The sequence below is a fragment of the Podarcis raffonei genome, chromosome 14, assembly GCF_027172205.1.
Source record: "Podarcis raffonei isolate rPodRaf1 chromosome 14, rPodRaf1.pri, whole genome shotgun sequence".
In the NCBI taxonomy this organism is placed as follows: domain Eukaryota; kingdom Metazoa; phylum Chordata; class Lepidosauria; order Squamata; family Lacertidae; genus Podarcis; species Podarcis raffonei.
The window spans coordinates 44247581-44354985 of record NC_070615.1 but is presented as its reverse complement, the minus strand read 5'-3'; the positions used below and the strand labels follow the sequence as shown (position 1 = coordinate 44354985).

General features: G+C 47.7%; 4 protein-coding genes across 6 annotated transcripts; 3 read left to right on the top strand and 1 right to left on the bottom strand.

The window, feature by feature from the left end:
- The first annotated feature begins 9912 nt into the window (after positions 1–9912).
- Positions 9913–31228, top strand: LOC128401962 (phospholipase A2-like). Its single transcript, XM_053365641.1, has 5 exons — positions 9913–9966; positions 11091–11397; positions 22421–22586; positions 26688–26794; positions 30093–31228. The coding sequence occupies exons 1-5, from the start codon at positions 9913–9915 to the stop codon at positions 30239–30241; spliced, it is 783 nt and encodes a 260-aa protein (XP_053221616.1). The 3' UTR covers positions 30242–31228.
- A 215-nt stretch (positions 31229–31443) lies between these two features.
- On the bottom strand, positions 31444–47618 carry BFAR (bifunctional apoptosis regulator). Of its 3 annotated transcripts, XM_053364659.1 has the most exons (10): positions 47437–47618; positions 44027–44206; positions 43410–43467; positions 41397–41724; positions 39512–39713; positions 37729–37898; positions 37216–37360; positions 34855–35025; positions 32327–32529; positions 31444–31702 (listed from the first exon to the last, which is right to left on the bottom strand). In XM_053364659.1, exons 4-10 carry the CDS (start codon positions 41654–41656, stop codon positions 31510–31512), a joined length of 1344 nt encoding a protein of 447 aa, XP_053220634.1. In that variant the 5' UTR covers positions 41657–41724; positions 43410–43467; positions 44027–44206; positions 47437–47618; the 3' UTR covers positions 31444–31509. The 3 variants fall into 3 exon arrangements, with proteins under 3 accessions (XP_053220634.1, XP_053220636.1, XP_053220635.1); XM_053364661.1 differs by lacking the exon at positions 44027–44206 and having other exon boundaries at positions 47414–47618; XM_053364660.1 differs by lacking the exon at positions 44027–44206.
- A 4922-nt stretch (positions 47619–52540) lies between these two features.
- On the top strand, positions 52541–64967 carry PTX4 (pentraxin 4). Its single transcript, XM_053365227.1, has 3 exons — positions 52541–53103; positions 60540–61353; positions 62853–64967. The coding sequence occupies exons 1-3, from the start codon at positions 52948–52950 to the stop codon at positions 63491–63493; spliced, it is 1611 nt and encodes a 536-aa protein (XP_053221202.1). The 5' UTR covers positions 52541–52947; the 3' UTR covers positions 63494–64967.
- A 4991-nt stretch (positions 64968–69958) lies between these two features.
- CLCN7 (chloride voltage-gated channel 7) lies at positions 69959–106162 on the top strand. Its single transcript, XM_053365973.1, has 25 exons — positions 69959–70164; positions 75648–75719; positions 76810–76881; positions 77724–77789; positions 78603–78735; positions 80865–80974; positions 81388–81468; positions 82189–82251; positions 83186–83269; positions 84670–84763; positions 85823–85887; positions 86015–86131; positions 86966–87020; positions 87734–87794; positions 89124–89262; positions 91197–91290; positions 93062–93231; positions 94350–94401; positions 95984–96111; positions 97194–97279; positions 97954–98086; positions 98976–99035; positions 101103–101279; positions 101459–101539; positions 103969–106162. The coding sequence occupies exons 1-25, from the start codon at positions 70045–70047 to the stop codon at positions 104053–104055; spliced, it is 2400 nt and encodes a 799-aa protein (XP_053221948.1). The 5' UTR covers positions 69959–70044; the 3' UTR covers positions 104056–106162.
- Positions 106163–107405: the final 1243 nt, after the last annotated feature.

The window sequence follows — 107405 nt, the reverse complement described above, 5'->3', positions numbered from 1 at the left end:
TGGTTGCGGTGTCAACTGGAATTTGCACTCTTTGGAGACCTGTATGCCTTCTGGCTCCTGGTGGAAGACTTTGCTCTTTAAGTGTCCTTTGGGGGAAGCTGAAGCAAGGACTTCTTCTTTTTTTGCCTTTTTTGTTCTGACTGCTGATTGCTTTATTTCAGTGTTGTGTTTTGATATTCTTTTGATAGTTTTGTATTTCAGTGGTGTTTGCTGCTTTTGGTTCCCTAGTGAGAGAAACGACAGCATAGACATTTAAAAAAACCCCACAAATAAACTTGTAAGATCTCCCAGTCCCAAGTTTCACATGTGCTGTCATTTTACAGTGTCCACTTCATGGTGTAAATGTGTCACCTTATAGTGGTTAAGTATTGGAGAGAGATTTCTTACTCTCTCATAGCAGAGTTAGCACAGAGGTGATGGCTCCAAGCACATCAAAACTCGGTTCGATTTACACCTGCCCTCATTCACCTTTAAACCAATGTTCCCATGAAAATATTTAGGCTAGAATAAATCATAGGTGAATATTTTACTCATCTGCTGACAGTAAAGCAAAGATGAAAGGGGTTCCGAGCAACTTTTTTAAAAAAGAAAAAATTGGTTTCCTTACAAAGCGATCATGCAATCTTTGGGTTAGCAAAGACGTAGGCTTTAGAATCTCCATTTTGGAGAGATTCAAATCACTTGGCTTTTCTTGAAGATGGGAGCCATAGTTGCATGGCTCCTTCCTTGCTTGCTGCAGGAAGCACAAATAAAGGAAAGAGACTGAGAAGCTTATCGAGGGCTTATCAGTGTGAAGACCAGAAGTGGCAGACCAGCTTCTCTGAAAGTGTCCTGTGGGTGCCCTTGGCAAAACAGTGCATCTTAGCAAAAGTCACAAACAAGGGCAAGGTTGCAGGTGCAACTCAGTCCAAACAAACCCAAGTTCAAGTTATGCAAGATAAAACACAGAAAGGAGGAGAGGGGGGGTGAAAATCAGGAAAGAGATAATAATAATAATAATTTATTATTTATACCCTGCCCATCTGGCTGAGTTTCCCCAGCCACTCTGGGCGGCTCCCAATCGAGACTTAAAAACAATACAGCATTAAATATAAAAAACTTTCCTAAACATCTTGTTTTGTTTCTGGAAAGCGGAAGGCTGAGGAGAGAGATCCTCTATCCTCTGGCCGCCTAAGCCACACCCCAGCTCCTGGGATCTCAGGGATTGCATAATATGTTTTCATTTTACAGTCCAGACCTTCTAGCATAAATATTTGGGGGGGGCTGACTCCCACTCCTCTGACATTGCCCAGCGTTTTTCAGCAGGTGTGTCAACACGCAACAGATTGTGTGTCTGGTTCATTCTCTCTGTATCTGCTACCAGGTCAGGGCTAGGAAGTGGGGGGGTGGCAGTGGCGGTTAAAGTACAGATCCCAGGATTCTGTTTTTGGCAGGTGGGGGAGTGCTTTAAATGTATGGAGCAGCCTATTGATTATGTTGACTGGAGCTGATGAGAGTCAAATAATTCACCATGGCAAAGGTTGGCTGCAGTTTTCAACATTGTGGAGGAGCACTGAGTGTGTTCCAGGGCAAACAGTCACATGATGCAAAGCAGGTCTGACCAGTGCTTCGTTCAGACCGAGCATGTCCCAGAATCCTTTGCAGCACACAAGGATTCCTTGGGAGATGCCCAGAGGATTCCGCAGCTGGTGAACGGTGTCAGTGTGGAAAACCCTGCTTCAAAGAGAATCTCCCGCATGTCAGAAAGCTTGCAGTGAAGTAGGAATGGGTGAGTTCAGCAACGAGGCTTTCCTTCTCATTGAGATCTTCTGGTTAATTGTGAAAGGCTTAAGACTATGCCAAATTATAGGTTTGTCCCCACTCAGCCAATCCAGACAGATATTCAGCAATTATGCTCAGAGCGAGAAGTTACGTAGATCTCTTGGAGTCAGAAATGATGACACATATGTTTGATAATATCCAGATAGATGTAATTGCAAAAACACCAAGGGGAATACCTTAGCGGCTCGGAGTGCATTATTAACCAAGGACAGGTATGTGGCTATGATAATGAAATTAGCTATATTTTGAAATGAGAGAATTGCAAGAAGTAGCAAGTCTCCTGAACTTATACATGCGACATGGACCCCTGACCGTTAGGTCCAGTCACGGACGACTCTGGGGTTGCGGCGCTCATCTTGCTTTATTGGCCAAGGGAGCCGGCGTACAGTTTCCGGGTCATGTGGCCAGCAGGACTAAGCTGCTTCTGGTGAACCAGAGCAGTGCACGGAAACGCTGTTTACCTTCCCGCCAGAGCGGTACCTATTTATCTACTTGCACTTGGACATGCTTTTGAACTGCTAGGTTGGCAGGAGCAGGGACCGAGCAACGGGAGCTCACCCCGTTGCGGGGATTCGAACCGCCAACCTTCTGTTTGGCAAGTCCTAGGCTCTGTGGTTTAACCCACAGCGCCACCCGTGTCCCTCATACATGCGACATACATGAATGTAAATATAAACAAAAGGCCATCTAGAGCACAGGCGGGGGGGCGAGAAACACACCTGTCGTCTTCCTCCTGATTTTGCAAAACCACAAAGCTCATCAGCCTTGACTGTGGCTCTGCACGCATCATACATTTAAAGCATTTGAACCCCTCCTGCCCCCCAAAAGAATCCTGGGAACTGTAGTTTGTTTAGGGTACCTTAAGGAGCCTCTGATCCCTTATTCTTCACCTCAATCCTTGAGATCCTCTGATGGGCATAGCTGTCAACTTTTCCCTTTTCTTGCGAGGAATCCTATTCGGAATAAGGGAATTTCCTTTTAAAAATGGGAAACGTTGACAGCTATGTTGATGGAGCGCTTCTGGTGGTTCTCCACAACCCCAAGGTTTGGTCAGCCTTTATTGGAGAAGGAGCCTGTGGTGCGATAAGCCCTGCCCTGTGGAACTCCCTGCCAGTTGAGGTTCAGCAGGAATCATCCTTGCCTTCTTTTAGACGCCTCCTAAAAACAATCCTATTCTGACAGGCTTTGGCGATGTGGTTTTGTTTGTTTTTAACCAACTAGTATTTACCGATGTTCTTCTTCCTCTTAACTGTAATTTTGTATGACGTACAATGCCTCGCTGTGTGGTTATGAAAGTGTCTAAATAAGGAAGGGTGCTGGGAGTTGTAGCTCTGCGGTGGGTGAGCTACAGTTCCCATAATTTTTTGAATGTGTGGCAGGTTGTGGTTTAAATGTATGGTGTGTACAAAGCCTATTGACTGTGCAGGCTGGGACTGGTGAGAGTCAAGAGTCTCACATCTGGAACGTTACAGATTAGGTAAAGGGACCCCTGACCGTTAAGTCCAGTCACGGACGACTCTGGGGTTGCGGCGCTCATCTCACTTTACTGGCTGAGGGAGCCGGCATTTGTCCGCAGACAGCTTCCGGGTCATGTGGCCAGATTAGATACTCCTGAACAAAAACCTCTTTTAAGGCTGCGGTCCGAGGCACGCTTTAGCTGGGAGATACCAGTACTTCTCCGTCAACTTGCACAGGGTTGCACTGTAGAATCATAGGCTTGGAAGGTACCCTGAATATCACCTAGTCCAAACCCCTGCAATATGCAATATGCAGCTGCCCCTTATGGGGATCAAACCTGCAACCTCGGTGTTATTAGCACCACACTTCAACCAAGTGAGCTATGACTCACTACTCCTATTGCTTGTAATGTTCTGAAGTGTAAGGCTGCAACCCTTCAATTGATTAAATCATTTAGGTTAATTGATTAAAAGCCTTTCTAATCAAGTGAAGAGGCATCACCAGTTTACTGGGCAATCAGTTTTTTTATGCAACTAAGAGGGTGCTTGCCCTCTGCAGTTTTTTTTAAAGTACTTATGATTACAAAAAAACACCCTAACAGGCATTGTAGCATATGGTTGAGAAGTATATGAATCCACCATGATGCTGAAGCTAAGCAGGTCTGAGTTTGGTCAGTGCCTGAATGGCTGATCATCAGGGAATAGCGTATGTGCTTCCTTGGGTTCCATGATGGAAGAAAGACTGACTGTCAGCATAAGTAAATCAATAAGCCCCCATTTTATTACACCTAGGAGGGGAACACTGCTTCTAAGACAGTGTCTGCTGTGATGTTTACACGCCCTATTTAAAAACCAAGGGAGGGAAAGCTGGATGTTCCATTTTCAAAACAATAGTTCTAGCCATATGAACATTTATGTATGTATCCACAAGTTTGTGTCTGTTCATAAAACTCCTGTGGTTTGGCTAAGAAGAATAGCATGACAGAAATGGTGCGCCAGATCTTTTAACCGCCCTGTCTTTCTACTCGAAATTAATTCAAATGAGTTTCAGCCCCCATTAACACCTTCCTGCAGATTTTCGAGATAAAGTTTTAATGACGCAGATTCCTCACTGTGTTTACTCTCCAGTGAGTCCCGCTGATTTCAGTAGTGCCCGCTGTCTGTTTAGGGAGTGCAGGATTGCGGCATCAAACTAGGGAATTGTGTCAGCAGAAGGGAGGGTTAGATCAGAGATAGGGAATCGCAATTCCAGGGCTCAAACCCAAGCCTTAAATTTGGCTATGCTTCCTCTAGGCCACACCACCGCTTCTGGGGCTGCTTCTTCAGCAGCCTCCCTCTACACTCCTCTTGAGTGCTTTGAGCGGCTGGGATGTGTCCTCCCTCGAAATGGGACCGTGACTCTTGCTAGCCTTGGTGAAGAACTGAGAGATCTTTATGTGTACCAGAGGTGAGCCTGCAGTAAATCACACTGCACAAGTTGGAGTTAACTCTTTATTAACAAAAACATGGAGTGTCAGGCCTAATGAGCACAGCAACTCATCCCCTTTCGGTCTTGAAGCAGTTGCAGAGAGAGAAGGCCCCTGCCTCCCCACAGATTCCTAATTCCCCTATTCTCCAGGGTTTCCCCCAAGCAATCGGAGACTGCGCCTGCGTGTTGCAACTCAGGGTTCCTCCCACATCAGCTTTGGTGGCATTCCAGTGCAAGGTGCATTTCTACGCTGGCACTTGCATGACCTCGCCACATTGCATTTATGCCCCAGATTTTGTCAACCAGGCACCACATTCCTAACCAGGACACCTGAGCAAGAAAGAAGCGTTAGCAAAACAACCTCAGGTTCCAGCTGACAATTGCTCTGGCCGGCAGCCAAGTCCCTCGGGGCCTCTGCCTAAGCGCACACAGAGGCACTTGCATCATGCTGTGTCCCTACAGGAAGGAGAGAGGGCAGCACCCAGCACACGGCGGCCGTAGCTGATGATTTCATGCGTCGTCTCAACCACAGCTGTCAGAATGTGCTCAATGCAATATTGAGAATGTGGCATGTCTTGTGTGAGTGGCTGGTCTCCCCTGTCCTGGAGATTTGCCACAGTGCCCATGATCCCTTAGGGTAAGGTTACCAGATTTTTTTCAATGAATCCGGGGACAGTTTTCAACTTCAATGGATTTTGTATGGGGACTAATTTTTAAATCCGGGGAAACGGGGACACCTGGTAACCTTACCTTAGGGCATTTCCTATTTTAGGGGTGGGATTCAGGCACGTGTATCATCAAATTCTGCTTGCACAATTAACGTGAATGTAGCCGCCTCCCAGAACAAACTGTACTGAAAAGTGTGGAATAGTCCTGAGTGCGACTTTGCATAACCTCCCCGCAAACAAGGCAGAATGAATGCTCAGTTGTATAACCTTCCTTGAAACTTGGTGCAGAACAGATTTGGAGGCACTGTAGCTCAGGAGCAGAGCACCTGCTTTGCATGCAGAATGTCCCAGGTTTGACCCCCTGGTGTCTCCAGATGGGGCTGGGAGATACACTTGTCAGAAACGCTGGAGAGGGGCTGTCAGTCACTAGTGGCTATCTTGAGTTAGGGGTGGCGGGTGGCACTGCTTTGCAGTGGTTCCAGTCCTACTTGGATGGACATTTCCAGAGGGTGATGCTTGGGGCGTGCTATTCAGCCCTGTGGAGCCTTCAGTGTAGGGTTCCTCAGGCCTTTGGCCATTAACATCTTATGCAGTGGTACCTCGGGTTACAGACGCTTCAGGTTACAGACTCCGCTAACCCAGAAATAGTACCTCGGGTTAAGAACTTTGCTTCAGGATTAGAACAGAAATCGTGCGGCGGCGGCACAGCAGGCCCCATTAGCTAAAGTGGTGCTTCAGGTTAAGAACAGTTTCAGGTTAAGTACGGACCTCTGGAACTAATTAAGTTCTTAACCCGAGGTACCACTGTACCTCTTTTAACAGTGATTGTGGGAGGAGGGAGGGGTTTGTTGGTTTGTTGTTCTTGTTTTATCATGTATGTTGTGGTTTTATAATGTATTTTTATGTTGTGAACCGCCCTGAGATCTGTGGATGAAGGGTGGTATGATGACGACAGCAACACGGAGCTGGGTGCACAATGGCCTAACGTACGGCAGCTTCCTGTGTTCCTGTGAATGCTCGACAAATAGGTCACCTGGAAATGAAAATGATCAACCTACTCTACTCTAGAGCTGAATAAATATTAATAAATGTTATGGGTGGGGAGGAAATAGCAGCAGTGGGACCCGGGAATGAGGATACAGGTATAAATGCTTTGAACCAGCTGATGGCCAAAACTCTCTTTACGTATACATTAGAGCGCACATTAGCACCCCTCTTATGCAATGGATGCAGAGTCCGGTATCTTTACAAAGCAAGGTACAAGTTCTGTTTGCCCAAAGCTGTAATTATGTGGCCGCTCAGGCTACCGCCTGTGGAAACTCTGGATAAATACCTACGTGGTGAAAACCTGGAGAAAGTTTCGGTGTCTCTGTTGCTGCTTATATAGCCCAGTGGGCGGAGCACTGGGCCTGGGTTCAAATTCCCCGCTCATCCACGGGTTTTCCGCTCTTTTTGGTGCTCCATTTCCTCATCTGTGAAATGGGAGTGGCAATAGACTCTCACAGGTGTTTTGGCAATGCTTGGCAGCGAAGCGGGGTGAGGTGGGGAATCTGCAACTCTCCAAAAGTTGCCAGACTCCAGTTCCCATCAGCTCCAGCCACAGTCAAGGATGATGGGATTTGTAGTCCAGCAACTTCCGGAGGACCAGCAGTTTGCTACCCGTGTTGCACAGGAGGGGGATGAAGACTCCAAAGTTATTCCCTCTGCCCCTTGATGGGAATATTAGGCACACACCCTGTCTCCTCCAGGACTGCGGGTTGTTGAGTGAAAGATACCGGCCTTTATTGGAAATAAATCCTTCAGGCTGCTATTGCTGTATGTTTTATAGGATCAGAAACTCCCCGCCCTGTCCCTGCCTTTACAAGCTTGGAAGGCAAGCGTGATGTCAGGGCTGGTTCAGCTACAGGTCAGCACGGAGACTCAGAGATGAGCGGTAAAGTTGATTCTTTATTCACGGAAACAGAATACAAACAAAGCAAGACTGGACCCGGTAAAGCAGCTGTCAGAACTGACAATCTGGGCCTCCACTTCCCCCCAAGTCTCCCCGTCCAGCTGTTTTCTCAGCATTCTTAAACTTGGTAGGGAAGGGGTCCCCTGTGTTCACTGTCCTCTTTGCTCTGCTTCATGCAAAGCCCTCCGGGCCCTTGGAGACAAGGGAGGACTGGCAGGCTCCTGTGAATCTGCTGCAGCCTCAGCCCCCACCTCCTCCTCAGCTGCCTGTCTTACGTCTGTAGTGCTTTCTGCCTGTTCTTCCTCTTTCTCACTCAAGCCTGTTGCTTGTTCAGCATCCAACCAATCTGATCTGTCTTCTGTGTCCTCTGATCTGTCTTCCGTGTCCCACCACCACTCGCCTGGCTTGGAGCCTCCCTCTTCTGAGACTTCTCTAGGGTGTTCTCCTGGTGCGTCTGTGAGGGGAAATAAACATTTTTAAAGAGAACAGCCTTCCAAGTCTGGTTTACGTCCTGAGAGGCATTCCTCTCGTTATCCTTCAAAAATATGATACATAGATAGCTTTCCCTGATTCAGGGTTCTCATAAAGAAGCTGCACATTTTTCTATCGGTATCAAGATTTTCAGGTATCCTCCCATTTATCAAACAGCATCACAGGCATTCAGTTAAAGTGTGATTTGTTTTCTGAATCTGTCTGTAGTCCTGCGGGTGATTTTTGAGCATTATTTTTTCCCTATAATCATTTTTATTAGTTTTCAATTACAATAATCCAATAATAGCCTTATTATATCAATGCCAAATTACAATACAGTTCCCAACATCAACCATTCAAGTACGAAATCACATAATTTAGGTACTACCCCCGCATGCTAGAATTGATGGTTTGATGCTTTACTATTTCTGCATTCCAAAATCATCTTGATTTCAATTACATTCCAGTCATAATAGCAATCCCTTATACAACAGCTGCAATATTTATAACTTCTATTCATATTGACACATTTAATGATTTATTAGTCTACAAGTGAAGATCTTGTACATCCTTGTTCTGCCTGTTCTGTGACATTTATTCTGTCCATGTTGTTTCTTCCTCTCCTTGTAAAATATTATGTCTATCTTTACCAGCTGTTGCTGCTAATCCGTCATGCCTTCCAAGGAGCTGATATCCTAATGTTATTCCAAAAATTTCTCCCTCAAGCATTTCTTAATCTAGTATGTCTGAAAGCACACTGCTGAAGATATTCATACTGCAGGCGACACCCCGGATACCACCCACCAGAGGTGTGAAACCCAGCAAGCATGACCAATGGCCAGGGATGATGGGAGTTGTACTTCAACGACACCTGGAGAACCAAAGCTCTCCCCCCCCCCTTACCATAGTACACTGGTACCTCGGTTTACGAACTTAATCTGTTCCAGAAGTCCATTCTTAAACCGAAACCGTTCTTAAACTGAGGCACGCTTTCCCTAACAAGGCTTCCCGCCGCCGGTGCCCTTCCACCGTTCGGATTCCATTCTTAGACCAAGGCAAAGTTCTCAAACCGGGACACTATTTCCAGTTTTGCGGAGTTCATAAACCGAATCGTTCGTAAACAGGGCTGTTCTTAAACCGAGGTACTGCTGTAGTGGCTTTCACAAAGTGGTTTTAATCTTCCTAATTTGCATGTCTGCCACAGCATATACTTAATGATGCAAACAGAAGCCGATTATGTCATCCTCAAGTGACTGGACAGCAGCCTGAGCTGCAATCTCCAAGTTTCGGAAGACCTCTGATCTCTATGGGGATTACAAGACTTGGCAAATTGCCCTTCTTGGGGAAAAAATAACCTAAAAGTGTCCAGTACTTCTTTGCCGTGCCTCTAGCCCAGCAAGCTCAGGAGCATCACACCCCAAAGGTCTACCTGAGAGTCTGGATTCAGTACAGTTCAACATTAGTTTTCAACTTCTTTTCTGTGAAAAGGAAGATGAAAGTTTCCATTCTTCTTTTCGTAAGTGTTTTAATTCAGACCACAGAACCCTTTGCAACCATGGAGCAGACATCCTTTTCCTCCCAGTGTGTTTCGTTACTAATTCAGTAAACCCCAGAGCTGTATCCTATGCTTCCTTACTGTTAGGCAGGGATCCTGTCCCAGCCCTAGCTGAAGATGGAATCTGGGACAATACCCAGTGCTATTTTTCTAGAAAAAGGGGTGCCAGAACTCACCAACCTGCCTCTCCCTCCCTCACCCCCGTGCCTGATTGATGACGGTAGAATCCTGCATTTGGTGGGGATGGGGAGAAGGAAATAAAAGGAGGAGAGAGAAAAGGGAAGAGGAATAAATGAGGGATAAACAATAAAAAGGAGAAGCATAGTTGTCCTACACCAGGAGGGAGGGTTGATTTGACTGTTATTATTGAATATTATTGAATATGTATATTATTTATTATGTATACCCAATGTATCAGCCACCTGGGGGATTTGACTGTTTGTGTTTTGGTGGTTGGTAAAAAATAAAATGTTATTTTTTACAAAAACACACCAGGAGGGAGTGAGTCTGTGGCACTCCAGATGTTCCTGGACTGCAAGCATCAGTCTTACCTGGAGTGTGACAACATCTGGAGGGCAAGATGTCGAATGCAGAATTGGGCAGTTGGAAGCTGCCTCTTTAGATTTTTGTTTGCGGGGTGGGGGAGTGAAATAAACTAACAACAAAACCCACTGAGTCCTGTGGACCCTTAAGGTCTTTGACCCTGGAGGTTGTCTACACTCAGCCATCCAGACTAGGAGCTCTGCCTGTTGCATGTGCCTCCTACAGTTTCACTTTCCAAAATCATGGAACACGTCCAAATGTCTTGTAATACGTACAGCCAGTAGAATGACTTGATGAAATGAGAAGAAGAGGACGGCTCTATTCTGGCTTGGTCAGACCACACCTGGAACACTGTGTCGACTTCTCTGGGCACCACAGTTTAAGAAAGATGTTGACAAGCTGGAACTTACGCAGAGGAAACCAAGGCGTATGAGGAATGGTTGAAGGAGTATGTTTAGCCTGGGAAAGAGGAGACTGAGAGGAGAGATGTTAGGACCCCTGACCATTAGGTCCAGTCGTGACCGACTCTGGGGTTGCAGCGCTCATCTCGCTTTACTGGCCAGCATGACTAAGCCGCTTCTGGCGAACCAGAGCAGCGCACGGAAACGCCGTTTACCTTCCCGCCAGAGTGGTACCTATTTATCTACTTGCACTTTGACGTGCTTTCGAACTGCTAGGTTGGCAGGAGCAGGGACCGAGCAACGGGAGCTCACCCCGTCATGGGGATTCGAACCGCCAACCTTCTGATCGGCAAGTCCTAGGCTCTGTGGTTTAACCCACAGCGCCACTCGTGTCCCTCCCATAATAGCCATCTTCAAATATTTCAAGGGCTGTCACGTGGAAGAGGGAGCAAGTTTGCTTTATCCTGCTCTGGAGGGTAGGACTGGAAACAATGGCTTCAAGTTATAAGAAAGGAGATTCCATATAAACATCAGGAAGAACTTTCTGACAATTAGCTGTTCAGCAGTAGAACGGTCTCCCTCGGAGTGTGGTGGGTTCTCCATCCTTGGAGGTTTTTAAGCAGAGGTTGGATGGTCCTCTGTCTTGGCCAGGGGTGCCAACTTGAATAAAATATTGGGAGGGGCAGGTAAGCCCCGGCTCGCGTAATCGATCACATGGTGCGGTGCACACACCCTATTTGAATAACAATGCCCAGCAACTTGGGACATTCCCGCCGCCCTCCGGCTCCGCCTCGCGGGCCGCCCCGTCGGACACGTACAGGGCTGGCTGTGGGCGGGCGGGGAGAGGATATGGGTCCAGGCCGAGCCGGCGGCGGGAGGAGGCGGCAGTGCCAGCCACGTCGCTAGCGGCCAGCAGGAGCTGCAGCAGCGCCTCGACGGGACGCACGGCGGAGCGCGCCAGCCACCTGCCTCGACGCCTTCCCCGAGATCGCTGCTTGATGGGCCCGGCGGGGCGACGCCCGGCGCTGCTGCTGCTGTGCCTGCTGCTCCTGCTGCGGACGGGTGAGTGGGCAGGAAAACCGACGGGCTCCGGTGCCCCCTGGGCATATGCCCGCCTCCGGTGCCGGCAGATGCGCTGAGCGCCTTGGCTGAAGGCGCGCAAGCAAAGCCTCCAGGGTTTGCAGAGGCGCTCTCGGGCGCCCCGTCGGCTCCCAGGGCGATGCAGCCCGGCTCTCGGTCGGAATAGGTCCTTGGTGCAATCTTGGGTATAGGGATCCCCCCCCCACCCGGTCTGGAGCCCTGGAGAGCAGCTGGCTTTCGGTGTGCGTAAGACGGAGCTTGACGCACCGACGCCCTTATCTGCTAGATGGCAGCTCCCACTCTACCCGTTTAATTCAGAACAAAGATCTGGGATCTTGACACTCACCTGTCACCATCCTCTGTCTGGCTCCGCCCAGCAGATTCGGAATGTCTCCCACCACAGTTGTTGTTTCAAATTACTTTCTTTTGACTCCCAAGGGCTCAGGGGAAAAAATATCTGTCAAAATCTTCAGTCATTTGGAAACTAGGAAGTTAAATTATAATAATAAAAAACATGGGGAGTACCTTTCATGCGGTTATATTTTGCAAAATTACAAAGGACACTCCTTCTTTAAATCTCGTTTTCTTAAAAAAATCCAAACTAAAACAAGTTTCCTTGGGTTTGCGGAAAACCTTTCCAGCACTCCCTTCCCAAATTCCTCCTTTTCCCCAGGGCACTTTTTCTGTGCACATTCAGTAAGCGTAGCACATGGAGATGATACCCTGTCATCATGGACCTTAGGCGGGTCTTTACTCTCTGAAAGGGACCAAATGAGGGCTCCAGGTACAAGGGGTGCATTGCTGAGCGAGAGAGAGGAGCAGAGCCCTTTTCATGGTAGGGTAAAAGATTTCCACCTATTTTACTAGGCCTGCTTTTCATTTTCAAATATTCTGATTATTTCTGTTTTTAATTAGATTTTTTTATTATTATTTACTTGATTGAGGGGTGCAGCTGCCACCCTGGCTATGCCCATAATGTTATTGGTAGAGCACTTGCTTTGAGATGTTCTTGGGTTCAATCCTTGGCTTATCCAAGTCCCTTTTGGAGAGATGCTGCCAGTCAGTGGGACCAGGCAGCTTAATATATGGGGCAGGGAAAAGTCCGTAGCTTAGGGTTAAAACCCCAGAAAGTCCCAGGCCCAATCCCCCAGCATCTCCAGCTTAAAGCATCTCAGGTATACAGAACAACAAACCCCTGTGTTGCAAACTTAACACAACAAACAACACAAGCAAAACGAAGACCAGTATACTGGATAGCACTGTAGTTCTTATTACATGATTTATTACAACAAAAACAAGATGTGTACACTTGTAAATTCTCTAATATATCTGAAAACAAATGAACACACGTCTGTCAATCTTTGAAAGTCCGTAGAAGTATAATGAGTCTATGGCTGAAACAAAGTAATAGATGCTATCCTGTAGGCTAAGCGGTAAAACTTTTTAGTCATTACATATCCTTATGACCACCGCTCCTTGTGCATTTTTCTAATCTATGTGTTGTGCTGAAGAAGATTGCAGCGAAACAGATTATCCGGGATCACTGTCCTACGTTGTTATTCACTTACTACTTCGGCACCATGAAGGCCTAAAAAGTTTTACCGCTTAGCCCACAGGATAGCATCTATTACTTTGTTTCAACCATAGACTCATTATACAGTGGTACCTCAGGTTACAGACGCTTCAGGTTATAGACACTTCAGGTTACAGACTCCGCTAACCCAGAAATAGTGCTTCAGGTTAAGAACTTTGCTTCAGGATAAGAACAGAAATCGTGCTCTGGCGGCACGGCAGCAGCAGGAGGCCCCATTAGTTAAAGTGGTGCTTCAGGTTAAGAACAGTTTCAGGTTAAGTACGGACCTCTGGAACGAATTAAGTACTTAACCCGAGGTACCACTGTACTTTTATGGACTTTCAAAGATTGACAGATGTGTGTTCATTTGTTTTCAGATATATTAGAGAATTTACAAGTGCACACATTTTGTTTTTGTTGTACTAAATCGTGTATATTATGTAATAAGAACTACAGTGCTATCTAGTATACTGGTCTCCGTGTTGCTTGTGTTGTTTGTTGTGTAATGCATCTCAGGTAGCAGGTAGTGGAGGAAAAACCTCTTACTGAGGCCAGGTGAGCTGCTGCCTGCCAGAGAGCCAGTGTGGTGTAGTGGTTAAGAGTGGTAGTCTAGTAATATGGGGAACCGGGTTCGTGTCTCCGCTCCTCCACATGCAGCTGCTGGGTGACCTTGGGCCAGTCACACTTCTCTCAGCCCCACTCACCCCACAGAGTGTTTGTTGTGGGGGAGGAAGGGAAAGGAGAATGTTAGCCGCTTTGAGACTCCTTAAAGGGAGTGAAAGGCGGGATATCAAATCCAAACTCTTCTTCTTCTTCTTCTACTGCTGGAGCTAAAGGGGCAAATACTTTGACTTGGGAAAAGCAGCGGATACCAACGGGGCCCTTCGCTGGTGCTGAGCACCTGCCTTCATGCAGAAGGTGCTGGTTTCAGTACCCAGCATCTCCAGTTAAAAGGATGAGTAGCAAGTCATGGGAAAAACTGAGGCGCTGGAGAGCTGCTGCCGGTCAGAGTTGACAATACTGGCTAGGTGGGCCCACATTGATTCTAGGTAAGGTCGCCTCTGCGTGTAAGGATATGTCCGCAGTTCAGTGGTAGTGAATCTGCCTTGCAAGCAGAAGGTCCCGGGTCCAATTCCCAGTGGCATCTCTGGGTTCGGCTGAGAAAGGATCCCTGCCTGAAATATGAGAGAGCTGCTGCTGGCCAGTGTTGACAATGCCAAGTTAGATGGACCATCAGCCCAACTCAGCATAAGGCAGATTCCCTGTTCCTGATTCTGCCACTACCAAAGGCCAATGTCAGGGACTGGCAGGACACAGATGATGATGGTGATGATTTTATTTATACCCCACGCCCATCCCAGGGGGAAGGAGAGTAATTTGTGGGGGTCTGCACCAGCCAGGAGGCAAGAGGCAGAGGCAGGGGGAGCTTCAGAGCTGGAGCACAGGAGGGATCAGAGGAAGAAGCAAGTTGGGGGCCTCCCCATCCTCTCCTGCACCACTGTCTCCCAGAACCAGGAGGGGTGTGAAACGAGAAGAGCAGAGGCAACTTCCATGCAGGCGCAGTCTCCAGTTGTGTGCCTGCAGCCCGCTTTCCGGGTCATGTGGCCAGCATGACTCAACCGCTTCTGGCTCAACTGTGACGGAAACCAGAGTGCACAGGAACGCTGTTTACCTTCCCGCCAGAGTGGTGCCTATTTATCTACTTGCACTGGAATGCTCTCAAACTGCTAGGTTGGCAGGAGCTGGGACAGAGCAACGGGAGCTCATCCCGTCACGGAAATTCGAACTGTCGACCTTGCGATCGGCAAGCCCAAGAGCATGGGTAGGCAAACTAAGGCCCAGGGCCCTGATCCGGCCCAATCGCCTTCTAAATCCGGCCCGTGGACGGTCCAGGAATCAGCATATTTTTACATAAGTAGAATGTGCCCTTTTATTTAAAATGCATCTCTGGGTTATTTGTGGGGCATAGGAATTCATTCTTCTTCTTTTTTCAAAATATAGCCCAGCCCCCCACAAGGTCTGAGGGACAGTGGACCGGCCCCCTGCTGAAAAAGTTAGCTGACCCCTGCCCGAGAGGCTCAGTGGTTTAGACCACAGCGCCCCTTATACAGTGATACCTCGGGTTACATACGCTTCAGGTTACAGACTCCGCTAACCCAGAAATAGTACCTTTGCTTCAGGATGAGAACAGAAATTGGGCTCTGGCGGCGCAGCAGCAGCAGGAGGCCCCATTAGCTAAAGTGGTGCTTCAGGTTAAGAACAGTTTCAGGTTAAGAACGGACCTCCGGAACGAATTAAGTACTTAACCCAAGGTACCACTGTATTTGGAGCTGTAGACATGACTGTGCCAACTTTGACAATGAAGAGTTTACTACCTGCCATGTGCATCCCTTTGGCTGAGAAGCGCCCATGACAGCTGGTGCAGTCCAGCCCTTGCTAGTTAAACCCTGTTAGATCCCATCCTCCATTACAGCCCATGATTAAGGCTTCAGTCCTTGGGAGGGAAATTCAATTGAAAGCAGCAGCCTTTGCATAGACTTGCCTGGAAATGGCATTGAGCATCTCTCTCGCTGAAATCAATCGGACCCCAAAGTATCCCATTTGGGACGGATGGGGCCTGTTTGCCTCTTGCAGCCTGGTCTTAGCAATGCAGCAGTGCTAAGGACACCAGAATCACCTTTCTGGATGAGACCAACTGGGATCCACTACACGGCAACCACCCCCTTAGTCGTACAGGAGCATTTTGGCTGGACGGATTCTGGCAGCAGCTATGACTTCAAGGCTAATGATAATAAACTGGGAATAGAAAAGAAGCAGATCAGAGTGAGAAGCTGTTTAAAAAAAAGGAATGGCTATAAAAGGAGGAGGGAGGAGGAGGGATGAAATAAATGGACAGTTTGCGGGTGGACCTGGGTACAGGGATGCTGTCGGTGATGGAATCTGGGCCCTTCTGTATGCAAGGCAATTGCTGAGCTACAACACCCCTCGCCCGGTCTGCCCCTCTGTTCTGTCGCCCAGCAGCTGGGCTGGCAAGGTGGTCTAGCTACCCTGTGGGTTAGGGTGTCGTTCGTGGCAGACGGTCCGGGATCCGGCTGCTTCGCAAGCCAGCTTTGATGTCGTCATGGAAAGACGGGAGCCAGGATCTTGACAGAGAGCTTTGCTCTTTTCCCCTGTTCGCCTTTCACCCTGTTGCATTCGCCAGCAGTGTACACAGGGCGGTGCTTCGCCTTTTGTTGACCCAACAGTCTATGCCTAGCAAACAAATGCAGATAGGAAAAGCGAGAAGGAAATGAACACAATTCAGCAGCCAGAAATGGAATCAGGGTCTCCCAAGACTCCTGACAGAGGGTGCGAATTCTCTAGGTGCCTGGCCCAATGGCAATCTTACTGTTGTTGTTGTTGTTTAGTCATGTCCGACTCTTCATGACCCCCTGGACCAGAGCACACCAGGCACTCCTGTCTTCCACTGCCTCCCGCAGTTTGGTCAAACTCATGCTGGTAGCTTCGAGAACACTGTCCAACCATCTCGTCCTCTGTTGTCCCCTTCTCCTTGTGCCCTCAATCTTTCCCAACATCAGGGTCTTTTCCAGGGAGTCTTCTCTTCTCATGAGGTGGCCAAAGTATTGGAGCCTCAGCTTCAGGATCTGTCCTTCCAGTGAGCACTCAGGGCTGATTTCCTTCAGAATGGATAGGTTTGATCTTCTTGCAGTCCATGGGACTCTCAAGAGTCTCCTCCAGCACCAGAATTCAAAAGCATCCATTCTTCGGCGACCAGCCTTCTTTATGGTCCAGCTCTCACTTCCATACATCACTACTGGGAAAACCATAGCTTTTACTATACGGACCACTGACTGGGCTCCAAAAAGCTTGCTTGCTTATTTATTTATTAATTAATTATATTTGCATCTCACTTTTCTTCCTTGGAGCTCAAGGTGTCACAGACAGTTATTCCTCTCCCCCCCCCCATTTTATTTGAGGCAGGTTATTTTGCCCTCACAACAGCCCTGTGAGGTAGGTCCGGCTGAGAGACAGTGAACTTCATGGCTGAGTGGGGACCTGAATCCTGGCCTCCCAGGACCTAGCACGACAATCTAACCACTACACCACGCTGCCTCTCCTGAGGAGCTTCCAAGAGGTCCTACGTGCACCCAGTGGTTTTTGGACTCTCATTCTGTGAAGCGCAATGTCATCCTCCCTGTGCCACATTACAAATACCTAGCTTGTGACCATTGGGACTGGGGGTTGTGGGGTGGAATTCAGGGAGTCCAACAGTAGGTGGCGCTAGAGATGATAATGATAATGATGATGATGATGATGATGATGATGATGATATTTTTTATTTATACCCCGCTTTCCCCGGCCAGAGCCGGGATCAGGGCAGCTAACACCAGTAAAATTACAGGAAAAACATAACAGGAAAAACCCCAATTTAAAATACAGCTTAAAATGCAATTTAAAATGCAGCCTCGTTTTAAAAGTAGCCTATAGATCAAAACCGTAAGGGGAAGGAAACATAAGGGTCAGACTGAGTCCAAACAATCCCTTTGGCACCGGACGGCCCAAATATGCTTTTCCTGGCAAACTTGAAATGAAACCTGTGCCTTAGGTGGATGTTTATAAAAGTTTTTGCATGTTATTTGCTGGTTTGCTTTCTTGCTTATGCCACCCTGGACTCCTTGGGGAGGAAGGGTGGGGCGGAAATTAAGTAAGGCCACCCACACATTATGCATTTCAAGCAGGGATGGGGAACCTTTGGCCCTCCAGGTGTTGCTGAACTACGGCCTCGGCCCAGTATACCTGAAGGAGCATCTCCACCCCCATCGTTCAGCCCAGACACTGAGGTCCAGCTCCGAGGGCCTTTTGGCGGTTCCCTCATTGCGAGAAGCGAAGTACAGGGAACCAGGCAGAGGGCCTTCTCGGTGGTGGTGCCCGCCCTATGGAACACCCTCCCACCAGATGTCAAGGAAATAAAGAACTCTCTGACTTTTAGAAGACATCTGAAGGCAGCCCTGTTTAGGGAATTTTTTAATCTTTGATGCTTTATTGTGTTTTTAATATTCTGTTGGGAGCCGCCCAGAGCGACTGGGGAAACCCAGCCAGATGGGCAGGGTATAAATAATAAATTATTACTAGTATCCTTGCAGCAACCTTGTGAAGTTGGACAGGCCACCCATGAAACTCTGTGGCTGAGTGGAGATTTGAAGCAAAATGTCCAACACAATAAGCCAGAGGTTGGCAACCCGTGACCTTCCGGGTGTCATTAGAAGTCCTTTCAGCTTCAGACAGCTTGACGTATGGCTAGAGAGGAGAGTGGCACCCGCCCTGTGGAACGCCCTCCCATCAGATGTCAAGGAAATAAACAACTATCTGACTTTCAGGAGACATCTGAAGGCAGCCCTGTTTAGGGAAGTTTTTCATAGAATCATAGAATCATAGAGTTGGAAGAGACCACAAGGGCCATCGAGTCCAACCCCCTGCCAAGCAGGAAACACCATCAGAGCACTCCTGACATATGGTTGTCAAGCCTCTGCTTAAAGACCTCCAAAGAAGGAGACTCCACCACACTCCTTGGCAGCAAATTCCACTGTCGAACAGCTCTTACTGTCAGGAAGTTCTTCCTAATGTTTAGGTGGAATCTTCTTTCTTGTAGTTTGGATCCATTGCTCCGTGTCCGCTTCTCTGGAGCAGCAGAAAACAACCTTTCTCCCTCCTCTATATGACATCCTTTTATATATTTGAACATGGCTATCATATCACCCCTTAACCTCCGCTTCTCCAGGCTAAACATGCCCAGCTCCCTTAGCTGTTCCTCATAAGGCATCGTTTCCAGGCCTTTGACCATTTTGGTTGCCCTCCTCTGGACACGTTCCAGTTTGTCAGTGTCCTTCTTGAACTGTGGTGCCCAGAACTGGACACAGTACTCCAGGTGAGGTCTGACCAGAGCAGAATACAGGGGCACTATTACTTCCCTTGATCTAGATGCTATACTCCTATTGATGCAGCCCAGAATTGCATTGGCTTTTTTAGCTGCCGCGTCACACTGTTGGCTCATGTCAAGTTTGTGGTCAACCAAGACTCCTAGATCCTTTTCACATGTACTGCTCTCAAGCCAGGTGTTTTAATGTTTGAAGTTTTATTGCTATGATGATGATGATGTTGGGAGCCGCTTAGAGTGGCTGGGGAAATCCAGCCAGATGGGGAGGGTATAAATAATAAGTTGTTGTTGTTGTTGTTGTCTCCTGTCATCCCTGGCCCTTGGCCATGCTTTCTGGGGGCTGATGGGAGTGTGCATGGAGGACCTGGGCTGCCCAGATGGCAAGCTGCCCCCCCTCTCAGCCTCGCTGAGGTGATCCGAAGGAAAGCAGAGCAAGATTTTTGGCTGCAGGAGTTGCTGGAATTAGGCATACAAGGTGCCATCCAACCGCCTTAGGGACAAATCCACTCTGGATTTGTATAGGGTTCACTCCTTAGCCTTTTCTTCTCCTGAAGTTGTCCCGCAAGGCAGTAAGTGGGAATGAGAGAGAGTTCAGAGTCGGGGGCCCTTTGACTCGTTCTTTTAGCTCTGGAGAGCTGTGCTGACTCACACAACTTTTGAGGTTTCTCCAGCTGCTTGCAGCCAGCACACATACCTCCTTTTGAGTAAGTCAGGTTTCAGAAAGTAGACCTTGCCCACAGTAAGCAAATAAAAGGTGCATTCCTCAGGTTAGGTTCCCACGCCCTACCGAAAGCAGAGTGACTGGACGGAGCCTCCACTTTCTCCTACGAGGCCACAAGTTCCAGCTTCCATCTAGATGGGGTGAAGTCTCAAATTCCAGGCTGAGCAGTCCCCCACACAGGTCACAGAGTGCTTGCCTCCCCCTGACTTTAGGAAGGTAAGGTAAAGGTAAAGGGACCCCTGACCATTAGGTCCAGTCGTGGCTGACTCTGGGGTTGCGGCGCTCATCTCGCTTAATTGGCCGAGGGAGCCGGCGTACAGCTTCCGGGTCATGTGGCCAGCATGACTAAGCCGCTTCTGGCGAACCAGAGCAGTGCATGGAAACGCCTTTTACCTTCCTGCCAGAGCGGTACCTATTTATCTACTTGCACTTTGAGGTGCTTTCGAACTGCTAGGTTGGCAAGAGCAGGGACCGAGCAACGGGAGCTCACCCCGTTGCAGGGATTTGAACCACCAACCTTCCGATCAGCAAGTCCTAGGCTCTGTGGTTTAACCCACAGCGCCACCCGCCTCCCTTTAGGGAGGTACTCTTCTCCTTAAATCACAGTAATTATTTCTAAATGTGCCTCTGAACATAACACTTAAAATATGTGCATTTTGTGCAGACCCACAACATCCTTTTTGGCATCACAGAAGGGGCCGCCTCTACGTTTGCCCCAGCCAAGGGGAATAGTCATTCTCTCTCTCTCTCCCAGTGGCAAAGCACTTACAGCCTGTGGACAGCCTATGGCTCCTTGGGGAAGGATATGCTTTGCATGCAGAAGATCCCAGGTTCAAGATCTGGGATCTCCAAATAGGGCTGGCATTTTCCCCTGCCTGGCCCCTGGAGAGCCTCTGCCAGTCAGCTCGACGGACAGGTGTTCTCCCTCTGCAAAAGGCAGCACCTTCTATCCCTGTGCCCTTCAGCGTCTTTTATGCTTTGTCTGTGTGTGCCAACACATGCGACATCTGGCAGTGGGTGCAGCTTGGGAGAGGTGATCGTGATGTCAGGACTGCAATCAGGCGTAGGTCAGCGCTGAAACAATAAATCGCCCAAGGCCAGCGAAGTTAACTCTTTATCGAAGGAAACATACCATAGCTCAGGCCTAGTGGTCCCGGCAATTCTTTCCAGGAGGTCTTGCCCCAGTGAAGCCGTTGTGAAGACTGAAGGTTCCCACCTTCCCCCAGCTCCCCTAGTCTTCTTCCTTCCTGAGTGATCTGAGACTCTACAGCCTTGTCTCTCATTGCTCTGCCCTCTTCATTCCTCTGCATGTTCTGGGAGACCAGGACAGCTTCTTGCAGCAGGACAGGAAGATTGCCTGGCTTCATCAGTAGCCTAGCTTATCTCTGTCTCCTGGCTTCCCCTCCTCTCCAGCCTCCGCTTCTGCATCTGAGTCTGGACTGTTTTCTGGCACAGACTCTCCCTGCTCACTAAACCCTGTGGCCCCTCCAGCTTCCCACACCTCCTCTTCTCAGTCTGCTCCTTCTTCTCCCTCTGAATACTCCCCCTTGTACCACCCCCACTACCTGCTCCATCACCTGGAGCGGTGAACATCCGGGGGCGTGGCTGGTGTGTGTCCCAGGGCGGTGGCACACCGTCCACAGGGGGTGTGACACACATGGGGGGGTGCGCGGCAAGTGACATGCGTCCCAGGGCATGCGCGGCGAGTGCTGAGCATCCCGGGGGGGGTGGCAGCCGCGATGTCAACCCCCCCCCCGATGACATCCGGGGTGGGCTGCTCACTCCACCCCCACCTTCATCTGCCAGTGGTCCCCTGGTGTGGCGATCACACAGGGTCCCCGGACGTTTAACGGTCTATTAATCCCTGTGCCACCGCTGTGCTCGCTTCCCCACTGCCACCAACCAGTTACTATCAGGTAGAACACTGAATCCAGACAGTTGTTAAAACTGAACCAAAAAACCAAGTTTATTTTATAAGCATTAACAAGTTTGTGGTTTCTCAGATAAAATTTCCTGTCCGTTTCTTAACTTTAGTTTCTTTACCGGCATATACCTTCCTAATACCTTCTGACTGATTATATCAACTGTTTGACTGACTCCTCTTAACAGATTCTCTCACTCTCCCACATCAGACTAGCCCAACCCACAGACCTATCCTCTCTCTGTCTCTTCTCTAACTCCAGACTAACTTCTCAACCCCCCTAACTCTAACTCAAATTCCTCCTCTTGGGTTCCCATTGGTTAGTCATTTTACAATTAGTTAACCCTTTCGTTAAGGGACGCGGGTGGCGCTGTGGGTTAAACCACAGAGCCTAGGACTTGCCGATCAGAAGGTTGGTGGTTCGAATCCCCGCAACGGGGTGAGCTCCCGTTGCTCGGTCCCTGCTCCTGCCAACCTAGCAGTTCGAAAGCACATAAAGTGCAAGCAGATAAATAAGTACCACTCTGGCAGGAAGGTAAACGGTGTTTCTGTGCGCTGTTCTGGTTCGCCAGAAGCGGCTTAGTCATGCTGGCCACATGACCCGGAAGCTGTACGCTGGCTCCCTCAGCCAATAAAGCGAGATGAGCGCTGCAACCCCAGAGACGGCCACAACTGGACCTAATGGTCAGGGGTCCCTTTACCTTTACCTTAACCCTTTCCTTATGAACCCAGTATGATGTCACACACCTAGGAGGGCAAACGCCACACCTTGCCACAAGAGGCAGCCCGCTGACAAGTTCTTCTTGCATAGAAAGGGCTCTACAGATCCTAACCCATCTGCTTTCCTTTCCCTAGCTACAGGAAGCCCATTGGGACATGCTGCGCCGCGGACCCGCCGGGGACTCCTCCAGCTCGCCGGGGCGATCTTGTGCACCACACAGCGCTCGCCGTTTGCCTACATGCGCTATGGGTGCTACTGCGGTTTGGGAGGTACCGGCTATCCCAGGGACAAAGCAGACTGGTGAGTATGAGACTCGGCAGGTCAAAATATCTGAAACGTTCTGTTCCGGAAATGCATTATTTCCCCCCCCCCCATCTCTATCGTAACTCTACAGTCATACCTTGAAAGTCGAACGTTTTGGCTCCCAGACGCCGCAAACCCAGAAGTGAGTGTTTCGGTTTGCGAATGTCCTTTGGAACCCGAACCTCCAACGCAGCTTCCAATTGGCTGCAGGAGCTTCCTGCAGCCAATCAGAAGCCGCACCTTGGTTTCCGAACGTTTTTGAAGTTGAACGGACTTCTGGAACGGATTCCGTCCGGCTTCCGAGGTACCACTGTACTTGGGTGCAGAGAAACAACATGAAATGTGACATGCGTCTGTTGAAGAAATTGCACTTGAAAATGATCAAAGGGGTGAAATCTCCATGGGTGAAGGTTCTGGGTTTCTGATACACTTACTTTTGAGGGAGGTGTCCTTTTTTCTCTCCTGAAAGTCATTTTTCAGGACACCTTGGAACTCCACATCCCAAAGTTAAGTGGGGAGGAACACACAGTCTTGAGTCTAGAAAGCCTTTCCTGTTCAAGTTTTTTTTATATATATTTAATTTTTATTTATGAATTTATAAAAGTGCAAAATACAGAACTGAAGAATAAGTGAAAGAAAAGGAAGGAAAAAAAAGATGCATTACATCAGTACTTTTTTTCTTTAAAAATGTTTAGGGGTACTCTCATTTTGACTCAAGAAAACCACCATTTTATAGTTCAAATCGGGGGAAATAAATACAGTAAATGGACAAAAGTACAAAGATTCACAAAAATATTTAGGGGTATGCGTACCCCTGCATACCCCCAGAAAAAAAGCACTGCATTACATTAATCTATAATTCTATTCCATCGACTTCCCATCTATCCTTCCATGGCTTCCTAAAGTTTCCCATTTCTGCTGCATATTCTATTTTTTTCTAACTATTTAAACATTCAAATTATTCTCCTTCTAAACTATAACTGCTGAACTTACTCCGAACCGATTAAAGTTCTAACACTTTTACAATGGTTTTCTAAGTAGTCTACAAATGGCTTCCATTCTTCTTTAAAACCTTTTTCTTCTTGCTCTCTAATTTTGCCGGTTAAGCTTGCTAATTTTGTGTATTCCGTGAATTTCATCTGCCACTCCTTGGTAGGGACTATCTCCTCTCTCCATCTTTGTTCATATAGGATTCTCGCTGCTGTAGTGGGCATACATAAACAAATTTGTTTGTTTACTTGGTACCTCGGATCTCATTATACCTAACAGGAAGGCCTCTAGCCTCTCTCCTGTTTACCTTTTTGGGGACAGAGTGCCCATCACACAAGCTTACAACTTAAAAGACATGACACATGAGGAAAAAAGGATGTGAGGGTAGAGGAAAAAAGCAAACTCAGATGCCGATCTTTAAAATTAAATAGAATTCTTGGGCCAGAGCAAAGCTAAGCAGCTTCAAACATCTGGATGGGAAGGATCATTTAGAAATCTAAATAAGCAAACGGGAACCGGTTGAAAAGAAAGAGCACTCTCACCAAAGGTTTGGAGTTGCCTAGCTTTGGTGTGGCCCCACCCCTCAAGACATGATATTTAACTGTAAGAATTGGTGCCTGAGTTTGCTTTTTTCCTCTACCCTCTCTGTAATTTTCCTTGTGTGACATGTCTTTTAAATTATAAGCCTGTGGGTAGGGAATAATTTTAAACGAGACTAGGATGACGGTGGAGGAGTAAGATTAGACCTTCAAGGGTAAGGATGGGGGGGAAATGCTGTACCTAATTCACGCTTTGCAAAACTATACGGAAACTGTAACACAGCTATCCTGTGAAATGGGCCCTTCTCCAAATTTTGCAGATCAGTTCCCAAAACTAATGTATGTAGAATGTAGATATAACGGCAAAGTGTGCATCGAAGTACAGTCCTACCTCATGTTACGGATGCTTCAGGTTATGTGTTTTTGGGTTGCGGACCGCGGGAAACCCGGAAGTACCGGAACAGGTTACTTCTGGGTTTCGCCGCTTATACATGTGCAGAAGCACTAGATCGTGCTTTGTGCATGTGCAGAAGCGTCAAATCGCGCCGGTGCAGATGCAGCACTTCAGGATGCGAATGCTGCAGATTGCGGACATGCCTCCATCATGGATTACATCCGCAACCCGAGGTTCCACTGTACATACAGTATATGTATATGTATAGAGAGCCCGTGTGGTGTAGTGGACTCAGAGCGGTGGACTCGTAATCTGGTGAACCGGGTTCGCTTCCCCGCTCCTCCACATGCAGCTGCTGGGTGACCTTGGGCTAGTTACACTTCTCTGAAGTCTCTCAGCCCCACTCACCTCACAGAGTGTTTGTTGTGGGGGAGGAAGGGAAAGGAGAATGTTAGCCGCTTTGAGACTCCTTCAGGTAGTGATAAAGCAGGATATCAAATCCAAACTCTCTCTCATTAGTGAAAATAGACAAAAATGCACAGCGTTTAGGGAAATTGCCTGCAAAAACATATACTGCCTGAAAAACTGCATACAAAAAACTGCATACAAAAACAACTGCATACCAGGGGGGGGGGGAATTGTGAGGACTTTGTAAAAGAAAGGTGGTGAAACGAACTTAAAGTTGGAAGAATGAGACACGGAAATTGATGGATTCGGCCATCCCTATTCCAGAGGGAGAAAACCACTGCCACATCAGAATGTGCAAACTTGGAAACTGCACCAGATTCTCTGGCTAAGGCCAAACCACTTTTCCTGTGTTTGGGGGAAATAAACCACATCCTTGGGCAGTTCGAAAATAAAAACCACCACCCAAAATATAGCCATCTATACGGGATATATTTTACGACCACCTGGTTGCTGCAATGAAGTTTTTGAAAAACAAGACTTCCATTGCTTCCCACAATCTTGCAAAATGAGAAGATGTGACTTTAATTGCTATGCTCGTGGCACAGCTGGAAGATTTTGGGGCACATGTCTCCAGCTGTTTCCACTTCTCCCAGAACTCCTCCCAGCCCCAAATCCAGACTAAAATGTAGGCTAGCAGGTCAGCTTCCCGTTGCTGTTGTTTCGAAGGCATGGAGATGGCAAGCTGGTGCTTTGATCCGCCCCCAAAATGCCCTCCTACACAACTCGTACGGCCAGGAGTCAAGAGGAAGGTGACCTTTTCATAGACTTGGAAGTTCTCCCTTTGCCTTAGAGCTTCGTGGCAGCGGTTGGGTGGCTCCCAGAGAGCTTATGCGTAACTAGGGGTGGGGAATACATTGGGTTCAGTTTGCATTTAAAGACGAACCTGTCCAGTTTGCATTTTATGGGAACTGAAATGAGGCCGTCCTGCAGAAGTCACACTCCTCTGAATGTTGCAATTCAGGAATAATAATTAATAATTAATAATAATAATAATAGTAATAATAATCCCCAGCCACTCTGGGTAGCTTCCAACAAAATACAGTGGTACCTCAGGTTAAGTACTTAATTCATTCCGGAGGTCTGTTCTTAACCTAAAACTGTTCTTAACCTGAAGCACCACTTTAGCTAATGGGGCCTCCTGCTGCTGCCGCGCCGCTGGAGCACGATTTCTGTTCTCATCCTGAAGTAAAGTTCTTAACCCGAGGTACTATTTCTGGGTTAGTGGAGTCTGTAACCTGAAGCGTCTGTAACCTGAAGCATCTGTAACCCGAGGTACCACTGTATTAAAATACAGTAATGCACCAAACATTAAAAGCTTTCCTAAAGAGGGCTGCCTTCTAAAAGTCTGGTAGTTGTTGTTCTCTTTGACATCTGGTGGGAGGGCGTTCCACAGGGAGGGTGCCACCACTGAGAAGGCACTGTGCCTGGTTCCCTGTAACTTGGCTTCTCGCAGTGAGGGAACCGCCAGAAGGCCCTCAGAGCTGGACCTCAGTGTCCGGGCTGAACGATGGGGGTGGAGACGCTCCTTCAGATATGAATGTGTTGTGTCTCTTCAGTTGTCGATACACGCAGGCAGGGAATGCCTTGCCTTGCTTTAACTGTGTGTGCATCCACACATGCAAGTCGCCCTGAGAGCCGCTCTGGCCGTAGGGCATTGTGCAAATGTTCTAAAAACAAAGCCATCATCCTCTCTTCTGGGGCCGGCAGGTGCTGCTTCCAGCATGACTGCTGCTACGGAGAAGCCGAGAAAGAGGGCTGCTCCCCCAAGTTGCAGAAGTACACCTGGGAGTGCGAGAACAACTCGGCCAAGTGTGGTGAGTGGATATTCCCCTGGCGGGGAGGAGCTTTGCTGCTAGGATGCTGCATCTGGCAACCTCCCCTCCTGCCCTCTCTTAAAGGTAAAGGGACCCCTGACCATTAGGTCAAGTCGTGGCCGACTCTGGGGTTGCGGTGCTCATCTCGCTTTATTGGCCAAGGGAGCCGGCGTACAGCTTCCAGGTCATGTGGCCAGCATGACTAAGCCGCTTCTGGCGAACACCACTTACCTTCCCGCCAGAGCGATACCTATTTATATACTTGCACTTTTGATGTGCTTTCAAACTGCTAGGTTGGCAGGAGCAGGGACCGAGCAACGGGAGCTCACCCTGTCGCGGGGATTCGAACTGCCGACCTTCTGATTGGCAAGTCGTAGGCTCTGTGGTTTAACCCACAGCGCCACCCGCGTCCCTGCCCTCTCTTAGGGATGCACTTTTAAGAGACTCGTTTTGCAGTTTCCATTTCTTCTCAGAACCAAGGGCAAAGCTTGCCCACTTGAAACTGCCAAGCAGGCATGGCTTCAGAACAACTTGGCCAAGCAGGCATGGCTTCAGAGCTGGGTAGAGTTGGCAGGGCACCCATGCTGCAGCTGGATCGCTGGAGCCCACCCCGGCCTCCTTCCGCTTCTCCAACAGCTGGCCCCACTGGCATGGAGACTGGCAGCACTGCAGCCCCCAATTGCCCCCTTCATTCACCCTGGTGGCCATATCTGCTAGTAGCATCAGCAGCCCTCTTTGCCTAGGACCCGAATGCAATGCTCGGCATCCTGACACCAGGCCCTGCACCACAGGGAAAACAACACGGCCCTGATCCGGCTTGGATTCTTTAGCTGCTATTCCTGCATTGCATGGGGTTGGACTAGATGCCCCTTGTGGCTCCTTCTGACGCTACAGTTCTGTGATTCTAAGGCCCAAGAGATATTCTAGCTGTAAGCAAGGAACATAGCTGTCAGCTGTCCCTTATTTGGCAGGAAACTCCCTTATCCCAGCGCCGTGTCCTGCTGCTGTCCCTTATTGATGATGTCCCTTAAATTTCCTGGGTTTCAAAGGAAACAGCTCCTCTCCCTCCCTCCCTCCCTGCCAGCCAGGGAGGAGGGAGGCTCCAACTGTGTTGCTCGGCTGCCCGGCCCGCCCCCATCTGGCCTCCTCTCACCAGCCTCGGCCCCCGGGAGCCCCTCCCCGCCAGGACTGGCTGGAGCCTCAGGCCCTTCCGCCGCCATCCTCCTTGCGGCCGACGAACTGAGCATCTCTCCCTGGGGCCTCCCCTCTGCCCGTCACTGCCGCTCCCGCTCCCGCTCGGCCGTACTGCGGCTGTGCCGCCGAAGGACCCAGATGAGATGGGCAGCCTGGCGCAGCCTATGAATTGCTGAGGAGCCTTGAAAGGTGAGGGCAACCATAGAGAAAGCAGTTCAGAGAGAGGAGGCAGCGGCGCAGGTGCAGGCAGGTGTTCCAAGAGCTAACCATAGAGGGGAAAGCGGAGGAAGGACCGCAAACGCTTCTCCCATAGATTTGTAGTGGTAGACTAGCATAGATGGTTTGATCTGCTGGTTTACTTCAGGCGCTATTTCCCCCCACTTCCTCCCGCCCCACCTGATGGAACTGAGAGCTGCAGATGGAGCATGAGAGAAAAGATACAGAACTGCAGCAGCATCTTCGTAGCTTGGACTTCGTTTTGCGCAAAAAGCGGTTGCTGCTTGTAATTTAATTGCAGTGTTTCATCAGCTGGTGTCTTGAGCAGCAACCTCTGGAAACGAAGGGCTAAAAACCGGCGCTGCTCTCCCAAATTATCTGGTCCCCTTTAACTTCGTATTTCAGCTGGTTGACTAAAATCCCTTATTTTGGCTGCTGGTCCCTTATTTTCAAATCTGTAAGTTGACAGCTGTGGCAAGGAATTTCAGAGAGGTGTCCATGTCAGATTAAGCAGATGTGGCGAACTTTTGGCCCTCCAGATGCTGCTGAACGACAACTCGGACATTGCAGATTTTGTGTGTGACCGCTGTGAAAAAAGGCAAATTCCATGCTAGGGTTCATTAGGAAAGGAATTTATCACCATGCTGTTATACAAATCTAGGGGGCGACTGCATTTGGAGTACAGTTCTGGTCGCCTTGCCTCAAAAAGGATATGGAAAAGGTTCAGAAAAGGGCAACTGAAATGTTCCAATGGGATGGAGGAAAGAGGGCAGTTTAGAGGAAAGGCAAGTAAGAGGCGACAAGATAGATTTTTTTAGGATTCCGCATGGCATGGAGAAAGTGGAGAGAAACTTTTCTCCCTCTTTCGTAACACTGGAATTTGTGGACATCTATCAAAGCTGAATGTTGGAAGATTTGGGGTAGATAAAAAGAAAGGATTTCTTCACTCACTGCATGGTTAAATTGTGGAACCCGCTTCCACAGGAGGCAGTGATACCCACCAACTTAATGACTTAAAAAGATTAGCCAAATTCATGGAGCAGAGGGCTGTTGATGGCTGCTAGATGGGAATTGAGAATCTAGGGCAGTAGGTTAAGGGAGGCTGCCCTACCCGCTTACAGTGGGACTTACTTCTGAGTAACCACACATAGGATGTGCTTCATTCCATTAGTGATTCTGTCATTCCTAAAGACACTGGCCCTTCCAAGACCCTGGGCATCCAGGTTTATTCAAAATATTTACCGTATTTTTCGCTCCATAGGGCGCACCTGACCATAGGGCGCACCTAGTTTTCAGAGGGGGAAATCAAGGGAAAAAATATGATTCCCCCCCCCCAGCTCTGGGAGCAGCGGACAGGCTGCAGGCAGGCTGTGCGCTTCTCCCAGACCTTCTTCCTGCTTTTGCGGGAGGTGGGGGAATTCCTGTGCGCTCTTTAAAGGGGCTGTGCGGCTTCTGCTGGCTTTTCTAGGTGGTGGAGAAATTCCCCCACCTCCCGCAAAAGCCTGCAGAAGCCGCACGCTCTTTAAAGGGTGCATGGCTCCTGTGGGCTTTTCTAGGAGGTGGGAGAAGGGACTGATGTGGCCAGTCAGTCCCTTCTCCCTCCTGGGGAAAAGCCCGCAAGAGCGCACGGAGCTTGTGTGCGGCTCTTGGGGGCTTTTCCCGCCTGGCTCCCCCCTGCATTCGCTCCATAGGACACACACAAATTTTCCCTTGCCTTTTAGGAGGGAAAAAGTGCGTCCTATAGAGCAAAAAATACGGTAGCATCTAAGTAAGTATTTCACTCCCTCTTGTTCTACTGAAGGCCAGAAAAATCTGCACACTCTGGTACCCATTTTGCGATGCCTCGAATGATGGGCTTGATTCCTGGTCTCCCTTTTTCTTTCCACAGAGGATATAGAAGACAAGTGCCAAAAAATGGCTTGCGAATGCGACCGCGAAGCAGCCAAGTGCCTGGCGAGCGCCCCCTACAATTCCCAGTATTTGTTCTGGCCGGATACTTTATGTGGGTCGTTCAACCCTCAATGTGAAGATGATTAAGAAAGGGCGTCACTTGGGCCAGGCTTCACAGACATGGGACGTTCCCCTCCTCGAGTCATGTCTCAAAAACAAATCAAAGCGGCTCTAGATTTCACCCAGCTTTGGATGGGCGTTGTCTAGACCAACTTCCAAATAATTTCAGCCATTCTTCAAACAAGAAACATTTCCCCAAACAGAAGGAGATAACATGCTCCAACACAGCTCCTTGGCCCAGGTGACACAAAGCTGCTTACCTAACCTCAGTACATCTCATTTCAATTCAGTATGTGATATTCTCCTCTGGGTTATAAGTCTGAAGTGTCGTCCAGAAAGGACTCAGCCCCCAGAGTAACCATTTCCTTATCTTGTATACCCCAGGCAAAAGTTTGCTTGACCATGAAACCTCAGACCAGCCTACCTCACAGGGCTGATGTGAAGGGAAGAAGGGGGAGAAGAAGAACGGTTTTTGGTTAAAATGTAATACTAATAATAAATATTAGAAAAAAATCTTCCGTTTTAATTCTTAAAAATGTTCATATGCAAATCTGAAGATCATATCATTACAAACGCAGAGTCAAGTTTAATTTATAGGGGCACATCATTTAAAATAAAGCTAATCTTGGTTTTGGCATACATTTAACAAGTGGCAGCAGGAGGCGTTCATCTACGTACAGGGGAAAAGCCCACCGTCTCACAATCAATTGGTATTTACGTGCAGAACATATTTTCCCTTTTTTTCTAAAAGAAAAAGTGGTAGCAGTTGGCAAGTAGATCTAGTAAATCAATACAGCAACAGAAATTACTTCAAATTCACAAACACGACCAGAGCTGTGTGTGTAAGGAAAAAGGGTCCGGGTCAGGATCTGAGCCATTTTTAGAAGGGTCAGGTGTCTCTTAAGGGTATACAGCTGCTTAACGTGTAAATGCAGGACTCATTTTGCACGAAAAAGGAGCCTGACTGCTTCGATTTCTCATCAGGCTTCTTGTGCTGCATGGCCAGATACAGAGAGTGGCACACAAAGGTTGGCGCTTCGATTAGTCCAAAAGCAAAACATCCTGATTACAGGGAAATTAACTGTTCCTTCTCCTCGAGGAAAAGCAGAAAAGCAGCTCCCTTCACTTGTTGCCGCCGTCACAGCTTTGAAAAGGAAGACTTGCTGCAAAAGTAGGGGTGCCATTAAAAAAAAAATCACAAGTTTTGTCACTGTGGAAAGAAAATTAAATTGGCAGCTCCCTGCCACCAGATGGTTCAGGACTGAACAGCACAGTGCCGATCCCAGAACACGCCATCAAAGTACTTGAGTTTCCAAGCGACGGATTTCTTTCACCACAAGATCAATATTTATAATTGGGTTAAAGTACAAAGCCCAGTAGAACAGGCAGTTGCAAACAAACTGAGGAATAACTGGCCAGAAAATAGCCATGAGGAGTCCCTGGGTGGACACTTTCCAGAAATGGCCCCACATCCGGTGAGGAATTGTCCTAGATGGGGAGGGAAAAGAGCAGATTAGAGTCCTAGATCTCATTTCCGACGGACCTTTGGAACTCTTGCAGAAGCTGCACTAAAAACATCCTTGCGCAACACACAACAGTTCGGGGAAAGCAAATGTGTTCAATCATTTACAGGAAAAAAAACCCCTAATAGTTTTAAGGAGAGTTTTAAACAAGCCCCAAAGGCAAACTAAGAGAAAGGAGAGAGGGGAGTACCAAAAACGGGAGGTGGGCCTCCAAGATGTACAGGAAATGTGTGGTTCACGGCGCTCCTTTTCGTTTCAAATGAAGGCTGCTTATCTGGAGCACTGTAAGTCACATGCTTTTCACTGGAAAGCAATTTGCTCATAAATGAGACATATCAAGTTAACCTGGGGGACTTTTTGATATCCAAAAATAAAAGATCCCTGGCACACCATTGCACGACTAGCTTTTCCTCCCCTGAGCAGGAAGAAGCTGAGTCACAGCTGGGAGATGGAAAAGGAGGAATCTCTCTATTCTCTCTTTGATTTCCGCAAAAAGACGGTGATAAAGAGAGAGAGAAACAAAGGGATTTACAAGTACAAAAACAGGGTTGCGATATCTGGAAGGTAGGAGGGTCCGAGAGGGACTTACTTCAGCTCCCTTCTTGACCACAGCCTCCAGAATGAGAAGAGCTCCAGCACAGAGAGCAGCATGGCGTTGACGATGATGAAGCGGGACGTCCAGTAATGCACCTCTAACCAGTCCCAAGCAAACTCAGCTATTAGCTGGTAGGGCAGGAAAGAGTATTTCACAAAGAATTCTCGCCACTGCTTCCAAGCAGGCTCCTTCAGGTCCTGAAAGAGACAGAAAGTGTTCAGGGAAAGCAGGCTGGGCACCACAATAAAATATCTCTGGGTCAAAAGTTGCCATCAGAATTTGGTTCTTGCTACTGGCATGCCCAAAATTTATTGAACGCTTTTCCTTGAAAGCAAATAAAAATGTTTCTGCCCATAAGTGGCTTAGGATTTCTGTGTGTGTGTGTGTGTGTGTGTGTTCAGTTTTAGCCCAAAGCAAAGCGATTTCAGATGGACAGCAGGCTAAAAAAGGACGCCTGTCAACACTGGGGATACTGGCATGGCTCTTAAACATGGGTAGGTAAACTAAGGCCCGGGGGCCGGATCCGGCCCAATTGCCTTCTAAATCCGGCCCGCGGACGGTCCAGGAATCAGTGTATTTTTACATGAGTAGAACGGGTCCTTTTATTTAAAATGCATCTCTGGGTGATTTGTGGGGCATAGGAATTAGTTCATTTCCCCCTCAAAATATAGTCCGGACCCCCACAAGGTCTGAGGGACTGTGGGCCGGCCCCCTGCTGAAACAGTTTGCTGACCCCTGCTCTTATACATGACGATGCTGGTAATCTTGGCAGGAAGCATTTTCTTATCTCAGCATTTAATACTACAGTGGGGCTTAGGAGTCTGTACAGTGGTACCTTCAGGTTACGGATGCTTCAGGTTACAGACTCCGCTAAGCCAGAAATATTACCTCGGGTTAAGAACTTTGCTTCAGGATGAGAACAGAAATTGTGCTCCGGCGGCACGGCAGCAGCAGGAGGCCCTATTAGCTAAAGTGGTGCTTCTGGTTAAGAACAGTTTCAGGTTAAGAACGGACCTCCAGAACAAATTAAATACTTAACCTGAGGTACCACTGTACTAGGATTTCCCAGGAAGATTTCTGGTAGTGCGATCCCTGGAGCGAGCACATTTTGTCCATATTAAGTATATGCCACCTTTGGAAAACTTTTTTTTGCTAAGGAGAAGCAAGTATCTCTAAGGAAGCATAACATGAAGGAAAGGCACCCTGTATGGCTGCAAATATATTTAAAGGTAAAGGTAAAGGACCCCTGACAGTTAAGTCCAGTCGCAGACAACTCTGGGGTTGCAGCGCTCATCTCGCTTTAAAGGCCGAGGGAGTCAGCGTTTGTCCGCAGACAGTTTTTCCGGGTCATGTGGCCAGCATGACTAAGCCACTTCTGGCACAACAGAACACCGAGACCAGAGCAGCGCACAGAAAGGCTGTTTACCTTCCTGCCAGAGCGGTGCCTATTTATCTACTTGCACTTTTTGGCATGCTTTTGAACTGCTAGGTTGGCCAGGAGCAGGGACCGAGCAACGGGAGCTCACCCCATCGTGGGGATTCAAACCACCGACCTTCTGATCGGCAAGCCCAAGAGGCTCAGTGGTTTAGAGCACAGCGCCACCCGTGTCCCTCATATCTTTATGCGGTGGCAATTAATGTATTTGGCGTCTGCCAAACCTGCAGGGGAACACAGAAATCTGCTTCACACTAAGGCTCCGTCTGCACCATACATTCAAAGCAGTATCATGCCACTTTACACAGTCTTGGTTTCCCCCAAAGGATCCTGGGAAGTCTTATCTGTTAAGGGGGCTGAGAGTTGTAAGACACACCTGCTCCCTTCATAGAGCTATGGTTCTAAAAAATGATTTAGCAATCAATCCCAGTGTGTAGAGATAGCCCACATTTTCTACCAGTGATAAACAGTATTTTTAGTTACTTTTTTCTCTTCTCTATACAGTCGTACCTTGGAAGTTGAACGGAATCCGTCTGTTCGACTTCCAAAACATTCAGGAACCAAAGCACAGCTTCTGATTGGCTGCAGGAAGCTCCTGCAGCCAATCAGTAGCCAGGGAAGCCGCACCAGACGTCTGGCTTCTGAAAATCATTCGAACACTTATTCCTGGGTTTCGATCGTTCGGGAGCCGATTTGTTTGGGAACCAAGGCGTTTGAGATCCAAGGTATGAATGCAATAGTGTTTTGTAAGAATCATGAGTACTCTATTTTATATTTTACTTTATTATTATTATTATTGAAATATTTCCTTTTATTATCTTTTTATAAATGTGTTTGGATTCTAGAGCCCAATGTGTTAAAAACCTTCAAAAAATTGTTAAATAAAATGAAATACAAAAGCCCTGGGCTTGCTGCCCCCATGATGTTTGCCCCATTTTTGCTCCTGGGGCCATTTCTTTTAGCGAGAGGCGCTGATCTGCAGCCTCAAAGCATTCTGTACTGCTGCCCCCACAAAACCCCTTCCCACTTTTTTGGTGTTTGGGAGGGGGGCATGTTCCCAAGGCGGACGTCTCCTGCTCTTACTTACTAGCCGCTTTGTGAGAATGTCCTCCAGCTCCTCCTCCTGCATGGGACAGATGGTGTGGAGGAAGGGGAGGAAGACGTCCGTGTAATCAAAGAGGTACAAGTAGAGCATGGTGAGGCGCGGGGAGCTCTTCAAGGCGTACAGCAGGAACAGTGACTTCCCAGGATGCACCGCCTGGAATGTGAGGAAATGGAGAGAAACGGGGGGAGAGTCAGCCGTTAGCCAGAACACATGAATACACGAGGAACAGAAACGGAAGCAAGGGAGAGTGCAAAGGGTCTTCTGTGAAATGCAGCTTTGTCTCAACAACCTCTTCACCCTCCAGGCGTGTAACATAAGATCCGAGTCATATTAAGTAAGGGTCACATGAACCCTGCCTAAGTGGGGGAGAGGCCCTATCTTCTTCTGTTCTGGTGCTTCAGAGATCAGAAGCATCATTATAGAGAGCAGAATGAGAGATCCCTGCCCCCACCTGACACCCCAGGGCAATCCTGCTCCCTCACTGCTCAGCCCTAATTCTAGATCACCAATAAACCAGTTAAAAAGAACAGGTCCCAACACCAACCCTCCATTTTCCACATCCCACCACTGAGAAAACTGTCGTACCTCGGAAGTCGAACGGAATAAGTTCCGGAAGTCTGTTCGACTTCCAGAACGTTCGGAAACCAAAGTGTGGCTTCTGATTGGCTGCAGGAAGCTCCTGCAGCCAATTGGAAGCCCTGTCAGACGTTCAGGTTCCAAAGAACGTTTGCAAACCAGAACAATCACTTCCGGGTTCGCGGCGTTCAGGAGCCAAAATGTCCGAGTACCAAGGCATTCGAGAGCCAAGGTACGACTGTACTCTGTTTCTATTCCTAAGTCAGTCCTGATCCACAAGAGGATCTCTGTGGTTATATCACGACTACTCAGCTTACTCAGGGATAAATTTTCAGGGATAAATTTTCAAAAACCTTTTGAAAACCTAAGAGCCCATTATCAACTGGTTCATCTCTGCTGGCATGCTTGGGGAGGGGAGAAAACCCTCTAGATGTTGAGACGGGATCTCCCCCTGGCAAAAGCCATGCTGATTCTACTTCAGCAAGGCTTGTTCCTCTTGCTTGGTGATTCTACCTGTTTAGTGGGTTTCCCCAGTACTGACATTAAGCTAACCGGCCTTTCATTCCCCAGATCCCTGTTATAAATTAGTTCCCCGTTATTAATCAGCAGGAGGGGATTTGCTCTGTGGATTTCTCCCTTCAGGCCAGCCCTGCATCAAGCAGCCCAGAGTAACTATGTAAGATATCATTAGAGTAGACAGTGTGGGGGGGGGGGGATGACTTGCCAGCAATAAATTGCACAATGGGGTGCACACTGTAGCATTTGCTCTCAGATGCAGGAAATTCCACAGAAATTGGGGAGACTCCCTGCTCCTTTGTAAAACGGCTTCAAGCCAGGCTAAGATGCTTTTATTTTATTTATGTATTTATTACATTTCTATGGCACTTTTATCTTCCAAGGAGCTCAAGTTGGTGTTCATGGTTCTCCTCTTCCCCATTTCATCCTCACAACTCCTCTGTGAGGTAGGTTAGGCTAAGAGATGGCGACTGGCCCAAGGTCACCCAATGAGCTTCATGGCTGAGCGGGGCTTTGAACCCTGGTCTCCCAGGTCCTAGTCCAACACTCAAACCATTACACCGCACTTGGGCGACACAGGCTGAAGACAGGATGGGGACCAGACTCAAGAGCAGGGCTGGGTCGCAGCAGGGATGCCGAGGATCAAAACACCACAGGGACAGAAGAGCACCGTATTTTTCGCTCCATAAGACACAACCTCCCCCCCCCCCAAGGGGAAATGTGTGTGCGTCTTATGGAGCGAATGCAGGCGGGAGGCAGGCGGGAAAAGCCCCCAAGAGCCGCACACACGCTCCGTGCGGCTCTTGCAGGCTTTTCCCCAAGGAGGGAGAAGGGACTGACTGGCCGCGTCAGTCCCTTCCCCCAGCTCCCGGAAAAGCCCCCAAGAGCCGCACTCCCTTTCACTAGCTGCATGGAACATGTGTGCGGTTCTTGGGGGCTTTTCCCCTGAGGAGGGAGAAGGGCAGCCCGTCAGTGACGGGGCTGCCCTTCTCCCTCCTGGGGAAAAGCCTGCAAGTGCCGCACACACGCTCCATGTGGCTCATGAAAGGGAGCGCTGAGCAGAGCCTGGGATGCATACAGGCTCTGCTCAGCGCTCCCTTTAAAAATATTTGTTTCCTTGCATTCCCCTTCTAAAAACTAGGTGCGCCTTATGGTCAGGTGCGTCTTATGGAGCGAAAAATATGGTACTTTGGTGCAGGGGCTAAAGGTCTATGACCACTGGAGGTGGGACTTCCTGTAACATCCTCTCACCTTGTACTCCCAAAGGTTCTGCGGTGGTTTGACGCCCAACATCTTCACACGTTCCAGTTCCGTCATAATGGCCTTCCTGTGGCTACTGTTCTCTACATTGTAAGGAGCCTTTGAGAAGTCCTCATCCGTGAGCGTCAGCAGGAGCCTGCAAGACCAGGAGTTACTGTTACACGAAGGAAACGCCCTCTGCCCTGCTCCAAATCGTGCTGAACTACCAAGTCGAATATCACCATCAAGACAAGACAGGTCTGTGGATATTTGCACTGAGAGCAAAGCGCATCTGCCTACTCTAGAATTTAGACATGGTCCTAGCAAGATGACTCACAGGGAACTATTGCTAACAGCCACGCTACAAATTAAAAACTTACTTTGAACACAACAAGACTTTTGTTTTGTTTTGCCCCTGTGTTCACATCACCTGAGGAACACAAAATCTTTTATAAGCAAGGCACCAGGTACAATGAAGTTTCTCTCTCAATAATCTCAGAGCATCACCAAAGGGATCTTCCTCACCTCCCATTAACGCGCTCAAGTAAAAACCTCTCCTTGTAGAGGGAAGTCCAGGGTCCCAGCTGCCCCAGCCAGTGTACCACCTCCCCAGCAGTCCATTTGGCAACGGGTTTGTGGACGAGGAGGTCATCTTCTGACTCCCGGCTGCTCCAGTGATAGCCGAGCAAAACTACCTAGAAAGCAGTGAAGAGGGTCCATGACGGGTTATGCACAGCGGTGACTGGGGTGACTATAAAACATATTAAACGTGTTTCAGATGTTTAATACAAGAGCAAAGCACCCAGCATGGCCCAAAGGATAGTGCTGGACTTGATTGATTGATTGATTTTAATTATATGCCGCTTTTCCACGACGAGATGTACCCAAAACAGCTTGCAGCAAATATTCAAAAGCATCAAAACAGAGAACACTGGAAATACAAATATTCTAAGTACAGAAGATGCCAGTGAATTCAAAATTAAAAAATCAACAATTTAGCAAACACAGAATAATTTCAATATTACGAAAAACAAACAAAAACACCACCACCCAATGTAGGCTTAAGTATAGTCATACCTTGGTTCTCGAACGCCTTGGTACTTGTACGTTTTGGCTCCCGAACGCCACAAACCCAGAAGTAAGTGTTCCAGTTTGCAAACGTTTTTTGGAAGCTGAATATCCAACGCAGTTTCTGCTTGACTGTAGGAAGCTCCTGCAGCCAATCGGAAGCCGTGCTTTGGTTTTCAAATGGTTCCGGGAGTCAAATGGACTCCCGGAATGGATTAAGTTCAAGAACCAAGGTACGACTGTACATAAATACAAAGCAAAAATGAACATTCACCAACAGTAAAGTTTCTGGTGCTGGCACTCCAAGGAGCCTGGCTTAAATACAGCTTAGAGGGGGAGATGACATACAGATGGAAAGCCTGTTAGCCAAGGACTCATTGGGTGACTCTGGGACAGGAACACCCTCCCATAACAGCACACCCCATGGGGCTGCTGAGATGGTGATGGAACTCTGCACGGTGGAAGCGCTAGGGAATATATTATGGGAGCCCTGCTGCTGAAGCGAGCACTAAGCTTCACGCACGATGTCAAACATTACTCTTCCCTCTGGGTACCTTTCCACTTTCTAGTCTCCAGCATTTTCTTTGGGGACATCAGCCTGTAGGAGGGGGAAAGAGGTGGAAACCTACCTGGTGGCCGCAGCCAAATGCCAGGCATCCCAGCTACTGAAGAAGGAAGGGCCAAAGCTCAGTGCTAGGGCATCAGCATTGTATCTAGAAGGTCCCAGGTCCAATTCCCGGGGTCTCCAAATAGAGCTGGGAATGTCCCCAGTCTGAAACCCTGGAGATTCATGGCCAATCAGTGTAGACAAACTGAGCTGCATGGATCAATGGTCTGACTCAATATAAGGCAACTTCCAAAGGCAGACAAAAACCAAATCTAGTAGCTGCAAACCTCTATAGCAGCGGTTCTCAACCTGTGGGTCCCCAGATGTTGTTGGACTACAACTCCCATCATCCCTCAGCTCTGGCCTTGCTAGCTAGGTGTGATGGGAGTTGTAGTTCAACAACATCTAGGGACCCACAGGTTGAGAAAGGCTGCTCTATGGGCTTCCCTTCACCTTTCCTGCTCAAGGGAACTAAGATGGAGGGCAACAGGATGTCCTTTGAAATTTCTCTGCAGGGGCCCATTAAGTCAGGAGACTTGCTATGTTTTCTGCAACTATACAATCAGATTTTCAAAAACCCATCCTCAGCTTTATGTCCCACCAGCACAGGGCTTTTTAAAGGGGGAGACTTACAGCCACACAAGTTAGTGCTGTCAGCACACCGGAGAAAAAACCCCCTCCCCGAGGATTAATTCGCCCCGCCGTTGGAGCTGCGGAGGTCTGATCGCTCCCGTATTTCTGAAAGGCGGCGAGGCTGAGGGACGCATCGCTGTTCTGCTGGATGTCGTCCTTCCGCTGCTCGATAGCATCTGGAAACAGTTTTTCAATTGCATCCCTAGAAAAAGAGAGCATTACTTTGCAAGACTTCTTCCTGCAGTTTGACGCCAGTCTATATCTGGAGAAGGAGCCTTCTCCTCTGGGGCACATGGCTAGAATGCTGGACTGGGGAGACCAGAGTCCAGCTCATCGGTCGTGAAGTTTGCTAGCTGTCCTGGGCCAGCTGTACACTCTTCTCAGCCTGGCCTATGTTACAGGACTGATAAATGAGCTACCATGAGCTCTGTGGAGGATGAGTTGGGTACAAACAGGTGATAATGGTTAAGTCGTTCTGCTGGCTAAACCCTTTAAATGGGGGGGGGAATCTTTTAGAACCACATTATCTCATGGACAGGCTTCCCAGGGTGCCAGTGATGGGCGGAGCTAGAAGCAGAAAGGGGAGGAGCAACTGATGTGTGTTTCACCTGCAGATAGGAGGCTGCATTGCAGCTATGCAAAAGACACACACACACACCCCTCTGTTCAGGGAAGCAAGAGGTACCATCACCTTTCAAGGGACACATTCTAGCCACACAAAAATGTCTCAAAGAGGGTAGAGGGTGTGATGTGGGGAGAGGCCTGGAGGAGAACATCTGGCTATTAGCCTGGAATTCCTCCTCCAGTGGTTTGAACTGAAACAGCCGTGGAGAGCACCAAGCGAGCTCTACAGTGGTCTTTCTACCCCAGGGAAGACTCGTGCAATACTGAAACGCCGAGACTGACAGGGGAGGGCATTTAGAGGATCTAAGAAGTAAGCCTTTCCCAAACCATGGCATTAAGAACAGCAAAAGTAGAGAAGAGGGGGAAATGAGTCCAGGATTTCTTTTTTTAATATATATTTTTACAAGTTGTGTGTTTTTCTTTCTCAATTTGATCCTTTTACATGGTTTTGTATGTATTGTGGTATTTATGCACTGTGACTTGCTGTTTTTACTAATTATAGTTTAGCAAATATTTATTGTAATTGTTAGGAGTGAATTTCTACCCAATGATTTTTTGCTGACATTTAATTTCATGGTGTGGGACGCGGGGGGCGCTGTGGGTAAAACCCCAGCGCCTAGGACTTGCCGATCGTATGGTCGGCGGTTCAAATCCCCGCAGCGGGGTGAGCTCCCGTCTTTCGGTCCCAGCTCCTGCCCACCTAGCAGTTCGAAAGCACCCTTAAGTGCAAGTAGATAAATAGGTGCTGCTTTATAGCGGGAAGGTAAACGGCATTTCCGTGTGCTGTGCTGGTGCAGGCTCGCCAGAGCAGCTTCGTCACGCTGGCCACGTGACCCGGAAGTGTCTCCGGACAGCGCTGGCCCCCGGCCTCTTAAGCGAGATGGGCGCGCAACCCCAGAGTCGGTCACGACTGGCCCGTATGGGCGGGGTACCTTTACCTTTACCTTTAATTTCATGGTGTACTATGTTATTCTAATAGATTATTGAGTATTACTTCTAGTTGTTTGTTTTAAAGTCATGTTTTTATTATGGCTTTTTTGCATTGGAACAGATTGTTATAAGGTGTATGATCTTTGTTATTTCTTCAGCTTGCAGACCACCTTGTGTATAGTAATATATACATTAAAAGTGAAATGAAAAATGAAATTAAAAGTATGAAAATTGTAGGACCAACAGTTCTTACTAAGCAAAGAGGGCAGACTAACAGATCTCAACCATTGTATGAAGACCACATATCACAGTCCTCGACTGCTAGAATCACCTGAGAAGAATGTTGACTTTGGGGAATCCTTCCCATTTCCCCCTGCATTCTGGACACTCGTTCTTCTTGGAAGACGTCCACCATAACGCCAAGCAATGCCTGCAGAAGCTGTGCCCACAGTTCAAGGTGGTAGGATTGACGAGAATATCATAGCAGCAATGGCAAGAGAATTCGCTGACTGATATCCGCCGGCTGACCCCGGGAGAAGCAGCTGTCTGAACTTCCAGCCCCTCCGACGGCCACGTCAAACCCTCCTCCATGTCCTCTTTGTGCCTGCAGCAGCCAGCACAACGCCCGCGCGTCCCTAGATCTTGAAGCACGCCACAAGCTATGGGAAGAGAGTGAGCCCGTTATGTCTCTCCGTGAACACAATCCAATGTGTAAAGAAAAATGCATTGTTAATGCAATGAGATAGCTTGTTGTTGTTGTTTATTAAACCTGTGTATTGCCCTTCATCCGAAGATCAAAGGGTGGTTCACAGCATAAAAATACAAAACGAGAACACAACACATAATAAAACAAAAAGAAACCAATAATCCCATTCTCACAAGCTCATTTAAAAAGCCATAGACTATTAATCAGCCAAACACCGGGCTGAAGAGGAACGTTTTCGCCTGGCACCTAAAGATCCATAGTAAAGGCGGTGGGTGCGCCTCCCTGGGGAGAGTGTTCCCCAAAACGGGGAGCCACTACAGAAAAGGCCAGTCATCATGTTGCCACCCTCTGGACCTCTCGTGGGAGAGGCACACAAAAAAGGGTCTCAGATGATAATTGCAGGGTCCAGGTCAGTTCATTGGGGAGAGGCAGTTCTTGAGGTACTGTGGTATCGAGCTGTTTAAAGCATTATAGGTCAAAAACAGCACTTTGAATTGGGTCTAGAAACTAATTGGCAGTCAGTGTAGTCGGGCCAGAATCGGTGTAATATGCTCAAATCTTCTTGCGCAACCTGGCCGCTGAATTCTGCACTAGCTGAAGCTTCCAAACCAGCTTCAGAGGCAGTGCCACGTATAACACGTTGTGGTAATCTAACCTAGAGGTTACCAGAGTTCAGACAACAGAAGTTAGGCTATCCCTGTCCAGATAGAGGAGCAGCTGGGTCACCAGCCAAAGCTGTTGGACTCTGGACCACTGAGGCCACCTGAGCATCAAGCAACAGCAAAGAATCCAGGAGTACTCCCAAGCTACGTACTCGCTCCTTCAGAGGGAGTGCAACCTCATCAACGGCAGGCAATCTCCCATCCATCTGGTCTAAGGAACCACCCACTAACCGTGCCTCCGTCTTCTCTGGATTGAGCTTCAATTTGCTAGCTCTCATCCAGTCCATTATTGAGGCAAGCCACTGGTCCAGCACTTCTGCTGCCTCACCTGCAGATGTAAAGGTGATGCAGAGCAGTGTGTCATCAGCATATTGCTGACCACGTACTCCAAAGCTCTGGATGACCCCACTTAGTGGTTTCATGTAGATGTTAAACAGTATAGGGGATAAAATTGAACACTGAGGAACCCCACACTGAAGGCTCCACAGGGCCAAAGAGCACAGCGGTAATGGGAGAGGCGATGTCTTCCAGTACTAGGTAACGCGGGAAAGGAATGTTGTTGTCACAACAACAAAGGAATTAAGAGTGGACACAGGCTCTTAATTATCCAATGGAAGGAGTTAATAATGACTAGATCCTTTATTAAGTTATAATCTCTATAGGTGGGGGAAAGAGGAGGCAAGAAAGGAAGATATGTTGACTTAGAGGGCTTTATGGGAACAAAAATTAGAGGAAACTCCTACCAATAGCCAATAGTACAGCAGTTTCTAACCATTTAATTATATGCATTTAAAAACATTTCTATCCAAAGCATTATCAGATTATCAAGATTAGCCAACACTAAGATATCTGAACAGGACTGCTTAGGTTTCTCAACTGCCAACAAGGCGGGCCAATATAAATTCCCAGTTGTGCCAATGTTACCATCAAGTCTACATGCTTTCCTCCTAATGAAATACAGAATCACTCTACGTACCTGTGGTTGAATCCACATCTCACTAACTCTATTCCTACTAAGGAAAATTTCGTTGGTTCTAAAGGAAGAGATAAAACAGGTTGTTCACTTCAGCAAACAAAAAGCCTCTCTTCAGCTGCTGAAAAGAATATTGATCAACAAACTGGCAAAAAGTGTCTCTCGCACACTTTGGAACATGCAAGGGAAATCAAATTAAAAAGTTAATACAACTGCATGCCGAGAAAAGTTGCCTATATCTCTATTCTCCTGCAGGAACAGACTCTAATATCCGCTTTAGAAAATGAAGTGAGAGGCCCCAGAACGTTTGTTGTGTTTACTAACAAATCTGGTTTCTTCCTCCCATGGGCTTTATGTAGAATTGGGAAAGTATATTTTAATGCCATGCTTGTAACACATGGGGGCGTGGCAGAGAGCAAATATGCTGCTCACATGTAGAAGGGTTACACAATCCACACAAACTGTTTGCTAATGGCTACTGCAAAACAAAAGCAATCTACCTCTGGATATCACTTGCTGTGGGGGGAGGACAGCAGAGGGGGAGCTGTTGCCTTCAGGCTGTGGGTACTCGAAAGGCAGCTTTTGGAAATGAAATGTGCAACTACTGTACACAGGCCTACCTTATTATGAGCTAGCAAAGCAGTCTTTTTGCTCTTCTAGGCCACAGGTGGGGAACCTGTAGCAATCCAGCTGCTGTTGGACTGCAACTCCCATCATCCCTGACCACTCCGGATGTGGCTGGTGAGATTTCAAGAGTCCGACAACAACCTTCCCTTCCTCTGGATTAAGATAGCCTAATCCTGAATTAAGTTAAGTTAGCAAATGAAGCCTCCATGCACAAGGAGTGAAAAGTACCAAATGCTGGGAACAAAAAACAGTCGAAGGTTGCGGCCTTCCATGCCTCATGAACATCCCAGAAGAATCTGCCAACAATTCTTGGAGGCGGTTTGATGGGTAGGTTAGGAACACTTTGGACTGGCCCAGCAAATTTCGCAGTTTCCACACACATCCTGCCTCATGAAACCTGGGACCTGTAGTTTAAGGGAACTGTAGTTTTGTGAGGGGAAGTTTCTTGTTGGGGGGGGGGTTGCCTTAAACTTGTTGTGCGTATGCAGCCCTCCCTTTACAAACTTGTCTGGCACCAACACTGCTGTCGTTCTGGCACCCTTCAAACCTATTTGTTTGCTTAGTTTAAATGCTTTTAAAATTTGGTTGGCACCCTGCTTTGCTGATTTTTAAAAGTGCCTCTTTTTAAAGAGCTCGGTTACTGTTTTAATTGTTTTAAAAGTTGCCACTTATTTTGTGCGTGCGTGTTGTGCCTCAGCGTGCCCTGCCCTCATACAAGTGCCCTTAGCCTGAGAGGAATCTCTCCACCTGCGCAGGAACCTTTATTTTTTTTTTTTTTATAAATTTTTTTATTGCTTTTTTCCAGAATCTAAATCCATCATCAATAACACAACAAAAGCGGTTTTACAGAAAGAAAAAGAAATTAAACAAGAAAAAATTCATTTTTCGAAGTCTTTTTTTTTTTTTTTCATCATCCACTGGACTTCCCCATCTCCTCCATCCCTGCATTCTTTATAATAAATATAAACAGCAAATTAATACCTTGTTTCCTGTGTTTTTGTATTTTCATCTAATTATTCACTCTGAAATTAAAACTTTTCTCAATCATTAACTTTGTTTCTATCAACTCCGAATTTCAATACTGAAGCATATTTACCTCAAACCTTAGCAAATTTTTAACATTCATATATCTTATAATGTTTTTGTAAATAGTCCTTAAATTTTTTCCAATCCTCTTCCGCAGCCTCTTCTCCCAGGTCTCGGATTCTGCCAGTCATTTCGGCTAGTTGCATATAGTCCATCAGTTGTGTGTGCCATTCTTCCAGTGTGGGTAGCTCCTGTGCCTTCCAGTATTTAGCTATGAGAATTCTTGCTGCAGTCGTTGCATATAGAAAGAAGGTTCTGTCTTTCTTAGGTATCCTCTGGCCCACAATGCCCAAGAGGAAGGCCTCTGGTTTCTTCTGAAAGGTATACTTAAATACCTTTTTCAACTCGTTATAAATCATTTCCCAGAAGGCCTTCACCCTCGGGCATGTCCACCAGAGGTGGTAAAAAGTTCCTTCAGCCTCCTTACATTTCCAACATTTATTATCAGACAAATGGTATATCTTTGCAAGTTTGACTGGGGTCATGTACCACCTGTACATCATTTTCATAATATTTTCCTTTAAGGCACTACATGCCGTAAATTTCATACCGGTGGTCCATAACCTTTCCCAGTCCTCAAACATAATGTTGTATCCAATATCTTGTGCCCATTTTATCATGGCTGATTTGACTGTCTCATCTTGAGTATTCCATTTAAGCAGCAAGTTGTACATTCTTGAAAGCACTTTCGTCTTAGGTTCAAGTAATTCTAGTTCTAATTTTGATTTTTCCACCTGGAAACCAATTTTTTTATCTTTTTTAAAGATCTCTAAAATTTGGGCATAGTGAAACCAGTCTCGCACCTTCCCTTTCAATTTTTCAAAGCTCTGCAACCTCCAAGTGTCACCCACTCTTTCTATTATTTCACAGTATTTTGCCCAGCCACCCCCCATATTAAGTATTTTTGTGGCTTTAGCCTCCATCGGTGATAACCACCTCGGAGTCTTGTTTTCAAATAAGTCCTTGTATTTAGTCCAGACAGAAAACAGAGATTTCCTTACAATATGGTTTTTAAACAACTTATGAGACTTTACCTTGTCGTACCACAAATATGCATGCCACCCAAAAGCATTGTTGAACCCTTCCAGATCTAGGACATCAGTGTTTTCTAGCAAAAACCAATCTTTCAGCCAGCAGAGGGATGCAGCTTCATAATACAACCTTAAGTCCGGCAGGGCAAAACCCCCTCTTTCCTTTGCATCTGTTAATATTTTAAATTTTATTCGGGGCTTTTTGCCCTGCCAGACAAACTTCATAATGTCCCTCTGCCACTTTCCAAAACATTCCACTCTGTCCACGATCTGTAGGGTCTGGAACAGAAACAGCATTTTTGGCAATACATTCATCTTTACTGCTACAATTCTTCCCAACAAGGAAAGTTTCAATCTTGACCAGATTTCTAGATCCTTTTTAATTTCAGACCAACATTTTTCATAATTATCTTTAAACAGATTCAAATTTTTCCCAGTCAAGTTGACCCCCAGGTATTTCACTTTATTAACAACGTTTAGTTCTGTTTCCTTCTGAAACCCATCTATTTCTAAAGGTGTCAAGTTTTTTGCCAAAACCTTAGTTTTTTGTTTGTTTAACTTGAATCCCGCCACCCGACCAAACTCAGAAATTAATTCCAATACTCTTTTTGTGCTGGACACCGGCTCCTGTAATGTCAAAACCAAGTCATCTGCTTTAAATCTCTGTGTCGTCATCCTCTTCCTCCTCCTCCCTGCCTCTGAACTCTCACCCTGCCTGAAGGGGTCGCCCAGAGGGTGGGGGAAGAGCTGCAGGGAGAGAGGAAAGCTCACTTCCTCCCCATACTCTACCTGAGGGTGGGCTGCTTGCTGGCAAACCTCCCATGTCATCTCTCACCACCACCACCACCACACATATCATCATCATTATCATTATTAGATTATCTCCAACATTGTCCTCCTTAAAGTTAGAATCACAGAATTATGGAGTTGGAAGGGAATCTCCATGTAGAATCGTAGAGTGCAGGCTGATTTGATTTCAACGGGTCTACTCCGAGTATAACTTACTTCTATACAACCCAGAAACGTTTTATATTATAATATCATCATCATCATTTCTGGGTTCTGCCCATGTAGGCCTTACACACCGCAGGCCCGTCGAAATGAACGAACCTTAGTCCCTCCTGCCCATTACTTTCAACGGGTCTACTCCGAGTAAAACAACCTCTATTGACAACAACAGCAGAAGCAGCAGCAGCAGCTTCGGCCTTTCCCTCCCCCGCCCCCTGACCCCTTTGGGGGGAAGGGGGTCCGGGCCCCTCCGACTCCCACCTCCTCCTCTTCCTCACCCAGCTTGACAGCGGCGGCATCTCCCTCTCCTCAGCTGAGCCCCGCCGGGATCCGCTTCTGGGCGCGCATGCGTGGTGACGCCCGATGCCCCTCTTTGGCTGACGTATCACTTACGCACGAGCGCCTCTTTGTCGCCGAGAGCGCAGCGCCGACCTGTACACAAACTGGAGGGGCGTGGTCGAAATCCCGGAACCAACGGCGGGAACTTCCGGTTCACCTCGGCGGCCATCTTTGACCGACGCGGCTTACTAAGTCCTCACCTGCGTTTTGAGCATAGATAGGAGGAAGTCCTAGAGCGGCACGTTCCTTTGTCCGGGAAATAAGATTTCCGGTCCCCCCCCGCGCGCCATGTTTGAAGTGGGCGAATGCTCCCCAAAGGGAGGGCGCCCTACCTTCCGCGTAGCTTGCGATTGGACAGCAGCTGGGTGGACGTGTCTCTTACGCCATAGGCATCCGCTGTTGCTCATTTTCTCGGGGGGCGGGGGAGCGTAATGGTTTACGACAGCCCTGCAGTGTAGTCTGGTATTACTTATTTATCCCATTTGTATCTTCTGCTTCTTTCAAGTGTAATAATAAAATTTAAGGTCTTATATATATAATAAATGTTCATGAATGTACCAACCAAGCACGCACATAGATCAGCACAGGAAGACCGACCTGAAACCATTTTGACTCCTAAGCTGACCAAATGTTTTCTCTGCAAGGAGGGAGGGCAGGAATTGGGTAATCACCATTTCATCAGACTAACAGGAAAGGCAATCAGATAAGGCATTATCAGAAAACCTGGCAGACAGGAAAAACAACAGCATTCAAATTTCTGTTGTAGACCACCTTTTCTGTGATGTAGATATGATGTTTATGGGGGTGGTCTTGGGCTACACCCCTTCTGTGATGTATGTATGATGTATGGTGAGGTGGTCTTGAGCTGCAGGGCAGGGAATTTAAAATGTCTATATAAGGGCAGGCACACCTAGGTTCTGGGTCCTCCTCCTTCTCCTGCCTGTGAGGGGAGCACCCTGTTGCAACAGATCAATAAAGATCAGGCTTACTAGCTGCTTTGCTTCTCAATATTCTCTGGTTGGCCTCTGTTATTTTCTCCTACCAACAGGACTCTATACGGGCTCTTGGATACCCCACAAGGGGAAAAGGGCAGATTTTGTTTACAACACAAGAAACCCAGGGGAAGTTACCTCTCACCTTTCCGTCTCATCCCCACAACAATCCTTTGAGGTGGTTTAGGTTGAAAGATTGACCTTGCCGGGGACATTGAGGCTGAGGGGAGATTCGAACCCAGGTCTCCCTGGTCCTAGTTTGGTGCTTTAACTACTACCACCATACTGGCAAGGCATATTACCACTATATTGATGGGGCCTCAAGCTCAGAGCAGCTTCTGACAACCTTGCAGTGTAGTCCAGTGTTACTTTCCTCACATTGCAAGGAAATAAAGGGATGAGGCTAAGACTGTGGACTACAACAACCCTGCAGTGCAGCCCACTACTACCCACATTATCATCCCTGGTATGCAGGTGGTGAGCAGAGGGTGAGAGAGAGAGGATTATGACAGCCCTGCAGTGCAGTCTTATTGATCTCCAGGTCACCAACTGGTACAGGGGTTAGAACAACCCCAGTGATCCATAGGCATTGCGCATGGGCTGAGGCTCACAAACCAGTGTCTTGCCTCTGGCTCCAGCAAAATTAAATCCAATTAAATGGTCATCTCCTCAAACTCCATACCAAAGTTGATGCAACTGAATGCTTTTGCTGTCCCCTTTTTTCATGCAGACACCTTGTGCTTTTACCTCTATAGAAGTGTGAAGAGGACAGCGCAAATTAAACACAAGAGGAAACTAGGAGGCATTGTGTTATTCCTGGAATCCCTAACCTTTTCAGACCTGGTGGCACATTTGGAAATCTAAGAATCTGCTGCAGGTACCACAAGATGCCCATTTTACAGAAGAAAAACCAGTGATGTGCAAACACAGGAAAAACACACCAAAACAAAGTTTCCTGCATTGCAGGGGGTTGGACTAGATGACCCTCGTGGTCCCTTCCAACTCTACAATTCTATGATTCTATGAAAACAAATATGACACAGCAAAAAAACAAGGGATTCCCACCTGGCAGGGTTTGATGTTGCCAGCTTTCAGGTAACGTTTGCAGACATCTTTGTAATGTAGAGTTGGTCTGCCAACAGGCCTGGTTCCTGAAGACACAGAAAGTGAATGAATGCTTGAGTCTTTTTCATATTTGGGTTGCCACTGCTCATTATTTGCTGATTGAGGTTGTGTCGCAGTGACCTTGCAGTGCCTAAATAAATATCCTGTTCCACAGACCATTGCTGTGTGGATTCTATTGGCCATCCCGGCTTAACCCACAAGGTATTATTGGGTATATATTTCTGTAGCACCAGCAGTCATGAAGTGAAGAGGTCCAGGCAAGTTGACAATGTCTATGGCCTCAGAGCACATTTTGTTCTCTTTGTAGCCCCTGGATAAACACAAGGTATTGAGCCAAGTTTCAGATAGCAAAGGATTGCAACATTCTGAACCGTGCAAAAATGCCAACTCTGCCCAATTTTGCTACCTGTGGACCAGGTCAGTGGCGTAGCGTGGGTTGTCAGCACCCGGGGCAAGGCAAGTAATTTGTGCCCCCTAACCCGTGGATTTGCGCCCCCTAACCCTAACCCCCAGATGTTGCGCCCGGTGCGGCCGGCCCCCCCTGCACCCCCCACGCTACGCCACTGGACCAGGTGAGCAGGTTGCTGAAAGATGGCCCTCATTCCTTGTGCTCAAAGCCATGCATTCCCATTTTCCATCCAAGGGCCATGTTCCCGAGTGGGCAGACTTCTGGGGGCCACATTCCACTGGTGCGGGGAGTCAACAGAGGTGAAATATTATGTTTGTACAGGAGGCTACACCATCAGTATTTATTAAATTTGTATACCGCCCTTCAGCCTGTTAACAGAAAAATCCGAGGGCTCCCTTGGACAAAAACAAAGACACCAACCAGGATAACTTGGAGCAAAACAGCAGCCTGTAGGCTTGGCCTTTATTGAACTGTTGCAACAGGGTGCTCCCCTCACTTGCAGGAGAGAGGAAAGACACAGGAAAATGGTGTGCAAGGTCTTACAAAGACTTTTGAAATTCCCATCCTATAGATCAAGACCACCCCCAGAAACATCATACATACATCACAGAAAGGAGGGGTTGAGGGAGGAGTTGTGGTGGTAATCTGAGTGTCCTGTCACCTGGCTGGTTCCCCCTTTCCCCCTCCCCATGAGTACTTTCCAGGTGACAGAGGGGAGTTTGCAGTTTCCTGCCCCCAGAGGGAAGAGCTGATTATTGTCCTTTGTTCCAGTCTGTGCTGAATCCACTCCCATATGGAAGTTCTTTGTGATCTTGATTGTCTTCTGTCTAGGACCATCAGGGTTGGCATAGCAACTGGGCAGGGCTCCTGTGGATGTGCTGGTATGGTGAAGGGATTATGGCTGCCCTGTATCAAACCTTCCCCATTTTGTAGTCCTTCCTTCATGGAGTAAAATAAAAGTGGAACAGTGCAAATCCGATGTATGGTTGATTTTCTATGAATTTATAACAGAAGAGTAGCGTATGTAGTGTGTGAGTGTGAGTGTGTGTGAAGTTTGTACAAACTGAATGATTGGGGGGGGTGTTTCCTGCTACAAGCCGTAGACTGAACACACAAAAATAGGAGGTTTCTTCACCTCCACTTTTTCATCCAGTTCAAGGACACATTCCAGCTAGGCCAAAAAAGGCAAGCTGGAGGAAGCTGTGGGGCGGGGCCTGTGTAGGGGGTGGGGCCTATAGAGAGTCCCAAAGCCTGTATGGGGAGGCCTGATGAGCCACATTTAGCCCCCAGACCTGAGGTCCCCCTCCCCTGGATTAGACGGTGGCATTTGCCTCTTTGGAAAGGCAAGCGTCTCTTCCAGATGACCTGTTTAATGAGTATTTAGCCTGATTTGTTTGTGGGGAGATTAGATGAGGCTGCATCAAGCAGCTGTCATCCCACACTTTCCGGCAAATTGTCCTGTCAACTTTCTTGAGTGGGGAAAATCCACTTTGGGGGGGTGAGAGGAGTTAGTTTTGCAAGAGCTCCGAATCAGCCTTATTGGCACACTCTGAATTTACTGAATACAGTGGTACCTTGGTTGTCAAACGTACGACTCCCGGAACCGTTTGAAAACCAAGTCGTGGCTTCCGATTGGCTGCAAGAGCTTCCTGCACTCAAGCGGAAGGCATGTCGGACGTTCAGCTTCCAAAAAAGTTCTCAAACCGGAACACTTACTTCCGGGTTTGCAGCGTTCGGGAGCCGATTTGTTCAGGAGCCAAGCTTTTTGGGAACCAAGGTACCACTGTAAATGCATACCTTCCAAGTGCCCAGGAACAAACAGGACATCCCATTTCCCCCTGCACAAGATCTCGGTGGCCATTTTGGGCGCTGTGCTCTCACACAGTGCAATCGCCCTGAAAAAACTCCCAGGGGGGGTTGCGATATCACACAGCCCCTCCCAAAGCGTATGTTTCTGGGTGCTGTGTGAGATCTTTCCCCGAGAAAAGGGAAGAGCAAGGCGCAGGTCACATGACTCACCCAGGAGCCCATCCCGGAAGACACATGTCCTTGTTTTACTTCAGGAAAAGTTGGTAATATATATACAGTGGACGCTCGGGTTGCTAATGTGATCCGTGCGGGAAGCACGTTCTCAACCCGCAGCATCCACAACCCGCAGTGGCGTGTCTGCGCATGCATGGGTTGCGATTTTGCACTTCTGTGCATGCGCAAAGCGCGATTTAGTGCTTCTGCACATGCACGACCGCTGAAACCCGGAAGTAACCCATTCCAGTACTTCCAGGTTTCGGCAGTCTGTAACCCAAAAAAACGCAACCTGAAGCGTCTGTAAGACTGTGTGTGTGTGTGTGTGTGTGTGTGTGAGAGAGAGAGAGAGAGAGAGAGAGAGAGAGAGAGAATATAAAGACTGAGGGCACAAGGAGAAAGGGATGACAAAGGACGAGATGGTTGGACAGTGTTCTCAATTCTACTAACATGAGTTTGACCAAACTGCGGGTGGCAGTGGAAGACAGAAGTGCCTGGCGTGCTCTGGTCCATGGGGTCACGAAGAGTCAGACACAACTAAACAACATATGAATGAAATAAGCAGCCAACTTAGTAACCAGGCTTCTCCTGATTTCCAGGTCCTGGAAGGAACTCCAAAAACCAAGCCAGGTTCTCCCTCCCCCAGGCAATGTCTCCACACGGCTGCCAAGCTCTGAAACTAAACTTGGCTTCTTGGGAATGCCAGAGAAGTCTGTGGAACTCATCTATTCTGAGAACAAACTAGGGTCTCTTTTTAGCTTGGTGGGAGGACCTTGGGCTTCTAGAAGGAAAGGAAGGGATCTCAGCAGCCGTTTTCTGAAGGGTGTAGCGTTAAGAGAGAGGCTCTTCTACAGACGCTGAACCCTGTCTTCTGTGTTCGCACCTAGAGCATCACCCCAAAGATGTGTGCGGCTCTTGGGATGCTGGGAACATGGAAAATGTTGTCCGTCTTCATGATCCTTGCCGCTGTCTGTCTTCAGGGCACCTTGGTACAGCAGCCTGGGACAGCGGAGCGAAGGAAGCTATTCTTCGAAAGGTTTAGACGATTGGAAGAACAGGTGAGCCTGGCATGGATTGTCATTATCCGAAATTCACCAAATAATGTTCTTGATAGTGGGTCCTGCCATCTGACCCATGTAGATCTGTATCTATTATTGTGGACTCTGCAATTTGCTGACAGTCTAACCTGGGTTAGAAGCTTATTCGCAAACTAAAATCCAAATCTGATCATTCAAATTCCACAAATATTTAATTTGTTCCAGACTTCAAATTAAACCGCGAGAGTTTGTCCCTTAGTTATGTACAAGGTTTTGTTACCCATGTTCCCATCTCGTCATAACATTTATTCTAGCTCAGTAAAACTAAAATGGTTGAATTGCACAACGTTTTGAAAAACCAGCTTCTTAATTATTGGTATTCATGCCTTTTGGACATGTAGATTGTGTATCAGGTATTTTTCCATACAAAGTTTGTTTGCTTTTCAAAATTAAGATGCTAGATTTATTACCAGCCCTTCACAGTAAGTTCCCAGGGCAGGAGACAACAATATAATGTACAGTTACGAAAACAATAAAACAATTACAATTTTAAAAAACAACAACAAACTGTAGTGAAATCATTTCAGCCAGAACAGTAAGTTCTGTGTGGGTTGCACAGAATAAAAACAAGTCTTTGTTCTTCATTAAAGGCTGGAAATTAATTTTTTCCCCATTTGATACCTTTGATTTGAACTTAGCAGTATTCCTGGCACTAGTAGATATTGCTCTAATAAAATATCCAGGTTATCTTTGAGGTGCTCTTTTGTTCTGCCTTGATATTCCCAGCATGTCTTCTTGTTGGACTCAGCCTTTTTACCTGTTAATTTCTCAAGAGAGCCGATCGTACACAAGACTTTGTAGTTAGATTTCTAGCTAATATTTGTTTGGGTTTCTCCAGTGCCCTTCAGCAGGCAACACCAGGCAGTTTGTATTTAAAAGAAGATCTAAAACAATAACCACCTAAGAAAATAACAGTGCAGGATTTACGCAAAGCATAGTGGCACAAGGCGTCGCTTCTGAGATATGTGTGCACTATATCAGCTTATTATATGAACTCTGTCATTGACACCCACCTATGTCCAGCTGCCATTTTGTTGCATTTGCAAAATGATGTACTGTATTAAATAAACGACAAAACCTGTTATGTTCAACTGACCTACTGGAGTTAACAGAACAACTGCACTATTATGCAGCTGCCCATGCTGGTAAAAAAAAAAATTGTCGTTGAGGCAGAATTCAATTCAGCTTGCATTAATTAAATGTGACCTTACCTAATTCACTGAAATCACACAGCCATACTTGGAAATTCTTCAAATTTTGCATTGCGCTTCTCCAGCCAATTAATGTGTCCAAAAATGCATATGCTACTGTATAATGTCTAATAAAGACATGTGTTAGTGAAAATTAAATGCATTAACAATACATTATTGCTTTGCAAAGATGTGCATATTGGACAAAGCTGTAGGCAAAAATGTGTCTATTAGGAATAAAATCCCGATGAATTTTCATTAGGACTTGCAATCTTTGTTATATGTGAAGAGCTTTACTTAAAACTGGGAAGATGAGAAACCAGAACTGGCAGATTCACTCATCCCTGCTCAGAATGATCCTTGCAAGCTACTAGAGAATCACACCAAATACATTTAATGCACATTTAATGCACATGACCTCCCTTTCAACAATCCCGGGAGCTATAGTATCCCTCTCACAGAGCTATAATCCCCAGCACTATTAACAAACTACAGTTCCCAGGATCCTGGGGGTGAGGAGCTATGTGCCTTAAAAGTGTGTTGGATATGCTTTAAAAGCGTGGTGTGGATCTGCCTCAAATGAGAAAAGGATATGTTTAGCCTGGAAAAGAGGAGACTGAGAGGAGATATGACAGCCATCTTCAAATATCTCAGGGGCCGCCACGTGGGAGATGGAGCAAGCTTGTTTTCTCCTGCCCTGGCAGGTAGGACTTGAACCAGTGGCTTCAAGTTACAAGAAAGGAGATACCGACTCAATATCAGGAATGAACTCCCTCAGGAAGTGGTGGACTCTCCTTCCTTGGAGGTTTTTAAGCAGAGGTTGGGTGGCCATCTGTCAGGGATGCTTTAGTTGAGATTCCTGCATTGCAGGGGGTTGGACTAGATGACCCTCGGGGTCCCTTCCAACTCTACAACTCTATGATTCTAGGATGAAGACTGGGAGAACCCCCCTGGGAGTCTTCTCCCACATGGGGCCAGGGTCCTAAATACAGTGGATGCTCGGGTTGCAAACGTGATCCAAGCAGGAGGCACGTTCGCAACCCGCAGCATTTGCAACCCACAGCAGCGTGGGTTGCGATTCAGCGCTTCTGTGTATGCGCAAAGTGCGATTTAGTGCTTCTGCACATGCGCAACCGCCGAAACCCAGAAGTAACCCGTCCCGGTATTTCCAGGTTTCGGCGCATCCATAACCCGAAAAAACGCAACCTGAAGTGTCTGTAACCCGAGGTATGACTGTACAGTGATACTTTGGTTTCCGAACAACTTAGTTGTCAAACAAATTGGCTCCCGAACGCTGCAAACGCAGAAGTAAGTGTTTTGGTTTGCGAACGTTTTTCGGAAGCTGAACATCCAACGTGGCTTCCAATTGAGTGCAGGAAGCTCCTGCAGCCAATCGGAAGCCGTGCCTTGGCTTTCGAACGGTTTCAGGAGCCAAATGGATTTCCAGAATGGATTAAGTTTGAGAACTAAGGTGCCACTGTATCACAAAACCAATGGATCCATTTGAACCGAGATGAAATGAAAACCGTTATGGTTCACGGGGGAAAGAGAGCTTGCTGAATAGCACCAGTACAGTCATACCTCAGGTTACAGACACTTCAGGTTGCGTTTTTTCGGGTTGTGGACCGCCGAAACCCGGAAGTACCGAAACGGGTTACTTCTGGGTTTCGGCGGTTGCGCATACGCAGAAACACTAAATCATGCTTTGCGCATGCACAGAAGCGCCGAATCGCAACCCACAGGCACGCAGACGCGGGTTGCGAACGCTGTGGGTTGTGAACGTGCATCCTGCATGGATCACGTTCGCAACCCGAGCGCCCACTGTACCAGTAAAGACAAGGCCAGGAGTCCAAATGGGGAGAGGCAGTGGATGTTATGGTGTGAGTTGTCTGCCCAGCAACTGGCTATAACAGGCGCTGATAAATAAAGCAATTGATTCTTGAGTGGCACCCTTTCCAGGACTAGCAGGGACAGCTCAAGGAAGAGTCCCAATTTAGAGAAATGAAAGGGAGCGTTGTTGGGTGGGAGGTGCTGTTCTATCTTCAGATGGGGCAAACACCCATCCTTGCAGGCCCTCTGGCGCTGCTGAGATAATAGTGATAACTCGCTGCTGTGGCTGAAGCAGGAGACATCTGTTTGCAATCCTCTGTGATGCTCAAGAGAATGCACCCGCCAAAAATAGTGGAATCAGCAGCTGGCGGCAAAGAAGTCTGGGTGCCGCTCCAGTCGCCGTGATTCATTAGGCTTGAGGTCATGTTTCCCTTTAAAAGTTAGTGGGAGTAGCTGCTGTTGTGATATCTATTCAGCCCTTGGCAGCCCTGCTAGGATTAGCCCATAACCTCTTGCCAGCAACCACAAGCGTGTGTTAGATTGTGCTTTATTATTATTCATAATAAACTGAGGCAGTGTACACAGCATCCATTGAAGCACACAGTTTCCCATAAGGAATCTGGGGGAACCTTAGTTTGTCAGCGGTGCTGGGAATTGTAGCTTTGTGAGGGAGTAAACTGCAGTTCCCAGCATTTTCTGGGGGGAAGCTAAGCGCTTAAGTGGATGGCCTAGAGTAGCTGGGGCAACTCAGTCAGATGGGTGGGTTACAAATTATTATTATTATTATTATTATTATTATTATTATTATTATTATCATCATCAACATCATCATCATTATTATCAGTACTTTTTTTCTTAAGAAATGTTTATGGGTACTCTCATTTGACTCAAGAAAACCACCGTTTTATAGTTCAAATTGGGGGAAATAAATAAAGTAAATGGACAAAAGTACAAAGATTCACAAAATGTTTAGGAGTATGCATACCCCTGCATACCCCCAGAAAAAAAAGCACTGATGGTGATGATGGTGATTATGACAGCCTGTCTGCATTTCACAGGGAAGCCTTTTAATGTGTAATGTTTTATTATGTTTTTATATGTGTCCAGAGTGGCTGGGGCAACCCAGTCAGATAGGTGGGGTACAAATAATAGAATTATATTTCTATTGTTATTGTTTTTACTAGAATGGGAGCAAATGAACAAGAGCTGCCTTTTCACCCCCTTCCTTTTCCCCACAGCAATATTTCATGGATAAGGTGAAATTCTTGGGGGCAGGCAGGGGAGAATTGCAGTGGCCAGCCACATCCCCATTGTTAAGTTGTGGGCGAACATAGCAGACGACACAGCGATTTCTCCAGAGCAGCTCTTTACTTGTAAGCTGGACAGAACTGAACAGCAAACAGCTCAGCCGGCCTGCTTTTATAGGCAGCCGGCTGTCAACATTGTAGCAACAACAACCCAGGGTTTCCCGCCTAAAATAACTGACGTGGACCTGAGTGAAAACTATCTACAGTATCCCCCTGCTGGCCCAGGGTGAGAACTTCAGTACATAACACCCATCAACACTCAAACCTAAAGCTGGCCCTGCGCAGATGCACAAAGCATTAAAAAAAAGAATCAAGATTCCTTATGCTCCATTCCTCTCCGTGTTTCCGCCTGCCCAGGGCCCTGCCCTCTGCCTGCCCCCCAGAGCTGGTGCATCAGCCTCTCTTTGTCCTTGCTGCTCTCAAGCTGCTACTATGAACTGCCTAAGGGAGGAGGCCAGTAGCAGAGGCCATGGAGAGGCAACAGGATAAGACCTCACAGCGGCTGCCACTGCCGCCTGGAACAAACGCTGTCTCATCCTTCTTCCTGAGCTTGGTGGCGGCAGCACTGGCGGGGGAAATCGGGACATTCTGGGATCAAATCAGAAGCCAGGAAGGCTTTCGAAATTCCCGGACTGTCCCCGGAAAATCCAGGACATTTGGAAGGTGTGCGGCCACCATCTTGCTTTCCCCAGAAAGCTCTGTTCTGAGGTGTTGTTTTGAATTTGAGCAAAATATTCCTGCATTGCAAGGTTCTTGAACTAAATGACTCTCGTAGTCTCTCCCGATTCTGTGATTTTAAGTTCATCTCACTGGAGACCATTAGCCCGAGTTATTGACCTAACCCAAAGGTGTCACAAGCTTGTGACAATTACAGTCTCCATAACCATTTACCTATTGATTTCCAGAGGGTTGGGGGACCTTTGGCCCTCCAGGTGTTGCTGGACTACAACTCCCATCGTCCCTGACCATTGGTCATGCTGGCCAGAGGCTGATGGCGAGTCAGAGCTCAGCCGCACCTCCAGGGCAGCAGGATTCCAATCCCTGGCCTATCAGGAACTGCTATGAGCAGCCTCACAACGTTTGAGGAACAGATGCTTCCCCAAGCGAGCTTGTCAGCTAGGAAATAATGACGTGAAGCGTTGTGGATCAGAAATAGCAAAATAAGCCCATTAATAAGTCACTCGTGAATGGTTTCCAGTTAACACTATAAATAACGGCAGCCCTTACTGTAGAGATATAAATAGAGTAGAGTGAATTCATGGGCTCCAAGTAGTCCAGTGGAAAAATGTAACCCTGCCTCCAGATCCTAAGATCTCGCTCAACCCATTTCACAAGCACACATCAGATTGCCATGTTCCTGGGAGTGACCTCGGTAAGTCTGCTCCGCCCAGCTCCATCCCTTTTCATGACATTTTGGAGCTACTTCTATGTTCGGCGCCATGCACATGTGTGCGATTGTGCATCATTCAGACGCGCCTAAACCGGGAGCAGCCTGTACAGTGGTAGCTCGGGTTAAGTACTTAATTCGTTCCGGAGGTCCGTTCTTAACCTGAAACTGTTCTTAACCTGAAGCACTACTTTAGCTAATGGGGCCTCCCGCTGCCGCCGTGCCACTGGAGCATGATTTCTGTTCTCATCCTGAAGCAAAGTTCTTAATCTGAAGCACTATTTCTGGGTTAGCGGAGTCTGTAACCTGAAGCGGATGTAACCTGAGGTACCACTGTACTTGGCTGGACAACTGCACTGCAAAATGGGGAGATTTTGAAGGAGGGCTGCATCTTGGCTTGCAGCTTGCTTCCGAAATTGCAAATTAGAATCATAGAATCATAGAGTTGGAAGAGACCACAAGGGCCATCGAGTCCAACCCCCTGCCAAGCAGGAAACACCATCAGAGCACTCCTGACATATGGTTGTCAAGCCTGTGCTTAAAGACCTCCAAAGAAGGAGACTCCACCACACTCCTTGGCAACAAATTCCACTGTCGAACAGCTCTTACTGTCAGGAAGTTCTTCCTAATGTTTAGGTGGAATCTTCTTTCTTGTAGTTTGGAACCATTGCTCCGTGTCCGCTTCTCTGGAGCAGCAGAAAACAACCTTTCTCCCTCCTCTATGTGACATCCTTTTATATATTTGAACATGGCTATCATATCACCCCTTAACCTCCTCTTCTCCAGGCTAAACATGCCCAGCTCCCTTAGCCGTTCCTCATAAGGCATCGTTTCCAGGCCTTTGACCATTTTGGTTGCCCTCCTCTGGACACGTTCCAGTTTGTCAGTGTCCTTCTTGAACTGTGGTGCCCAGAACTGGACACAGTACTCCAGGTGAGGTCTGACCAGAGCAGAATACAGGGGCACTATTACTTCCCTTGATCTAGATGCTATACTCCTATTGATGCAGCCCAGAATTGCATTGGCTTTTTTAGCTGCCGTGTCACACTGTTGGCTCATGTCAAGTTTGTGGTCAACCAAGACTCCTATATCCTTTTCACATGTACTGCTCTCAAGCCAGGTGTCACCCATCTTGTATTTGTGCCTCTCATTTTTTTTGCAAATGCAAGCTGAATCAAATTTCTCCCCTGTTCCTATCTGGAGATAGTGGGGGGGGGGGCAGATAGAAAATACTTAAGGGCCACCTTTCATTCTCTGCCCCTTCCCTCAACCCTTTGCTGATGCAAGTCTGGATCTGCAGTGTGCCTCACATTCCTCAACCTCTCTAGGAGCCCTCTAGAAACCTAACTGGGTGAAATATACTCGGAGTCGAGAGTGGATCTCATGCTCTTTATTCTGCTCATAGTGGTGAGGAGGAATGGAAGTTCCCCCATAATGCCTGCTTTATATACATTATTTACACAATGGGCCCCACGTGATTGGCTAATTCTGGGATTCTCCTGTAGGCCAGTCAGGTTGCGGATTCACTTCTACCTGGTGCTGGATTGGGTGGCTCCTGTGGACCAATCAGGCTGCTGCATTCTGGGTCCTATTGTTCTAGGTCCAATCAGACTGCTGCATTTTGGACCCTATTCAAGTCAGTACATAACACTGGGTTTTTCTTCATTCCCCCCTGTTTTCCAGTTCCGGCGGTTCCAGGAGGTCACCCTGACGCGCCTTCAGGAGATTGCTGGGAATTACAACGTCTCCTACAACATCGATGCCAAGTTTGAGCAGCTGCTGAGCAAGCACCAGGGCCTGGAGTCCGCTGCCAACGAGAGCCACGCAGCCACGCAGGAGGAGCTGAGCCACTTGAAAGCTCTGGTGAAGAAGCTGCAGAACAAGGGCAAGAAGCAAGACTCAAAGCTTGGGGCCCTGGAAGAAGCCTTGCGCGAGAGGGAGCGCGAGAAGGCGGCAGAGCTGCAGCAGGAGAGAGCACTCCTGGCCAACTTAACCCAAAAAGTCGAGAGCCATCGAGAGGACACCCAGGCCGTGCACGCTGGCCAAAGGGTCCTCCAGAAAGCCCTGGAGAGTCTTCAGGATGCCCTCAAAAGCCAGGGGAGCAAGCTAGATGAGTTGGAGCAGCAGCTGAAGAACCCCGCGCACAATGAGGTCCTTCTGCCGAACCCCCTAACTGCGGCTCAGCTGCTGAACCGGGTCCCCCAAGAGCAGGAACCAGAGGCAGCCGGCGGGCAGAACCCTACCGTGAAAAAGCTCCATGGGAAGCATCGCCAGAGGAAGAAACTGCTCCAGGAGAGCATGCGGCTTGCAGCCCAGTCTCAGGGCAGAAGGCTGCAGAGCGGACCCCCTCCAGGTCAGGAAGCTTCCCAGCGGCAGGAGGCAGAAGCAGAACAGCCTCATCCGGCGGAGCCACAAGCGCTCAGGCAACAGCAAGCGGTCATAGACAAGGCCCCTGAAGAGCAGTTGCAGTCAGAGGCGCCTCGGAAACCAGGGACAAGTACGTGGAGCTGAGCTGAACCAGGTTTATCCTGCCGGAATGGCCTAGCTAAGCTACCCAGAGGTGGTAATAGCATCAGTGCTGTATAGTCGATAGCCATTGGTAGCTTGAAGGAGACTTGGGAGATGTCTCAGTCAGTAGAGCGTGAGATTCTTAACCTCAGTGTCGTGGGTTTGAGCCTCACGTTGGGCAAAAGATTCCTGCGTTATAGGGGATTGGATTAGATGACCCTCGTGGTCTCTTCTAACTCGACAGTTTTATTATTCCCCGACCACCTTTGGGCTTTGGAACCTCTCTCCTGGAGTATCTTCCCAGAGAAGGAACAATCCACACCATACATTTAAAGCATTCATTCAGACATATCCAGGCATCTACCCACTTCATACCGTTATTAAAGCTATAGCTAATGGCTTTTAAAAAAGGTAAAGAACCCCTGACAGTTGTCCAGTTGCGAACAACTCTGGGGTTGTGGCACTCATCTCGCTTTACTGGCCGAGGGAGCCGATGTTTGTCCGCAGACAGTTTTTCTGGGTCATGTGGCCAGCATGACTAAGCCGCTTCTGGCGAAACCAGAGCAGCGCACGGAAACGCTGTTTACCTTCCCACCGGAGTGGTACCTATTTATCTACTTGCACTTTGACGTGCTTTCAAACTGCTAGGTTGGCAGGAGCAGGGACCGAGCAACGGGAGCTCACCCCGTTACGGGGATTCGAACTGCCTACCTTCCGATCGGCAAGCCCTAAGCTCAGTGTTTTAGACCAATGATCCATAGATAATATAAATAATACTGGCAACAAAGAGCATCCATGACATGTGCCTCTAGAGAGAGTAATTTTTTCTTATGAGCATCCATTGGCCGAGTTATTAGCTGAGAGAGTATGCAGAATCTATACTTATCCTTTGTCTAACTATTGGACTACATCCCCATAGTTCCAATATTGCTTTAAAAATGGCCATTTAATGTGGTCAAATGCTTTTTCAGTGCCCATAAAAAAGGAAATGCTCCCATTCTTTTGATTTTTAAACCATGTAAATAACTTTTATGAATTTACTTACGCTCTGAGCCATTCTTCTGCGTTTTGCAAAGCCTAATTTTTCAACATACAGTGGTACCTCAGGTTACATACACTTCAGGTTACATACGCTTCAGGTTACACACTCCGCTAACCCAGAAATAGTGCTTCAGGTTAAGAACTTTGCTTCAGGATGAGAACAGAAATCGTGCTCCGGTGGCGCGGTAGCAGCAGGAGGCCCCATTAGCTAAAGTGGTGCTTCAGGTTAAGAACAGTTTCAGGTTAACTACAGACCTCTGGAACAAATTAAGTACTTAACCCGAGGTACCACTGTATTGATAACATTTCACAAATAATTGAAATGTTGGTCCTTATCTTTATATCTCAGATGAGCAGTGCTATTGGTCTCAGGCAGGGGCAGTTCCCAGATTTGACACATGTTAAACTTGTAGGCTTGATTGCCTCTTTCTCTCTCTTTCCCCACAGTCTGCAACGTGGATTCCATGCTGTTTTTCCCTAATGCTTCCACAGAGAACTTTGCCATGTTCACGCCAGGTTTTCAGGCTGGCCTGCTTGAACTGAGCCTCTGCAGCTGGGTAAGCACCAATGCCAACTACCTGGGCACCATCCTGTCCTATGCTACTGAGGATAATGACAATAAGCTGGTACTCCACGGCCGCGATGCTGCACCCCGGAACTCCATCCACTTTGTCATTGGCGACCCTGCTTTTCGGGAGCTGCCGGTGGGACGGATCTTGGATGGCAAGTGGCACCACATCTGTGTCATCTGGTCCTCCATCCAGGGGCGATACTGGTTCTATGTGGACAGGAGGTTGGCTTCCATGGGCTCCAAGTTCCAGAAGGGCTACGAGATTCCCCCCAAAGGGTCTCTTGTATTGGGTCAGGAGCAAGACACAATGGGTGGTGGGTTCGAACCCTCGGAGTCTTTTGTGGGCTACCTGGCCGGCCTTGCCATATGGGATCGTGCGCTCTCACCCGGAGAGGTCTCGGGCATCGCCATCGGGAGAGGCCTGCCCCGTGGCACAATCTTCACCCTGGCAAACATCTCTGCCCTCCACGGAGCACTGCAGAAGGTGAACTGCACTTGCCTCGAACACTGCCTGTAATTCTCCCCATTTCATACCCACACAGGGCAACCTGCAACCCAGGCAGCTAGGATGAGCTTGGGAGCAGGGTGGGGTTGGGGCGCCGCTTCTCCTGAAGTATAATGTGGCAAAGGTATTGTTGAAGGACGCTGTGGCCACCTCGGAGGCAGATAGCTCCCGCCTCCGCCACCAGCAGGTTCAGAAGCCAGCAAGAAACAGATAAATGAGCTCTCAGCAAACAGCACAATGGATGGGAGCTCAACTCAGCACTGTCCATTCAGAACGCAGTTTACACCACAAAGTGTTGGTGATCGTTCCCTTCCCTGCCGTTTAGCTCTCCGGTACCTGCCCTTGCAGTTTCCTCCCTCCAGCCCCTTTGATAGTCTCTGGTTACTTCCAGCTGACCTGGTTTGAAAGCAAACACCTGGTGCATTTAGTTTGACAAAGCATTGTCCGTCCGGATAGCAAACTCAATCTGGCAGCAGATTAGACAACGTCAGCTAGTTTTTCAGCATCCTTTCTAACTGTTTTATCACGTTGCATCAAGTACTCAATATACCACGGTTTTCCAGTGCATTTGACTATCCTTGCTACTAAAAAGTCTGATTTATTTTTTAAAGTGGGTTTGTAAGAGCACCAGATCCACTTTAATTGCTGGTATGTGATTGAATCCCACCCGAAAATAGCAGCAGTCCAGATTCTGGAAGTGCCTCCAGCCCTCTGGGCCTCACCTCTGAAGACAGACTTGCCATTTCTCCCCCTCAGCCTTCTGCCACTTGAGTCCCATTCTGGATTGATTGTAAAAATGCGCAAGCAAGTTTCGAGAACCAAACTGACGTGTTGAGAGTGAAAGCTGGGTAGATCCTGTCCAGTTTTTGGCTATGTACTGCCAATGCATTTTTTGTCCAGTTGCTGAAGTTGCTGAATGGGGCTTGTGCAGGAGGACTTTCTGGTAGCTTGTGCATCATCTTATGTTTCTTTCTTTATTTTATTTTTTTAAATAATAATTTTCAATTACAAAAATCCAATACATGCCACATTATATCAATACCAAATTACCATTCCAATTCAAATATCAATCTATTAAAATGCCAATTACACGTTCTAGATAGCCCCCCGCGTGCTAGATTTCAAAGTGAGATAATTTCATTTAATTCTGCTTCCAACGTCTTATTTAATCCAATTACATTTCAATATTCATTTCAATCCCTTATACAGCAGCTACAGTGTTTTGCCTGTGTATCATCTTATCAATGAAGTGAGCAGTGCGTTTGGATTCCCCACCACAGCCTAGGGCAGGGATGGAATTTGATTTTGCTTGCATTTCGATGAGAAATGGCCCAATTCGAACTTCTCGAACCAATACACGAACTGAAACAGCTATCCTTTGAATTCCATGGTTGTCCGAATTTTGCAATGTGATTCTTTAACCAAATGACGTGTCCGAAAATGCATATACTTAAAGAGTGCGTAGAGATGTATATGTAAGTGAAAATAGCATTGCTTTGAGGGGCAGGGGAATGCTTGCCAAAATGGGCATAGTAATCAGAAGAACTGCATGCAAAACTGGTGGATTTTCATGGCTTCAACAGCAAAAACCTGCACATTGTTGTGGAAACGTGAAGAACTGAATTTAAGATTGGGAAAAAAGGGAAACTGAAAAGGACACATTCATCCCTCTGTACCTCAACACCTGCCTCTGTTTTCTGCCTGCTCTTATCCAGGTATTAGTACCACAAGATGGATGACCTGAAGACCCCACAATATTTCTCTCCCAGTGCCACAGTGTAGTGATGTTGGAACTTTTCTATCCCTACGTAAAAAATACATTTGACAGCCATGCCATTCTGCAGTTTCCTAGGGGTGGAGGGGGGGACATGGCCTTCCAGGGCCGTATTCTGCTCAGAAACTTCCAACCCATGACTCAGAAAGGCTGAATATTTGGCTCAAAGTACATGTGGTATGAAGAAATATCAACAACCTCAGATACACAGATGACACAACCTTGATGGCAGAAAGTGAGGAGGAATTAAATAACCTTTTAATCAGGGTGAAAGAGGAGAGCGCAAAATATGGTCTGAAGCTCAACATCAAAAAAACAAAGATCATGGCCGCTGGTCCCATCACCTCCTGGCAAATAGAAGGGGAAGAAATGGAGGCAGTGAGAGATTTTACTTTCTCGGGGTCCATGATCACTGCAGATGGTGACAGCAGTCACAAAATTAAAATACACCTGCTTCTTGGAAGAAGAGCAATGACAAACCTAGACAGCATCTTAAAAAGCAGAGACATCACCTTCCCAACAAAGGTCCTTATAGTAAAAGCTATGGTTTTCCCAGTAGTGATGTATGGAAGTGAGAGCTGGACCATAAAGAAGGCTGATCGCCGAAGAATTGATGCTTTTGAATTATGGTGCTGGAGGAGACTCTTGAGAGTCCCATGGACTGCAAGGAGATCAAACCTCTCCATTCTGAAGGAAATCAGCCCTGAGTGCTCACTGGAAGGACAGATCCTGAAGCTGAGGCTCCAATACTTTGGCCACCTTATGAGAAGAGAAGGCTCCCTAGAAAAGACCCTGATGCTGGGAAAGATGGAGGGCACAAGGAGAAGGGGACGACAGAGGATGAGATGGTTGGATAGTGTTCGCAAAGCTACCAGCATGAGTTTGACTAAACTGCGGGAGGCAGTGGAAGACAGGAGTGCCAGGCGTGCTCTGGTCCATGGGGTCACGAAGAGTCGGACACGTCTAAACGACTAAACAACAACAACACATGGTGTGCAGTGCATGGATTTTCCTTCCTGATACAGTTAGGGTTTTAAAAAGTAATATTGTTAAATGAAAAGCAGCTGTGAAAAAAGCAGGCCAAGTTGGAAACAGAGGACTTGTGCAGCAAGTGGCTGCTTAACCCACCTCTCAACTCCAAATTCCCCCCTCTCCCCTTTTGCTGCAGGGGAAAATATACAGGATCTGTCTCTCTCCCCCCTTATGAGCAGAAAAGCAGCTGGGGTGAGGCAGGTTTGAGCAGGGAGGAGATAGTAAGTAAATAAAAGGGTTAAGCCAGCCCTCCAGACACCGAGTCTCCTCTCCCTATTTCAGCCTCCCATTGACTGCTTTTCATTTTAAAAAATAGTGGAAGGAATCGGGGAACTGCCCATCACATGTAATTTGACTCTTCCTTCCAGCGTTCATCCCCATTCCTTCTTTTAAAAATAGATAACATTCTTGCTTATTGCTCCAAACACATCTGTACTGGAGAGGACGACTAAACAGAAGCATCCGCTGCAAATTTAATGTAAAGTCCTGCCATGTCTACTGGAAAGTTAGGACTTCATAACTGGCAAAGATAATCCTGAAAGAAATATAGCAATAAGCTCCTTCCAGCTGGACAATTATGATCTTCTCCCAGGTTTCCCACCCATTTTGTACTTCTCCTGTCCGGTTCCAGCCCCGCTGCTCTCTGCTTCCACAGCCCCAAGCCATGTTTAATTTTGCTGTATTGTATAAAGTGAAATACATATTGGAGAGACCCACTATATTCTCCTCTCATTATCGTTGCTCTGGCTTCTATCTATCTGTTTTTATCTAGCTGCGTTTGGAATACCGTGTACCATTCTGGTCTCCTCACCTCAAGAAGGATGCTGTAGAATTCGAAAAGCTTCAGAGTAGGAATGGAGAGACTTCCATATGGAGAAAAATTGCAGCGTCTGGGACTTTTTAGCTTAGAGAAAAGGTGTTGAAGAGGGGACATGAAAGAGGTGTAAATAATAATAATAATAATAATAATAATAATAATAGATTTTTATTTATACCCCGCCCTCCCCAGCCAGAGCTGGGCTCAGGGTAGCTAACACCAATAAAATCACAGTAAAAACATAATAGGGGGGGAAAGAAAAGGGGGGAAAACCAATTTAAAATACAGGTTAAAATGCAATTTAAAATGCAGCCTCATTTTAAAAGTAGCCGATAAATCAAGACCATAAGGGGAGGGAAACATAAGGGCTAGACTGAGTCCAAACCAAAGGCCATCTCTCATAATACTCAAGGGGTGTCCAATGAAGCCAAAGGTTGCAAGATTCGGGACAGATAAAAGGAAGGACATCTTTGCAGAGTGTGGGACTCTTAATCTCAGCGTCGTGGCTTTGAGCCCCACAATGGGGAGAAAGATTGCTACATTGCAGGGGGTTGGTCTAGATGATCCCATGGGGTCCCTTCCAACTCTACAATTCTGTTTTTATGGCTCTCACTCCTGCAGGAGGCAATGAGGGCCACCAACCTAGATGGCTTTCAAAAGGAATTAGGTAAGTTCATGGAAAATAAGGCCTCCACAGTGAGACAATAGGTTTCCCATCCATTTTCTAAGTAAATATGAATTAACAGCTGCCAAGACAGATCCATCCACTTGGGTCAGGAGTGGGGAACCTGCTACTCTCCAGATGTTGCTGGACTACAACTCCCATCAACCCCAACCAATGGCCGTGTTGGCTAAGGCTGATGGGAGCTGGAGTATGACTAGATCAAGAGAGGCAGAGGTTCCTTCCTTAGCCTTGTTTTCAAAGCCGCTTCTCGGTGCCAGGTCTGTAGAAAGCAAGTGATTGGAAGGAGGAAAAAATGGAAGCGAGAGGCAGGAAGGTCAGGTTGGTGTCTTGGTGACTCAGGATCATTCATCCTGCTGGTTCATGTCCAGTCACTGGACTTTCCAACCTCACCAGGTTTTCCCCAGACAGATGGGCCGGTTCAAAGGAGTTGCTGGGGAGCAGGGAGGTCTCTCGCTTCTGAACAGGAACAAGGTGGTTGGTGGGGGGAATGGATTCAGTTCACATTCAAATCTACATAATTCATACTTTCCAAAGCAGTACGGGAACTCAAACACAAAGTACAGAAAACACATAAGACAAGGATAAAGCATGCCTAAATTAGCGAAAATAACATGCAAAAGTGTGCTGTATTATGGCAAACGGCTTTGCAAAGATATGCGATTAGTGAAAAGTGCATACAAAAATGTGTTAGTTGGGAGAAATCTACGCACGAGGACTTTGAAAAATAGTAATTGCAAATGTGGAGAACTAAATTTGAGATGGGGGGGGGTAAGAAATGGAGAAAAACCCATAGATTGACCCATCCTTCCGCAGCAGCAGGACAGGAGAATGGCTGGCAGATCTTGTGAGCAACAGTGAAGACTCTCAGATTGTGGGTGCATGCATCCTACACATTAAAGCACATTCAAAGCACATTATTTACCTCAAAGAATTCTGGGCACTGTACTTTGTGGAGGGCTGCCACGAGTTTTCACTGAGGGGTAAACTACAGTACCCAGAATTCATTGAGGGAGGTGGGAATGTGCTTCAAATGTGCTTTAAAAACTATGAGTGTATTTTCAGCACTGCCTAATTCATTTATGATTTGTAAAATAAAATGCTCTGGGGCTTACCCCTGGCTGGCTGGAGCGGGAGACACCCAGAATCTCACAAAACCCTCCAAAGTATATCAAAGTTTCAGATGCTCCAAGCAGAGATTATTTTGGGTGCTCCTATGAGACAGATTTTGGCAACCTAGTGCCCTCCAGATGTCTGGGGGCATCCGGTTGGTGAAGGTTGTCATGGTATCAGCCACAACTAATCACATCTATAATAGGATTGGACATAATTCAGGAATAAATCATGCAAAGTTGTTGCCTGGCTGGTTTTCTGCATTGAAATTGTCTATTTCATACCCTCCAACATTTCTCCACTGAAAATAGGGATGTCCCATTCCATAATGATAATTTTACTATTTATATACCACATCTCTTCTTAGGTTGCCCCAGCCACTCTGGGCAGCTTCCAACATATATAAAAACATAATAAAACATAATAAAACCTTACCTATACAAGATTGCCTTCAGACAGCTTGGGGGGGTTGGATAACTTGATACCCTCCAACATTTCTCCAATGAAAATAGGGACATCCTAAGGAAAAGTGGGACATTCCGGCAAGACTGCTATAAATCAGGGATGTCCCTGGAAAATAGGGACACTTGGAGGGTCCGCTATTTATTTATTAGCTTTGTATGCCTCCTTTCCTCCGAAGATCCGAGGGCGGTTCACAGCATTAAAAAAAATGAAACAAACTGCCATAATTTTTTTGTTGGGAGTCAATGTCTCTCACAGGGTGCTTTTATTTATTTTCGTACCGAAAACAGAGAGAAAAGACGCAGGGGCTCAGGAACTGCTGCAACGATTCCCTGGGAATGCGCTCTGCACATGCTCAGGATAAAATCAAAAAAATAAACATGATCAAAGACTGGTCAGATTAAAAATTTAAAACGTTATAAAAATGATAAGCACTAAAAGTGAAAGTAAACACAAAGGCTATACTAATACTGCCCCGGAATGAAAGCACACAAAAAGTGCAGGGGTTGGGGGAATCTGAGGACTACAACTCCCATGATGCCGCGGGAAGGGGAGTCGGGGCGGGGCTTTGGAGGCGAGTCACGTGCCCCTCCGCCGGCTGCGGGGACGGGTCACATGACCGCTGGCTCGTGGTTTCTGCGCGGGGCATCCCCGGCCTCCTGTCTCCGCGGGCCGGACGGGCGATGGCGAACGTGGCCAAGATGGTGTCGTGGTCCGGCCGGGAGGGCGAGGCGGAGGGCCAAGGCGAGGCCACGCCGCTGCTCAACGGCACGGGCGGAGGGGCCGCCGCCCCGCCCCGCCAGGTGAGCGCCGAGCGGGGGAGCCTCCAGCAGCAGGCGAAGTCTACTTTACTGCTGCCCCGGGACGTTATGGTTGTAAAACTCCGCTCATCCGCCTGACAGATGTGAAACGATGGCTGGAGTCGACCTCCCCAAGGGCTCGATTGGTGGGGGTGGGAGGGGCGGTGTTCCTGAGCATGTCCAGAGTGCCTTTCCGGAATGAGGAATTGAAAGGCTCGCCTCCGGGCTGGGGAGTTGTTTCAGCAGCTGTTGAGCCCAGGAGCCCCTTCTTAAGGCGGTCATCCCCCTCTGTGGCTGCCTCTGGACTGCCCGGTGGGGGGTGTCTGCTGCCTGCCTGTGTCTGCCTGCTTGTGTGTGTGTGTGTGACTGGCCGCTGCCCCTACTAGAGGCAGGATGCTTGGTTGAAAGGGGCCTCTGGCCTGATCCAGCTGGACCTGAACACTGCTGAGGGGTGGGGTGGGGACGAGTCTGTCTGCGTTATTTCTGCATTGCAGGGGGTTGGACTAGATGACCCTTGGGATCCCTTCCAACCGTAAAATCCTACGACACGAGCAAAGGGGCTGCCTGTGTCACCTGCTCTTTCGTGGCTTCGTTGTCACCTTTGCATAGACCCAGGGTGCATTCTCAGTTCCATGGCACAGCTGTGACCGGGTGCCTTTTCATCCCGGGTGAGGGGGCAGCATAGAAACGTTTTGAATACACAAATAAGTAAAAGCAAGTATAAAGCGTGCTCTGAGCATGTGCCAAGTGCTTCCCCCTCACACATCAGGGGAAATGGGTGGCCACTTCGCAGGTAGTGGCCTGATAAGAGGCAGCGCATGTGGGGGGTTTGGTAATGAATTTGAGCGGGGTCTGCAGCCTCCACATTCAGGTGCATCTAGGGGCTGATGTGTCTGGTTCCTGGATTTGCTCTCTCTTTCATCCTGGCACAACTTGGCTCTAGCCTGACCTAGACGAGAATCGTTTCCCCAGTCACAGATTCCCCAGGTGGTTTCAGAGGTGAGTTATAAGTGTACTGTTTGCTGGTCTATAGGGAAGGGGATCTAAGCTCAGTGGTTAGAGCATCTGCTTTGCATGCAGAAGGTCTCACGTTCAACGTCTGGCATTCAGGTAGGGCTGGGTTTTGTCTGTTGAAAAACCCAGAGTGCCAGTTGGTGCAGATAGGCAGCCCATGATCAGATTCAGTATAAAACAATTACCTATGTGCTTATTTAATTTAGACCTTTACAGTGGTACCTCGGGTTACAGACGCTTCAGGTTACATACGCTTCAGGTTACAGACTCCGCTAACCCAGAAATAGTGCTTCAGGTTAAGAACTTTGCTTCAGGATGAGAACAGAAATCGCGCAGCAGCAGCAGGAGGCCCCATTAGCTAAAGTGGTGCTTCAGGTTAAGAACAGTTTCAGGTTAAGAACAGACCTCCGGAACAAATTAAGTTCTTAACCCGAGGTACCACTGTATTCCGAAGCATGAAGACTAGACTGTTACTTTTAAGTTATGGCAATGACCATCACTTGTCTGAAACAGGACGGGCCATTGGTCTGGCCACAACTATGCCAGCTTCTTGTGTTCGTTTGTTTATTGCATTTAAGAAGCAGCTCAAGACAACTTACTTTACTTTCCCCACCTCCTCATTTATACAACCCTGTGAGCCATGGGTGTAGCCAAGATTTATGTTTGGGGTTGTGGCAGGACACCCAAATCACCCTATTCCTGGCTCTGTCTAGCAGACTCAGAATGAAATGTCTCGACAGCAGTGGTTTCAAATTATTTTCTTTTGACCCCGATTGCTCAGAAAAATCTGTCAAAATCTTCCTGCAGTTTCTATTTGAGTTAAGTATTTTTATTTATTTACTTGATGGGGGGGTAGCTCTCCCCTGCCCCCTCCCCCGACTCCACCTATTCTGAGAACTACATTAGGTTGACCCAGGGAGCTCTGGACGCAATGCTGCTCCTAAGATTTCAGATTAAAACTGCAGACTGGAAGGAAAGGAGGACCTTTTTCTGCCTCTCCCCTTCTAGCTACTCTCTGAAGACCGGAGAAGAGACCCTCTTAAGAATATTAGGGGGGTGAGCAGGGGAAGGACTAGACCATGTGAAAAATGAACATAAGATTTTAGCTGCAGTTCATTCATTTTGTACTCTTGTTATTAAAAAAGTGCGCCTAGACGTTTTGTTGTTGTGCCCGTAACCTAGGTTTAAGGTGCCATTTAGCTCCTAGTTTTCATATCTCAGTTTCTAACACTGATAGATAGTGAACTTTTCTCAGCACCAATCATCAGCTTGTGTTGGGGACTGAATAGTTCTGGTCTCAAAGCACCCAAAGCCCTTGCAATTAGCTGATGGACAATTTTGCAAAAGTCGGGCATTTCCCCATTTCAGGCTCTCAGCTAGTGAGTTCTGTCTCTGCAAGTTGTAATAACCACCCTCTGTTTCAACCCATTCAGAGTTTTGAAGGAGTAGCTCCCAGCTTCCCCCGAGTGTTGACATTATAAACACGGAGACTTTACACTCAACAATTGATTTGATCGTTCCCAGTCTTGCTATGAGTGCAAAGCAGTTGTCTCGGTCCTTTTGGAGTCTCATGAGGTCAAGCTGGCAGCAGTGAGGTTAAATATATGAAATGCTGTGATTTACCCCCCTAGCTAAAATACATTCCCTTCTTAACCAAGTCAAAGTGTTGCATTATATTTTGGAATGTCACATGTTGGCAGTCAGGCTTCACGTGCCTTACCTCGAAAGAGGAAATTTCCCACAATAAATGTGTTGTTTTTTTGGCCTTCTGAGACCGTTTTTATCTCTGCAAATCTGTGTTTTTTTAAAAAAAGTATTTACAACAACAAATTTTTTGTAAGCTGCTTTGGGAAGACTCTGGCAAGAAAAAAAACAGCATGTACATATGTTAGTATTATTCCTGCTGCTCAGGAATTGCCTCTTTCCCCTAAGCGAGCTTGACAGAGTGCTTTCTTCTACCTCTGAGATCTTGAAAGATCAGAACTAAAAGCTCCAGCATCGGGGAATCTATCATAAAAGGCCTGGATGAAGAACACTGCCTTAGATCTCCTTGATTGTGAACAGTTTGCACGTCATTTTGCTCATTTGGCAGTTTGCCAGCCCACTTAGTAAATTAAGAATTGAGGAGGAATCGCTCTCGGAACAGACTGTCGCACGGCCTAAATATGGGGATTATGTTTGCACATCTCTGCATCCCAAATTGAGCTTTGGGGCCTCTGCCCCACACCCCAATCATACACCTCCAAGACCAGGAGATTGTCTTATTCCAGATGTGCTCCTCTGCCCCAAAGCTTTGCTATTGTTTGAGTTTCTTCCTGGGTGCTCAGGAAGTTCTCTAGGGAACTGGGAGCCAAGTCCATCCAGTTTGACTTGGAAAGGTGAAATGCTGTCTCTGTGTGTGTCTACATAATCAGATGCTGGGAATTGTGATGGTTTGTGCTCCCTTGAATTCTTTGTTTCCCAAGTGCTCTGATGCTGTGCAGAGCAACCCCTCTCTCCAGCAGTTATCAGCCAGCATTTTAAAAATTCTTTAACCCCCTTTTTAAGCTAGCAGTGAACTGAGTGACCCATGACCAAGAACTGGAAATTCAGTGCCTCTCATTCAAGTTCTTTCCTTTCAGACTAGCAAGCTGTGACTTGCTGATGTTGACTCCTTTCCAGTTGACATAGATTGTTGCTTTTTCATTTTATTTCTTAAAAATTATATACTGCTTGATTGTAATAAAACCTCAAAGCGGTTGACAAAAAGACTTCCGTGGGCTTTGTTTTCGTTGCATAAGGGGACGGAATATCTGAACTATGATGTCTTAAATTCCTTCAGCGTTACATGTTTTGTTTTTTCCTTCTGTTTTTTTCCTTCTAAAGTTATTTCAATGCCCCTCCCTTGAGTTTCATAACATCCAGGTTGACGCGCAGTTAATAATATATAAAAGGACAACAGCACAAAGCAGTGCATCTGATGAAGTCCTACTCTGAGTAGATCCATTGGAATGGATAGAATAAATTAGTGATGTCTGTTAATTTCAAGGGGTCTAGCATTGGATAGAAGCCACAGATTGGGGGAGGGGATGAAGATCAGTGTTCAAAATTAGCCGGGCACTAGGAGCATTTTGCACCTAGCTATTGGCCACTTGCGACCAAGTGAAGATGCCCGGGTACCAGTATGGCACCTGACATCTCTGTAATCTAGAGATGCATGGCTTGGGATTGTTGGATCTGGACTGTTTTCACACACTAGCAGCACATCCTGTAGAATTCTATTGGTTTATTTTATCTGTACAATCAGAATACATTTCTGGAACCAAAAGGCTTTTTCTGAGCAGAAGCAGTCACCAGTAAGAAAAAGAGGCTGGAATAGGCCAATATATATATATGTGGACTGCCCCTGGATAAAGTGACTTTTATTCTTTAAGTTCTCAGTGTTCTTACCCTAGCTCAAGGTTGTCATCTGAACTAGCCAGATGTTTAACTGAATACAGTGGTACCTCGGGTTACATACGCTTCAGGTTACATACGCTTCAGGTTACAGACTCCGCTAACCCAGAAATAGTGCTTCAGGTTAAGAACTTTGCTTCAGGATGAGAACAGAAATCAGGCTCCGGCGGTGCAGCAGTAGCAGGAGGCCCCATTAGCTAAAGTGGTGCTTCAGGTTAAGAACAGTTTCAGGTTAAGTACGGACCTCCGGAACGAATTAAGTACTTAACCCGAGGTACCACTGTACACACACACACACACACACGTATGTATGTATGTACACACACAAACATATATATTCACATGACCAACCATCTTCATATTTATTTTATTTATTTAATACAATTTATACACCGCTTAACTGTAAACAAAAACCACAGAGTGGTTTACGAAAAAGATAATAAACCTATCAACAATTTTCTTGTCCTTGCAGTTTGTTTTAGATTCTTTTTAATAATGATTTTTAAAACTTTTGTGACCTTCCTCTTGGGGGAACGGTGTGTGAGAAATAAAATTAATTGCAGTAACATTTATTTTAAATACAGTGGTACCTCAGGTTAAGTACTTAATTCGTTCCGGAGGTCCGTTCTTAACTTGAAACTGTTCTTAACCTGAAGCACCACTTTAGCTAACAGTGGCCTCCTGCTGCTGCCGCGCCGCCGGAGCATGATTTCTGTTCTCATCCTGAAGCAAAGTTCTTAACCTGAAGCACTATTTCTGGGTTAGCGGAGTCTGTAACCTGGAGCGTCTGTAACCTGAAGCGTCTGTAACCTGAAGTACCACTGTATTCATGTTGCCTTCCTATCCACATATGCAGCTAACCCAGCCATTTACAAACCCAGCAATCCAAATGGCAAGGGTTTGGTAACCAACTGTGGAAGGACAGGACCATGAAAATACCTTGCCTTTTCATCTAGGGACGAGGCTTTACCTGAGGCCTGGTAGCTGATTCCTCTGACTGGCTCACTGACATGCCTGTTCTTTTTTTGCCCCCTCAGCTCACCCCGTCCTCCTCATCTTTGCGACTCGGGCGCATGAGCTACGTGGACCTCGACGACGAACATGAACCAGTAAGTGAGCATTGCAGAGGGGGAGCCAAGAGGCCGCTGGGTAGCACTCAGAAACTGCCTCAGAGGGGACATTTCGGGCACCCTCTAGAGCAGCATTTCTCAACCTGTGGGTCCCCAGATGTTGTTGAACTACAACTCCCATCACCCCTAGCTAGCAAGGCCAGAGCTCGGGGATGATGGGAGTTGTAGTCCAACAACATCTGGGGACCCACAGGTTGAGAACCGCTGCTCTAGAGCATGGGTAGGCAAACTAAGGCCCAGGGGCTGGATCCAGCCCAATCGCCTTCTAAATCCAGCCTGCGGACGGTCCAGGAATCAGCGTGTTTTTACATGAGTAGAATGTGTCCTTTTATTTAAAATGCATCTCTGGGTTATTTGTGGGGCATAGGAATTCGTTCTTTTTCTTCTTCAAAATATAGTCCGGCCCCCTACAAGGTGTGAGGGACAGTGGGCTGGCCCCTGCTGAAAAAGTTTGCTGACCCCTGCTCTAGAGAAGGGAGAAACTTTTTGTTGAGCCCGAGGGCCACAATCCTTCCTGGACAACTTCCCGAGGACTGCATGCCGCTGGTGGGCAGGGCCAGAAGCAAAAATAGGCGGGGCAGCGCATGCAATTTTTCCTATTTATGCACTAGGATAGTTTCTCTTCTCTCACACCAAGGTTCACATGGAGAGGCCTGGAGGGCCAAATTTGGCCCCCGGCCCTGAGCTTGTCCTTCCAAGTTGGGGGCTGATAAGACAACCCCCACCCCACCCTGGTGCCCTTCAGATGTTCTGGACTACGGTTCCCATCTGCCGCAGGCTCCAGAACATCCGGAGCTCACCAAGTTTGAGAAGGCTGCACCTCAGCCCTGAAACCTAAGGCCTAGCCAGGTATTTAGAACACTGAGGTGTTTTGAGGTCTGTTGCTGGTTTCCATTTTTCAAATGTTTTAATTGCTTTTACAAATGATCTCACTGCTTTTATTATTTTCGCAAGCCCCTTTGAGGTTTCCTATGATCAGGCGGTGTGTTGTTTTCGTGAAATAAAAAAAATAAAACGAGCCCAGTTTTTGATAGGCGGCGTTAAGAATCGTGACGATTGTGTCTTGCAGGAAATGGATCCGCCTCGGGCGCACCCTAACGAGATCCCACACAGCGAGAAAGTCCTCTCTCTCAAGTACGAGGTGGGCACCCAGCTTAAGGTTCCAACTGGAAAGGAACTGGCATGCGATGGTGGGAACGTTTGTTATAACCCGGGAGATCTACCCACCACCCGGGAGAGCTATCCAGCAGATTTTGTAAACAATAAACCCACAAAAGTTATGGAGAGGTCTGCTCCTTCTTGTTTGCTTATTTTGCACAGAGATGTGGAGCCTGTAACCCTCTGGATGTATGCGAATCTTGTTAACTAATAATTCAACTGGTTAAACCATGGGTAGGCAAACTAAGGCCCGGGGACAGGATCCGGCCCAGTCACCTTCTAAATCTGTCCCATGGACAGTCCAGGAATCAGCATGTTTTTACATGAGTAGAATGTGTGCTTTTATTTAAAATGCATCTCTGGGTTATTTGTGGAGCATAGGAATTCGTTCTTTTTTTTTCTTCCAAAATATAGTCCGGCCCCCCACAAGGTCTGAAGGACAGTGGACTGGCCCCCTGCTGAAAAAGTTTGCTGACCCCTGGGTTAAACTAATAAAAAGCTACAGCATTTGGTTGTTTTTCTGTCCTGGGCAAGGAAGAAGGGGCTTCAGTTCTTTTCAGTGCAGGGCACAAGAGAGGTAAAGAACTTTCTGTCCTTCCTCTACTGATTCGCCCTCCATGGAATTCCTGTTCGCCTATGGCGATCAGGCGACTACCACTTGAATACAAGGCTGCATGAGGGCATTGATGGGATGGTGCAATCTTGGAAAGGGCTGCTTTTAGTAAGTTTTGAGGCAAAGTGAGCCTTTCCCGAGCAGGCTGCATTCCCCTGGCTTCCTGTTTCTGTTTTCTCACTTCCCTTCTCTCTCTTTTTTTGCTGGTTAAGAGCTTGGACTATGACAACTGTGAGAACCAGCTGTTCTTGGATGAAGAGAAGAGGATCAAACATACGGTCAGTCCATCTCCAGGGCTGAAGGATTGCTGGGGTGTTCCTCCTGCAAAATCTCAGATCTGGTTATGTGTACGCCTCCCTCCCCACATACAAAAGTCCACATTTTAAAAATACAGCGGAACCTAATCTGTTGTTGTTGCTGTGCAATATCCAGCTGCATTCTACTCAGAGTAGACACAATGAAAATAATGTAATATCCCTTGATTTCTACTCCATATGACTCATGTTTGACACAGTCCAGTATTATTTAGTCAGCTTATTAGTCTCTTGCTACATAGAGAGCCTCTAAGTGACTTACAAAACTTTTTAAAGCATCATGTAAAATCAGGAAGAAAGAGCGATGCATTGCAATAAAAACCATGCAAAAATCCACAGAAAATGTCAGTAATGGAAGCCATCATCCAGCTACATAATAACTTCTATAAAAGTTATTTTAAGCATTTTTTTCAATTCTTTATATATCATTTCCCAGAATGCTTTTTATTACCTTACAAGACCACCACATATGATAAAAGCTGCCTTCTTTTTCTTTACATTTCCAGCAGATATTTGTACCTGTCTTATACATTTTTGCTAGCTTACTGGGAGTCAAACACCAACGGTATTTATCATTTTCATATAATTTTCTTTCCAACGCACAGCACCAACCAAAAATTTCAAATCTGTTTCCCATAGCCTTTCCTAAGATGAAAGTCGAATATTATGCCCCAGATAGAGAGGTGATTTATATTAGGCCACTCATAAATTGAATAGTGTCAGTAAGAAGCAGCATAATAAGGCAGACCCCTCTGATTGCAACTTCTTCTAACGCAGGCTTTCCGGACGGTGGAGATTCGTCGGTGGGTCATCTGCGCCATGATCGGGATCCTCACCGGCCTCGTTGCTTGCTTCATCGACATTGTGGTGGAATACATTGCTGGGCTGAAATACAAAGTGGTGAAGGGCAGTATCCTTTGAGTGCAGGGCTGTCGCGGAACATATGTACGGTGGGCATGCTCCCGAGGGGAGGGTGCCCTCCCAGGCACGGGATAGCCGCTCGGGAGCGGCCGTGCACCCTGCAGCCGGGGGCAGAGCGAGCCGTTCGTGGGGGTGGAGCGAGCCCCCCATGGTGGACACCCACGGTGCACCGCCCACCCACCCAAGCCTCCCCCAAGCTGTCAGAACAAAGGGGGAAGGGGGTTATGCTGCCGGCAAAGTGGCGCAGCTCTGCCCCCTTACCCCGAGGGCTTGGGGCAGGCTTGGGAGTTGCGGGCAGACAGTGCGCCAAATGTCACCCCCCCAGTGAGGGCACCCAGGGCGGTCCGCCCCCGTGCCCTCCTTCCTACATCCCTGGCACAAGGCGTTTTGCTGCCTGCAGGCGAAGGACAGGAGGACTCCTTTGCCATGTGCTGCGAATGAAAGCTAGTGGAATCAGACAGAATTGTGTCGTCCGCCATCCCTGATGGCGGCAGAATAGCTTGGATGGCCAGCATGGGGCTGATGGGAGTTGGAGTTCAGAATATCTGCAGTGTACCAGGTGGACGTAGGTGAAAAAGTATAAAACATATTTCCGTACTAACATGACTGTATCAAGCTGAGGCCTGCCTTTTACACCAGGGCTGGGCGATGTTAGATTTTTCAACAGTGTGCTGTATGTCACCAGCCAGACGTGCGGTTTGGCGATACACCACGATGTTGAAACAAGCTTCATTGGCCCCAGCCGGCTAGACCGGGCTTCCTCAAACTCGGCCCTCCAGATGTTTTTTGGCCTACAACTCCCATGATCCCTAGCTAGCAGGACTAGTGGTCAGGGATGATGGGAATTGTAGTCTCAAAACATCTGGAGGGCCAAGTTTGAGGAAGCCTGGGCTAGACACAGGGTGAAACGGCCGCTGCTCTTGCCGCCGGACCTGGGGCCCTTTCACCTCAGCTCCTCGCAGGCTAGGACCAATGTAGTTGGCCCTGGCCGCTGCTCAGCTGGGGGGCGGGAGGGGTCCCCCCACTTCAGCTGAGTGAGCCCTGAAACCTCAGCAACATCGGGGTTCGCTCAGTTGTGGCGTAGAAGAAACTCCCCCCATCCCATCAGATGGGATGGGGGGAGACTTCTTCCAGCCCCCAATCTGAGCGATCTGACACCACAGCAGCATCAGGCTTCGTGCAGCTGGGGCATAGAAGAAGCCTCCCACCCACCCCTGCTGAGCGATTGGGGTCGCTCAGATGGGGGGGCAGTTTCACGGAGCCCCCACCCCACTGCCGGCTTGGGCAAGCCAGTGCCAGACTGGGGGCTCTGTTAAATGCTTGGCAGAAAGGAGCAGCAATCGGGGCCTATCAGCCGAGCAATGTGATGATGATGATGATGATGATGATGATGATAACGACAACAACAACAACAACAACAACAACAACAACAACAATAATAATAATTTTTGAAGACAGGAGTGCCTGGCGTGCTCTGGTCCATGGGGTCACGAAGAGTCGGACACGAATAAATGACTAAACAACAACAACAATAGTTTTTATTTATACCCCGCCCTCCCCAGCCAAGACCGGGCTCAGGGCGGCTAACACCAGGTATAAAAACAATTAAAATACAACTTAAAAACAAGATTAAAATACGTTAAAATGCAGCCTCATTTCAGTAAACTCAAATCAAAAACTTTTGGGGGGATGAAAACGTCAAATCTTCACCAAGGACAACTATCCAGACTGGTCCTACGTGGGCCAGAAAAAAGCCAGGGAAGTCCCCAAATAGGATGGAGGGACCGATGCAGCTTGTTTCTCCCTCTGCTCCGTATGAGGAGCAGACCGTGATACATATTTCACTCAGCAGTATATCGCTGGTGAAACCGCCGTTTTTCCAAATCCCCTTGCTAGCAGCATCTCCTGGATGAAGCTGCGCTGCTGGCAGAGGGACTCAGGAGCACAACGGTTTCATCACCGATAAACCGCTGAATGAAACCAACATCGCCATCTGCTCCTCGTACCGGTCCTGGGCGATATGTTGATATATCGCCCATGCCTGTTTTACACACATCCTGCCCTCTCCCCAAATCCATGGCCAGATATTATTTTCCCCTTTTAACCTGCTTTCCTCAGATATTGACAAATTCACCAAGACAGGCGGCTTGTCCTTCTCTCTGCTGCTCTGGGCCACTCTGAACGCGAGCATTGTGATGGTCGGGGCCGTTATCGTTGCTTTTATTGAGGTAAGGCCTCCGCCCGGGTCTCTCGCCCGCGCCGCCATTTTGCAATTCGCGCCTTGGCAAAGGGTGATGCTCCCAATGAGTTTCATGATCCCGTTGCTGCCTCGCCTTTCCTCCCAAGGAGCCATACGCGCTTTAAACACCCCATTTTAACTCTCACAACCACCTTGTGAGGCAGCTAATACTGCAAGAGGCGGTGACTGGCCCAAGGTCACCCAGGGAGCTTTGCAGCTGAGGGGAGGATTCGAACCCCGGTCTCCCAGGTCCTAGTTCGGCATCCAAACCGTGACGCCACACTGCCTCTTACAATTTGCATGTGGAGGGCAATATGTAGCGACTGCCCAGTCTCGGAGCTGTTCGAATGACAGAAATACACCCAAGCAAACTTATTTTCTCTGTTGTTGCTTTTCTTGTAGCCTGTGGCAGCTGGTAGTGGAATACCTCAGATCAAGTGCTACCTCAATGGAGTTAAGATCCCTCACGTGGTCCGGCTGAAGGTGAGAGAGGTTGTGCCTGGCAATTTTCAGAGTGTCTCTCCTTTCCCCTGATCCACCTGAGACTTTTATGAGGGAAAGTTGCCCCTCCGCTTCCTTAGTGAGAACAGTGTGTGTGTGTGTGTGTGTGTGTGTGTGTGTGTGTGTGTGTGTGATGTTGCTAGATGTGTCTGCCTCCATTATGGGATCTGCTGCTTTTCACCTAGGGCCCTATTCGCACTATGCATTTGCACTATGCCTGCTGCTTTAAACAACTATGGCTTCCCCCAAAGGATTCTGGGAAGTGTGTTTTGTTAAGAGTGCCAAGAGTTGCTAGGAGAGGCCTTTTCTCCCTCACAGAACTACAGTTCCCGAGCGGTTTTAGAGTCAGTCCCTCTTGCCAGGGAGCTCTGGGAATTGTAGCTCTGTGAGGGCAATAAGGATCAGCGAACTAGTTCACTTGTCTTTGGTGACAAAGATCGGAGTAGTTCTCTCGCCTCACTTCCTTTGGAACGAGAGTCCGTGTTTTGGTTCGGCGCCTGTTTCTTTTCTGGCGAGATCTTTGAAGGTTAAACGTGGACTCCTCTCTTGCGTCAGCTCAGCGCTTTGCGGCTGAGGGAACTGAGCATAGGAGCCCAAAGTTCAGTCCAGAATGGGAACTTTAAAATAATAATAATAATAATAATAATAATAATAATAATAATAATAATAAAAATAATAATAAAAAATCTCCTTTCTTTGTAGACGCTGGTGGTTAAAGTCTGTGGTGTGATTTTCTCTGTGGTCGGAGGCCTGGCGGTTGGAAAGGTAACTGAGGAGAGGAAGCAGAAACTTCACCCCCAAAGGCATCTGCTACTGTCTTTCCTACCTAACAATGCCACCTCCCGGCTATTTTGCATTGCATCCTGGGAAGGTTTCTGCTTGGCAGCCATTGCTCTCAATGGCGCTTCTTTGTTAGCCTTTGCCCTTGCCATTTGTTATTGGCCTGTACCCAACTGCCGCCTCAGGATCATGGGGAACGAGTCGTGCTTCGTGGCTTTGACAACGGGAAGAAAAGAAAAGAAAACTTTGCCTCAGGCAGCTTGTTTTGCTGCGATCAGAATCGGTGTTTAGGGAGATGTTGCGCCAACATAAGAACCTGCCAAGTCAGGCCAATAGCTCATCTGCTATAATAATAATAATAAATGTTTATTTATACCCCGCCCTTCCTGGTTCAGAAAACCGGGCTCAGGGCGGCTAACAACAAATTTAAAACACTTAATTGATGCAACTAAAACAGCATAAAATACAGTATAAAACGTGAATAACAATAAATTCAAAACTCAATTTAACATAATATAAAAAAACAAATCAAATAAAACCTACATATAGCAACAGTGTTTTGTGTTGTGTAGGCTCCTATGATGTAAGTAATGCCCCCCGCCTCCCAGCCTGCTCCCTAAAATACCACTGGTTTGCTCATTTCTATATATAGGGTGCCTACATTCTGCATGGACTGGTTGCAGGGCAACATGTACAAGTGGCTTTAGATACCTATTAGGTCCACAAATTACCATATAGCATATATTCAACACTAAAAAACAGCAACAATTTTTTGTTGTCAAAGGACAGCTGGACATATAAAGGGCCCATTACCTTCAGTAGCTTAGGGCCTCATCAAACCTAAATCCTGCCCTGCTTGGAGCACAGTCTTGCAAGCCAGCTTCTACCTCCCTCTCAATTCTGCTTCTCTTGGTTTCAGGAAGGGCCGATGATTCACTCTGGAGCTGTCATCGCAGCTGGCATATCTCAAGGACGGTCAACTTCTCTGAAGAGAGACTTCAAGGTTCGTTTCCTACAAGTGGGTTGCTTGCGCTGGGTTTCCAGCCCCCGCAGGCCAGGACCTCCTCACTGAGTGGCGGCTGCCGCTGTCTCTCATAGCCCCGATCCTGGTAACAGATGTTGGAGATGCCAGGGGGCAGGTATGAGGCCTGCCTCTCTCCCTCTTCTCAAGCTTAAAGCATTTGCACCCCACCCGTTAACCAAATGGGCATACCCAGGTTGCAGAACCTTCGTCGCAGAAGAGTCTCTGCCCTCTAGCATGAAACTGCATAAACAGACATAGCATGCGAGGAAAAAGGGGTGGGGAGGGAAGAGGGGAGTAGCAAGTTCAGACACCCGATTTTAACATTATAGGACTTTCGGCAGAGTTGCCTTGTTCTGGCTGTGCAGATGCTGACTGCCTGGGAGAGCAACCAGGCCAACACAGGCCTCCCATCAGATCTGTGAGCAGAGCAAGTGACATTGTCTGGACCAAGAGGAAGGCAGTTGTCGCTGCCACACTCATTTCCTTGGACAGCTGACTTTTTCTCAAAAAAATATTTTTCCTTTAATTTTTACCAACAACCAATACCCAAACAGTGAAACCCCCCAGGTGGCTGATACATTTGAGTGTACATAATCAATAATAACATATTCAGATCAATCATATGTACAATTCTATATACATTAACACTCCTCGTGCCACAAGGTTTTTTTTAACTTTTAACTGCCCCAAATTGTTCAAACCTACCCAAATAATTCAATATCTTCTCAAACCAATCCTCCTCTTTCTCACTGACCTTAAACCCTTTCTGTGTATCTTCACAGTTAGATATTCTAAAACTATAATATTATTCAATTTTTTTCCTCCTTTGGTTCACCCCAAGCTCTTCTGCATTTTTCCAATTGCTCACTATAACCTGTCTGGCTGCAGTTACCATCAATTTTACCCATTTACATTCCTCTTTTGTTTTTAACTCGGTTCTACTCAGGCTAATAAGAACCATTAATTTAGATATTTCCACCTTCCTACTCACAATTTCCGATATTTCTATACCAATCTGTTTCCAAAATCCATTAGCTAACGGACAGTCCCACCACATATGACTGTACATTCCCATCACTCCCCATTTCCTCAGCTGACCTAATGGCCGTTGGAACCCTTGCAGGAAGGGATTTGAGGCAGTTGCCCTCCTCCCTCACCAAAGTTGCTTCGCAGTCCTGGGCTGTCTTGGCAAGCTAGCATCCTGCACAGTACACAAAGGAAGCCGCTGGTGGTCTTTGTGATGGGCTCATTCATTTGGGGGGGGGGCATTGCTTGAGTTACTTAGGGGTTGCAGAACATCCAGGGCTTTTTGCACTCGTGTGTGTTAAGAGACCCATTCCCAAGTTCTAATCCATTCCGGGGCTGTGTTTGCTTTTTAGATCTTTGAATATTTCCGGAGGGACACAGAGAAGCGGGATTTCGTCTCCGCCGGAGCTGCTGCTGGCGTCTCGGCTGCCTTTGGGGCTCCTGTCGGTAAAGCGCCTTTTCTTTCCCACGGGCAGAACTCGAGAGGCGTTTGCTGCACTTCATTAGTATTATTGATGACAATTAGCATCATTGTTATTCCTGTTACTGGTTGCTTTGTCCAAGCGTCTCAGAGCGTCTGTGTCTTCTGGCAAAACTGTTTACTGCAATCCATTATGAGCCATGGTGATAACTGTGGTGATAATTATGCTAATACTAGAGATGGTCATGATATTAATACAGTAAGCATGCAGCTTTCTCTTGCTTTACTTGTGCAACTGCAACCTTATGTGGGCGGGGGAAATGAATAAATAAATGGAGAGCCAGGGGAACTCTAGGACTCTGCCAGAGCCTCGCGCCTCCTTCCCAAAGCCCAGCGCCTCATTATCTAGGTTTAAGAAGGCACCCCGCTCCGATTGCACAGCCATAAATTGTTGTTGTCATTGTTGTTGTTAATTGTATGCTGCCCTATACCTGCAGATCTCGGGGTGGTACACACAATAAAATGTCAAGATAAAAACCACAAAATACACAATAAATATAATAATAGAAACAACCAATACAGTGGTACCTCTCGTTGCGAACGGGATCCGTTCCGGAGGCCCGTTCAAAATCTGAAAAGAATGCAACCCGCGTCTGTGCACGCGCGGGTCACAATCGCCACTTCTGCACATGCGCGTGACGTCACTTTGTGCGTCTGCGCATGTGTGAGCGGCAAAACCCGGAAGTAACCCTTTCTGGTACTTTCGGGTCGCCACAGGACGCAACCTGAAACCCTGCAGCCTGAAGCAAATGTAACATGAGGTATGACTGTAATCCATTTAAAAGGGCATTAGATGTCGATCAGCCAAAGGCCTGGTTAAAGAGCAACGTTTTCGTGGGGTGCCTAAAGGTGCACAATGAAGGCGCCAGACAGAACTCCCTGGGGAGAGCGTTCCTCAGATGGGGAACCACTGCAAAAAAGGCCCATTCTGAATCCGCGCCTGGTGTTCTTACCTTGAGCCACTCAGCTCCTGCCTCTGGGCGGACAAGCCCAGTCTCACTGGCTCTGCCTTTCCCTTCCACCAGGTGGTGTCCTGTTCAGCTTGGAGGAAGGCGCTTCCTTTTGGAACCAGTTCCTGACCTGGAGGATTGTGAGTCTGGGGGGTTGGGAGAGCTTTCCGAGTGTGGCAGGGAGTGGGGATTGCAAGTCGAGTCCTTGGCGGACAGACCGACTCTGGGCATGCTCCTCACTGCTCCCCCCCCCCTCTCTCTATGCAGTTCTTTGCCTCCATGATCTCCACCTTCACCCTGAACTCCATCCTGAGCATTTACAAAGGGAATCCCTGGGACCTGTCCAGCCCCGGACTCATCAACTTCGGCCGGTTTGACTCTGAGGTAAAAGGCAACACCCGTTCGAAGCTTTGCTTCTGCTGCCACCTCCTCTGGCCTCCACACACGAATTCTCTACGTAACCAGAGAAGGAGTGGAGAGGATGATGATGATAATGATAATAATATTAATAATAATATTAATAATAATAATAATAATAATAATAATAATAATAATAATAATAATAATAATTTATTATTTATACCCCGCCTATCTGGCTGGGTTTCCCCAGCCACTCTGGGCTGCTTTCAACAGAATATTGAAATACAATAATCTATTAAACATTAAAAGCTTCCCTAAACAGGGCTGCCTTCAGATGTCTTCTAAAAGTCTGGTAGTTGTTTTTCTCTTTGACATCTGGTGGGAGGGTGTTCCACAGGGCGGGTGCCACTACTGAGAAGGCCCTCTGCCTGGTTCCCTGTAAGAAGTCGAAATGAGGGATACAAATGTAAAGGAAGATTATTGTTGTTAAGTTGAAAATATGGGGTATTGTCCCCTTCCTGAAACTCTGGAGAGCTGCTGCCAGTCAGTGTAGGCTAAGTGGCACCAATGGGCTTGCATCAGTGTAAGGCAGCTTCCTATGTTCCCAATAGCTCATTTGGTAGAGCACAGGACTCTTAACCTCAGGGTCGTGGGTTTGAGTCCCATCCTCTGGCAAAAAGATTCTTGCATTGCAGGGGGTTGGTCTAGATGACCCTTGGGGTCCCTTCCAGGTCTACGATTCTATGATACATATTGTGAAAACATGGTGGTGCAGTAGAAGGCAGTCCCGTCCTTGAGCTGCCTTACTGCTGCCACAGTTTCCGGAGCTCACACCTGCTTGCTTTCTTCCTTTTGCAGAAGATGGGGTACACTTTTCAAGAAATCCCAATCTTCATATTCATGGGAGTGGTGGGTAAGCGCCCCTATTTAAGCAATATGATAATGTGACTTCCCTGTTTGTGCATGTGGATCCCTTCCGCAGAGGTTGGGGGAGTGTGCATGTGGGTCCCCCCCCCCCTTTTAAAAAAAGAAATAAGTTCACCAGTAATGCATGCAGCAGCAAATCTGTCATGGTCAACAGCTAGAAAGGAGCTGTGTCTGTTATCAGCCCAAAGGCCATTTTGGGGCATGCAGTCCTTTCTCTGTGCCTGCCTTTTCACAGGGCAAAACTCCTCTGTGCTCTGTTGACTCCACAATCCTCTGCATTTCTGCAGAGATTCCAGCATCTGGCAAAGAACTTAATTCCTTAATACCTCGGCCCCTGCACACAATAAAGAACTTTCCTCTGTGGAACTGGGGGGATTTCCTGGCTTACTGTGAGCCCCAGAGAAGGGGAGATGGAGGGGGAAAGCCATGATCCTATGTCTGAGGTGGGGGTAGGTTTTTCCTGATCTAACAGCAGAGTGGAAATGTAGAGGATATCCTTTGCAAAACTGTTCTCCACCTTGCCTTCATCCCAGTCAGATGCATCATTTTTACAGCTGCCCCAAAGAGAGAGTTATGGGATTTCTGCAACCTACACTGCTAATTTCCTCCGCTCTGATTTGTGTGGTTTTGAGCGGCTGGTTCTTTGCTCTGACTCTGTCAAGACCTATTGTCAGGTGTTTTTCTTCCTCCTGGCTGCAGGTGGAGTTCTTGGAGCCATGTTCAATGCCTTGAACTACTGGCTGACGATGTTCCGAATCAGGTAAAAACCCTGGCAGAAGGTAACCCGGAATATAACAAGCAGCAAACTTCAGACCCAGGGCAAGGACTGGAGTAAAACCTATTGCAGAATGGCTCAAGCCAACTGCTGCACACACAACAATGGGTGCCTCTTTAAAAGGCTTTGCATTTCAGCTTTTGACAGCGCCGGGCCCTTCCTTTTGAAACATGGTTCAGAGCTTAGCTCCATTCACAGGCGTCGCTGAGCTGAGCCACCCAGAATTTGGCTGAACCAGCGTTTCAGAGCCTGCTTCACATTCCTGCCTGGATGTTTGTTTGAGCCGGAAACCAGCGATAGTACTTTCGTTTGTGGTGTTCTTTTTTTTATAAAGTCTGGCACACTTCTGCCTTTGTCAGGCCTCTGCTTATTTCCCCAGATGGCTTCCCTTTTGGGGCGAGGGTTGCTTTTATGGGAGCAAATGAGCTCAGCTCTGCAGCCGCCCACCTGGCTGGAAAGCAACCATGTCTGGAGAAAGGCCATCTTAATTTTTAGCTAAAGGAAATAACCGAAGTGCCTGGGCAGGAACTCCTTTTTAGGACTTACAGTTCTGGGACTGTGTGGGGTGTGTTTGTGTGTGTGTGTGTGTACCTGTTGGAAACAGATGGAATGAATCACAGGCTGCCACTCATCTCCTTAACTCAGTTTTTTATTATTACATTTGCCTCTCACCTCTTCTCCAAGGAGCTCAAGGTGAGGTGCACACACCTCTCATTCCTTATTTAATCCTCAGAACAACCCTGTGAGGTTGGTTAGGCTGAGCGTCAGTGACTGGCCCCCAAGGTCGCCCAGTGACTGGTGGAGGATGCTCCTGTCTCTCCAGTCTCGAAGCAAGATCCAGTTGGCTTCCATATTTGGAATCGGACTATAATAATAATAATAATAATAATAATAATAATAATAATAATAATAATTAATATTTATACCCCACCCATCTGACTGGGTCTCCCCAAACACTCTGGGCGGCTTCCAACCAAATATCAAAAACAATACAGCGTCAGACATTAAAAACTTCCCTAAACAGGGACAGGTGTCTTTTAAAGGTAAAATAGTTGTTTATTACCTTGACATCTGCTGGGAGGGCGTTCCACAGAGCAGGCGCCACCACCAAGAAGGCCCTCTCCCTGGTTCCCTGTAACCTCACTTCTCGCACCGAGGGAACAGCCAGAAGGCCATCAGCGCTGGATCTCAGTGTCCGGGTTGGATGATGGGAGAAGGGGGTGCCATCTTGTCCGTTGCTTCAGGTGGCAAAATGCGTTGGGCCGGCCCTGCTCCCTAACCCCTTGTGTTTTTTCTTTTCTTCAAACTCCCCAGGTATATCCACCGGCCGTGCCTGCAGGTCATTGAGGCCATGCTGGTGGGCGCTGTGACAGCGGCTGTGGCCTTTGTCATGATCTACACCTCGGCAGACTGCCAGCCCCTGCAAGGCAGCGGCATGGCCTACTCACTCCAGGTGGGAAATGAGTGGCAGAGGGGGACTGTGGGTGCCGGCTGCCTCCCAGAATGGATGCCTTTGGACAACGGGGGCTTGAGGCAGGAGAGAAGAGGCAGGTCCGTTAGGCACCTTCTCACCAAGTTCAGTCTTCTGTCAACTGGACCCCACACACCTCTCTCTTCGCTCACAAAAAGGAAATGAAATTTTTTTCCCCTTCCAGTAGCACCTTAAAGACCAACTAAGTTAGTTCTTGGTATGAGCTTTCGTGTGCATGCACACTTCTTCAGATACACATTGTTTTAAAAAAATTTTTTGTTTTGACTATGGCAGACCAACACGGCTACCTTTCTGAAAAAGGAAATGAGTTTCCTTCAGCTTCGTCTCAACACTGTGCCCTTAAAGCACTTTCTTTCCCTCAAAGAATTCTGGGTATTGTGGTTTTTTAAATAATAATAATAATACATTTTATTTATACCCTGCCCACCCCGGCCAGAGCCGGGCTCAGGGTGGCTAACACCAGTAAAATTGCAGTAAAAACATAATTGGGGGGGGCAATTTAAAATACAGGTTAAAATGCAATTTAAAATGCAGCCTCATTTTAATAGTAGCCCATAGATCAAAACCATAAGGGGAGGGAAACATAAGGGTCAGACTGAGTCCAAACCAAAGGCCAGGCAGAACAGCTCTGTCTTGCAGGCCCTGCGGAAAGATGTCAAGTCCCTCAGGGCCCCAGTCTCTTGGGACAGAGCGTGCCACCAAGTCGGGGCCAGTACTGAAAAGGCCCTGGCCCTAGTTAAGGGTCTCTGAGAGCTGTAACTCTGTGAGGGGCAAACTACAGTGCCCAGAATTCTCTGAAGGCAAAAATGTGTTCCGGATGTGTTTTCAAGGCGCAATGTGTACACACGACTTCAGCCTTGCCCTTGTAGAGCGTGGAAGGAGGAAGATGGTGGACAATACCGGAATTAGTCATCTGCTGCTGTTGTTTTCTGTGGCTCCCCCTGCTGTCCGTCACCCTGCTTTCAGCCCAATGGGAGCTAGCCGCTGTTGGTGAGATGCCGGGCGCATCCAGCTGGCAAAGTTGCCCAGCCGCTGCCCCCGGCAGTGAGCCCAAGTTTGTATGTAGCTTTGGCAAGCAAAGCTTTACCTCTCTGGCATCATGCAGAGAAGCTTTTGAAAATGTGTGTGTGTTTGTTTGGGGTGTGGGGGAACGGCTCTTCCTTTCATAAGTGAGCAGCGCTTTTACGAGAGGACAGCAGGCTGGTACACACATTTGCGATTTGATAACACCCCTGGGCTTATTTGCAAGCCCTTCTCAAGCCAAATCTCTGAGCCGTTCCCTGCTCCAGATGTTAAACGACTCAGGACCACAATACCTCAAGGACCGCCACTTTCCATATGAACCTACCCGGACCCTGAGATCATCTTCTGAGGCCCTCCTTCGTGTTCCTCCTCCTCAAGAGGTCTAGAGGGTGGCAACACGAGAACGGGCCTTCTCTGCAGTGGCTCCCTATCTGTGGAATACTCTCCCCAGGGAAGTTCGCCTGGCACCCTCATTATACACCTTTAGGCGCCAGGGGAAAATGTTCCTTTTCAACCAAGTCTTTGGTTGTTCTGTTTTACATCCTATGCCCTTTTAAATTTTGGTTTTCGGGGATGGCGGTTTGGGTTGTGGTTTTTATTCTGATTATATACGTTGTGATCTTTTTTTGTGAACCACCCTGAGACCTCCGGGTATAGGATAGTATAGAAATAATAATAATAATAATAATAATAATAATAATAATAATAATAATAATAATAATAATAATAATAGTGTCGAGTGCTCGTAAGGCAGTTATAAAATGGAACAGCAGCCTGTGGTGTTGGACCCCGCTTCCTTTTTCTTTTCCTTTCCTTTCCTTTTTTACTTTTTACTGCGCCTGCAATAACACGACTTCTCCTCTCCCCGCCAGCTCTTCTGTCCTGATGGCGAATACAACTCTATGGCTGCCGCCTTCTTCAACACACCAGAGAAGAGTGTCGTCCGCCTTTTTCATGACCCCCCAGGTCGGTTGCTCCCCAACTAGCAGCGTCCAACCATCGCCAATCGATGCGGGAACGTGTTCTTCCTAATATTCTATAGCAGGGTTGGCTAGCTCCTGTCTCGGGACCTAAATCCAGCTCCACGACCAGCAAATGTTGTTCCCCCCTCCCAACAAGACCCCACTGATTTTGGTGACAGCATGTTTAGAAAGATACACAGACAATCAATAATTATCTATCTATCTATCTATCTATATCTTCTGAGCACAGTCTTTCCCCCCAAATTATTTTTATTGGTTTTCCAAATTTTTACAAATCAAACCAAATTACCAAATTTAATACAATTTATTTTTTAAAAAAAATCAGGTTTCTGGCTCCAGTTGCAAACATATGTCCATCTTTTCCTCCTGTAGCCACAACTCTTCATTAATATCCATTTCATCCTTCATTTCTTGTTGTCCATTCCTATAGCCACCCCTTTTACAGTCTTTATAGGTCAAAACCAGCACTTTGAATTGGGCCTGGAAATTTATGTGATCTACCTGAATTACTGTGAATTGTTGTGGGGGGTTTTTTGTATTCGAGGTAGGTTTCATTTGCTTTTAAATTGTATTATTTCCCAACCTGCCTGGCCCTTCCTTGCATGCCTCCGAAGAAGGAGAGCTCTCTCCAGCTCTGTGGGAGATGCAACTTGTTCCATCGCTTAATCTGCTCCCACAGTTAATGAGTCTCTTCTCCTTCCTCCCGCCCCCTCCAAACGTTTAGTCTAAATGTGCATTCCTGAAATCTAAAACGGGACGGCAGGGGGCTTGCAACAGTCCTTGGCTTTCCTCCTCTATAAAGGCTTTACCTGATGTTCCTGTGGCAGAGGAACCGGGTGAAGGAATCGAATTTTCTTTTCATAGTACCCTAGAGCCCAGTCCATGATTTGTTTTGCTGCACACAGTGTTTTAATTAGGAAAGGCACATAGAGCTGCCCTAGCGGCTATTATCCATAGCTGTCAACGTTTCCCCTTTTTAAAGGGAAATTCCCTTATTCCAAATAGGATTCCTTGCAAGAAAAGGGAAAAGTTGACAGCTATGGTATTATCACAGGGAAGGTTAGGGTCATTTGAACATGTTTTAGATGTGTTGTGATACAGTTGTACCTTACAAGTCGAACGGAATCCGTTCCGGAAGTCCATTCGACTTCCAAAACGTTCAGAAACCAAAGCGCGGCTTCTGATTGGCTGCAGGAAGCTCCTGCAGCCAATCGGAAGCCACGACGGACGTTCAGCTTGCGAAAATCATTTGAAAACCGGAACACTCACTTCTGGGTTTTGATTGTTCGGGAGCCAAGGCGTTCGAAATCCAAGGTATGACTGTATTTTATGCATTGTGACTTGCGGTTATTTTTTATTGATTGTAGTTCAGTAATTATTGTAATTGCTAAGAGTGAATTTCTGTTTAAGTATTATTTGTCGATGTTTTGAGAGTTAATGTCATTGTGTTTCCCAAACTTGGGTCTCAACCTGTTTTTGGACTACAGTTCCCATAACCCCTGACCACTGGTCCTACAACTCACTGATAGGAGTTGTAGTCCAAAACCAGCTAGAGACCCAAGTTTGGGAAACGTGGCTTCAACCTAATTTTTGGAACCAGGAAAAACCCAAAGATGGCTCTTGAGACCTGCTTCTTTGAGGGGCTAAAATGCATGCCCCCTGTAATAAGGTGGGAGCACCCTGCTGCATTGCTGAGCGAATCTTGCTGCTGCTTCCAGGTTGTGGGGAGTGATGCTCTTTGCTCTCCCTCTTAGGCACGTACGACCCCATGACTTTGGGGCTGTTCACCTTGATGTACTTCTTCCTGGCTTGTTGGACCTATGGGCTAACAGTTTCGGCAGGCGTTTTCATCCCCTCCCTGCTGATCGGGGCCGCCTGGGGCCGCCTGTTTGGCATCTCTCTCTCCTACATGACCAGCGGCTGGGTAAGTTGCCCTCACCTTGTGGCCTCGATCCTCTCTCCCCACCCGCCCACTCCCTTACAGTCCAAAGAACCTTTGCTGAAAACAAGCCCCTGGTTTTCGCGGGTGGGAGGGGAGCTGGGAAGACGGAGGGCGTTTGATCTTCGCCAGGAAGAAGAAGTGGAAGCTTTTCAGCTCCTAGGGCCTCCTGGCAGTTCCCTCACTGCGAGAAGTGAGGTTACAGGAAACCAGGCAGAGGGCCTTCTCAGTAGTGGTCTTCTTCTTATCTGGCGATCCCTCGTAGCCGAGTAAGATTGTCTTCCATGAACGCAGTTTTAAAAGTGAGTCCGTAAGTGACTGTGGAGGCAGATTCTGGATCCACACGTCCTTCCACAGTGGGGACATAGGTTTCCGGGCAGGAGTCGATCACGGTGAGGGTTTGCCAAGCGTGCCTTCTTCTTAGCGCGTTTCTCCCTTTCGTCCTGAGTTTGAGCATCTTCAAAGCACCTTTGGCAAAGGCTATTCTCCAATCGGAGCGCTCGCAGGCCAGTGTTTCCCTGTTGCTGGTGTTTATACTACATTTTTTGAGAGAGTCTTTGAACCCCTTTTGTTGGCCACCAGCATTACGCTTTCCTTTTTTTAAGTTCGGAATAGAGCAGTTTCAGCAGTGGTACCCGCCCCTGGAACGCCCTCCGGTCAGATATCAAGCAGATAAACAACTATCTGACTTTCAGAAGACATTCTGAAGGCAGCCCTGTACAGAGAGAGTGTTTTTTTAATGCTTGAGGCTTTGTTGTGTTTTTAATATTTTGTTGGGAGCCACCCAGAGTGGTTGAGGCGACCCAGTCAGATGGGCGGCAAGCCAGCCTTCTTCCCCTGGGGGTTCCCCAGCTGGTGGCTCCCCTCCCCCGCATCCCGTCTGTCCATGACACCCAACCGTCCCCTTGGCCCAGAGATCCACCACCACCGGTCTAGGCGAGTAGGGGGCAGGTGCCATGCCCCAGTTTGTTACTGCTGTTCACGGTGTGAAAGGTCCATTTCTCTAGTGAATGGGGGGGGGGGCCTGGAGCGGAGACCCTCCGACCTCCTGCTTAGTCCTGCTGTCCTGAGCCTTGACTGTTCCTCTCTCTTGGGGCTTTCAGATCTGGGCCGACCCAGGGAAGTATGCCTTGATGGGAGCCGCGGCACAGCTGGGTGAGTGATACACGTCTGGGGCAGGGAGGAGAAAGGGGCGCAGCTTATTGGGAAGTGGGAAGGTGGGTCTTGCCCCAGTGGGACGGTGCAGGTCAGGCTTTAAGCCTTTAACCGAACTTTCTTTCCTGGGCCCCGTCTGCACCATGCATTTAAGCATCCTCATCTTGCTTTAAACAATCATGGCTCCTTCTGCAAATAACAACCACAACAACCCTGGGAGTTATGGCTTATAAAGGAATGCTTTGTTAGAAGAATTCTGTTCTCCTCACAGAGCTGTGATTCCCAAGAGTGGTTTAACATTCAGTTCCTCTTCCCAGGGAACTCTAAGACGACCCCTATTTTTTGAGCCCAAAATTAAGAAATAAATTTATATATTTAATTGCAACATTCTGTGTATAAGTTGACCCCCAATTAAAAATTTTTAAAAAATTGGAGGGAAACAGTCTTATACATGGAAAAATACAGTAGATTAGATTAGATGATTATATCTGCTTTGTGTCTATTTAGCACAAGGATGAGAAACCTCTGGCCTTCCAGCTATCGGACTACAACACCCATCATCCTTGACCATTGGCCACACTGGCTGGGGCCGATGGGAGCTGGAGTCCAACCAGCTTTTTCGCTGCTGGTTTAGCCGTTCAGTCTTTTTTAAAGAACCTTTTCACTTCAGAAAGGGGTTCAGCCTGGTCCTGCTCTTTTAAAACGGCTATGGCACTAATTACAGGTTCGCTCTGAGGAAGGACAGTAGCTCAGTATGAATAAAAAAACCACATATTGCATTATTTGGTAGGCCACAGCAGCACGAGGGGAGCTAATGAAATTTAAAGCAGATAACAGGAACCACTCCTCACTGTTTGAAATTAGAAATCAAAAAAATTAAATAATAATTGGATTCATAAAATCAAAACATACTCCTATTGAAACATAAAACACATTAAGACATGTTCTTAAAATAGCACACATTACTGATTTGTGGGCATCTACCTGCCTCGAGAGGACGCGGGTGGCGCTGTGGGTTAAACCACAGAGCCTAGGACTTGCTGATCAGAAGGTCGGCAGTTCGAATCCCCACGACGGGGTGAGCTCCCGTTGCTCAGTCCCTGCTCCTGCCAACCTAGAAGTTTGAAAGCACATCAAAGTGCAAGTAGATAAATAGGTACCACTCTGGCGGGAAGATAAATGGCATTTCCGTGTGCTGCTCTGGTTCGCCAGAAGCGGCTTAGTCATGCTGGCCACATGACCCGGAAGCTGTACGCCGGCTCCCTCAGCCAATAAAGCGAGATGAGCGCCGCAACCCCAGAGTCGTCCACGACTGGACCTAACAGTCAGGGGTCCCTTTACCTTTAACTGCCTCGAGAGACAATGGAGTGTGCTTCCTGGGGTGAAGTCAAACCGCTGTGTTAGCAGGTGCAATCCTGGACAGTGCCTATGGAGGTCCTGGGCCCATTCTCATGTTGCCACCCTCCAGACCTCTCGAGGAGGAGGCACACAAAGAAGGGTCTCAGAGGATGATCCCAGGGTCTGGGTTGGTTCATATGGGGAGAGGTCATCCTTGAGGTCCAACCCAGTCTTGTCTTCCTAGGGGGCATTGTGAGGATGACGCTCAGCTTGACGGTTATCATGATGGAGGCGACAGGCAACGTTACCTACGGCTTCCCAATCATGCTGGTGCTGATGACGGCCAAGATTGTGGGGGATTATTTTGTCGAGGTGAGGGTTTGCCTGCGGCTGCTGGTTGTGCCAGCCACCTAGAACCTCCCTCTCCAGGGGGACTCTACCACGGAACACCAGTTGCTGGGGAGCAGCATTCAATGGGGCAGAATTGCCTCCGTGTCCTGCAGGGGGCTTCGTGGAGGCCTGTGACTGGTTGCAGTGAAAAGAGGGTTTCAGGGTTAGATTCCCCTGCCTTGGTCCGACCCAGCAGGGCTGTTCTTGTGACCCAGAGGACAGGACAGGCCTGGAGGTTTTATATATTCCACGTTTCATTCTGCATGGCACTGCTTGGTTCAGTGGATGGTTGGTTAGCCTGGGGGAAAGGCTAGATATAATACTTAACAAATACATTCTGCCCCAGGAAAGGCCAAACTCTGTGAACCAGCTACTGTATTTTTCTGTGTATAACAAGCCCCCGTGTGTAAGATGCCCCCTATTTTGGAGGACTCAGATTTAAGAAAATAAATTACCATATAGCATATATTCAACACAAAAAACAGCGACAATTTGTTGTTGACAAAGGACAGCTGGACATATAAAGGGCCCCATTACCTTCAGTCGCTTAGGGCCTCATCAAACCTCAATCCAGCCCTGGGTAAGGGTCACAGCCATCGCTCTGCCACTTTAACCTCTAGCTCCGCAAACCAGGGGCATTAGGCCCCCAGTAGACTGCCCACTAGGCAATGCAGCCTTCAGGCTGGGAAAGTTTCCTCAGCCTTCTGTACATATTACTGTATTGGCCTGAATATAAGCCACACTATTTTCGCAAATTCCGACCGTGAAAAATTAAAAGTGCAGCTTAAATTTGCAAACTTACAAAAATGGGCTTTTACAATATCACTGCTGAAACAGACATACGGTAAAATGGAACCAAAAAAACGTTTTATTGTCGATTTGCGAGTTTAAGACTGTTTATCCCACTTGCGGGTCCTCTCTGGTACCTGTAGGATTTGTTGTTGACAAAGGACAGCTGGGCATATAAAGGGCCCCATTACCTTCAGTAGCTTAGGGCCTCACCAAACCTATATCTGGCCCTGCCCACCAGATGTGCCCCAGCTCACAATTTCTTCTCTTTCCAGGGTTTGTATGATATGCACATCCAGCTTCAGAGTGTTCCCTTCCTGCACTGGGAAGCCCCTGTCACATCCCACTCGTTTACTGCCAGGTAAGCTGACAGGATCAGGCCGCAGCAGGGTTTGTACGGGTTCTCGGTGTATCGAAAACCCCGAAAGTGCTGCTGGTGGTATTACTGTTCTTAAATATATCATCCCACCCTACACCAGCAGCGGGGTTGCAGTGTTTTAAAATCCAGCGTTGAAACAAATAACAAATCGAGTCCCGAAAGCACACAACCCAAATCTGACCCTGACAAATTCAGGGAGACCTCATTCTTTGTATGTTTTAATCTGGGAAGTTGTCTTATACCAAGTGAGAACATTGGACCATTAAACTCACTGAGCTTTCAGGTGGGGGATGTTTTCCCATCCCTGCCTGGGGATGCTGGGAACTGAACCTAGGACCTTATGAGTGCAAGGCATGAGCTCTAAGACCTTCCTGCAACAGCAAAGCAAGATGCTCGTCCCCATGACAATGAACAAAGGGGCTTGTTTAAAGAGGGAGTGTAGGGGGCCGAGTCAAAAGGCCAGGGTAACAGATCTGTGTCTTCAGCATTATCCGAAAGCTGTGTACCGGAGAAGCCAGGTGCTCCTCTTTGTGTGTGGAAGGAAATTCCACAACGAAGGGGGCCACCACAGAGAAGGCCCCGCAGTCCACACTCCTTCCCTCTGTGGGCTTTTAATGTGATCTCTGTGTGTTGTTTCATTTTTTCCCCCTCTGCAGAGAAGTGATGAGCACCCCGGTGACCTCCCTCCGAAGGATTGAGAAAGTGGGCGTCATTGTGGACATCCTCAGCGATACGTCGTCCAACCACAACGGGTTTCCTGTGGTGGAGAGCATTCCAGGCAGCGATCAGGTAGGGCGGAGGGAACTGACTTGGGTACCTTGATGCTCGGAACCCTGTTTCTTGGAGAAAAGGTTAGGAAAGGGCCATGCCTCAGCAGAGGGCACCTGCTTTTCATGTAGATTGTTCCAGGTCCAGTCTCCAGGTAGGGCTGGGAAAAACCCCAGTTTGACACCTTTGGAAGGCCATTTCTGCCTGCCAGTTTTGACAGTATTGGGCTAGATGGAGCAAAGATCCGGCTAATGCAGCCTCCTACATTTTTTAAGGCCCACTTGTAGAACTTGAGTGAAATGAGTACGTGTGTTCATAAGATGTATTAGGTCTTGTCTTACTTATTACATTTATGCACTGCCATTGTCTTCCAAGGAGCTCAGTGTCCCGTTTTAATCTCCCAACAGCCCTGTGTGGTAGGTCAGGCTGAGAGATGGTGACGGGCCCAAGGTCACACACCCAGTGAGCTTCATGGCTGGATGGCTGGATTCGAACCCTGGTCTCCCAGGTCGTAGTGTATTACTCTAACTACTGCACTACAGTGCCTTGGGAAAACAAGCCCCTTCTTTTTAGTATCTGTCTTGCATGCCCACCAGGGCAAGGTAACAACTCTTCAATTTTTTGAGGCACAGGCGGGGTTTGAACCCATGATCTTCAATTTACCAGATTGATGCCCATCGCTCGTACAGTGTACTTGCAGGTTTATAATTCTGAGCGAAGAAAACCACAAAATGACAACAAACTAATTCTGAAATAAGCTCCAGGGGAAACAATAGCAGCAGCCCAGATGTTTAAATACCTGCCCTTCCTCCTGGTGCCTAAAATCATGTGGAAAGGATGGGTGGGGAATTGTTGGGGCCAAGAGAGTTCTACACACGAGGCACCCCAATGACAGCCTCTCTCCTTGCAGGCAGCGGGGCTGCGAGGCCTGATCCTGCGCTCCCAGCTGATTGTCCTCCTGAAGCACAAGGTGAGGGCCGCGGCTCAGTCACAGATCATCTCCTCTGGCACATTTCAGTTTCTTCCGCTGTTAACGTTTTGAACGACTGTTATTGATAATTTGAATATATCTCAGAAGCCGCTTAGAGTTCTTCCCTATAATCAAGGGGTATATAAATTTGGTTAAATAAAAACAAACAAACAAAGCACTGCAGGGAATGGGGAACCTAGTCCTCCTCCAGATGTTGGACTACAATTCCCATCAGCCCCAGCCAGCGTGGTCAGGATGATGGGAGTTGTAGTCCAGCAACATCTGGATTGGGGCACAGGTTCCCCACTCCTGCTCTGCCGCCAGACTGGTCGGCTTCTCTGGGTCGTATGTGACTTAAAGTCACTGTGTGAGCAAAACGACTTCTGGTTGTGGTGGCGGAGCTCCCCCTCTACTCCTGGGGTTCCCCCCAACCCTCCAGAACATATTGGTGTGTGTGTGGTGTGAGGAGGCAGAAGGGAATATCCAGTGTGCAAACAGAAGTCGCAAGAACATAAGGCAGCCTTTCTCAACCTGTGGGTCCCCAGATGTTGTTGAACTACAACTCCCATCACCCCTAGCTAGCAAGGCCACAGAGCTCAGGGAGGATGGGAGTTGTAGTACAACAACATCTGGGGACCCACAGGTTGAGAACCGCTGACGTAAGGGGAGCCCTGTGGATCTGGCCCAAGAGCTCACCTAGTCCAGCATCCTGTTCTCATTGTGGTCGACTAGTTTCCTGTGGGAAACCCCCGAGCACAAGAGCCCTCTCCCCTCCTGCAGTTCCCAGCAAGCAATCTTTAGAAGAATTGCTGCCTCCGATTATGGAGACATAGCATAGCCATGATGGGCAGAAGCCTTCCATGGATTGGCCCAGTTTGTTCTTGTTCTTATGTATTTTGGGTGTTTTTATCTTGCCTTTTAATGGAGTGCGCAGCCCCAAGATCTATGGATGAAGCGGTGGAAGAAGATTGGAAAAAATTCAAAGTATATTTACAGAAATATTGCAAAATTAATGAATGTTAGAAGGATGCTGGAATGAAGTTATATGGCTTTAGTAGAAATGTTATAAAGAATTAAGTAAAAATAGATGGTTAATGGGCCAAAGTGGAAAATTTAAGGTTAGACTGTGTTAAGATAAATTATAGAACAAAAATTGAGAAAGATGGAAAGGATTTGCTGAAATAGCTAATTGAACTAGAATACAAAAAAGGGAGGTGTGAGGAGGTTGATGAAACAAGTAAATGAAAGGTAAAGATACGGAAATATTGGATGTGTTTTTAAATGTTTTTCTTGTTGTTTTGCTGTATTGTTTTTTGTTTTTCTTTTTATTTCTGATGTATTGTAAGGTACTGTTTTGTTTTGTTTAACTTTTTATTGTTTCTTTTTTCTTTTTTCTGTAACTATTAAACCGCTAATAAATATCATTTTTTTAAATAAAAAAAAAGATCTATGGATGAAGGACGGTATGCAAGTTTAATTAATAATAATAATAATAATAATAATAATAAACAACCATCCAGGTTGGTGGCCATCACTGTCTCCCTGTGGGAGAGATAATAATAATAATAATAATAATAATAATAATAATAATCCCATCCAGGTTGGTGGCCATCACTGTCTCCCTGCGGGAGAGAGTCCTGTAGCTGCAACAACAACAAACAACAACAATTTTAATAAAATTGTATACCACCCTTTATCCATATCCACCCATATCCATCTCGGGGCGGTTCACAGCATAAAATCGCAATTTAAAAAAACACAAAATGCATAATAAAAAAGACCAAAAACAAACGAATAAGCCCCCCTCCCCTCCCGCAACACATTGACATCCGCTGCCCCTTTTTAAATCAGCCCGAGGAGGCCTGGTTGAAGAGGCACGTTTTCGCCTAATCCAACATTCGGTTTCAAGTCACGGTGGGGTTGGAGTCAACCCTCTCTGCAGGATGGGAGGGTCTCCCAGGCAGCAGGAGGACTTGGGGGAACCCCAGGGAAGAGGGCAGCAAGCCTGGGCTAGCGGGCATCCCTGTCCATTTGCCCTGTGCCACCACCATGCCTGACCCCTTCTAGGTCTTCGTGGAGAGAGCCAACCTGTCCCTGGTGCAGCGGCGGCTGAAGCTGAAGGACTTCCGGGACGCCTACCCCCGCTTCCCCCCCATCCAGTCGATCCACGTCTCCCAGGACGAGCGCGAGTGCATGATGGACCTGACCGAATTCATGAACCCCTCGCCTTACACTGTGCCCTTGGTAGGACCGGGTTGGGGGCGGCAACGTCTATTGTTTTGAAGGCATCTCGAGGGAGGGATGCTGCTGGTGACAAGGGCTTCCTCGTCCCGTAACAGCATCCCGGGTTGTTTTCGTTTTACTGGGGTGGGGGGGGGACTCATTGCCTTTCTCTTGTCTAATATGATTTCCCCGGTTTGCAGGAAGCCACCCTAACGAGGGTTTACAAGTTGTTCCGGGCCCTGGGCTTGCGCCACCTCGTGGTGGTGGATAATCACAACCAGGTGAGTAAAGGCTGGAAGAAACATCCTGCTCAAGATGGCAGGATCTCTCAAGGAAGTGGTCAGTGTCAGGGGCTGGACTGAGGAGGAATGGTGGAGTTCACCCGCCGCTTCTCCTGAACCTTCCCAAGAACAGGAGGACAGTATAGATTTAGAACAGTGGTTTGCAGAAGGGCATAGTTCGGAGGCTGCAGAGGGGAGAAGCTGGGAAATACTGGGAGAGGAACAGCAAGAAGAAGAAGAAACAGCAGGGGAGAGGAAGCTGACAGACTCAGTGTCCTTGGAGAGCATTCCTGACCTTCTTCCCCCCCAGGACCAGGCAGGCATTGAGGGTAGGAGAACAGAAGGCTCAGAGGCAGAAAGCTCAGCTTAGCCATCGCAGGGATGACGTAGGATAGGAGAGATGGGGGTGGGTGGGACTTTGTTCGGAGTAATGCCATTATTTTGGGAGGCTGCATTCCTTTGTCTCTGTGAACTAAGCAATACATTACTTGGTAAGAACTCCTCTTGTTTATCTCCTTGCTGGCTGCCAGCAGGGGAGGAATCAGATTCCCTGAAGCCTGACACCCAGTGGCAGAGCTCAACTTTTGCATGGGGAGGGTCCCAGGTTTGAGTCCCTGTATCTCCAGGGACACGGGTGGCGCTGTGGGTTAAACCACAGAGCCTAGGACTTGCCGATCAGAAGGTCGGTGGTTCGAATCCCCGCCACGGGTTGAGCTCCCGTTGCTCGGTCCCTGCTCCTGCCAACCTAGCAGTTTGAAAGCACCTCAAAGTGCAAGTAGATAAATAGGTACCGCTCCGGCGGGAAGGTAAATGGCATTTCCGTGTGCTGCTCTGGTTCGCCAGAAGCGGCTTAGTCATGCTGGCTACATAACCCGGAAGCTGTACGCCGGCTCCCTTGGCCAATAAAGCAAGATGAGTGCCGCAACCCCAGAGTCAGCCACGACTGGACCTAACGGTCAGGGGTCCCTTTACCTTTACCTTTTTATCTCTAGGTAGGGTTGGGGAATACCCTCTCCGTTGGGGATCCTGGACAACTGGGATAGATAGACCAGTAGTCTGACTCAGGTTTTAATGTAGCTTTTAGTCTTCTTTACATTTTTTACTTTATTATTATTTCCTAATGAATTGATTATTTGTTTCATTTCATCCCACCTTTTCTCAGAACCAGAATTTGAGGCAACTCACAGAAGTTTAAAACAAATGCAGATAGAATCTTAGCAACGTAGAGTTGGAAGGGAGCCCCAAGGGTCCTCTAGTCCAGCCCCCGTGCAGTGCAGGAGGACCTGTATGGGGATCGAACCCACGACCTTGGCATGATCATGGCCGCGCTCTAGCCAAGTGATCTGGGCAGCTAGCTAAGCACATGTAACACATAGAAACATAGAAAAGATAATGGCTAAAGGCTAAACTGTAATGGAATGTAAATGCAAATATATTAAAACACTGATAGCAGAAACAGACAGACAAACAAAAAGCCCTTTCCTAAAAGGCAGTCATTTCCCAAACCCCTGCTGGAATAACAGTCTTCATCTGCCAGGGGAAAGACAGCAAGGAGGGAGACAGTCTAGCTCATGGGTAGGCAAACTAAGGCCCAGGGGCCAGATCTGGCCCAGTCACCTTCTAAATCCGGCCTGCGGACGGTCCTGGAATCAGCGTGTTTTTACATGAGTAGAATGTGTCCTTTTATTTAAAATGCATCTCTGGGTTATTTGTGGGGCATAGGAATTCGTTCATTCCCCCCCCCCCAAAAAAAAATATATAGTCTGTCCCCCCCCCCCCGGTCTGAGGGACAGTGGACCAGCTCTTCTGAAAAAGTTTGCTGTTGCCTGGTCTAGCTTCTCCAGGGAGGGAGTTCCAAAGTCTGGGAGCTGACTCCCATCAGCCTTCACAAGCATGGTCACCTGTCAGGGAGAATGTGAGTCCAGCAGCTTCTGAAGCACCTCCACATTTGGGTACCTCTGGGTTAGAAGCACCTCTTAGGTGGCACTGTGGTCTAAACCACTGAGCCTCTTGGGCTTGCTGATCAGAAGGTCAGCAGTTCGAATCCGTGTGACGCTGGTGAGCTCCCATTGCTCTGTCCCAGCTCCTGCCAACCTAGCAGTTCGAAAGCACACCAGTACAAGTAGATAAATAGGCACCGTTGTGGCGGGAAGGTAAACGGTGTTTCCGTGCGCTCTGGTTTCGATCACAGTGTCCCGTTGCACCAGAAACGGCTTAGTCCTGCTGGCCACATGACCCGGAAAGCTGTCTGTGGACAAATGCCGGCTCCCTCGGCCTGAAAGCGAGTTGAGCGCCACAACCCCAGAGTCGCCTTTGACTGGACTTAACTGTCCAGGAGTCCTTTACCTTTTTACCTAGAAGCACCTCTTCTCAGGGCCTGGTTCTGCTGCTTCCCAGTGACCTGAAATTCTGCCTTTGTCTCCCTGCAGGTGGTTGGTCTAGTCACACGGAAGGATCTGGCCCGATACCGCCTGGGGAAGGAAGGCTTGGAGGAGCTGCCCCTGGCGCAGACGTGACTTTGCCGCTGGGTGCTGCGGACCTTGCTGTGCACCAGGCTCTCGTCAGCCTCCCGGCGCCGTTGCCCTTGGGAGACCGCGGACGTAAAGCCAAATCCCGAAACGCCCGGCGTGTGGAGTCCCGCACTTTGCTGTGTCCCCGGCCTCTCCTCCTTGTCGCCATTCTCATCTTTCTTCAGCCTTGCGCTCCTCTCGCCATCCTGACCTTGGGTTCTCCGCACGGGACTGCAGATAGGCTCTGTACAACTGCTTTGGGGTCCCCTGGGGCTTCAGGAGGGGCGTCCCCCACAATTGGAGAGAGGCAGCTGCCTGGGAGTCCCTGTCTCTGTTACAGACCTGGGCTGGGAGGTGTGTGTGTCCATTTCTGACCAAGCTTTCTTCCTCTGGCCCTGCTCCTGCCAATTGTGCCTTCCAAGACTCGCTACCACCCACCTTTTGTCAATCCTGCTGTGCAAAAAATGCTCTGAGCAATGCTGGACTGGAGACCCTGGCTGGCATTTCCTGGGAACAGTCGCAACACACCTCCCACGCAGCTCAATGTTGTCGTTTTTAACTTGTGTGTAAAGCAAGGGAGCGGGGACTGAACTGTGGTCCTCCTCCAGGTTGCTGCTGGACCCCCCCATCTCTGTGGCCAGTGATCAGGGCTGGTGGACTCAACAAGAATCTGCTTAGCCACCCTGATTTAACGTTACCAGGCATGTTGACAGAATTGGGCAGTGTGAGGGTGGCCTTTTCCCAATCCAGCCACTGCGCCAAGAGCTCATCACCCAGCTGTGAAACTCTGGCAGCTGGTTCAACACTCAGCAATGTCCCAGCCCTGCTCCCTTACCCTTAGATCTCTCTTCCTCCGAAATCCTTCACACCCAGGCTGAGATTGTGGGGAGCCCTCGCGGCGGCGACGCTCCCTCCCTCTGGATCTGCAGCTGTGAAGAGCTTGCGCCGCTGGGCTTGTGTACAGCCCCTTGTCCTCACCCGCCACTCCCAGGCGGAGAGTCTTCCTGATAGGTTCAGAGGGTCTTTCTCCCCCCCACCCCTTACAAATGGCAGCCTGCCTTCGTTCATGGTTGTTTGGATCCACTTTCTCTCCCCCACCCCACTCCTAATTCTCACACTGCCTTGCGCCTGTTTGCATGTTTAGCTGTCGGTAGGGAAGATTACAGTGGAGGCCAGTCCGGTAGGGCAAATTGGGCGCCGCCCCGCCAATATCAGCCTGCAACCCCCCTGGGGGAAAACAAAACCCTGCCTGCCTTCTTACAAGCAATCCTGTCTGTGTTAGCTCTATGCTCAGCTGGAAGACTTAGCTACAAATAGCTGTCTCTGGCCTTGGCGCCATCTACTGTTGGGCTCCCTGCCTTTCGCCCATTGGGCTCCAGCCACCACTGGAGAAGAAAAGTAGAGCCCAAGCAGCTTGAAGGGACACCAATATGGGCAGGAAGGGCAGGTGAGCTGGGCGGGTGGCGTTTTGGCAAAGAGCACCCAGTTTAACAAGATGCCGGACCAACCAATGTGCCCACTTCAACCTGAAGCAGCCTGTCTCGCCCCCAAGGACTGGGGCCTCCTCTTTTCAGCCTCTGTGTACATCTGGGCATGCTTGCCCAGAGCTTCTAATAGCCTAGGGAGGGAGGAAAGGAATGCAGGGGAGGATTTAGCAAAGGGCAAACGGGCCTTCCTAAGCTTATAGTAAGGTTTTCTCTGTTTTGGACTACAACTCCCATCATCCCTAGCAGGACCAGTGGCCGAGGATGAAGGGAATTGTAGTCCAAAAGCAGCTGGAGAAACCTTGGCTTTACAGCAGGCAGAGGCAAACACCGACCTTCCAGATGTTTTGGAACTACAATTCCCATCATCCCTAGCTAATAGGGCCAGTGGTCAGGGATGATGGGAATTGTAGTCTCAAAACATCTGGAGGGCTGGAGTTTGCCTATGCCTGCTTTACAGGCTTGGTGTGAGGGGTGTTGGCAGCCAGCAGGCCCATTTCCCGGCTCCTGGTCCTTCTACACATCTGGCAGACACCTGTCTCCTCTGCTGTTTTCTATCACGTGGAACACCTGGTGGAAGAGTTCTCTTTTTTTGTGCTGAAATTAAAAAGGAAACTATTTATACTTTTGCGCGCTCTCTCTCTCCTGTGTTGTGTTTACTTCCTTATCCTTAAGGACGTATGAGGAACTGGATCAGGCCAGTGGCCCATCTGGTTTAGCATCCTGCTCTCAACAGCTGCCAACCAGAAGCTCATTATGGGAAACCCAAGAGGGTAACAGCACTGCCCCCCCCTTCTGATTCCTGTTGCTGCAATATCTCTGGTATTGAAGAGGTTCTTTGGGCGTGGGGGGCAGGTCCAGTGGAAAAGGTCCTTAATAAACATATACATGGTTTGGGGATGGAAATAGAAAGGGTGTCTAGGGTGGGGGAGTTTGGAAGAAAGGTATAGCAAAGGTGTAATTAAAACCAAGCAACTGTTCGGCTGTTTTTTATTATTATTATCCTATTCATTAAATTTGTATGCCATCCTTCATCCGCAGATCTTGGGGCGGTTCACGACTTAAAAATGCAAAATAAAACACAAGATACATAATAATATAATCATATATATCCCTTCTACGATTGGATTGAAGCCTTATACAAACTCGCAACATATGAACAACTTGCCTGTAAACACAGACTTGCTATGGATAAATTCAATGATATTTGAAATCCATTCTTACACTGTACAGTGAAATCTACACTTCCATACGCCTTGTCTTGCGGACGTTCCAAGTTGTGTCCGTGACAAACCCGGAAGTAAACACCGGGTTTGCCACGATTCGCACATGTGCGGAAGTGGCTTCTGCCATCTGTATGTGTGCAGAAGCGGCTGCCGCCATTTGTGCATGTGCAGAAATGTGCTACTGCCAAATGTGCGCACACACAACACACCTAGTGTCCTGTTTCGACCAGTGGATGGACCTCCAGAATGGATTATGTAAGTAAAGATTCCACTGTAATAGGTTAAGATCTAGTGAAGTACAATAACAACTTTGTAATGTACAGTGGTACCTCTGGTTACGAACTTAATTCGTTCCGGAGGTCTGTTGTTAAGCGGAAACTGTTCTTATCCTGAGGTGCGCTTTTGCTAATGGGGCCTCCTGCTGTGCGCACGCCTCTGGTACACGATTTCCATTCGCACCCTGGGGCAAAGTTTGCAACCGGGAGCAGCTACTTCCAGGTTTGCGGAGTTCATAACCTGAAGCATTCGTAACCAGAAGCGTTCGTAACCAGAGTTACTGTATACAGTTTTGGGTTTTCCCTTCTGCCTCCTTTATTTTTCCTTCTACATGGGTTCTGTTTCTCTTTTTCTTTTTCTCTCTCTTATT

Coding starts and splice junctions, on each gene's coding strand:
- LOC128401962 (XM_053365641.1), top strand. CDS start 9,913: ATGTTCCTGGACTGCAAGCATCAGTCTTACCTGGAGTGTGACAACATC. Junction 22,587..26,687: donor CCCAGGGACAAAGCAGACTG/GTGAGTATGAGA, acceptor TGGGGCCGGCAG/GTGCTGCTTCCAGCATGACT. Junction 26,795..30,092: donor GAACAACTCGGCCAAGTGTG/GTGAGTGGATAT, acceptor TTCTTTCCACAG/AGGATATAGAAGACAAGTGC.
- BFAR (XM_053364661.1), bottom strand. CDS start 41,656: ATGGAGGAGGGTTTGACGTGGCCGTCGGAGGGGCTGGAAGTTCAGACA. Junction 37,899..39,511: donor CAGCACTAACTTGTGTGGCT/GTAAGTCTCCCC, acceptor ACTGCTTTCTAG/GTAGTTTTGCTCGGCTATCA. Junction 31,703..32,326: donor TGGTCAAGAAGGGAGCTGAA/GTAAGTCCCTCT, acceptor CTCCCCATCTAG/GACAATTCCTCACCGGATGT.
- PTX4 (XM_053365227.1), top strand. CDS start 52,948: ATGTGTGCGGCTCTTGGGATGCTGGGAACATGGAAAATGTTGTCCGTC. Junction 53,104..60,539: donor TTAGACGATTGGAAGAACAG/GTGAGCCTGGCA, acceptor CCTGTTTTCCAG/TTCCGGCGGTTCCAGGAGGT. Junction 61,354..62,852: donor GCCTCGGAAACCAGGGACAA/GTACGTGGAGCT, acceptor CTTTCCCCACAG/TCTGCAACGTGGATTCCATG.
- CLCN7 (XM_053365973.1), top strand. CDS start 70,045: ATGGCGAACGTGGCCAAGATGGTGTCGTGGTCCGGCCGGGAGGGCGAG. Junction 87,795..89,123: donor CTGACGATGTTCCGAATCAG/GTAAAAACCCTG, acceptor CAAACTCCCCAG/GTATATCCACCGGCCGTGCC. Junction 93,232..94,349: donor CCTACATGACCAGCGGCTGG/GTAAGTTGCCCT, acceptor TGGGGCTTTCAG/ATCTGGGCCGACCCAGGGAA.